A 144179-nucleotide genomic window follows, 5' to 3' on the forward strand; every position below is an offset into this window, starting at 1 on the left:
ATAACTATTATACCTACTATAACTGTTATACCTACTATAACTATTATACCTATTATAACTATTATACCTACTATAACTGTTATACCTACTATAACTACTACCACTACTATACCTACTATAACTATTATAACTATTATAACTATTATACCTACTATAACTATTATAACTATTATAACTACTATAACTATTATAACTATTATACCTACTATACCTATTATAACTATTATACCTACTATACCTACTATAAATATTATACTTACTATAACTATTATAACTATTATAACTACTATAACTATTATAACTAGTATAACTATTATACCTACTATAACTATTATAACTACTATAACTATTATACCTACTATAACTATTATAACTATTATAACTACTATAACTATTATACCTACTATAACTATTACAACTACTATAACTACTATAACTATTATACCTACTATAACTATTATACCTACTATAACTATTATAACTACTATAACTATTATAACTACTATAACTATTATACCTACTATAACTATTATAACTATTATAACTACTATAACTATTATAACTATTATACCTATTATAACTACTATAACTACTATAACTATTATAACTATTATAACTATTATAACTATTAAACCTACTATAACTATTATACCTACTATAACTAGTATACCTACTATAACTATTATAACTATTATAACTACTATAACTATTATACCTACTATAACTATTATAACTATTATAACTATTATAACTATTATAACTACTATAACTATTATACCTACTATAACTATTATAATTATTATAACTACTATAACTATTATAACTATTATACCTATTATAACTATTATAACTACTATAACTATTATACCTACTATAACTATTATAACTATTATACCTACTATACCTACTATAACTATTATACCTACTATAACTATTATAACTATTATAACTACTATAACTATTATAACTATTATACCTACTATACCTACTATAACTATTATACCTAATATAACTATTAAACCTTCTATAACTATTATACCTACTACAACTACTACCACTACTATACCTACTATAACTATTATAACTATTATAACTATTATACCTACTATAACTATTATAACTATTATAACTACTATAACTATTATAACTACAATAACTATTATAACTAGTATAACTACTATAACTATTATAACTACTATAACTATTATAACTACTATAACTATTATAACTATTATACCTATTATAACTATTATAACTACTATAACTATTATACCTACTATAACTATTATAACTATTATACCTACTATAACTATTACAACTACTATAACTATTATAACTATTATACCTACTATAACTAATATATCTACTATAACTATTATAACTATTATACCTACTATAACTATTATAACTATTATAACTATTATACCTACTATACCTATTATAACTACTATAACTATTATAACTATTATACCTACTATAACTGTTATACCTACTATAACTATTATACCTATTATAACTATTATACCTACTATAACTGTTATACCTACTATAACTACTACCACTACTATACCTACTATAACTATTATAACTATTATAACTATTATACCTACTATAACTATTATAACTATTATAACTACTATAACTATTATAACTATTATACCTACTATACCTATTATAACTATTATACCTACTATACCTACTATAAATATTATACTTACTATAACTATTATAACTATTATAACTACTATAACTATTATAACTAGTATAACTATTATACCTACTATAACTATTATAACTACTATAACTATTATACCTACTATAACTATCATAACTATTATAACTATTATACCTACTATAACTATTATACCTACTATAACTATTATAACTATTATAACTATTAAACCTACTATAACTATTATAACTACTAGAACTATTATACCTACTATAACTATTATAACTATTATACCTACTATACCTATTATACCTACTATAACTATTATAACTATTATACCTACTATAACTATTATAACTATTATAACTATTATAACTACTATAACTATTATACCTACTATAACTATTATAACTATTATAACTACTATAACTATTATAACTATTATACCTATTATAACTATTATAACTACTATAACTATTATACCTACTATAACTATTATAACTATTATACCTACTATACCTACTATAACTATTATACCTACTATAACTATTATACCTACTATAACTATTATAACTATTATAACTACTATAACTATTATACCTACTATAACTATTATAACTATTATAACTATTATAACTATTATAACTACTATAACTATTATACCTACTATAACTATTATAATTATTATAACTACTATAACTATTATAACTATTATACCTATTATAACTATTATAACTACTATAACTATTATACCTACTATAACTATTATAACTATTATACCTACTATACCTACTATAACTATTATACCTACTATAACTATTATAACTATTATAACTACTATAACTATTATAACTATTATACCTACTATACCTACTATAACTATTATACCTAATATAACTATTAAACCTACTATAACTATTATACCTACTACAACTACTACCACTACTATACCTACTATAACTATTATAACTATTATAACTATTATACCTACTATAACTATTATAACTATTATAACTACTATAACTATTATAACTACTATAACTATTATAACTAGTATAACTACTATAACTATTATAACTACTATAACTATTATAACTACTATAACTATTATAACTATTATACCTATTATAACTATTATAACTACTATAACTATTATACCTACTATAACTATTATAACTATTATACCTACTATAACTATTACAACTACTATAACTATTATAACTATTATACCTACTATAACTAATATATCTACTATAACTATTATAACTATTATACCTACTATAACTATTATAACTATTATAACTATTATACCTACTATACCTATTATAACTACTATAACTATTATAACTATTATACCTACTATAACTGTTATACCTACTATAACTATTATACCTATTATAACTATTATACCTACTATAACTGTTATACCTACTATAACTACTACCACTACTATACCTACTATAACTATTATAACTATTATAACTATTATACCTACTATAACTATTATAACTATTATAACTACTATAACTATTATAACTATTATACCTACTATACCTATTATAACTATTATACCTACTATACCTACTATAAATATTATACTTACTATAACTATTATAACTATTATAACTACTATAACTATTATAACTAGTATAACTATTATACCTACTATAACTATTATAACTACTATAACTATTATACCTACTATAACTATCATAACTATTATAACTATTATACCTACTATAACTATTATACCTACTATAACTATTATAACTATTATAACTATTAAACCTACTATAACTATTATAACTACTAGAACTATTATACCTACTATAACTATTATAACTATTATACCTACTATACCTATTATACCTACTATAACTATTATAACTATTATACCTACTATAACTATTATAACTATTATAACTATTATAACTATTATAACTACTATAACTATTATACCTACTATAACTATTATAACTATTATAACTACTATAACTATTATAACTATTATACCTATTATAACTATTATAACTACTATAACTATTATACCTACTATAACTATTATAACTATTATACCTACTATACCTACTATAACTATTATACCTACTATAACTATTATACCTACTATAACTATTATAACTATTATAACTACTATAACTATTATAACTATTATACCTACTATAACTATTATACCTACTATAACTATTATACCTACTATAACTACTATAACTATTATACCTACTATAACTATTATAACTATTATAACTACTATAACTATTATACCTACTATAACTATTATACCTACTATAACTATTATACCTACTATAACTACTATAACTATTATAACTATTATACCTACTATAACTATTATACCTACTATAACTATTATACCTACTATAACTATTATAACTATTATAACTACTATAACTATTATAACTATTATACCTACTATAACTGTTATACCTACTATAACTATTATAACTATTATAACTACTATAACTATTATAACTATTATACCTACTATAACTATTATACCTACTATACCTACTATAACTATTATACCTACTATAACTATTATACCTACTATAACTACTATAACTATTATACCTACTATAACTATTATAACTATTATACCTACTATAACTATTATACCTACTATAACTATTATAACTATTATAACTACTATAACTATTATAACTATTATACCTACTATAACTATTATAACTATTATAACTATTATACCTACTATAACTATTATAACTATTATAACTACTATAACTATTATAACTATTATACCTACTATACCTACTATAACTATTATACCTACTATAACTATTATACCTATTATAACTATTATACCTACTATAACTATTATACCTACTATAACTACTACCACTACTATACCTACTATAACTAATATAACTATTATAACTAATATACCTACTATAACTATTATAACTATTATAACTACTATAACTATTATAACTATTATACCTACTATACCTATTATAACTATTATACCTACTATACCTATTATAACTATTATACCTACTATACCTACTATAACTATTATACCTACTATAACTATTATAACTATTATAACTACTATAACTATTATAACTAGTATAACTATTATACCTACTATAACTATTATAACTACTATAACTATTATACCTACTATAACTATTATAACTACTATAACTACTATAACTATTATACCTACTATAACTATTATAACTATTATAACTATTAAACCTACTATAACTATTATACCTACTATAACTATTATACCTACTATAACTATTATAACTATTATAACTACTATAACTATTATACCTACTATAACTATTATAACTATTATAACTATTATAACTATTATAACTACTAGAACTATTATACCTACTATAACTATTATAACTATTATAACTACTATAACTATTATAACTATTATACCTATTATAACTATTATAACTACTATAAATATTATACCTACTATAACTACTATATCTACTATAACTATTATAACTATTATACCTACTATAACTATTATAACTATTATACCTATTATAACTACTATAACTATTATAACTATTATACCTATTATAACTATTATAACTACTATAACTATTATACCTACTATAACTAATATATCTACTATAACTATTATAACTATTATACCTACTATAACTATTATAACTATTATAACTATTATACCTACTATAACTAATATATCTACTATAACTATTATAACTATTATACCTACTATAACTATTATAACTATTATACCTACTATACCTATTATAACTACTATAACTATTATAACTATTATACCTACTATAACTATTATACCTACTATAACTATCATAACTATTATAACTATTATACCTACTATAACTATTATACCTACTATAACTATTATAACTATTATAACTATTAAACCTACTATAACTATTATAACTACTAGAACTATTATACCTACTATAACTATTATAACTATTATACCTACTATACCTATTATACCTACTATAACTATTATAACTATTATACCTACTATAACTATTATACCTACTATAACTATTATAACTACTATAACTATTATACCTACTATACCTACTATAACTATTATAACTACTATAACTATTATACCTACTATAACTATTATACCTACTATAACTATTATAACTACTATAACTATTATATCTACTATACCTACTATAACTTTTATAACTACTATAACTATTATAACTATTATACCTATTATAACTACTATAACTATTATACCTACTATAACTATTATAACTATTATAACTACTATAACTATTATAACTATTATAACTAATATAACTACTATTACTATTATAACTATTATAACTACTATAACTATTATACCTACTATAACTATTATAACTATTATAACTACTATAACTATTATAACTACTATACCTATTATACCTACTATACCTACTATACCTACTATAACTATTATACCTACTATAACTATTATGACTATTATAACTATTATAACTATTATAACTACTATAACTATTATACCTACTATAACTATTATAACTATTATAACTACTATAACTATTATACCTACTATAACTATTATAACTATTATAACTATTATAACTACTATAACTATTATACCTACTATAACTATTATAACTATTATAACTACTATAACTATTATAACTATTATACCTATTATAACTATTATAACTACTATAACTATTATACCTACTATAACTATTATACCTACTATAACTACTATAACTACTATAACTATTATAACTATTATACCCACTATAACTATTATAACTATTATACCTATTATAACTACTATAACTATTATAACTATTATACCTACTATAACTATTATACCTACTATAACTATTATAACTATTATAACTATTATACCTACTATAACTATTATACCTACTATAAATATTATAACTATTATAACTATTACACCTACTATAACTATTATAACTACTATAACTATTATACCTACTATAACTATTATAACTATTATACCTACTATACCTATTATACCTACTATAACTATTATAACTATTATACCTACTATAACTATTATACCTACTATAACTATTATAAATATTATAACTATTATAACTACTATAACTACTATAACTATTATACCTACTATAACTATTATAACTATTATAACTACTATAACTATTATAACTACTATAACTATTATACCTACTATAACTATTACACCTACTATAACTATTATAACTATTATACCTACTATAACTATTATAACTACTATAACTATTATACCTACTATAACTACTATAACTACTATAACTATTATAACTACTATAACTATTATAACTACTATAACTACTATAACTACTATAACTATTATACCTACTATAACTATTATAACTATTATAACTACTATAACTATTATAACTACTATAACTATTATAACTACTATAACTACTATAACTACTATAACTATTATACCTACTATAACTATTATAACTATTATACCTACTATAACTATTATAACTACTATAACTACTATAACTATTATAACTATTATAACTATTATACCTACTATAACTATTATAACTACTATAACTACTATAACTACTATAACTACTATAACTATTATACCTACTATAACTATTATAACTATTATACCTACTATAACTATTATAACTATTATACCTACTATAACTATTATACCTACTATAATTATTATAACTACTATAACTACTATAACTATTATAACTATTATACCTACTATAACTATTATAACTACTATAACTACTATAACTTTTATAACTATTATACCTACTATAACTACTATAACTATTATAACTACTATACCTACTATAACTATTATAACTATTATAACTATTATACCTACTATAACTATTATAACTACTATAACTACTATAACTACTATAACTACTATAACTATTATACCTACTATAACTATTATAACTATTATACCTACTATAACTATTATAACTATTATACCTACTATAACTATTATACCTACTATAACTATTATAACTACTATAACTACTATAACTATTATAACTATTATACCTACTATAACTATTATAACTACTATAACTACTATAACTATTATAACTATTATACCTACTATAACTATTATAACTATTATAACTATTATACCTACTACCACTACTATAACTATTTTAACTACTATAACTATTATACCTACTATAACTATTATACCTACTTTGACTACTATAACTACTTTGACTACAGATATTAATACTATGTCTACTGTGACTAACACCATTACAACAGACCTTTGTGGAATTACTAGCCTGTGTTTATCAGATTGTGTTTATAATCAGTGGTTCCCAGACATTGCTGTGCCATGACCCAACAAGGGCCATTTAAATGTTGATCCATCGGATAATGGAAGCGATGTGGTTGACCAGAACTAGAATTTAAGTGGGTGACCCTCCAAAATACTCATTGCTTGGTAAACATTACCACTGACTTGCATCAACAAAATGGCCCTGTCCCATTTGGGGGCACATTACATTATGTTTATGATATTAAAACGTACACTGAATGTCGAGCTGGAGCGTTGTTGAATTGTCCGATCCGTGTTGATTTTTAGCTATGCAGAAGTACTGTGTATTACCATTGACATTAGCTACTGTGTACATCTGTTCAACTCCTATTACACTGCGTGTTTCGCTCTCGTCGACTGAGTACCAGTTATAGCTGGACACTGGTGGGTTGGCATCACTGATGCAGGTCAGAGTCACTGAACTGTCCTTCAATACTGGACCAGAGGAATTCACTGATACTGACGTGTTTCTGGGGGGATCTGGAGAGATAGATTGGTATCTGCATTAATACAGAACAAGAAGAACAAGAAGAATAAGAAAAAAAGAAGAAGAAGAAGAAGAAGAAGAAGAAGAAAAATAACAAGAAGAAGAACAAGAAGAAGAAGAACAACAAGAAGAACAAGAAGAACAAGAAGAAGAAGAAAAATAACAAGAAGAAGAACAACAAGAAGAAGAACAACAAGAAGAAGAACAACAAGAAGAACAAGAAGAACAAGAAGAAGAAGAACAACAACAACAACAACAACAAGAACAAGAAGAAGAACAAGAAGAAAAATAACAAGAAGAAGAACAAGAAGAAGAAGAAGAAGAAGAACAACAACAACAACAACAAGAAGAACAAGAAGAAGAACAAGAAGAACAAGAAGAAAAATAACAAGAACAAGAAGAAGAAGAAGAAGAACAACAAGCAGAACAAGAAGAAGAAGAACAACAACAACAACAACAACAAGAAGAAGAAGAACAACAACAACAACAAGAAGAAGAACAACAACAATAAGAACAAGAAGAAGAACAAGAAGAAGAACAAGAAGAACAACAACAACAAGAAGAAGAACAACAACAATAAGAACAAGAAGAAGAACAAGAACAGCATTGTTGAATAACTGCCAAAAATGTTTGCCGATGGTTGAATTGGTATTGTAGCTACAGTATACATACACTGTACAACCACTTCTATCAGCGTTGAGTTCTGTCCTCCGTGGTCGTTTCTGCCCTCACAGTAAAACTGGTGGACTTCTGCAGACACACTGGTCTCTAGCCTCGTCCCAACCCCAAGCCGTGTCGCCTGGTCTCCCTTCACACTGTACCAGGTGAAGCTGCTTACTGGTGGGTTGCCATTGCTGCTGCAGGTCAGATTCACCATCGCACCATCAAACACGGGTCCAGATGGGGTGACTGACACAGACATGGTTTTAGGACCATCTGGAGGGAAATAGACAATACACATGTTATATTGTATGTGTGACTCAAGGCTTCATTAGCCTCCTGAGCTAAAGCCTTTTTAACACCAGTATTATATAGGCTTATGTATCTTTACAGACTCGAGACTATGTTAGTCTACTGAGCTAAACCCTTGTGAGTGAACAGCTAAAATACTTTTTATTTACTAGCTCTATTTTTCATCAATATACCAATCGGGCTTCATGAAGAAGCATAGCACAATTACAGCAGCCATGAAGGTTTTAAATGATATCACTGAAGCCCTTGACAAAAAACAGCACTGTGTCTCACTTTTTATCGATCTCTCTAAGGCTTTTGATACAGTTGTCGAGTGTAGGTCTTTCGGAGCATGCAGTTGCATGGTTTGCTAACCATCTGTCTGATAGAACTCAGTGCACTCTGTTGGATGGGCTCATGTCTGTTAAATTGTCTGTCTGTAATGGTGTGCCCCAAGGCTCTGTACTTGGTCCTCTCTTATTCACTATTTATATAAATTATTTAGACAAAAATGTCCAAAATGCACAACTTCATTTTTATGCTGATGATACTGTTATTTACTGTTACTGTCTCTTACAAAAGCTTTCCAGAACATGCAATCTGCTTTTTATACTGTTCAACATACCTTGTGTCAATTGAAGCTTATCCTCAATACTGACAAAACTAAACTAATGGTGTTTTCTAATGCCAGAGATAGACCTCTGAACTTTTCACCTGTTATTACCTGACAGGGCAAGGAGATTGAGGTTGTAACCTCATATAAATATCTTGGAATATTTTAATTGATGAAGGCCTCTCTTTTAAATTGCATATTCAACAGCTTTCAAAGAAATGTAAGCTGAAATTGGGATTTTATTTTAGGATTAAGGCCTGTTTTTCTTTTGAAGCCAGAAGGAGGCTAGTATCAGCTACATTTATGCCTTTACTAGACTATGGGGATATTTTATATATGAATGCTTCCGCTCAGTGTTTGAGATCAATTGACACTCTTTACCATGGCACTTTGAGATTTATTTTAAACTGCAAAACCCTTACGCACCACTGCACTTTGTATACCAGGGTTGGCTGGCCTTCTCTAGTCACTCGTAGGCTCAGTCACTGGTATACTTTCATTTACAAAGCCATTTTGGGTTTACTACCTTTTTATTTGGGCATTTTTATTGTTCATAAATGTGGTGGGTCGTCTCTTCGTTCGCTGGACTTTATCCTGCTAACTGTTCCAAATGTCAGAACTGAATTTGGTAAAAGGGCTTTTATGTCCTCTGCACCATCGTCTTGGAACCCCTTAAAAAATACTTTTAAACTGGAAGAACTTGTCCCGATTGGTGTTTTTAAATCACTGATGAAGGATTTTGAGGCTGATTCCCTGACCTGTCAATGTTTTTAATTAGCTGTTTTGTGATTTTGTTATACTCTTGTGAATTCAATGGTTTTTACTAGATTACTTGTAGTTTTTCATGTTGTTTGTCTGTAATTTGTGTAATGACTTGGTGCTGCCTATCTTGGCCAGGACGCTCTTGAAAAAAATATTTTATATCTCAATGAGCTGGTTAAATAAAGGTTACATTTTTAAAAAGACATAAAGCCTTGTTGATATTTATAATATAAGTGACATTTAAGCAGACACTTTTAGCCAAAGCAACTTAAAGTCATGCGTGCATACATTTAACATATGGGTGGTCCCCCCCGGGAACTGAACCTACAACTCTGAACGGAGGGAGTGCTATGCTCTACCAACTGAGATACAGAGGGCCACAGACAAGCTTACTGTACTCTGGTTCCTTGAACTTACACCACACAGTTACTTTAGTGATCGTTGAATTATGTGCTCCACACATATTCTTGGCTTCACAGTAGAAGAGGGTATTGTCCGCCCAGATTTTGGTCCTCAGGACCGGCCCATAGCCTGTAGATCTGGTGTCACCCGCTCTCACTGAGTACCAGCGGTAGCTGTTCCCTGGTGGGTTGGCATCACTGCTGCAGGTCAGAGTCACTGAACTGCCCTCTAACACTTCGCCAGAGGGAATCACAGATACTGACGTGTTCCTGGGAGGATCTGGAAGGAAAATAAACAAAAAAATTATCATCTTATCATGTCAACAAATTAATAGAACCAATTAATGTCAACAGAACAGCAACAAACACAAAGACAAACACAAGCTGACAGATTATATATATTTTTAATTAAGAATACAATCCAATAAAAAAGGTCAGAGGTGAGGGTGATAGTTTTTTATATTTTTTTTATTTTATTTATCCGTTATTTTACCAGGTAAGTTGACTGAGAACAACGTTCTCATTTGCAGCAACGACCTGGGGAATAGTTACAGGGGAGAGGAGACTGAGAACAACGTTCTCATTTGCAGCAACGACCTGGGGAATAGTTACAGGGGAGAGGAGACTGAGAACAACGTTCTCATTTGCAGCAAGGACCTGGGGAATAGTTACAGGGGAGAGGAGACTGAGAACAACGTTCTCATTTGCAGCAACGACCTGGGGAATAGTTACAGGGGAGAGGAGGGGGATGAATGAGCCAATTGTAAACACTGACAACTTTTCAGAAAGTTGTCCACTATTTTTGTTGTTGTTACAGCCTGAATTTAAAATGAATTAAATTGAATTACATTTTTATAAGTATTACAAATGGAAAGCTGAAATGTCTTGAGTCAATAATGATTCAAACCCTTTGTTATGGCAATTCCTACATAAGTTCAGTAGGGAAAATGTGCTTAACACTCCGTGTGCAAATTATAGTGTTCAACATGATTTTTAAATGACTTCCCCATCTCTGCACCCCCCAACACATACAATTATCTGTAAGGTCCCTCAGCCGAGCAGTGAATTTCAAACAGAGATTCAACCACAAAGACCAGGGAGGTTTTCCAATGACTCGCAAAGAAGGGCACCTATTGGTAGATGGGTCAAAATTAGAAAAAAAAAGCAGACATTGAATATCCCTTTGAGGAAACTGCTCAGGGATTTCACGATGAGATCAATGGTGACTTTAAACCAGTTGAAGAGTTTAATGGTTGTGATAGAAAACAGAGGATGGTTCAACAACATTATAGTTACTCCACAACACTAACCTAAATGACAGAGTGAAAAGAAGGAAGCCCGTACAGAATGGGTGGTTTCCTTCCTCTCCTGCGACCGAGTTTGGAAGGACGCCTGTATTTTTGTAGTGACTGGGTTTATTGATACACCATCCAAAGTGTAATTAATAATTTCACCATGCCCTAAGCGAGTGTGAGGTAGTCATAAAAAAATCATCTTAAACACTATTATTGCAAATGAAGGGAGTCCATGCAAATTGTTATGTGAAATGTTAAGCAAATATTTACTCTTGAAATTATTTAGGCTTGCCATAACAAAAGGGTTGAATACTTAATAACTAAATTTTAACTTTCAATTATTTATTAATCTATAAAAATGTATAAAACCATCATTACACTCTGACATTATTGAGCTACTAGGTGTAGGCATGTGCCAAATCATCTACAAATAATCCACATTCAGACTATAACACAACCAAAATGTGTAAAGAATAAACAATCAAGGGGTGTGAATACTTTCTGAATGCACTAGGGGGGGGCGTTACATTATGCAACACTTCCAGTAACAGCTGGCACAAATACAACATATTTTAGGCCATGCCCCCAAATATGCTAATAAGCCCCAACACTTCCAGTAACAGCTGGCACAAATACAACATATTTTAGACCAAGCCCCCAAATATGCTAATAAGCCCCAACACTTCCAGTAACAGCTGGCACAAATACAACATATTTTAGACCAAGCCCCCAAATATGCTAATAATCCCTCCGCCAGCACATTGCCCCACCCACATTTCAAGGTTCAGAAATGATTGTTCCTTACATTGAATATATTGGGTAGAAAATGTCCCATTATACTACATCTTTACCCATAAAGGCACTGACCATTAGCATGTGAGTTACCTAACAACCATAAATGCATCTAAAGTATCATATATGTACGGAGCATTCAGAACGTAGTCAGACCCCTTCCATTCTTTTTAACATTTTGCTACGTTACAGCCTTATTTTAAAATGTATTAAAACATTTCATTTTTTTCTCATCAATCTACACACATTACCCTATAAAAAAAACAGGTTTTTATACATTTTTGAAATATCACATTTACATTAGTATTCAGACCCTCTACGCATGCTGCAACCACCATGCTTCACCGTAGGGATGGTGCAAGGTTTCCTCCAGATGTGATGCTGCCACCACCATGCTTCACCGTAGGGATGGTTCAAGGTTTCCTCCAGACGTGATGCTGCCACCACCATGCTTCACCGTAGGAATGGTTCAAGGTTTCCTCCAGACGTGATGCTGCCACCACCATGCTTCACCGTAGGGATGGTACAAGGTTTCCTCCAGACGTGATGCTGCCACCACCATGCTTCACCGTAGGGATGGTGCAAGGTTTCCTCCAGACGTGATTCTGCCACCACCATGCTTCACCGTAGGGATGGTGCAAGGTTTCCTCCAGATGTGGCGTTCAGGCCAAAGAGTTCAATCTTGGTTTCATCAGACCAGAGAATCTTGTTTATTGTGGTCTGGTGCCTTTTGGCAAACTCCAAGTGCCTTGTCATGTGCCTTTTACTGAGGAGTGGCTTCCGTCTGGCCACTCTTATCATAAAGGCCTGATTGGTGTAGTGCTGCAGAGATGGTTGTCCTTCTGGAAGATTCTCCCATCTTCACAGAGGAACTCTGGAGATCTGTAAGAGTGACCATCGGGTTCTTGGTCATCTCCCTGACCAAGGCCCTTCTCCCCCTCAGTTTGGCCGGGCGGCCAGCTCTAGGAAGAGTCGGTTCCAAACTTCTTCCATTTAAGAATGATGGAAGCTACTGTGTTCTTGGGGACCTTCAATGCTGCCAGAATTGTTTGTTACCCTCTCTCAGACCTGTCCTGCGACACAATCGTGTCTCGGAGCTCCACGGACAATTCCTTCAACCTCATGGCTTGGTTTTTTGCTCTGAGATGAGCTGTCAACTGTGGGACCTTATATAGACAGGTGTGTGCCTTTCCAAATCATGTCCAATCAATTGAATGTGGTGGACTCCAATCAAGTTGTAGAAACATCTCAAGGATGATCAATGGAAACAGGATGCACCTGAGCTGAATTTCGAGTCTCACAGCAAAGGGTCTGAATACTTATGTAAATAAGGTATTTGTGTTTTTCATTTTAAACAGCCTGTTTTTGCTTAGTCATTATGGGTTATTAGATGGGGGGGGAAACATTATAATTTCATCCATTTTAGAATAAGGCTGTAACGTAACAAAATGTGGATAAAGTCAAAGGGTCTGAATACTTTCCGAATGCACTGTATAACTGTCCAACCTGTTTTTGGTTCTACATGGAACCAGAGGGTTCTTCATGAGATGATTATAAACAAAAAAAGGGTTGTACGTGGAACTCAAAAAGGTTCCCCCATAGGGACAAATGACAGAATGTCTATTGTTTTTAATCTTTTAACGATCTTTCTCAATCGTCATCATACCCGCAGAGCCGGTGGTGTAGCGGGAAATTCAGTTCACTGGCAACAAAGAGGTTGTGAGTTCAAAGTCCCAGTGAGATTGACTCCCAAGTAATCAGAATACCGTAAGTAATCAGAATACAGGAAGTAATCAGAATACAGTAAGTCATCAGAATACAGTAAGTAATCAGAATACAGTAAGTAATCAGAATACAGCAGCATACTGTCCTTAACAGTAATCATTCCTTAAAAATGCAGCAATGTTTTGTATATTTACCATATTTCCACTGCAATCAGTAACTGGGATTTTTTTTTTACAGTGTAATGAAGAACCCTCTGGTTCTATCAGTGTAATGAAGAACCCTCTGGTTCTATCAGGGTAATGAAGAACCCTCTGGATCTATCAGGGGAACCCTCAGGCTCTATCAGTGTAATGAAGAACCATCTGGATCTATCAGTGTAATGAAGAACCCTTTGGTTCTATCAGTGTAATGAATAACCCTCTGGTTCTATCAGTGTAATGAAGAACCCTCTGGATCTATCAGTGTAATGAAGAAACCTCTGGATCTATCAGTGTAATGAAGAACCCTCTGGATCTATCAGTGTAATGAAGAACCCTATGGTTCTATCAGTGGAACCCTCTGGATCTATCAGTGTAATGAAGAACCCTCTGTTTCTATCAGTGGAACCCTATGGTTCTATCAGTGTAATGAAGAACCCTCTGGTTATATCAGTGTAATGAAGAACCCTCAGGTTCTATCAGTGTAATGAAGAACCATCTGGATATATCAGTGTAATGAAGAAACCTTTGGTTATATCAGTGTAATGAAGAAACCTCAGGTTCTATCAGTGTAATGAAGAACCCTCAGGTTCTATCAGTGTAATGAAGAACCATCTGGATCTATCAGTGTAATAAAGAACCCTCTGGTTCTATCAGTGGAATGAAGAACCCTCTGGATCTATCAGTGGAATGAAGAACCCTCTGGATCTATCAGTGGAACCCTATGGTTCTATCAGTGTAATGAAGAACCCTATGGTTCTATCAGTGGAACCCTCTGGTTCTATCAGTGTAATGAAGAACCCTCTGGATCTATCAGTGTAATGAAGAACCCTCTGTTTTTATCAGTGGAACCATACGGTTATATCAGTGTAATGAAGAACCCTCTGTTTCTATCAGTGGAACCCTATGGTTCTATCAGTGTAATGAAGAACCCTATGGTTCTATCAGTGGAACCCTATGGTGCTATCAGTGTAATGAAGAACCCTCTGGTTATATCAGTGTAATGAAGAACCCTCTGGTTCTATCAGTGGAACCCTCTGGATCTATCAGTGTAATGAAGAACCCTATGGTTCTATCAGTGGAACCCTCTGGATCTATCAGTGTAATGAAGAACCCTCTGTTTCTATCAGTGGAACCCTATGGTTATATCAGTGTAATGAAGAACCCTCTGGTTCTATCAGTGTAATGAAGAACCCTCTGGTTCTATCAGTGTAATGAAGAAGCCTCTGGTTCTATCAGTCTAATGAAGAACCCTCATAAATCTAGTCTTTAGCCACACCCCACCAGTGAAGTAGATCTGACCCACTGTTTGGAATACACTGATCTGAATACTCACTAGTGCAGACCGTTCCTTCCACCCCACCTTGACACAGGGTACCTGAAACACACAGCAGTTCACTATCAGGACCGGACAGCAGGGTTTGGGGTCAATTCCATTTCTATTTGACCCCAACCCCGCTGAATAGATGGCTTGGACAACAAACTACTAAGTTAGTAAAAAGATTAACAGTTTATAATTATTAAACTGTTTCCCAATTGATTAACCATTAACCATTGACCATTAACCATTACAATTGACATAATCTGAGGCCGTATTTATAAATAAATGCTCATCTAGGATTAGGTTCCTCCTGTTAATGTTAATGTAATCTTTATTTATTTATTCTGATCTTAAAGGCTAAACTGATCCTAGATAAGCAGTCCTACTCCGAATCGCTTCATGAATATGGCCCCTGAAATGTCCTGGACCTGCCCACTGCTCTTAGTGATCTGACAGGATGTTTTCATTTCAAGCTAAATTCCAAGAAATTGGTTACGTTGTGACTGGGAGGAAACAGGCAAAACAGCAGTTTTTCTGGAACTGAGTTAGTGATCTCTGTTCCCAGGGCTGGGTTCAACAAAGCTTAGTTAGTGGTCTCTGTTCCCAGGGCTGGGTTCAACATAATTGAGTTAGTGGTCTCTGTTCCCAGGGCTGGGTTCAACAGAACTGAGTTAGAGGCCTCTGTTCCCAGGGCTGGGTTCAACAGAGCTGAGTTAGTGGTCTCTGTTCCCAGGGCTGGGTTCAACATAATTGAGTTAGTGGTCTCTGTTCCCAGGGCTGGGTTCAACAGAACTGAGTTAGAGGCCTCTGTTCCCAGGGCTGGGTTCAACAGAGCTGAGTTAGTGGTCTCTGTTCCCAGGGCTGGGTTCAACAGAACTGAGTTAGTGGTCTCTGTTCCCAGGGCTGGGTTCAACAGAACTGAGTTAGTGGTCTCTGTTCCCAGGGCTGGGTTCAACAGAACTGAGTTAGTGGTCTCTGTTCCCAGGGCTGGGTTCAACAGAGCTGAGTTAGTGGTCTCTGTTCCCAGGGCTGGGTTCAACAGAACTGAGTTAGTGGTCTCTGTTCCCAGGGCTGGGTTCAACAGAACTGAGTTAGTGGTCTCTGTTCCCAGGGCTGGGTTCAACAGAGCTGAGTTAGTGGTCTCTGTTCCCAGGGCTGGGTTCAACAGAACTGAGTTAGAGGCCTCTGTTCCCAGGGCTGGGTTCAACAGAGCTGAGTTAGTGGTCTCTGTTCCCAGGGCTGGGTTCAACAGGACTGAGTTAGTGGTCTCTGTTCCCAGGGCTGGGTTCAACAGAACTGAGTTAGTGGTCTCTGTTCCCAGGGCTGGGTTCAACAGAGCTGAGTTAGTGGTCTCTGTTCCCAGGGCTGGGTTCAACAGGACTGAGTTAGTGGTCTCTGTTCCCAGGGCTGGGTTCAACAGGACTGAGTTAGTGGTCTCTGTTCCCAGGGCTGGGTTCAACAGGACTGAGTTAGTGGTCTCTGTTCCCAGGGCTGGGTTCAACAGAACTGAGTTAGTGGTCTCTGTTCCCAGGGCTGGGTTCAACATAACTGAGTTAGAGGCCTCTGTTCCCAGGGCTGGGTTCAACAGGACTGAGTTAGTGGTCTCTGTTCCCAGGGCTGGGTTCAACAGAACTGAGTTAGAGGCCTCTGTTCCCAGGGCTGGGTTCAACATAACTGAGTTAGAGGCCTCTGTTCCCAGGGCTGGGTTCAACAGAGCTGAGTTAGTGGTCTCTGTTCCCAGGGCTGGGTTCAACAGAACTGAGTTAGAGGCCTCTGTTCCCAGGGCTGGGTTCAACAGAGCTGAGTTAGTGGTCTCTGTTCCCAGGGCTGGGTTCAACAGGACTGAGTTAGTGGTCTCTGTTCCCAGGGCTGGGTTCAACAGAACTGAGTTAGTGGTCTCTGTTCCCAGGGCTGGGTTCAACAGAGCTGAGTTAGTGGTCTCTGTTCCCAGGGCTGGGTTCAACAGGACTGAGTTAGTGGTCTCTGTTCCCAGGGCTGGGTTCAACAGGACTGAGTTAGTGGTCTCTGTTCCCAGGGCTGGGTTCAACAGGACTGAGTTAGTGGTCTCTGTTCCCAGGGCTGGGTTCAACAGAACTGAGTTAGTGGTCTCTGTTCCCAGGGCTGGGTTCAACATAACTGAGTTAGAGGCCTCTGTTCCCAGGGCTGGGTTCAACAGGACTGAGTTAGTGGTCTCTGTTCCCAGGGCTGGGTTCAACAGAACTGAGTTAGAGGCCTCTGTTCCCAGGGCTGGGTTCAACATAACTGAGTTAGTGGTCTCTGTTCCCAGGGCTGGGTTCAACAGAACTGAGTTAGTGGTCTCTGTTCCCAGGGCTGGGTTCAACAGAACTGAGTTAGTGGTCTCTGTTCCCAGGGCTGGGTTCAACAGAACTGAGTTAGAGGCCTCTGTTCCCAGGGCTGGGTTCAACAACCCAATACAATACTGACACTGAAGGAATAAATATCACATCATAACCTACGTTTATTGACAAATTGATCATTTTTGAATTCCTCTAAAAATTGAAAAATTCTTCCTTCTCAAACTTGACCTTAACATATATTAGAAAGAAATGTAGCAAATTAAATAAAAACCTGTCAGCAGCCAGCCCAGAAAGATGAGTCTCTCTGCACCTTTCATCTCTGCACGGGGTGAGAGAGAGACACACACACACACACACACACACACACACACCTATATAATCAGCAGATACTCTCACTACATGACCATCAAAAAGGCTCAGTTAGTCATCAATGTAAAACAAATAAATAATAATCGTCACATCAAATAAAGTTTCAACTAAATAATATCATAAGTTCCTATAACATCCATACATGTTCAACCATTCATTGTTGTTTTTGTCACACTGATTTATTGTAAATACACAATAAATCCACCTACCATGTAAAGTTTCCAACACCTAGAAATGTAAAAAAAAAACACACAAAAAAACAGATTTAAAAACTCAACGATTGTCCTAATGATAATTCCTCTGATGGAAATGGTGGTCCTTCTCGTTCTTCACCCAGACACAGAGTGGTCCCGTCGTCAAGCACGAATACAGACAAAACTTACGTCATTAGTATCCATCAATAGCGTTCAAATAAATGGCTTGAAAGGAATAGGCCAAGGGCTACATCTGTTGGCTGTTCAGCTACTACAAACGGGGGAATTCCAAGCCGTGTTATGTGCACGTCAATGAAACGTAAATCCACTTTTGTTTTAATGCGCTTTTCTCTCTACCCGTATTCTGACCTGGAATTTAAGCATGATAATAGCATACAAATCACCAAGGGCCCGAATCTGATTTAGGAAATTAAATTGCCTTAGTTGGGGGCATTTTAACGGGCTTTGCAGACATGGTTCCCTTTGCTCGCGCTGAATACATCTACCTACACCCCTGAAAACACTCCCACTTGCTGGCCAACAGATTGTCTCATGGAGTTTTCATTCAATTGGGTTTTCAGTACATTTATCTTAACTATCCCTTTAAAGCTGCAATATATACGTTTTTGGGCAACCAACCAAAATCACATAGAAATATGAATATCAGGGAATATCAGTCCACTAATACAGGACTAGTAAAGGCCCAGTGCAATACTGTTGAGGAAGAAAAATATATATATATATATATTTATATTTACAGTTGAAGTCGGAAGTTTTATCACAATTCCTGATATTTAACCCTATTAAAAAGTACCTGTCTTAGATCAGTTATGATCACCACTCTATTTTAAGAATGTGAAATGTCAGAATAATAGTAGAGGGAATGATTTATTTCAGCTTTTATTTCTTTCATCACATTCCCAGTTGGCCAGAAGTTTACATACACTCAATTAGTATTTGGTAGCATTGCCTTTAAATTGTTTAACTTGGGTCAAACTGTTTCGGGTAGCCTGCCACAAGCTTCCCACAATAAGTTGGGTGCATTTTGGCCCATTCCTCCTGACAGAGTTGGTGTAACTGAGTCAGGTTTGTAGGCCTCCTTGCTAGCACACGCTTTTTCAGTTTTTCCCACACAATTTCTATGAGATTGAGGTCAGGGCTTTTAAGCCATTTTGCCACAACTTTGGAAGCATGCTTGGGGTCATTGTCCATTTGGAAGACCCATTTGCGACCAAGCTTTAACTTCCTGACTGATGTCTTGAGATGCTGCTTCAATATATACACATCATTTTCCTACTTCATAATGCCATCTATATTGTGAAGTGCACCAGTCCCTCCTGCAGCAAATCACCCCCACTACTTAATGCTGCCACCCCCGTGCTTCAAGGTTGGGATGGTGTTCTTCGGCTTGCAAGCCTCCCCCTTTTTCCTCCAAACATAACGATGGTTATGATGGCCAAACAGTTCTATTTTTGTTTCATCAGACCAGAGGACATTTCTCCAAAAAGTACGATCTTTGTCCCCATGTGCAGTTGCAAACCGTAGTCTGGCTTTTTTATGGCGGTTTTGGAGCAGTGGCTTCTTCCTTGCTGAGTGGCCTTTCATGTTATGCCGATATAGGACTCGTTTTACTGTGGATATAGATACTTTTGTACCTGTTTCCTCCAGCATCTTCACAAGGTGCTTTGCTGTTGTTCTGGGATTGACTTGCACTTCTCGCACAAAAGTATGTTCATCTCTAGGAGACAGAACATGTCTCATTCCTGAGTGGTATGATGGCTGCGTGGTCCCATGGTGTTTATACTTGCGTATTATTGTTTGTACAGATGAACGTGGTAACTTCAGGTGTTTGGAAATTGCTCCCAAAGACGAACCAGACTTGTGGAGGTCTACAATTTTGTTTCTGAGGTCTTGGCTGATATCTTTTGATTTTCCCATTATGTCAAGCAAAGAGGCACTGAGTTTGAAGGTAGGCCTTAAAATACATCCACAGGTACACCTCCAATTTACTCAAATGATGTCAATTAGCCTATCAGAAACTTCTAAAGCCATGACATAATCTTCTGGATTTTCAACAACAAGTGGGACACAATCATGAAGTGGAACGACATTTATTGGATATTTCAAACTTTTTTAACAAATCAAAAACTGAAAAATTGGGCGTGCAAAATTATTCAGCCCCCTTAAGTTAATACTTTGTAGCGCCACCTTTTGCTGTGATTACAGCTGTAAGTCGCTTGGGGTATGTCTCTATCAGTTTTGCACATCGAGAGACTGAAAATTTTCCCATTCCTCCTTGCAAAACAGCTCGAGCTCAGTGAGGTTGGATGGAGAGCATTTGTGAACAGCAGTTTTCAGTTCTTTCCACAGATTCTCGATTGGATTCAGGTCTGGACTTTGACTTGGCCATTCTAACACCTGGATATGTTTATTTTTGAACCATTCCATTGTAGATTTTGCTTTATGTTTTGGATCATTGTCTTGTTGGAAGACAAATCTCCGTCCCAGTCTCAGGTCTTTTGCAGACTCCATCAGGTTTTCTTCTAGTTATCATCATTAGTCATTTAGGTCAACATTGGATCATTCAGAGATCCTCATTGAACTTCTGGAGAGAGTTTGCTGCACTGAAAGTAAAGGGGCTGTATAATTTTTCTCCTTTGCACCCCAGTATCTGGCGTTGTGTTTGGGATCATTGTCATGCTGAAAGACCCAGCCACGTTTCATCTTCAATGCCCTTGCTGATGGAAGGAGGTTTTCACTCAAAATCTCACGATACATGGCCCCATTCATTCTTTCCTTTACACGGATCAGTCGTCCTGGTCCCTTTGCAGAAAAACAGCCCCAAAGCATGATGTTTCCACCCCCATGCTTCACAGTAGGTATGGTGTTCTTTGGATGCAACTCAGCATTCTTTGTCCTCCAAACACGACGAGTTGAGTTTTTACCAAAAAGTTATATTTTGGTTTCATCTGACCATATGACATTCTCCCAATCTTCTTCTGGATCATCCAAATGCTCTCTAGCAAACTTCAGACGGGCCTGGACATATACTGGCTTAAGCAGGGGGACACGTCTGGCACTGCAGGATTTGAGTCCCTGGCAGCATAGTGTGTTACTGATGGTAGGCTTTGTTACTTTGGTCCCAGCTCTCTGCAGGTCATTCACTAGGTCCCCCCGTGTGGTTCTGGGATTTTTGCTCACCGTTCTTGTGATCAGTTTGACCCCACGGGGTGAGATCTTGCGTGGAGCCCCAGATCGAGGGAGATTATCAGTGGTCTTGTATGTCTTTCATTTCTTAGTAATTGCTCCCACAGTTGATTTCTTCAAACCAAGCTGCTTACCTATTGCAGATTCAGTCTTCCCAGCCTGGTGCAGGTCTACAATTTTGTTTCTGGTGTCCTTTGACAGCTCTTTGGTCTTGGCCATAGTGGAGTTTGGAGTGTGACTGTTTGAGGTTGTGGACAGGTGTCTTTTATACTGATAACAAGTTCAAACAGGTTGCATTAATACAGGTAACGAGTGGAGGACAGAGAAGCCTCTTAAAGAAGAAGTTACAGGTCTGTGAGAGCCAGAAAACTTGCTTGTTTGTAGGTGACCAAATACTTATTTTCCACCATAATTTGCAAATAAATAAATAAAAAATTCTACAATGTGATTTTCTGGATTTTTTTCCCTCATTTTGTCTGTCATAGTTGAAGTGTACCTATGATGAAAATTACAGGCCTCTCTCATCTTTTTAAGTGGGAGAACTTGCACAATTGGTGGCTGACTAAATACATTTTTGCCCCACTGTAGGTGTTCCTTTTGTCCAGGTGGGAAAGGGAAGTTTTACCCGATCTGTTAGGGCGGTATGTTGTTGATGTGAGCCATGACCAGCCTTTCAAAGCACTTCATGGTTACAGACGAGTGCTACAGGTTGGTAGTCATTTAGACAGGTTACCTTAGTGTTATTAGGCACAGGGACTATGGTGGTCTGCTTGAAACATGTTGATATTACAGACTCAGACAGTTTGAAAATGTCAGGGAAGACACTTGCCAGTTGGTTAGCGCATGCTTGGAGTACACGTCCTGGTAATCCGTCTGGTCCTGCGGCCTTGTGAATGTTGACCTGTTTAAAGGTCTTACTCACGTCGGCTACGGAGAGCGTGATCACACAGTTGTCCAGAACAGCTGATGCTCTCATGCATGCTTCAGTGTTACTTGTCTCGAAGCGAGCATAGAAGAAATGTAGCTCGTCTGGTAGGCTCGTGTCACTGGGCAGCTCTCGGCTGTGCTTCCCTTTGTAGTCTGTAATAGTTTGCAGGCCCTGCCACATCCGACAAACATCGGAGCTGAGGTAGTACGATTCAATCTTAGTCCTGTTGTGACGCTTTGCTTGTTTGATGGTTCGTCGGAGGGCATAGAGGGATTTCTTATGCTTCCGGGTTAGAGTCCCGCTCATTGAAATCGGCAGCTCTGCCCTTTAGCTCAGTGCGGATGTTGCATATAATCCATGGGATACCTGTGGTGCATGGGAAATAATTGGATTGAAAATTATTTAAGCTTAAATAAACAAACAATAAAATCATAGTTTATTTGTCACGTGCGCTGAATACAACAGGTGTAGTAGAACTTACAGTGAAATGCTTACTTACAGGCTCTAACCAATAGTACAAAAAAGGTATTAGGTGAAGAATAGGTAAGTAAAGAAATAAAAACAGTAAAAAGACAGGCTATATACAGTAGAGAGGCTATATACAGTAGAGAGGTTATATACAGTAGAGAGGCTATATACAGTAGAGAGGTTATATACAGTAGAGAGGCTATATACAGTAGAGAGACTATATACAGGAGAGAGGCTATATACAGGAGAGAGGCTATATACAGGAGAGAGGTTATACACAGTAGAGAGGCTATATACAGTAGAGAGGTTATATACAGTAGAGAGGCTATATACAGGAGAGAGGCTATATACAGGAGAGAGGTTATACACAGTAGAGAGGCTATATACAGTAGAGAGGCTATATACAGTAGAGAGGCTATATACAGTAGAGAGGTTATATACAGTAGAGAGGCTATATACAGTAGAGAGGCTATATACAGTAGAGAGGCTATATACAGTGGAGAGGCTATATACAGGAGAGAGGCTATATACAGTAGAGAGGTTATATACAGTAGAGAGGCTATATACAGTAGAGAGGCTATATACAGTAGAGAGGTTATATACAGTAGAGAGGCTATATACAGTAGAGAGGCTATATACAGTAGAGAGGCTATAAACAGTAGATGCTGTATACAGTAGAGAGGCTATATACAGTAGAGAGGCTATATACAGTAGAGGGGCTATATACAGTAGAGAGGCTATATACAGTAGAGAGGCTGTATACAGTAGAGGGGCTATATACGGTAGAGAGGCTATATACAGTAGAGAGGCTATATACAGGAGAGAGGCTATGTACAGTAGAGGCTATATACAGTGGAGAGGCTATATACAGGAGAGAGGCTATATACAGTAGAGAGGTTATATACAGTAGAGAGGCTATATACAGTAGAGAGGCTATATACAGTAGAGAGGTTATATACAGTAGAGAGGCTATATGCAGTAGAGGCTATATATAGTAGAGAGGCTATATACAGTAGAGAGGCTATATACAGTAGAGGGGCTATATACAGTATAGAGGCTATATACAGTAGAGAGGCTATATACAGTAGAGGCTATATACAGTAGAGAGGCTATATACAGTAGAGAGGCTATATACAGTAGAGAGGCTATATACAGTAGACAGGCTATATACAGTAGAGAGGCTATATACAGTAGACAGGCTATATACAGTAGAGGGGCTATATACAGTAGAGAGGCTATATACAGGAGAGAGGTTATACACAGTAGAGAGGCTATATACAGTAGAGAGGCTATATACAGTAGAGAGGCTATAGACAGTAGAGAGGCTATATACAGGAGAGAGGTTATACACAGTAGAGAGGCTATATACAGTAGAGGGGCTATATACAGTAGAGAGGCTATATACAGTAGACAGGCTATATACAGTAGACAGGCTATATACAGTAGAGAGGCTATGAATCAAATCAAAATCAAATCAAATTTATTTATATAGCCCTTCGTACATCAGCTGATATCTCAAAGTGCTGTACAGAAACCCAGCCTAAAACCCCAAACAGCAAGCAATGCAGGTGTAGAAGCACTATATACAGTAGACAGGCTATATACAGTAGAGGGGCTATATACAGGAGAGAGGTTATACACAGTAGAGAGGCTATATACAGTAGAGAGGCTATATACAGTAGAGAGGCTATAGACCAGGGTTGTCAAACTCAAATACCCAGTGGGCCAAAATGTAAAACCTGAACAAAGTCACGGGCCAACATTGAACAAATTAACCTTTTAATATGGACCCAAACAAGTTTTGCTTTAACATTGAATATGGAACAAGCATCGCTTATTACCATACAATATATAATTTAATAGTGGAGACATGCAAAATCGAATTTCAAATGAAAAAACACATCAATGGCATTCATTTATTAAATAAATAAAATTTAAATAAAAATTGTATGCCTCTTTTCTATTTGCAGCCTTCTGATTTAAATACCAAAATAAACTTTTTCCACTGGCTAATAATTTTACAAATAAAATGATAATAAATCAATCAACCATTCAAGCCCATGCCTTGTAGCAAGAAAAAGTGCATAAAGAAAACGTTAATTATTGCACACTGGTCTAATCTGATGTGCCCAAGCCAGATACCTGGCATCTCTTCTTGGATGCTAGTTCATCAATGTCTGGGCTCAAACTCTGAGCTGAAGAAATCCTCAGTATCGAGCGAAGATGTTCATCAGTCAGACGTCTCCTGTGAGTTGTTTTGGTCATCTTCATCGAGGAGAAAAGTTGCTCGCATAGATAAGTGCTGCCGAACATGGAGAGCATCTGAGCAGCTTGGGTGCGGAGCTGAGGCATTGTGTCAGGGATGAACCGTGGAAACTGTGCGGCGCCCACAGCATCATACTTTGACTTCAGCGTGTCGTTGCACTGGAGTTCAATCAGCTCCATTTGGATGTTGGTTGGTGCATTTTCCACATCAACTGCGAAGGGATTACTAAGCAGTTCAAACTAGCATTTCTGGGCATCGAAGTCGGCAAATCGCCGGCTAAACTCAGCGGCGAGAACACTGAGTTTTTCAGCAAACTGTGCGCATGGGAACACGGCGGTAGAGATCTGCGCTTTTATGGATTGGCAGCAGGGAAAATGGCAAGGGTTTCCTTGCAGCATCTGATTCTCCCACAGGCACAGTTTAGTTTTGAAGGCCCTCACTGCAGCGTACATGTCTGTGATGATGCGCCCCCGCCCCTGAAGCTGCAGGTTCAGCGCATCGAGATGGCTCGAGATGTCACAGAGAAAGGCCAGCTCACACAGGAACTTTTGCTCCTGGAGCTCTGCTGTATCCTTCCCTTTGGTTTCCAGGAATTGACATATTTCCTCACGCAGCTCGAAACATCTGTTCAGTACTTTTCCTCTGCTTAGCCATCTCACCTCTGTGTGATACGACACGTCTGCGTATTCCGAACCACACTCCTCCAGAAAAGATTTAAACTGGCGGTGATTTAGACCTTTGGCTCTTATAAAGTTAACTACCTGTGTTACTGTGGTCATAACATGTTCCATCTTTAGGGCTTTGGCACACAGTGCTTCCTGATGTATGATGCAGTGGTAAACAGTTAGCTCACCTGCACAGTTCTCTTCCCGCATCTTCTCCCGAACCATGCCCACCAGTCCACTCTTTTTACCGCACATCGCTGGCGCACCATCTGTCGTTAATCCAACGAGTTTATCCCACGGCAGCTTTATTTCAGTTACACATTTGGAAACCTCCTCAAAGATTTCCTTTCCTGTGGTTGTGCCATGCATTGATTTGAATCCTAATAGCTCCTCCGTAACACACAGATTTGAGTCCACTCCACGGATGAAGACTGACAGCTGAGCAGACGCACTGACAGCTGAGCAGTATCAGATGCGTCGCAGCTCTCATCCACAGCGAGGGAGAACGCAACAAAATCTTTTCCCTTTTCCATCAGCTGGTCATACAGATTGGTGGCAAGATCACATGTGCGATCAGCTACTGTGTTCCTGCTCAGGCTCACGTTTGAAAATGCTTGTTTTTTCTCTGGGCATACGAGGTCACAAACCTTCATCATGCACTTTTTCATGAACTCTCCCTCATTAAAGGGCCGGGCTGATTTTGCGATCTCTGCTGCCACTATATAACTAGCCTTTACAGCAGCCTCGCTTTGTGATGTGGCTTTTTTAAACATATTCTGTTGTGAAACCAAACTTCTTTTCATCTCCTCTACTTTCTGGCTCCTTTGAGTCATGTCCAGGTATTTGTCATGGTGTTTCGTTTCATAGTGTCGTCTAATGTTGTACTCCTTACTTACAGCCACGTTGACTCCACAAACAAGACAAACAGGTTTGTCTTTTACATATGTAAACAGATATTCTGCCTCCCACTTGTCCAGAAAGCTCCTGTTTTCTGCCTTTCTTTTCGCCATTTTTGGGAAGGGTTAGCTCGCTGACAGTTGTAGCGTCTATGTTGCTATGACTACTGTCACAGAGAAGAGAGCGTTTCTGGGTCCTGTCCTGATTGGCGCGCGAAAACAGCAGAGCATTATGGGATTCGTAGTATTAGTGGTGAATGCGCTGTATAATACCGGCGGGCCAGCTCTAGTAGTAATTTGGAATTGTCTCGCGGGCCAAATATAATTACCCCGCGGGCCAAATTTGGCCCACGGGCCAGAGTTTGACACCCACAGTTGTAGCGTCTATGTTGCTATGACTACTGTCACAGAGGAGAGAGCGTTTCTGGGTCCTGTCCTGATTGGCGCGCGAAAACAGCAGAGCATTATGGGATAGTATAGTCTATAGTATAGACAGTAGAGAGGCTATATACAGGAGAGAGGCTATACACAGTAGAGAGGCTATATACAGTAGAGAGGCTATATACAGTAGAGAGGCTATATACAGTAGAGAGGCTATATACAGTAGTGAGGCTATATACAATAGAGGGGCTATATACAGTAGAGAGGCTATATACAGTAGAGGGGCTATATACAGTAGAGGCTATATACAGTAGAGAGGCTATATACAGTAGAGGAACTCAATTTAACCTTGCGCAATACCCTAGATGCAGTTGCACCCCTAAAAACTAAAAACATTTCTCATAAGAAACTAGCTCCCTGGTACACAGAAAATACCCGAGCTCTGAAGCAAGCTTCCAGAAAATTGGAACGGAAATGGCGCCTCACCAAATTGGAACTCTTCCGACTAGCTTGGAAAGACAGTACTGTGCAGTACCGAAGAGCCCTTACTGCTGCTCGATCATCCTATTTTTCTAACTTAATTGAGGAAAATAAGAACAATCCGAAATTCCTTTTTGATACTGTCGCAAAGCTAACTTAAAAGCAGCATTCCCCAAGAGGATGACTTTCACTTTAGCAGTGATAAATTCATGAACTTCTTTGAGGAAAAGATTATGATTATTAGAAAGCAAATTACGGACTCCTCTTTAAATCTGCGTATTCCTTCAAAGCTCAGTTGTCCTGAGTCTGCACAACTCTGCCAGGACCTAGGCTCAAGAGAGACGCTCAAGTGTTTTAGTACTATATCTCTTGACACAATGATGAAAATAATCATGGCCTCTAAACCTTCAAGCTGCATACTGGAGCCTATTCCAACTAAACTACTGAAAGAGCTGCTTCCTGTGCTTGGCCCTCCTATGTTGAACATAATAAACGGCTCTCTATCCACCGGATGTGTACCAAACTCACTAAAAGTGGCAGTAATAAAGCCTCTCTTGAAAAAGCCAAACCTTGACCCAGAAAATATAAAAAACTATCGGCCTATATCGAATCTTCCATTCCTCTCAAAAATTTTAGAAAAGGCTGTTGCGCAGCAACTTACTGCCTTCCTGAAGACAAACAATGTATACGAAATGCTTCAGTCTGGTTTTAGACCCCATCATAGCACTGAGGCGGCACTTGTGAAGGTGGTAAATGACATTTTAATGGCATCGGACCGAGGCTCTGCATCTGTCCTCGTGCTCCTAGACCTTAGTGCTGCTTTTGATACCATCGATCACCACATTCTTTTGGAGAGATTGGAAACCCAAATTGGTCTACACGGACAAGTTCTGGCCTGGTTTAGATCTTATCTGTCGAAAAGATATCAGTTTGTCTCTGTGAATGGTTTGTCCTCTGACAAATCAACTGTAAATTTCGGTGTTCCTCAAGGTCCCGTTTTAGGACCACTATTGTTTTCACTATATATTTTACCTCTTGGGGATGTTATTCGAAAACATAATGTTAACTTTCACTGCTATGCGGATGACACCCAGCTGTACATTTCAATGAAACATGGTGAAGCCCCAAAATTGCCCTTGCTAGAAGCATGTGTTTCAGACATAAGGAAGTGGATGGCTGCAAACTTTCTACTTTTAAACTCAGACAAAACAGAGATGCTTGTTCTAGGTCCCAAGAAACAAAGAGATCTTCTGTTGAATCTGACAATTAATCTTAATGGTTGTACTGTCGTCTCAAATAAAACTGTAAAGGACCTCTGCGTTATTCTGGACCCTGATCTCTCTTTTGAAGAACATATCAAGACCATTTCAAGGACAGCTTTTTTCCATCTACGTAACATTGCAAAAATCTGAAACTTTCTGTCCAAAAATGATGCAGAAAAATTAATCCATGCTTTTGTCACTTCTAGGTTAGACTACTGCAATGCTTTACTTTCCGGCTACCCGGATAAAGCACTAAATAAACTTCAGTTGGTGCTAAATACGGCTGCTAGAATCCTGACTAGAACCAAAGAATTTGATCATATTACTCCAGTGCTAGCCTCTCTACACTGGCTTCCTGTCAAAGCAAGGGCTGATTTCAAGGTTTTACTGCTAACCTACAAAGCATTACATGGGCTTGCTCCTACCTATCTCTCTGATTTGGTCCTGCCGTACATACCTACACGTACGATATGGTCACAAGACGCAGGCCTCCTAATTGTCCCTAGAATTTCTAAGCAAACAGCTGGAGGCAGGGCTTTCTCCTATAGAGCTCCATTTTTATGGAACGGTCTGCCTACCCATGTCAGAGACGCAAACTCGGTCTCAACCTTTAAGTCTTTACTGAAGACTCATCTCTTCAGTGGGTCATATGATTGAGTGTAGTCTGGCCCAGGAGTGGGGTGAACGGAAAGGCTCTGGAGCAACGAACCGCCCTTGCTGTTTCTGCCTGGCCGGCTCCCCTCTTTCCACTGGGATTCTCTGCCTCTAACCCTATTACAGGGGCTGAGTCACTGGCTTACTGGGGCTCTCTCATGCCGTCCCTGGAAGGGGTGCGTCACCTGAGTGGGTTGATTCACTGATGTGGTCATCCTGTCTGGGTTGGCGCCCCCCCTTGGGTTGTGCCATGGCAGAGATCTTTGTGGGTTATACTCAGCCTTGTCTCAGGATGGTAAGTTGGTGGTTGAAGATATCCCTCTAGTGGTGTGGGGGCTGTGCTTTGGCAAAGTGGGTGGGGTTATATCCTTCCTGTTTGGCCCTGTCCGGGGGGTGTCCTCGGATGGGGCCACAGTGTCTCCTGACCCCTCCTGTCTCAGCCTCCAGTATTTATGCTGCAGTAGTTTATGTGTCGGGGGACTAGGGTCAGTTTGTTATATCTGGAGTACTTCTCCTGTCCTATTCGGTATCCTGTGTAAATCTGCGTGTGTTCTCTAATTCTCTCCTTCTCTCTTTCTTTCTCTCTCTCGGAGGACCTGAGCCCTAGGACCATGCCCCAGCACTACCTGACATGATGACTCCTTGCTGTCCGCAGTCCACCTGGCCGTGCTGCTGCTCCAGTTTCAACTGTTCTCCCTTATTATTATTCGACCATGCTGGTCATTTATGAACATTTGAACATCTTGGCCATGTTCTGTTAAAATCTCCACCCGGCACAGCCAGAAGAGGACTGGCCACCCCACATAGCCTGGTTCCTCTCTAGGTTTCTTCCTAGGTTTTGGCCTTTCTAGGGAGTTTTTCCTAGCCACCGTGCTTCTACACCTGCATTGCTTGCTGTTTGGGGTTTTAGGCTGGGTTTCTGTACAGCACTTTGAGATATCAGCTGATGTACGAAGGGCTATGTAAATACATTTGATTTGATTTGATTTGATTTAGAGAGACTATATACAGTAGTGAGGCTATATACAGTAGAGGGGCTATATACAGTAGAGAGGCTATATACAGTAGAGAGGCTATATACAGTAGAGAGGTTATATACAGTAGAGGCTACATACAGTAGAGAGGTTATATACAGTAGAGAGGTTATATACAGTAGAGAGGCTATATACTGTAGAGGCTATATACAGTATAGAGGCTATATACAGTAGAGAGGTTATATACAGTAGAGAGGCTATATACAGTAGAGAGGCTATATACAGTAGAGAGGCTACATACAGTAGAGAGGTTATATACAGTAGAGAGGCTATATACAGTAGAGAGGCTATATACATTAGAGAGGTTATATACAGTAGAGAGGCTATATACAGTAGAGAGGCTATATACAGTAGAGGGGCTATATACAGTAGAGAGGCTATATACAGTAGAGGGGCTATATACAGTAGAGAGGCTATACACAGTAGAGAGGCTATTTACAGTAGAGAGGCTATATACAGTAGAGAGGCTATATACAGTAGAGAGGCTATACACAGTAGAGAGGCTATATACAGTAGAGAGGCTATACACAGTAGACAGGCTATATACAGTAGAGAGGCTATATACAGTAGACAGGCTATATACAGTAGAGAGGCTATATACAGTAGAGAGGCTATATACAGTAGAGAGGCTATATACAGTAGAGAGGCTATATACAGTAGAGGGGCTATATACAGTAGAGAGGCTATATACAGTATAGAGGCTATATACAGTAGAGAGGCTATAAACAGACACCGGTTAGTCAGGCTGATTGAGGTAGTATGTACATATAGGTCTGGTTAAAGTGCCTATGCATATATGATGTACAGAGAGTAGCAGTAGCATAAAGAGGGGTTGGGGGGTGGTGGGACACAATGCAGATAGTCCGGGTAGCCATTTGATTACCTGTTCAGGAGTCTTATGGCTTGGGGGTAATACAAGCAAGAGCAGTGTCTGGGTTTTCCTTTTTAAATGTTAAGAAAAAATAACATATGGTGGATAAAATGTGTTTATGGATTTTTTAGTTTATAAATTATGTTCTTGTCTTTACGTGTTCTAGTGCTGATCTGGCAAACACACACACACACACACACACACACACAAACACACACACACACACACGTGTGTTATTCCAGTTCAGAAGGTTTTCCATAAGGGTGTTGTCACAGGACTCTTCCTGGGAGATCGGGCACGCTCATCGGATCCAGCTGTAAGTACTCAGTCACTCCGTCTCTCATGCTGTCCTCCGACATGCCACAGTACTGAATTTAAACATGTGTTACTATGAACTACTACTTTGAGCGGTTAACTATTTTGTTCAATGTCTTCTCTCTTGTAAATGTGATTTATTTTTATTTTTTATTGACTACATGGTAACCGTCGCATGTCACACTGCCGGCTGGCGTTGCGCTTCCTGAAACAGCGCTGCTATGACATTTGGAGATCTAGGCTACAGTTCCGCAATCAATCTGCACTTGTCTTGTTTCAAAGTTTCCTATCTGTAGTTTAACTTTTTCCTACATTTATAAAATCATTAGTAAATTATTTATTTCTGTAGCCAGTGAGCGAATGAAAATAGTCAGGCGCGCCTTGTAGTTGTTTCTACAGAACTCCCAGAAATACATTCTGTATCCGGACAGCTGGAGTTTATTAATACATCCCCTTACCCTTTCAGCACGCTACATGGCGCGCTCAGCATGGAGCAAGAAATCGCACCTATAATAGGTTCCTGGACGCAGTAAGAGAAGCAGTAGTGTCAACGAATCACTGCACGGAGTTGAGAAGGTGTGTCAGTGGGCCAGTATGGGATTTCTCTTTCTCCATGTAATATCAAATCAAATCAAATCAAATTTATTTATATATAATACACAGTAGAACAATGCTGTCTGTCTGTCCTATTGTGCCTGTTGTCATAAATGTTGGCATCGCATATCTCTGCATGTTTACATTGATGATACCACTCTTTACCCACAGGTGACCAACATGGGTGAATAATGTACACTCACCAGGTCTGACAGAGACAATCTCACAAGGGCCAATCAGCAGTTCCCTATATCCATTTTTTGGGGGACTTATAAATGAATGATATGTACCCATTTGATTGTTGAAGATTATAAACTGGGTGGTTTGAGCACAGAATGCTGATTGGCTGACAGCCGTGGTATATATCAGACCGTATATCACGGTTATGACAAAACATGTATTTTACTGCTGTAATTATGTTGGTAACCAGTTTATAACAGCAATAAGGCACGGCTGCTGTAATTATGTTGGTAACAGCAATAAGGCACGGCTGCTGTAATTATGTTGGTAACCAGTTTATAACAGCAATAAGGCACGGCTGCTGTAATTGTGTTGGTAACCAGTTTATAACAGCAATAAGGCACGGCTGCTGTAATTACGTTGGTAACCAGTTTATAACAGCAATAAGGCACGGCTGCTGTAATTACGTTGGTAACCAGTTTATAACAGCAATAAGGCACGGCTGCTGTAATTATGTTGGTAACCAGTTTATATTAACAATAAGGCACGGCTGCTGTAATTATGTTGGTAACCAGTTTATAACAGCAATAAGGCACGGCTGCTGTAATTATGTTGGTAATCAGTTTATAACAGCAATAAGGCACGGCTGCTGTAATTATGTTGGTAACCAGTTTATAACAGCAATAAGGCACGGCTGCTGTAATTATGTTGGTAACCAGTTTATAACAGCAATAAGGCACGGCTGCTGTAATTATGTTGGTAACCAGTTTATAACAGCAATAAGGCACGGCTGCTGTAATTATGTTGGTAACCAGTTTATATTAACAATAAGGCACGGCTGCTGTAATTATGTTGGTAACCAGTTTATAACAGCAATAAGGCACGGCTGCTGTAATTATGTTGGTAACCAGTTTATAACAGCAATAAGGCACGGCTGCTGTAATTATGTTGGTAACCAGTTTATAATAGCAATAAGGCACGGCTGCTGTAATTATGTTGGTAACCAGTTTATATTAACAATAAGGCACGGCTGCTGTAATTATGTTGGTAACCAGTTTATAATAGCAATAAGGCACGGCTGCTGTAATTATGTTGGTAACCAGTTTATAACAGCAATAAGGCACGGCTGCTGTAATTATGTTGGTAACCAGTTTATAATAGCAATAAGGCACGGCTGCTGTAATTATGTTGGTAACCAGTTTATATTAACAATAAGGCACGGCTGCTGTAATTATGTTGGTAACCAGTTTATAATAGCAATAAGGCACGGCTGCTGTAATTATGTTGGTAACCAGTTTATAACAGCAATAAGGCACGGCTGCTGTAATTATGTTGGTAACCAGTTTATAACAGCAATAAGGCACGGCTGCTGTAATTATGTTGGTAACCAGTTTATAACAGCAATAAGGCACGGCTGCTGTAATTATGTTGGTAACCAGTTTATAACAGCAATAAGGCACGGCTGCTGTAATTATGTTGGTAACCAGTTTATAACAGCAATAAGGCACGGCTGCTGTAATTATGTTGGTAACCAGTTTATAATAGCAATAAGGCACGGCTGCTGTAATTATGTTGGTAACCAGTTTATATTAACAATAAGGCACGGCTGCTGTAATTATGTTGGTAACCAGTTTATAACAGCAATAAGGCACGGCTGCTGTAATTATGTTGGTAACCAGTTTATAACAGCAATAAGGCACGGCTGCTGTAATTATGTTGGTAACCAGTTTATAATAGCAATAAGGCACGACTGCTGTAATTATGTTGGTAACCAGTTTATATTAACAATAAGGCACGGCTGCTGTAATTATGTTGGTAACCAGTTTATAATAGCAATAAGGCACGGCTGCTGTAATTATGTTGGTAACCAGTTTATATTAACAATAAGGCACGGCTGCTGTAATTATGTTGGTAACCAGTTTATAATAGCAATAAGGCACGGCTGCTGTAATTATGTTGGTAACCAGTTTATAACAGCAATAAGGCACGGCTGCTGTAATTATGTTGGTAACCAGTTTATAACAGCAATAAGGCACGGCTGCTGTAATTATGTTGGTAACCAGTTTATAACAGCAATAAGGCACGGCTGCTGTAATTATGTTGGTAACCAGTTTATAACAGCAATAAGGCACGGCTGCTGTAATTATGTTGGTAACCAGTTTATAACAGCAATAAGGCACGGCTGCTGTAATTATGTTGGTAACCAGTTTATAATAGCAATAAGGCACGGCTGCTGTAATTATGTTGGTAACCAGTTTATATTAACAATAAGGCACGGCTGCTGTAATTATGTTGGTAACCAGTTTATAACAGCAATAAGGCACGGCTGCTGTAATTATGTTGGTAACCAGTTTATAACAGCAATAAGGCACGGCTGCTGTAATTATGTTGGTAACCAGTTTATAATAGCAATAAGGCACGACTGCTGTAATTATGTTGGTAACCAGTTTATATTAACAATAAGGCACGGCTGCTGTAATTATGTTGGTAACCAGTTTATAATAGCAATAAGGCACGGCTGCTGTAATTATGTTGGTAACCAGTTTATAACAGCAATAAGGCACGGCTGCTGTAATTATGTTGGTAACCAGTTTATAATAGCAATAAGGCACGGCTGCTGTAATTATGTTGGTAACCAGTTTATATTAACAATAAGGCACGGCTGCTGTAATTATGTTGGTAACCAGTTTATAATAGCAATAAGGCACGGCTGCTGTAATTATGTTGGTAACCAGTTTATAACAGCAATAAGGCACGGCTGCTGTAATTATGTTGGTAACCAGTTTATAACAACAATAAGGCACGGCTGCTGTAATTATGTTGGTAACCAGTTTATAATAACAATAAGGCACGGCTGCTGTAATTATGTTGGTAACCAGTTTATAACAGCAATAAGGCACGGCTGCTGTAATTATGTTGGTAACCAGTTTATATTAACAATAAGGCACGGCTGCTGTAATTATGTTGGTAACCAGTTTATAACAGCAATAAGGCACGGCTGCTGTAATTATGTTGGTAACCAGTTTATAACAGCAATAAGGCACGGCTGCTGTAATTATGTTGGTAACCAGTTTATATTAACAATAAGGCACGGCTGCTGTAATTATGTTGGTAACCAGTTTATAACAGCAATAAGGCACGGCTGCTGTAATTATGTTGGTAACCAGTTTATAACAGCAATAAGGCACGGCTGCTGTAATTATGTTGGTAACCAGTTTATAACAGCAATAAGGCACGGCTGCTGTAATTATGTTGGTAACCAGTTTATTACAGCAATAAGTCACGGCTGCTATAATTTTGTTGGTAACCAGTTTATAACAGCAATAAGGCACGGCTGCTGTAATTATGTTGGTAACCAGTTTATAACAACAATAAGGCACGGCTGCTGTAATTATGTTGGTAACCAGTTTATAACAGCAATAAGGCACGGCTGCTGTAATTATGTTGGTAACCAGTTTATAACAGCAATAAGGCACGGCTGCTGTAATTATGTTGGTAACCAGTTTATAACAGCAATAAGGCACGGCTGCTGTAATTATGTTGGTAACCAGTTTATAACAACAATAAGGCACGGCTGCTGTAATTATGTTGGTAACCAGTTCATAACAGCAATAAGGCACGGCTGCTGTAATTATGTTGGTAACCAGTTTATATTAACAATAAGGCACGGCTGCTGTAATTATGTTGGTAACCAGTTTATATAAACAATAAGGCACGGCTGCTGTAATTATGTTGGTAACCAGTTTATATTAACAATAAGAAACGGCTGCTGTAATTATGTTGGTAACCAGTTTATATTAACAATAAGGCACGGCTGCTGTAATTATGTTGGTAACCAGTTTATAACAGCAATAAGGCACGGCTGCTGTAATTATGTTGGTAACCAGTTTATAACAGCAATAAGGCACGGCTGCTGTAATTATGTTGGTAACCAGTTTATAACAACAATAAGGCACGGCTGCTGTAATTATGTTGGTAACCAGTTTATAATAACAATAAGGCACGGCTGCTGTAATTATGTTGGTAACCAGTTTATAACAGCAATAAGGCACGGCTGCTGTAATTATGTTGGTAACCAGTTTATATTAACAATATGGCACGGCTGCTGTAATTATGTTGGTAACCAGTTTATAACAGCAATAAGGCACGGCTGCTGTAATTATGTTGGTAACCAGTTTATAACAGCAATAAGGCACGGCTGCTGTAATTATGTTGGTAACCAGTTTATATTAACAATAAGGCACGGCTGCTGTAATTATGTTGGTAACCAGTTTATAACAGCAATAAGGCACGGCTGCTGTAATTATGTTGGTAACCAGTTTATAACAGCAATAAGGCACGGCTGCTGTAATTATGTTGGTAACCAGTTTCTAACAGCAATAAGGCACGGCTGCTGTAATTTTGTTGGTAACCAGTTTATAACAGCAATAAGGCACGGCTGCTGTAATTATGTTGGTAACCAGTTTATAACAGCAATAAGGCACGGCTGCTGTAATTATGTTGGTAACCAGTTTATAACAGCAATAAGGCACGGCTGCTGTAATTATGTTGGTAACCAGTTTATAACAGCAATAAGGCACGGCTGCTGTAATTATGTTGGTAACCAGTTTATAACAGCAATAAGGCACGGCTGCTGTAATTATGTTGGTAACCAGTTTATAACAGCAATAAGGCACGGCTGCTGTAATTATGTTGGTAACCAGTTTATAACAACAATAAGGCACGGCTGCTGTAATTATATTGGTAACCAGTTTATAACAGCAATAAGGCACGGCTGCTGTAATTATGTTGGTAACCAGTTTATATTAACAATAAGGCACGGCTGCTGTAATTATGTTGGTAACCAGTTTATATTTACAATAAGGCACGGCTGCTGTAATTATGTTGGTAACCAGTTTATATTAACAATAAGGCACGGCTGCTGTAATTATGTTGGTAACCAGTTTATATTAACAATAAGGCACGGCTGCTGTAATTATGTTGGTAACCAGTTTATAACAGCAATAAGGCACGGCTGCTGTAATTTTGTTGGTAACCAGTTTATAACAGCAATAAGGCACGGCTGCTGTAATTATGTTGGTAACCAGTTTCTAACAGCAATAAGGCACGGCTGCTGTAATTATGTTGGTAACCAGTTTCTAACAGCAATAAGGCACGGCTGCTGTAATTATGTTGGTAACCAGTTTATAACAGCAATAAGGCACGGCTGCTGTAATTATGTTGGTAACCAGTTTATAACAGCAATAAGGCACGGCTGCTGTAATTATGTTGGTAACCAGTTTATAACAACAATAAGGCACGGCTGCTGTAATTATGTTGGTAACCAGTTTATAACAGCAATAAGGCACGGCTGCTGTAATTATGTTGGTAACCAGTTTATAACAGCAATAAGGCACGGCTGCTGTAATTATGTTGGTAACCAGTTTATAACAGCAATAAGGCACGGCTGCTGTAATTATGTTGGTAACCAGTTTATAACAACAATAAGGCACGGCTGCTGTAATTATATTGGTAACCAGTTTATAACAGCAATAAGGCACGGCTGCTGTAATTATGTTGGTAACCAGTTTATATTAACAATAAGGCACGGCTGCTGTAATTATGTTGGTAACCAGTTTATATTTACAATAAGGCACGGCTGCTGTAATTATGTTGGTAACCAGTTTATATTAACAATAAGGCATGGCTGCTGTAATTATGTTGGTAACCAGTTTATATTAACAATAAGGCACGGCTGCTGTAATTATGTTGGTAACCAGTTTATAACAGCAATAAGGCACGGCTGCTGTAATTATGTTGGTAACCAGTTTATAACAGCAATAAGGCACGGCTGCTGTAATTATGTTGGTAACCAGTTTCTAACAGCAATAAGGCACAGCTGCTGTAATTATGTTGGTAACCAGTTTCTAACAGCAATAAGGCACGGCTGCTGTAATTATGTTGGTAACCAGTTTATAACAGCAATAAGGCACGGCTGCTGTAATTATGTTGGTAACCAGTTTATAACAGCAATAAGGCACGGCTGCTGTAATTATGTTGGTAACCAGTTTATAACAACAATAAGGCACGGCTGCTGTAATTATGTTGGTAACCAGTTTATAACAGCAATAAGGCACGGCTGCTGTAATTATGTTGGTAACCAGTTTATAACAGCAATAAGGCACGGCTGCTGTAATTATGTTGGTAACCAGTTTATAACAGCAATAAGGCACGGCTGCTGTAATTATGTTGGTAACCAGTTTATATTAACAATAAGGCACGGCTGCTGTAATTATGTTGGTAACCAGTTTATAACAGCAATAAGGCACGGCTGCTGTAATTATGTTGGTAACCAGTTCATAACAACAATAAGGCACGGCTGCTGTAATTATGTTGGTAACCAGTTTATAACAGCAATAAGGCACGGCTGCTGTAATTATGTTGCTAACCAGTTTATAACAGCAATAAGGCACGGCTGCTGTAATTATGTTGGTAACCAGTTTATAACAGCAATAAGGCACGGCTGCTGTAATTATGTTGGTAACCAGTTTATATTAACAATAAGGCACGGCTGCTGTAATTATGTTGGTAACCAGTTTATATTTACAATAAGGCACGGCTGCTGTAATTATGTTGGTAACCAGTTTATATTAACAATAAGGCACGGCTGCTGTAATTATGTTGGTAACCAGTTTATAACAGCAATAAGGCACGGCTGCTGTAATTATGTTGGTAACCAGTTTATAACAGCAATAAGGCACGGCTGCTGTAATTATGTTGGTAACCAGTTTCTAACAGCAATAAGGCACGGCTGCTGTAATTATGTTGGTAACCAGTTTATAACAGCAATAAGGCACGGCTGCTGTAATTATGTTGGTAACCAGTTTCTAACAGCAATAAGGCACGGCTGCTGTAATTATGTTGGTAACCAGTTTATAACAGCAATAAGGCACGGCTGCTGTAATTATGTTGGTAACCAGTTTATAACAGCAATAAGGCACGGCTGCTGTAATTATGTTGGTAACCAGTTTATAACAACAATAAGGCACGGCTGCTGTAATTATGTTGGTAACCAGTTTATAACAGCAATAAGGCACGGCTGCTGTAATTATGTTGGTAACCAGTTTATAACAACAATAAGGCACGGCTGCTGTAATTATGTTGGTAACCAGTTTATATTAACAATAAGGCACGGCTGCTGTAATTATGTTGGTAACCAGTTTATAACAACAATAAGGCACGGCTGCTGTAATTATGTTGGTAACCAGTTTATAACAGCAATAAGGCACGGCTGCTGTAATTATGTTGGTAACCAGTTTATAACAGCAATAAGGCACGGCTGCTGTAATTATGTTGGTAACCAGTTTATAACAGCAATAAGGCACGGCTGCTGTAATTATGTTGGTAACCAGTTTATAACAGCAATAAGGCACGGCTGCTGTAATTATGTTGGTAACCAGTTTATAACAGCAATAAGGCACGGCTGCTGTAATTATGTTGGTAACCAGTTTATAACAGCAATAAGGCACGGCTGCTGTAATTATGTTGGTAACCAGTTTATAACAGCAATAAGGCACCTCAGGGGGTTTGTGATATATGGTCAATATACCACGGATAAGAACAGCCCTAAGCTGTGGTATATTGGCCATATACCACACCACCTCATGCATTATTGCTTAAATATAACTTAGAAATGGCTTATGAGCTTAGCTCAACCGTTGTACCCCATCAGAACCTAAAACAAAACCTTGTTTAATGACAATGCTTTGTAAACAAACATTGTATAGCCTCAAAAAAAATTGGTCAAAACTAGAAAACATTACAAACAAACCATTTAATATAATGGATGGTCCGTCCTTGTCTCCATCGCGCTCTAATTCTTTGACTTTGAGAGTGGTTCCATTTCTTCAGCCCCGTCCCACTGCTTTGTACCGAAACGTCGGTGGTGAGATCACTTTGTTATTGTTTCAACTGCTGATTACCACTTTGAATAACTTTATCATGGCTATTTCAATGAAATGAAACCGTTGTATTTGGCTAGAGTTAAGTATTCCATGTATGTTGATTGGTTTCGTTGAGGATGAAAGTGTCCGTCGAAATAGTTTATTCAAAAAGTTCTCTTCGGTTGCAAACTCCGGCCCAGGAGGTGGCGGTATAACATAATTTTTTGGTGATATACATACTCTATTCCAGGAGGTGGCAGTATGTCACGAACCGGCTCAAAGCCTGTAACAAAGGGAGACAACGTGGAGATAAGGCGTAACAAAATATATATTTATTAACTAAAGCAACTAAGGAAAATATACAATGGTGTGTGTAATCAGTAATCAGTAGTGTAAGTGAGTGTTTTGCATGCATGAATGTGATAATGTAGGGTGTTGAAAGGTGCCAAAGCAAACAAACAAAAGGCCAGCAAGAACCACAACACAATCTACAAAGGTGTCTGCATGGAGAGAGTCTCCTCCATGAATGTGGAAGAGGTCTATTTATCCTGGGAGACACCTGGCCCAGGTGTTTCCCATGAAGCTGACGACCCTCCCAACTCCGCCCACCGGCATCCTAATAAGGAAACAAGAACAAAGACAGAATACGGCAGACAGAGTGGGAGGGTCGTCACACAGTATAACATAATTGTTTGGTGATATACAAACTTTATTCCAGGAGGTGGCAGTATAACATAATTGTTTGGTGATATACAAACTCTATTCCAGGAGGTGGCGGTATATTTACCCTGCTTTCACACAGTCAACTTTCTGTTTCTCTGAAGTGATGTCTTTACATGAGTGTCTGTCTGACATGTCCAACACAACATTTGGCTTTTCATTACAAACAGCCAATGAGATCTAATAGTACTCCACACAGACTGGTCAGATATCAGTCTGTGACTATAGGTCTGTAGTTCACACACACACACACACACACACACACACACACACACACACACACACACACACACACACACACACACACACACACACACACACACACACACACACACACACACTTGCAGCAGGGGCTTTAGACAGCCACCCAGGGCGACACCACTCCTGGTGTCAGGGGAAAAGGGACGTTTCTGCACAATGGGCTGTAGTACACTCTATCTAACCGATTGTTTCCCCCCTCTCTCACAGGTACTGCACCTCTCCCACCACCATCCTGAGTCGCACACCTGAACACCCACCACACCACCGAACCATACCAACTGAGTCACACACCTGAACACCTGAACAGCCACTAGACCACCTCAACACCTGAACAGCACCACACCACCTGAACACCTGAACAGCCACTAGACCACCTGAACACCTGAACAGCACCACACTACCTGAACACCTGAACAGCCACCACACCACCTGAACACCTGAACAGCCACCACACCACCTGAACAGCACCATGGGAGAGTGCCACCAGGCCAAGTTTGACCCAAAGACCTACTTCAACTACTGCTACCAGTTTGCTGCTGTCCCGGGCCAGAAAGACAACAGCCGCTTCGTCTCCTTCGTCCTCTGTCAGCTCAGCAAGACCTTCTCAACAGGTAGACGACAGGGACAGTAGATCACTCTGTGTCATTGATTCCAATAGTATGTAATTTCATTGGTGTGTCTAGGTGTATTGATAAGGCAATTGGTGTGTCTAGGTGTATTGATAAGGCAATTGGTGTGTCTAGGTATATTGATAAGGTAATTGGTTTGTCTAGGTGTATTGATAAGGTCATTTGTGTGTTTAGGTGTATTGATAAGGTAATTGGTGTGTTTAAGTGTATTGATAAGGTAAGTGGTGTGTCTAGGTGTATTGATAAGGTAATTTGTGTGTTTAGGTGTATTGATAAGGTAATTGGTGTGTCTAGGTGTATTGATAAGGTAATTGGTGTGTCTAGGTGTATTGATAGGGTAATTGGTGTGTTTAGGTGTATTGATAAGGTAAGTTGTGTGTTTAGGTGTATTGATAAGGTAATTGGTGTGTTTAGGTGTATTGATAAGGTAAGTTGTGTGTTTAGGTGTATTGATAAGGTAATTGGTGTGTTTAGGTGTATTGATAAGGTAATTGGTGTGTCTAGGCATATTGTCACATCTTCAATGTAAGCCTACTAGAAAGCGTTTCCTCAGGCCTGGAGGGAAGCAGAAGTCATTCCGCTACCCAAGAATAGTCAAGCCCCCTTCAAATAGTCGACTGTTACCAACCCTTAGTAAACTTCTGGAAAAAATAGTGTTTGACCAGATAAAATGCTCTTTTAATAAACTGACAGACTCTCAGCACACAGCATATAGGGAAGGACACTCAACAAGCACAGCACTGACACAAATGACTGATGATTGGCTGAGAGAAATTGATGATAAAATGATTCTGTTTTGTTTCAGATTTCAGATTTTTTATTTTTGTACCCCATTTTTTTCTCCCCAATTTCATGGTTTCCAATTGGTAGTTACAGTCTTGTCTCATCGCTGCAACTCCCGTACGGACTGGGGAGAGGCGAAGGTCGAGAGCCATGCGTCCTCCGAAACACAACCCAGCCGCACTGCTTCTTAACACAATGCACATCCAACCCGGAAGCTAGCCGCAACAATGTGCCGGAGGAAACACCGTACACCTGGCGACCGTGTCAGCGTGCACTGCGCCCGGCCCGCCACAGGAGTCGCTAGTGTGCGATGAGACAAGGATATCCCTGCCGGCCAAAACCTCCCCTAACTTTTGACATTATCGATCATAGTCTGCTGCTGGAAAAACATATGTGTTATGGCTTTACAACCCCTGCTATAACGTGGATAAAGAGTTACCTGTCTAACGGAACACAGAGGGTGGAAGCTTCTTCTCTTCTTGTTTAGGCCCCTTGCTTTTTAAATTTTTTACTAACGACATGCCACTAACTTTGAGTAAAGCCAGAGTGTCTATGTATGCGGATGACTCAACACTATACATGTCAGCTACTGAAATGACTGCAACACTCAACAAAGAGCTGCAGTTAGTTTCAGAATGGGTGGCAAAGAATAAGTTAGCCCTAAATATTTCTTAAACTAAAAGCATTATATTTGGAACAAAACACTCACTAAAACCCTAAAGCTCAACTAAATCTTATAATAAATAATTGAGCAAGTTGAGGTGACTAAACTACTTGGAGTAACCTTAGAATGTAAACTGTCCCGGTCAAAACACATTATTACAACAGTAGCTAAGATGGGGAGAAGTCTGTCCATAATAATGCTCTGCTCTACCTTCTTAACAACACTATCAACAAGGCAGGTCCTACAGGCCCTAGTTTCTACCTTCTTAACAACAATATCAACAAGGCAGGCCCTACAGGCCCTAGTTTCTACCTTCTTAACAACACTATCAACAAGGCAGGTCCTACAGGCTCTAGTTTCTACCTTCTTAACAACACTATCAACAAGGCAGGTCCTACAGGCCCTAGTTTTGTCACACTTGGACTACTGTTCAGTCGTGTGGTCAGGTGCCACGAAAAAGGACTTCGGAAAATTGCAATTGTCTCAGAACAGGGCAGCACGGCCGGTCCTTGGATCTACACAGAGAGCTAACATTAATAATATGCATGTCAATCTCTCTTGGCTCAAAGTGGAGGAGAGATTGACTTCATCACTACTTATGTTGAATACACATAGTTGTCTGTCTAAACTACTGGCACACAGCTTGGACACATACATACCCCACAAGACATGCCACCAGAGGTCTCTTCACAGTCCCCAAGTCCAGAACAGACTATGGGAGGCGCACAGTACTACATAGAGACATGACTACATGGAACTCTATTCCACAGTACTACATAGAGCCATGACTACATGGAACTCTATTCCACAGTACTACATAGAGCCATGACGACATGGAACTCTATTCCACAGTACTACATAGAGCCATGACGACATGGAACTCTATTCCACAGTACTACATAGAGCCATGACGACATGGAACTCTATTCCACAGTACTACATAGAGCCATGACTACATGGAACTCTATTCCACAGGACTGCATAGAGCCATGACGACATGGAACTCTATTCCACAGTACTACATAGAGCCATGACTACATGGAACTCTATTCCACAGTACTACATAAGGCCATGAGGCCACACACACACACACACACACACACACACACACACACACACACACACACACACACACACACACACACACACACACACACACACACACACACACACACACACACACACACACACACACACTATACATACAGATGGATTTAGTACTGTAGATATGTGGTAGTGGTGGAGTAGGGGCCTGAGGGCACACAGTGTGTTCTGTGAATGTATTCTAAAGTGTAACATTTTTTATAAACTGCCTTAATTTTGAAGAGTAGCAGCTGCTTTGACTGCAGCTAATGGGGATCCATAATGAATACAAATAAGGTATTTCTATTTTAGTTTTTTTATGCATACATTTGCAAAAATGTCTAAAAACCTGTGTAGGCTTTGTCATTATGGGGTATTGTGATGTCATTATGGGGTATTGTGATGTCATTATGGGGTATTGTGATGTCATTATGGGGTATTGTGATGTCATTATGGGGTATTGTGATGTCATTATGGGGTATTGTGATGTCATTATGGGGTATTGTGATGTCATTATGGGGTATTGTGATGTCATTATGGGCTATTGTGATGTCATTATGGGGTATTGTGATGTCATTATAGGGTATTGTGATGTCATTATGGGGTATTGTGATGTCATTATGGGCTATTGTGATGTCATTATGGGGTATTGTGATGTTATTATGGGGTATTGTGATGTCATTATGGGGTATTGTGATGTCATTATGGGGTATTGTGATGTCATTATGGGGTATTGTGATGTTATTATGGGGTATTGTGATGTCATTATGGGGTATTGTGATGTCATTATGGGGTATTGTGATGTCATTATGGGGTATTGTGATGTCATTATGGGGTATTGTGATGTCATTATAGGGTATTGTGATGTCATTATGGGGTATTGTGATGTCATTATGGGGTATTGTGATGTCATTATGGGGTATTGTGATGTTATTATGGGGTATTGTGATGTCATTATGGGGTATTGTGATGTCATTATAGGGTATTGTGATGTCATTATGGGGTATTGTGATGTCATTATGGGGTATTGTGATGTCATTATGGGGTATTGTGATGTCATTATGGGGTATTGTGATGTCATTATGGGGTATTGTGATGTCATTATGGGGTATTGTGATGTCATTATGGGCTATTGTGATGTCATTATGGGGTATTGTGATGTCATTATAGGGTATTGTGATGTCATTATGGGGTATTGTGATGTCATTATGGGGTATTGTGATGTCATTATGGGGTATTGTGATGTCATTATGGGGTATTGTGATGTTATTATGGGGTATTGTGATGTCATTATGGGGTATTGTGATGTCATTATAGGGTATTGTGATGTCATTATGGGGTATTGTGATGTCATTATGGGGTATTGTGATGTCATTATGGGCTATTGTGATGTCATTATGGGGTATTGTGATGTCATTATAGGGTATTGTGATGTCATTATGGGGTATTGTGATGTCATTATGGGGTATTGTGATGTCATTATGGGGTATTGTGATGTTATTATGGGGTATTGTGATGTCATTATGGGGTATTGTGATGTCATTATAGGGTATTGTGATGTCATTATGGGGTATTGTGATGTCATTATGGGGTATTGTGATGTCATTATGGGGTATTGTGATGTTATTATGGGGTATTGTGATGTCATTATGGGGTATTGTGATGTCATTATGGGGTATTGTGATGTCATTATGGGGTATTGTGATGTTATTATGGGGTATTGTGATGTCATTATGGGGTATTGTGATGTCATTATGGGGTATTGTGATGTCATTATGGGGTATTGTGATGTCATTATAGGGTATTGTGATGTCATTATGGGGTATTGTGATGTCATTATGGGGTATTGTGATGTCATTATGGGGTATTGTGATGTCATTATGGGGTATTGTGATGTTATTATGGGGTATTGTGATGTCATTATGGGGTATTGTGATGTCATTATGGGGTATTGTGATGTCATTATGGGGTATTGTGATGTTATTATGGGGTATTGTGATGTCATTATGGGGTATTGTGATGTCATTATGGGGTATTGTGATGTCATTATGGGGTATTGTGATGTCAGTATGGGGTATTGTGATGTTATTATGGGGTATTGTGATGTCATTATGGGGTATTGTGATGTCATTATGGGGTATTGTGATGTCATTATGGGGTATTGTGATGTCATTATGGGGTATTGTGATGTCATTATGGGGTATTGTGATGTCATTATGGGGTATTGTGATGTCATTATGGGGTATTGTGATGTCATTATGGGGTATTGTGATGTCATTATGGGGCATTGTGTGTAGATTGATGTGGAAATACTTGTTGTCACGCCCTGGCCATAGAGAGGTTTTTATTCTCTATTTTGGTTAGGTCAAGATGTGATTTGGGGTGGTTCATTCTATGTCATCTGTTTCTTTGTTTTTGGCCTGGTATGGTTCCCAATCAGAGGCAGCTGTCCATCGTTGTCTCTGATTAGGAATCACACTTAGACAGGCCTTTTTCCCTCTTTCATTTGTGGGATCTTGTCTTTGTTTGTTGCATGTGTTGCACTTCATAGCTTTTCGTTCGTTGATGATTGTTTTTGGTAGAACATTTAATATATTAAAGAAAACGTGCGCTTACCACGCTGCACCTTGGTCTCATTCCGACGACGATCGTTACATTGGTTTTTATCCATTTTACAATAAGGCTGTAATGTAACTAAATGTGGCCAAAAGGGAAGGGGTCTGAATACTTTCTGAATGCACTCTATATAACGGACATTTAAATACATATCAACAGAGAATGAACGAAACTGTGTTGTTTCTCTCCTCAGGGAAGTACAGGGGCCAGAGGCTGATAGAAGTGGGTACAGGGCCAACCATCCACACGCTGATCAGTGCCTGTGAGTACTATGATGAGCTCGTGGTGTCGGACTACGTGGACAGCAACAGGAAGGAGATTGAGAAGTGGCTGAAAGCCGAGGAGGGATGTTTAGACTGGAACGCTCACCTCCAGTATGTCTGTGATCTGGAGAGGAAAAGGTACAGTAATCCTGTTGTTTTTTTTTTACATTAACTTACTGGCATCTGGTTACCTGAAAGTTACTGTAAAAAAAAAAAAGTACAGTACGTTACCATACATTCCAAAGAAACTTACTGTAAAATGTACTGTATTTTTACAGTGCAGATACAGGTTAGAAGTTGTACGGTTTCAACTATGGTTAAATAAATGTTTTGTAAATGTAGGTATCCCTCTTTTCGCTTCATTTCTTTCTTGTAATCGATGTATTCTATTTACTTCTAAAAACCTCATTCTCCTTCTGTCTCTGTCTCTCACCAGAACCCCAGCGATCATCTCAGACACTCTCCGTCAGAGGGTTAAACAGGTTCTAAAGTGCGACATCTGCCTGGAGAACCCGTTCCACCCTGTCACGGTTCCTCCGGCGGACTGTGTCCTCTCCTCGCTGTGCCTGGAAGCGGCGTGTAAGGACCGCGAGTCCTACCGCCACTCGCTGTCCTCCATGGTGGACCTACTGAGGTCTGGAGGGGTCCTGGTCCTGATCGGGGACCTGGATGAGACCTTCTACACGGTGGGAGAGCAGAGGTTCGACTGTGTCAACCTGAGCGAGGAGTTCATCACCGAGACGCTGTCGAAGCTGGGACTGTCTGTGGAGGAGTTCACTCTGCAGCAGGCTGAGGACCGGGACAGCAACCACAAGTGTGACTACGCCGCCTCCTTCCATCTCATCGCCATCAAACACTGATCACCTCTAGTACGTTTATGTAAGAAACTATGTAACACTCTGTGGTTGTGTTATGGGTTATTATACACAATAAAAAGAGGGGTTGGCGGGTGGTGGGACACAATGGTTGGTCGGCCCAATTGAGGTAGTATGTACATGAATGTATAGTTAAAGTGACTATGCATATAAGATAAACTGAGTAGCAGTAGCATAAAGAGGGGTTGGGGGGTGGTGGGACACAATGCAGATAGTCCGGGTAGCCATTTGATTAGCTGTTCAGGAGTCTTAAGGCTTGGGGGTAATACAAGCAAGAGCAGTGTCTGGGTTTTCCCTTTTAAATGTCAAGAAAAAATAACATATGGTGGATCAAATGTGTTTATGGATTTTTTAGTTTCTAAATGATGTTCTTGTCTTTACATGTTCTAGTGCTGATCTGGCAAACACACACACACACACACACACACACACACACACACACACACACACACACACACACACACACACACACGTGTGTTATTCCAGTTCAGCAGGTTTTCCATAAGGGTGTTGTCACAGGACTCTTCCTGGGAGATCGGGCACGCTCATCGGATCCAGCTGTCAGTAATCAGTCACTCCGTCTCTCATGCTGTCCTCCGACATGCCACAGTACTGAATTTAAACATGTGTTACGACTTTTTTTGTTTTGTTTTTTGGAATGGATTATTGTAATTAATATTTTTATTATTATTATCTCTCATTTCTTTCCAAACCCAATTTATCCGGGACAGGGAGAGATAGAAACGGACACATGGAACAGAGGATGTCAGACAGGAACATTCACTCTGCATCCCAAATGGGCTCTGGTCTAAAGTAGTGAACGACATATAGGGAATAGGCTGCCATTTGGGACACACAAACACTGTCTGCCACACTCAGTCCCCAATGTTCCTTTTCCTGTCAGACATAAATGTCTGGTATATGACCACAGACACCACCTAGATTAAAACAAATCAGGAGGGTCATGTGACAGTGGAGGGAACACTATGATGTATTTCCCTCCTGCTATTTGTGTTCTCCAGATTAAATATAGCTCTCTCTCTCTCTCTCTGTCTCTCTCTCTCACTCTCTCTCTCTCTCTCTCTGTCTCTCTCTCTCTCTGTCTCTCTCTCTCTCTGTCTCTCTCTCTCTCTCTGTCTCTCTCTCTCTCTCTCTCTCTCTCTCTCTGTCTCTGTCTCTGTCTCTGTCTCTGTCTCTCTCTCTCTCTCTCTCTCTCTCTCTCTCTCTCTCTCTCTCTCTCTCTCTCTCTCTCTCTCTCTCTCTCTCTCTCTCTCTCTCATTGTGTGCAGTACTGTTCTCTGTTCAAACGCGTTTAGACAACATCTTAAATTCCCTGTGTTCCTGAAGTTGCCCCCTATTGTGTTAGATCCCTGGTCTCATGGTTGATCTAGGATCAGCTTTACATTTTAGATCATAATGAATAGGATTTGACAGGCAGGGTGTTACCTGATCCTAGATCACCACTCCTACCCTGAGACAAGAGCCTTGTCCCAAAAAAAAATAAAAAAATAAATAGCAGGAGGTTTGAGAATGCAAAAACTAGGCTATTAACTGGGAAGATGCTGAATAATGAAACTCATGAGGTGCTCTTCAAATGTAGGCTAAGCAGTTTTTGTTCTCCTTTAAAATTATTATGAGAATTGCATCTCTTTTTTTGTGTGTGTGTGTGGGGGGGGGGGGGGGGGGGGATTCCTGCTTTCTTGTTGAAAAGTGTTTATTGTTCTCTTGGACTTTACCAGAGCTTTTAAACTAAATACTAAACCATCTTTTTATTTGTGAATGTGTCCTTCACTCAGGATGTGGCTGTGATGTCATTTCAATAAGGCCTTTTGATTTGTGAATGTGTCCTTCACTCAGGATGTGGCTGTGATGTCATGCCAATCAGGCCTTTTGATTTGTGAATGTGTCTTCACTCAGGATGTGGCTGTGATGTCATTTCAATCAGGCCTTTTGATTTGTGAATGTGTCTTTACTCAGGATGTGGCTGTGATGTCATTTCAATCAGGCCTTTTGATTTGAACATATGTATTAGGTTTAGGTTTGTAGCCTAGGATACCATTTTAATTATTTTAATTAATGGATCATGTCTTAGCGGTTCATTCTCAATGATCAGTGCTTTACTTTCTTTTGTTGCTATCAAGCAGCTTCTGAATTTGCAATGAACCTGACTGTCCACGTTTTTCTGTGCAATAGCCTTTTGAGTTGAACATTTGAAAAGTTGTTGTGTGTGTAGTAGGCTATTTGATTTATTGTATTATATATGTTGTTGCTTTGGCCTCACTAATAAATATGTTGAAATGGAACCACGTGATCTGTTTTGTCTTCAGTCCCTTTTAAATAGGATAGATGGGCTATATGGCCTGCAGTTATGTTTGAATGTGATAGTCTGTCTATAATCAGGAGGTCTATAACCAGCCTGAGGAGGTCTATAACCAGCCTGAGGAGGTCTATAACCAGCCTGAGGAGGTCTATAACCAGCCTGAGGAGGTCTATAACCAGCATGAGGTCAAAAAACAACCTGAGTGGGTCTATAACCAGCCTGAGGAGGTCTATAACCATCCTGAGTAGGTCTATAACCAGCCTGAATAGGTCTATAACCAACCTGAGGAGGTCTATAACCAGCCTGAGGAGGTCTATAACCAGCCTGAGGAGGTCTACAACCAGCCTGAGTGGGTCTATAACCAGCCTGAGTGGGTCTATAACCAGCCTGAGGAGGTCTATAACCAGCCTGAGGAGTTCTATAACCAGCCTGAGTGGGTCTATAACCAGCCTGAGGAGGTCTATAACCAGCCTGAGGAGGTCTATAACCAGCCTGAGTAGGTCTATAACCAGCCTGAGGAGGTCTATAACCAGCCTGAGGAGGTCTATAACCAACCTGAGGAGGTCTATAACCAGCCTGAGTGGGTCTATAACCAGCCTGAGGAGGTCTATAACCATCCTCAGTAGGTCTATAACCAGCCTGAATAGGTCTATAACCAGCATGAGTAGGTCTATAACCAGCCTGAGGAGGTCTATAACAATCCTGAGTAGGTCTATAACCAGCCTGAGTGGGTCTATAACCAGCCTGGGGAGGTCTATAACCAGCCTGAGTGGGTCTATAACCAGCCTGAGTAGGTCTATAATCAGCCTGAGGAGGTCTATAACCATCCTGAGTAGTTCTATAACCAGCCTGAGTGGGTCTATAACCAGCCTGAGGAGGTCTATAACCAGCCTGAGGAGGTCTATAACCAGCCTGAGTAGGTCTATAACCAGCGTGAGTAGGTCTATAACCAGCCTGAGTGGGTCTATAACCAGCCTGAGGAGGTCTATAACCAGCCTGAGTGGGTCTATAACCAGCCTGAGGAGGTCTATAACCAGCCTGAGGAGGTCTATAACCAGCCTGAGTAGGTCTATAACCAGCGTGAGGAGGTCTATAACCAGCCTGAGGAGGTCTATAACTCCATTAGGTTGAATGTGATAGTCTGTCTATAACCAGCCTGAGGAGGTCTATAACCAGCCTGAGTAGGTCTATAACCAGCCTGAGTAGGTCTATAACCAGCCCGAGGAGGTCTATAACCAGCCTAAGGAGGTCTATAACCAGCCTGAGGAGGTCTATAACCAGGTTGAGGAGGTCTATAACCAGCCTGAGTGGGTCTATAACTCCATTAGGTTGAATGTGATAGTCTGTCTATAACCAGCCTGAGTAGGTCTATAACCAGCCTGAGAAGGACTATAACCAGCCTGAGTAGGTCTATAACCAGCCTGAGGAGGTCTATAAACATCCTGAGTAGGTCTATAACCAGCCTGAGTGGGTCTATAACCAGCCTGAGTAGGTCTATAATCAGCCTGAGGAGGTCTATAACATCCTGAGTAGGTCTATAACCAGCCTGAGTGGGTCTATAACCAGCCTGAGGAGGTCTATAACCAGCCTGAGGAGGTCTATAACCAGCCTGAGTAGGTCTATAACCAGCGTGAGTAGGTCTATAACCAGCCTGAGTGGGTCTATAACCAGCCTGAGTAGGTCTATAACCAGCCTGAGGAGGTCTATAACCAGCCTGAGGAGGTCTATAACCAGCCTGAGTAGGTCTATAACCAGCGTGAGGAGGTCTATAACCAACCTGAGGAGGTCTATAACTCCATTAGGTTGAATGTGATAGTCTGTCTATAACCAGCCTGAGGAGGTCTATAACCAGCCTGAGTAGGTCTATAACCAGCCTGAGTAGGTCTATAACCAGCCTGAGTAGGTCTATAACCAGCCCGAGGAGGTCTATAACCAGCCTGAGGAGGTCTATAACCAGGTTGAGGAGGTCTATAACCAGCCTGAGGAGGTCTATAACTCCATTAGGTTGAATGTGATAGTCTGTCTATAACCAGCCTGAGTAGGTCTATAACCAGCCTGAGAAGGACTATAACCAGCCTGAGTAGGTCTATAACCAGCCTGAGGAGGTCTATAACCATCCTGAGTAGGTCTATAACCAGCCTGAGTGGGTCTATAACATGCCTGAGTAGGTCTATAATCAGCCTGAGGAGGTCTATAACCATCCTGAGTAGGTCTATAACCAGCCTGAGTGGGTCTATAACCAGCCTGAGGAGGTCTATAACCAGCCTGAGGAGGTCTATAACCAGCCTGAGTAGGTCTATAACCAGCGTGAGTAGGTCTATAACCAGCCTGAGTGGGTCTATAACCAGCCTGAGGAGGTCTATAACCATCCTGAGTAGGTCTATAACCAGCCTGAGTAGGTCTATAACCAGCCTGAGGAGGTCTATAACCAGCCTGAGGAGGTCTATAACCAGCCTGAGTAGGTCTATAACCAGCGTGAGGAGGTCTATAACCAACCTGAGGAGGTCTATAACTCCATTAGGTTGAATGTGATAGTCTGTCTATAACCAGCCTGAGGAGGTCTATAACCAGCCTGAGTAGGTCTATAACCAGCCTGAGTAGGTCTATAACCAGCCTGAGTAGGTCTATAACCAGCCCGAGGAGGTCTATAACCAGCCTGAGGAGGTCTATAACCAGCCTGAGGAGGTCTATAACCAGGTTGAGGAGGTCTATAACCAGCCTGAGGAGGTCTATAACTCCATTAGGTTGAATGTGATAGTCTGTCTATAACCAGCCTGAGTAGGTCTATAACCAGCCTGAGAAGGACTATAACCAGCCTGAGCAGGTCTATAACCAGCCTGAGTCGGTCTATAACCAGCCTGAGTGGGTCTATAACCAGCCTGAGAAGGACTATAACCAGCCTGAGTAGGTCTATAACCAGCCTGAGTAGGTCTATAACCAGCCTGAGTAGGTCTTTAACCAGCCTGAGTGGGTCTATAACCAGCCTGAGTAGGTCTATAACCAGCCTGAGTGGGTCTATAACTCCATTAGGTTGAATTGTGTTACTTTACAGCTCAGTTCGATTGCTTGATACTTTGTTTCATTCAGTCTGGATCCTTTAACTAAGATTACCATGAAGGCCTAATTCACCTGAAGCTCCAATTCTACATGTAATCTTCTGTGTTTATAACAGAGTGTGTGACCAATACATACAGACCTAAGCTGCCTACCAATATATTTCCTTCAACACACATCATGATATTTTCCCAAATGGTCTCTGGTCAAAAGTAATGAACTAAATATAGGGAATAGGGTGCCATTTGGAACACAGTTCCAGCCCTAATGGTCCGTTTCCTCTCAGACATAAATGTCTGGTAGATGACCTCAGACACCACTTAGATTTTTTTTAAATCAGGAGGATCATGTGACGATGAATAGATCACTTCTGCTTCTCCTCTCCCTCCTCTTGGCCTGTGTACTCTGGTTAATGGAGGGAGTAAACAGTGGTCTCTCTTCACCCACCAGTTCTGTCCTCTCTCCCTCCTCTTGGCCTGTCTACTCTGGTTAATGGAGGGTGTAAACAGTGGTCTCTCTTCACCCACCAGTTCTGTCTCCTCTCCCTCCTCTTGGCCTGTGTAATCTGGTTAATGGAGGGTGTAAACAGTGGTCTCTCTTTCCCCACCAGTTCTCTCTCTGTTCATTCATCCATCTTTATTGATCTCTCTCTCCCTCTTTCCATCTGTCTTTACAGGAAGAGGAACAGGGAGGCTAAGGATCCATGCCTGTTACTCAGTTGATATTTAGAAACAAGGCATTATCAAGATAGAAAAAACACATGGTCTGTTTCTCTGTGTAATGAATTTGGTTGTCTATTGTTTTGCTTCAAATACTTTTAAACTGCATCCTTCCAGTTTTGTATTTTAGATCATAATGAATATGATTTTGTGGACCTGATCCTAGATCACCACTCCTACACTGAGACCTGATCCAAGACCTGATCCTAGACCACCACTGCTACCCTGAGACCTGATCCTAGATTACCACTCCTACCCTGAGACTTGATCCTAGACCACCACTCCTACCCGGAGACCTGATCCTAGATCAGCACTCCTACCCTGAGACCTGATCCTATACCTGATCCTAGACCTGATCCTAGACCACCACTTCTACCCTGAGACCTGATCCTAGTTCACCACTCCTTCTCTGAGACCTGATCCTAGACCTGATCCTAGATCACCACTCCTACCCTGAGACCTGATCCTAGATCACCACTCCTACCCTGAGACCTGATCCTAGATCAGCACTCCTACCCTGAGACCTGATCCTATACCTGATCCAAGACCTGATCCTAGACCACCACTTCTACCCTGAGACCTGATCCTAGATCACCACTCCTACTCTGAGACCTGATCCTAGGTCACCACTCCTACTCTGAGACCTGATCCTAGACCTGATCCTAGATCACCACTCCTACTCTGAAACCTGATCCTAGATCACCACTCCTACTCTGAGACCTGATCCTAGACCACCACTCCTACTCTGAGACCTGATCCTAGGTCTGATCCTAGATCACCACTCCTACACTGACTCACTGTGAACATAGGCCCTGATATAAAATAGAGGCCTGTGGTGGTACAAGTCAACACGGTGGGAACTACATATAGCAAGCTGCAGAGTGGTTGATACAGGAAGTAGCCTTGTCCCAGCCAGGAAGTAGCCTTGTCCCCCCCCCCCCCCCCTATATTACAGTGAGTAGTGTATTCTGGAAAAACAGGGAATTTGGGGAAAGTTACTGGAATTTTTCCCCCATAGTTGATGTACACTAAGCCATCTGACAGTATTTACCACTGTATTTGGTTGAGAAGACATGCAGTACCGTTTAAATCCAACAGAGAACAGCAGAGATCCATGTTCAGTTCATCACAATCCAGTGTATTCAATGTATTCAATGTATTCAGGGAACAGAATAGAACAACCACTTTCCTCCCCGATACTGACAAACCGTCCATAGTTCCCTCTTACGCCCAAAACCAGACTTGAAATAATGGCATAACAAAATTATCGTGAATAGAATGACAATGGCAAGATATTACAGTTTCAGTAATATATTCCAGAAAGATCTGCATTGTAAGGTATGTATGCTTGCTTGGAACAACATTTGTGTCTAGAGAAAGCAGATAGACAAGGAAACCTCAGATGGGAACAGACAGCTTTCTTGAACAAGCATAATAATTTATAAAACAAGTGCTATAACATGCTGAATAAGAGTTTGCATGTGTAGTAAAGCCTCAAACGACTGTAGTCCTCTTTAGAAAGCCTCTACATACATAGCAGAATATGCCTACAGTTGTTGTATAACAGTAATTTATATTTGTTAGCCATTCAATGTTAGGTACAAAAAACTAAACTAAACAAGTTAACACACTCTCCGTAGCCAATGTCAATGTGAGCAAGACCTTTAAACAGGTTAAGGCCGCAAGGCCAGACGGATTACCAGGAATCGTACTCAGTTGGCAAGTGTCTTCACTGACATTTTCAACCTCTCCCTGACCCAGTCTGTAATACCTACGTTTCAAGCAGACAACCATAGTCCCAGTGGCCAAGAACGCCAAGGTAACCTGTCTAAATGACTACCGACCCGTAACACTCACATCTGTAGCCATGAAATGCTTCGAAAGGCTTGTTATGGCTCACAGCCCAGAAACCCTAGACCCACTCCACTTCGCATAGAGCCCCAACAGATCCACAAGATGATGCCATCTCTATTGCACTCCACACTGCCCTCCCCACCTGGACAAAAGCAACACCTACATACGAATGGTGTTCATTGAATGCAGCTCAGCGTTCAACACCATAGTGACCTCCGAGCTCATCACCTATCTAAGGACCCTGGGACTGAATCTCCCTCTGCAACTGGATCCTGGACTTCCTGAAGGGCCGCCCCCAGGTGGTAAGTGTAGGCAATTACACATCTGCCACGCTGATCCTCAACATAGGGGCCCCTCAGAGGTATGTGCTTAGTCGCCTCCTGTACTTCCTGTTCAACCACGACTGCGTGGCTGGGCACGACTCCAACACCATCATTAAGTGTACCGACGACACAACGGCGTTAGGCTTTATCATCGATGACTATGAGACAGCCTATAGGGAGGAGATCAGAGTCCTGACAGTGTGATGCAAGGACAGCAACGTCAGCAAGACAAAGGAGCTGAGTACAGGAAATGGAGGGCCAAGGACGCCCCCATTCACATCGACGGGGCGGGTCGAGAGCTTCAGGTTGCTCGGTGTCCACATCACTAAGGACCTATCATGGTCCACACATAAACACAAAAACACAAATGTGAAGAGGGCACAACAAAACCTCTTCCCCCTGCACCATTGAGAGCATCTTGACTGGCTGCATTACCCCTTGATATGGCAACTGATCTGCATCTGACCGCAAAGGCAGAGGGTAGTGCGTACGGCCCAGTACATTACAGGGACTGAGCTCCCGAGCTCCCATCCACACACAATACCCCATGTTGATAAAGCAAAAACAGGTTTATAGAAACCGTATTTGGGGAGTTTATCCCATTCTTCTCTACAGGATCCTCTCAAGCTCTGAAAGTTGGATGGGGAGCATCTCCCGACTATTTTCAGGTCTCTCCAGAGATGTTCGATTGGGTTCAAGTCCGGGCTCTGGCTGGGCCACTCAAGGACATTCAGAGACGTGTCCTGAAGCCACTCCTGCGTTGTCTTGGCTGTGTGCTTAGGTCATTGTCTTGTTGGAAGGTGAACCTTCACCCTAGTCTGAGGTCCTGAGTGCTCTGGAGCAGGTTTTCATCAAGGATCTCTCTGCATTTTGCTCCGTTCATCTTTCCCTGGGACCTGAATAGTCTCACGGTCGCTGCCTCTGAAAAACATCCCCACAATATGATGCTGCCACCACCATGCTTCACCATAGGGATGGTGTCAGGTTTCCTCCAGATGTGACGCTTGGCATTCAGGCCAAAGAGTTCAATCTTGATTTCATCAGACCAGAGAATCTTGTTTCTCATGGTCTGAGAGTCCTTTAGGTGCCTTTTGGAAAACTCCAAGTGGGCTGTCATGTGCCTTTTACTGAGGAGTGGCTTCCGTCTGGCCACTCTACCATAAAGGCCTGATTGGTGGAGTGCTGCAGAGATGGTTGTCCTTCTGGAAGGTTCCCCCACCTCCACAGAGGAACTCTGGAGCTCTATCAGAGTGACCATCACTCTAACAGGCGGTCAGCTCTAGAAAGAGTCTTGGTGGTTCCAAACTTCTTCCATTTAAGAATGATGGAGGCCACTGTGTTCTTGGGGACCTTCAATGCTGCAGAAATGTTTTGGTGCCCTGCCCCAGATCTGTGCCCCCGACACAATCCTGCCGCGGAGCTCTACAGACAATTCATTCGACCTCATGGCTTGACTTTTGCTCTGACATGCACTGTCAACTGTGTGACCTTATATAGACAGGTGTGTGCCTTTCCAAATCATGTCCAATCAATTTCATTTACCACAGGTGGACTCCAATCAAGTTGTAGAAACATCTCAAGGATGATCAATGGAAACAGGATGCACCTGAGCTCAATTTCGAGTCTCACAGCAAAGGGTCTGAATACTTAAGTAAATAAGCTTTTTTTTGTTGCTTTTGTCATTATGAGGTATTGTGATGTCATTATGGGGTATTGTGGTGTCATTATGGGGTATTGTGATGTCATTATGAGGTATTGTGATTGATGAGGTTAAAACAACTATTTAATCAATTTTAGAATAAGGCTGTTGTCACGTGTGCTCCCTCTCCGTCCTCTAGGTCACCAGGCTGCTCATTATGGTGCACACCTGTCACCATCGTTACACCTGCACGTCATCAGACTCCCCTGGACTCCATCACTTCCTTGATTTCCTGTCCTATATATGTCACTCCCTTTGGTTCCTTCCCCAGGAGTCATTGTTTCTGTTTCTTGTCTGTGCGTTGTTCATGTTACTTGTTTTGGTCATTGCTTTTTAAATGATGCACTCCCTGAACTTGCTTCCTGACATAACAAATTGTGGAAAAAGTCAAGGGGTCTGAATACTAATACACTGTAAAGCCTCGTTATTCTTATTTTATTGTGTTAATATATATTTTTTTGTGCTAGTTATTATTATTTTTACCTTTTAACTCTGCATTTTTTGGAAAGGGCTCGTAAGTAAGCATTTCACTGGTTGTATTCAGTGCAAATAAAACTTGATTTGATTTGAAGGAGTGGAATGTTATTATGAACAGATTTTTCCAGGCTAGCACAAGAGGTCCATCCCTGTTGAACAATAATTACTTATAAACCAAAGCCCAGTTTTACCCCCCTTCCATCAATATTGTGTGCACTTGGAAACTCAATGAGAACGTTTTTTGTCATTTTTGTTACCAACTTTTTCACAGGGCTTAATATTCTGCTTTATATGGCGAATCTCTGCTGCATTGTTTCTGCATCTCAGTTGCAACAGAAACCTTTAGTTGAACAGGATGCGCGAATTGAACGTGAGGCTGGGCTGGAACAGGATGTCTGTGGTTAAGGAGACTGTAATAAACTCCTGTGGTAGGTTAATATCTATTATACAAAGAAAACTCTACTCAGATTAAAAACTCTTGCTAAGCACTGTTTATTTATTTGATCAAGCATCCTCTGCATTATATGAATGTGACATATTTATCCTTTACGATAATGTTTTTTTTTACACGGGCTTCTTAGTAGGCCTGACTAAGTACTGTAGGCCTACCCGCACCGTTGCAGTACTCCGTGTAATGGTGCAGTTAACCATTTCAGAGGATCGTAATCAGCCGATGGGATGGTAAAATCACAGAGTTTTCTTAAACCCAGAGGCGCAAAATTAGACCAGGCCGGGGATTCGGGTTTGAGAACAATGAGAGAATTGAAATATTCTTAATATTCTTTAATTTTCTCTAAATCTGAAAGGCACACAACCTAGATTCGAACCAATCTCAAGTATTTGAACATGTTATTACTCAAACTTCGTGAAAGTGACAAACTGACACGTTTTTATTTTCGTCAAAAAATAACTTATATCGAAAGAGTGTCTTTGACGGCCTGCACATGCGCAATTCGTCGCGAAACGACGGTTTCACTTGATGACGGATGACGTGATTCTGCGCAGGAGTTTAGCTGCCCAAATCGTCAAGCGTGATCACGGATTTCTATTGGTTAAGGAGTTTTAGCCTGTCTTCATACTGTGCTGTCTTTTAGTAAATTCACGGACGTGTGTTATTTAAATTCTCAATGGCATCTTCTAAACCGACCGACGGTGAGTCATTTGACAATGCACTATGCATCTATTAGAATACTTCTCACAAACTGGCCTCTCAATTTTCTCATGTGTAATAGTATTAAATTATTATTATGGGTTATTTTTCATTAGAATAATTTTATCTTTTGCAGAAGATTCTCTGCTGACAGGAGGACAGAGAAGGTCCAGCATTGGTGGTGGACGTCCCAATTGTAAGAATTACCCATCTATTTTTGCAGGAAATCTTTGTTTTTTTCCAGAAGCCTCTATCAGTTGAAGAAAAACATCCATATTCATGTAACAATTACAATAATATTAATGAACGTGTTAATTTGTCACTATTTAATTTAATTGTATTTTAATGTAGTTTAATTTGTTAATCCTTTCTACACAACGGTATTATGAATCTATAACTGATCACTTCTAATTTTAACAAAACAAAGTACTATAAGGTTGTATAATGCGCAAGTTGTTTTGTATCCTGGATGGTGATTGGTTGATAGCAGGGAGTTCAAATCAAATGTTATTTGTCACGTGCCGAATACAGCAGGTATAGATAGACCTTACAGTGAAATGCTTACTTTACAAGCCTATAACCAACAATGCCGTTTTTAAAAAAAGAAGCAAAAAGAAATAAATAAATAAAAGTAACAAATAACTAAAGAGCAGCAGTAAAATAACAATAGTCAGACTATATACAGGGGGTACCGGTACAGAGTCAATGTGGAGGCTATATACAGGGGGTACCGGTACAGAGTCAATGTGGAGGCTATATACAGGGGGTACCGGTACAGAGTCAATGTGGAGGCTATATACAGGGGGTACCGGTACAGAGTCAATGTGGAGACTATATACAGGGGGTACCAGTACAGAGTCAATGTGGAGACTATATACAGGGGGTACCGGTACAGAGTCAATGTGGAGGCTATATACAGGGGGTACCGGTACAGAGTCAATGTGGTGGCTATATACAGGGGGTACCGGTACAGAGTCAATGTGGAGGCTATATACAGGGGGTACCGGTACAGAGTCAATGTGGAGGCTATATACAGGGGGTACCGGTACAGAGTCAATGTGGAGGCTATATACAGGGGGTACCGGTACAGAGTCAATGTGGAGACTATATACAGGGGGTACCAGTACAGAGTCAATGTGGAGACTATATACAGGGGGTACCGGTACAGAGTCAATGTGGTGGCTATATACAGGGGGTACCGGTACAGAGTCAATGTGGAGACTATATACAGGGGGTACCGGTACAGAGTCAATGTGGAGACTATATACAGGGGGTACCGGTACAGAGTCAACGTGGAGACTATATACAGGGGGTACCAGTACAGAGTCAATGTGGTGGCTATATACAGGGGGTACCAGTACAGAGTCAATGTGGAGACTATATACAGGGGGTACCAGTACAGAGTCAATGTGGAGGCTATATACAGGGGGTACCGGTACAGAGTCAATGTGGAGGCTATATACAGGGGGTACCGGTACAGAGTCAATGTGGAGGCTATATACAGGGGGTACCGGTACAGAGTCAATGTGGAGACTATATACAGGGGGTACCGGTACAGAGTCAATGTGGTGGCTATATACAGGGGGTACCGGTACAGAGTCAATGTGGAGGCTATATACAGGGGGTACCGGTACAGAGTCAATGTGGAGACTATATACAGGGGGTACCGGTACAGAGTCAATGTGGTGGCTATATACAGGGGGTACCGGTACAGAGTCAATGTGGAGACTATATACAGGGGGTACCGGTACAGAGTCAATGTGGAGACTATATACAGGGGGTACCGGTACAGAGTCAACGTGGAGACTATATACAGGGGGTACCGGTACAGAGTCAACGTGGAGACTATATACAGGGGGTACCAGTACAGAGTCAATGTGGTGGCTATATACAGGGGGTACCAGTACAGAGTCAATGTGGAGACTATATACAGGGGGTACCAGTACAGAGTCAATGTGGAGACTATATACAGGGGGTACCGGTACAGAGTCAATGTGGTGGCTATATACAGGGGGTACCAGTACAGAGTCAATGTGGAGACTATATACAGGGGGTACCAGTACAGAGTCAATGTGGAGGCTATATACAGGGGGTACCGGTACAGAGTCAATGTGGAGGCTATATACAGGGGGTACCGGTACAGAGTCAATGTGGAGGCTATATACAGGGGGTACCGGTACAGAGTCAATGTGGAGACTATATACAGGGGGTACCGGTACAGAGTCAATGTGGTGGCTATATACAGGGGGTACCGGTACAGAGTCAATGTGGAGGCTATATACAGGGGGTACCGGTACAGAGTCAATGTGGAGACTATATACAGGGGGTACCGGTACAGAGTCAATGTGGTGGCTATATACAGGGGGTACCGGTACAGAGTCAATGTGGAGACTATATACAGGGGGTACCGGTACAGAGTCAATGTGGAGACTATATACAGGGGGTACCGGTACAGAGTCAATGTGGTGGCTATATACAGGGGGTACCGGTACAGAGTCAATGTGGAGACTATATACAGGGGGTACCGGTACAGAGTCAATGTGGAGACTATATACAGGGGGTACCGGTACAGAGTCAACGTGGAGACTATATACAGGGGGTACCGGTACAGAGTCAATGTGGAGGCTATATACAGGGGGTACCAGTACAGAGTCAATGTGGAGGCTATATACAGGGGGTACCGGTACAGAGTCAATGTGGAGGCTATATACAGGGGGTACTGGTACAGAGTCAATGTGGAGGCTATATACAGGGGGTACCGGTACAGAGTTAATGTGGAGGCTATATACAGGGGGTACCGGTACAGAGTCAATGTGGAGGCTATATACAGGGGGTACTGGTACAGAGTCAATGTGGAGGCTATATACAGGGGGTACCGGTACAGAGTTAATGTGGAGGCTATATACAGGGGGTACTGGTACAGAGTCAATGTGGAGGCTATATACAGGGGGTACCAGTACAGAGTCAATGTCGAGGCTATATACAGGGGGTACAGGTACAGAGTCAATGTGGAGGCTATATACAGGGTGTTACGCTACAGAGTCAATGTGGAGACTATATACAGGGGGTACCGGTACAGAGTCAATGTGGAGACTATATACAGGGGGCACCGGTACAGAGTCAATGTGGAGGCTATATACAGGGGGTACCGGTACAGAGTCAATCAAATCAAATCAAATTTATTTATATAGCCCTTCGTACATCAGCTGATATCTCAAAGTGCTGTACAGAAACCGAGCCTAAAACCCTAAACAGCAAGCAATGCAGGTGTAGAAGCACGGTGGATAGGAAAAACTCCCTAGAAAGGCCAAAACCTAGGAAGAAACCTAGAGAGGAACCAGGCTATGTGGGGTGGCCAGTCCTCTTCTGGCTGTGCCGGGTGGAGATTATAACAGAACATGGCCAAGATGTTCAAATGTTCATAAATGACCAGCATGGTCGAATAATAATAAGGCAGAACAGTTGAAACTGGAGCAGCAGCACGGTCAGGTAGACTGGGGACAGCAAGGAGTCATCATGTCAGGTTGTCCTGGGGCATGGTCCTAGGGCTCAGGTCCTCCGAGAGAGAGAAAGAAAGAGAGAAGGAGAGAATTAGAGAACGCACACTTAGATTCACACAGGACACCGAATAGGACAGGAGAAGTACTCCAGATATAACAAACTGACCCTAGCCCCCCGACACATAAACTACTGCAGCATAAATACTGGAGGCTGAGACAGGAGGGGTCAGGAGACACTGTCAATGTGAGACAATGTGGAGGCTATATACAGGGGGTACCGGTACAGAGTCAATGTGGAGGCTATATACAGGGTATTACGGTACAGAGTCAATGTGGAGGCTATATACAGGGGGTACAGGTACAGAGTCAATGTGGAGGCTATATACAGGGGGTACCGGTACAGAGTCAATGTGGAGGCTATATACAGGGGGTACTGGTACAGAGTCAATGTGGAGACTATATACATGGTATTACGGTAGAGAGTCAATGTGCAGGGGCACGGTTAGTCAAGGTAATTGAGGTAATATATAGATGCAGGTAGCGTTTTTTAAGTGACTATGCATTGATAATAACAGAGAGTAGCAGCAGCGTATAGGGGGAGGGGGGGGGGGTGCAAATAGTCCAGGCAGGCATTTGATTAGCAGTTCTTATGGCTTCGGGTTAGAAGCAGTTAAGAATAGAGGTCGACCGATTATGATTTTTCAGCGCCGATACCGATTATTGGAGGACCAAAAAAAGCAGATACCGATTAATCGGCCGATTTTTTTTAAAATTTGTTTATTTATTTGTAATAATGACAATTACAACAATACTGAATGAACACTTATTTTAACTTAATATAATACATAAATTAAATCAATTTAGCCTCAAATAAATAATGAAACATGTTCAATTTGGTTTAAAGTTCCTTGCTCAGAACATGAGAACATATGAAAGCTGGTGGTTCCTTTTAACATGAGTCTTCAATATTCCCAGGTAAGAAGTTTTAGTTATTATAGGAATTATGTGTGAAATACGGAACCGTTCTGTATTTTATCAGACGGGCGGCATCCCTAAGTCTAGATATTGCTGTTACATTGCACAACCTTCAATGTTATGTCATAATTACAGTGCCTTTGCGAAAGTATTCGGCCCCCTTGAACTTTGCGACCTTTTGCCACATTTCCTGAATCCTGAATCGAGAATCTGTGGAAAGAACTGAAAACTGCTGTTCACAAATGCTCTCCATCCAACCTCACTGAGCTCGAGCTGTTTTGCAAGGAGGATTTGGGAAAAAGTGTCAGTCTCTCGATGTGCAAAACTGATAGAGACATACCCCAAGCGACTTCCAGCTGTAATCGCAGCAAAAGGTGGCGCTACAAAGTATTAACTTAAGGGGGCTGAATAATTTTGCACGCCCAATTTTTCAGTTTTTGATTTGTTAAAAAAGTTTGAAATATCCAATAAATGTCGTTCCACTTCATGATTGTGTCCCACTTGTTGTTGATTCTTCACAAAAAAATACAGTTTTATATCTTTATGTTTGAAGCCTGAAATGTGGCAAAAGGTCGCAAAGTTCAAGGGGGCCGAATACTTTCGCAAGGCACTGTATGTACAATTCTGGCAAATGAATTACGGTCTTTGTTAGGAATAAATGGTCTTCACACAGTTCTCAACGAGCCAGGGCAGCAACCAGACTAGACTAACTGCTTGCACTGAACACAAGAGAAGTGACACAATTTCCCTCGTTATAAGAAATTCATGTTAGCAGGCAATATTAACTAAATATTCAGGTTTAAAAATATATACTTGTGTATTGATTTTAAGAAAGGCATTGATGTTTATGGTACATTGGTGCCAACGACAGTGCTTTTTTTGTGAATGCGCTTGTTAAATCACCTTCCGTTTGGTGAAGTAGGCTGTGATTCAATGATAAATTAACAGGCACCACATCGATTATATGCAACGCAGGACAAGCTAGATAAACTAGATAAGCTAGATAAACTAGTAATATCATCAACCATGTGTAGTTAAATCACTCGTTTCATTCCCCGTTTGAATGACCTTTTTTTTGCTCCGCGCCATAGAACAGCCCTTAGTTGGAAGTTATTCACACGATAATCCCTATCCCGTTCTCATTGCTTAACTGTGCATTTATACACAGAATAAATGGATCATTAATATGTGGCTCAGTTGTTTATCAATCAATACCGCTCGTGTGTCCATTCACTTACTCAAGGAGTAATAGTTGCGTGAGGCGTATGTGACTCTGTACTCCTTTTTTGTTCTCTCCTAGTGTTCATGACCAGAATAGTGCTGGTGGGGAAGACTGGTGCTGGGAAGAGTTCTTCAGCCAACACCATCCTGGGGAGAGATGCCTTCAGATCAGCTGGTCGTATGTCATCTGTCACCAAAGAGTGTTCTAAAGAGACAGGGGAGGTGGGAGACAGACAGGTCACCGTAGTCGATACACCTGGTCTATTAGACACAAATCTGCCTGAATTGACAGTGAAGAGAGAGATAGCTAAGTGTGTCAACATGTCAGCACCTGGTCCCCATGCCATCATAGTTGTCATTAAAGTAGGTCCCATCACCAGGGAGGAGATGAGCACAGTACAGAAACTTGAGGAAATATTTGGGAAAGATGCAGAGAAGCACACCATGATCCTTTTTACCTGTGCTGAAGGAGGGATTGAGAAAATGTTGGAAGAGGCAAATGAGGAATTCAGAAAAATTCTGCAGAGGTTAGGGAATAGATACCATGTCTTCAACAATATGGAAAAAAGTGACCGTACCCAAGTGCTGAAACTCTTTGACAAGATAGATGAAATGATTAAGGCAAATCAGGGTAGCTACTACACAAATTACACATATCAACAAGTAAACGAAATGCTTGCTGATAGGGAAAGGAAGGTCAGGGATATCTTTGAGAAGAAAATGCAGGAAAAGGAGGCATCATTACTAGCTAGATACGAGGAAGCTCTGAGAGCACTGCTGATTGAAAATCTAACTCTTGAGGAGACGGTCCTGGAGAAGGAAAACAGAATCAGACAGCTGGAGATCAATAGAGACAGGGACCTGAAAGAGACAAAGCGTTACTTTTCTGCTTTACAAAAAGATGCACGACAGCTTATTGAACAGATCCCAGATTTTGAGAATTTAGAGGGTTCCATTAAGCAATATGCATAGCATAGCCTAATCTGGAAACGAATGGATTGATTGATTTGAGTATTTTATCCCCAATTAGCCGCCGCCAGAAATACATAATATACATAACTATGGCTGTAACGGTGACTAGGCAGTCATAGGTTATGGACCTCAGTCAAATTCCACATGACCGTTTAGTCACGGTAATTCGGGTTCTCCAAGCTCTGATGCTAGTCGTTAGTAGTCAACCAAACTTGTTAACTACCTGGTACTCAGCACTCTATTGTCTCTCTAATCTCTCTGACATCAATACAAATGTAATGGAAAATCTAATCAAACACTTCATGAGAGCTCATGTTGCTCAACATTTCTATAGGCTATGCAATTGCGTGAGAAAACAGAGTGATGGCGTCTATTAAAAAGAGGAGGATCCCATCAGCTCTCTATAGAGTAGGCCTACTGTATTTATTTCTCAAATTTCCTAATATTAAGCACATTGCTTATCTTTACAACAGGAGTATAGATTACCTGACTAGCATAAAAATGAACCACAGGAAAAAGCGTCCTCCATTCGCTATTTAAGTGCAGAGATGACATATATTTATTCCCCCTGTTTCGATACAGGTGCCTGATAATGGTCCATTCTAAGTCAAAATACATTTCACACATATGTCATTTAGTAAAGACAAGATTAAATCAAGAATAGTCTGATGGGTGACAATATTAGCCAATCACATGTGAATGGTGTATTATCACTTGATACCCAGCTTGTGTGCAGCAAGAAACAGCGCATGCCTTTTTCTTCTTCAAATCATAGTTGCACACCTCATGTAGCCTAGCCCACAGGCCTATTTGCTCTGATAAGATTTGTATCACAACTAAGTGTCCAAATAACTTCTTAAAACAAAGCACATTAATCTGCTTTTCAACAGGTATAAAGCCTAACTACATACATAAGCAGGGTGTAGAGCCTAACTACATACATAAGCAGGGTGTAGAGCCTAACTACATACATAAGCAGGGTGTAGAGCCTAACTACATACATAAGCAGGGTCTGTTTTGATAATAGTGTTTACTGATAATGGGACATTCATGCTTACTGAGGTGTGCACATTGCTTCCCTTATAATGTGAAGAAATAGCCTAATAGGTTATCACATTTTAAGCTAAACATTCTGATCTGTTGCATCAGCCACATTGCGTAATTTTTGTTGTTGTTGATGTAAGTGGTTGTATTAATTTGGGATCTATCTCATTCCACAACTGTCCCAGACTATGTTTGCAATATGTCTTTCTCGCACAGAAAGACAAGTTGACCAATGGAATAGGTTGACTTTTGTACTATTGGGGATAGTAGATTGATATGGGCTAGTGCTGTTGCTGTTCGTTAGACCTACTCATTTTGTTGGCTGACGAAAAGTAAATGTGCACAGTTCTTTTAACATCTAATATATGCGCCTCGGAATTGGATAAGAGGGACGTGTGCAGTTGTGTCCCCGATGTGTCTGTCTTCACTTGTAGCTTACTTCTTAGGTGAGATGCCTGTGAGAAGGACACAATCGTGTGACAGGCATTGGCTAATAAAAATGTAGATTTTTATGAGAGAGCCATCTGAGAGAGCCATGTGAGTGAGAGGTGCTTTGGAGCACAGTGATTGGCAGCCGGAAGAAGGGGATTATAATATTCAGCCCAAGGGCGCAACGGCCACTGGCCACAAAAGACGTGGATTTGTTTAGGGGGCGTTACGGCCACACGGGGGATTCTGCCAGGAAATGGTTTGCTTGTCAAATTGTGAATGAGAGACTGATGAAGTGTGTACAGGCTGTGCAAAAAACAATGAGGGTTTTTACTCATTACACACGTCAGATCAACAAATATTGTTCACATATTCGACACTGCAAAACCTATTTTATGACCACATGACACAATTTTTGTCTTTGCAAATTTGGTTTTCCTAGACATGGATATTATATTATGATCACTACATCTGATGGATCTGAATAATCTTGACAGGAATGTGGTTCTGAATATAAACACCAACACCTCCACCATTGGCATTCCTGTCTTTTCTGTAGATGTTATGACCTGGTACCTGTTGTACCTGTTCACTGACTCTGAAGGAAAACAACTCAGCGGTCTATAGGAACTTCCTACTAAAGCTGTGGCAGTCATGACATTTTGTCAGCCGGTTATGCAAAATGCCTCAGGCTGCACAGCTTTTCCCTCATCAAGTGATCATATTTTCACCCATCAGACTATTCTCAAATAAATATAATCTTTACTAATATATTCAATTAGTTTTGATTTAGTATGGCTCATGATCAAATGGGCAGGAACAGGGGCAGGGTAGAAAATACATGTCACAAATAGCGAATGGAGGCCACTGCCCATTTGATAATACTACTGTATCAAAGGAATTAGTGTGTTTCAGAGAATACAGAATGTTCAATATGGGAATGTTTGTATTGTAATAATCATTCATGCAAGTATGTGGTATGTATATATTGTTTTTAGCGTTTTTACTCTTTTCATATACTGTATTTTGTAAATATATGACTGTAATGAGGACCACATTGGTTATAACTGTTTTATAATGTTTCAGCACGAATGTATTATTGTTTTACATTTTCTCTTTATACCAAAATACAAATGAATAACACGGACAGATAAAACAGACAAGTTACTTGATTTTTATTACGTATTATTACTTTTCTATTTATCTATTGTCTTGTTCTCTGCATTGTTGCCCGTAAGTAAGCATTTCAATGTTTGTCTATGGCTGTTGTTTACGAAGCATGTGACAATTAAAATGTGATTTGATTTGAAGCCTTTCGCTTTTAACTCGGGGCTCAGATGATGCAGAATTATACTGGCCTATCGTTCATGATCAGATATTCATTATCGTTAATAATCAACATTGATCCCCGGAGGCAAATCTGATCCTGTATCTATTCAGGCCTACTGTCAAACTGGCTAATGTCAGTTCACTAGCACGGGTGCCAGTCTGTTTCAACTGTCTTGCCAATTCCTTATGGAATTGCCATGTCATGTTTTCTACCAGCATGTTAAATGTGCAACCTGGAGGGAAAAAATCCTACACCACCTTTACTCCACACACAGAGATGCATACAAAGCTGTCCCTCACCCTCCATTTGGCAAATCTGACCATAATACTATCCTCCTGATTCCAGCTTAAAAGCAAAAACTAAAGCAGGGAGCACCAGTGACTCGCTCAATACCGAAGTGGTCATATGATGTGGATGCTACACTACAGGACTGTTTTGCAGCACAGACTGGAATATGTTCCGGGATTCCTCCGATAAGGAGTACACCATATCAGTCACTGGCTTCATCAATAAGAGTATCGACGTCGTCGCTGCAGTGACCGTACGTACATATCCCAACCAGAAGCCATGGATTACAAGCAACATCCGCACTGAGCTAAAGGGTAGAGCTGCCGCTTTCAAAGAGCAGGACTCTCTAACCCGGAAGCTTCTAAGAAATCCCGCTATGCCCTCCGACGAACCATCAACCAGGCAAAGCATCAATACAGGATTAAGATTGAATCCTACTACTGACGCTTGTCAGAGGTGGCAGTGCTTGAAAACTATTACGGACTACAAAGGGAAACCCTGCCGCGAGCCGCCCAGTGATGCGAGCCTACCAGACAAGCTAAATGCCGTTTATGCTCACTTCAAGGCTGAAGTATGCACGAGAGCACCAGCTGTACTGGATGACTGTATGACAATGCTCTCGGTAGCCTATGTGAACAAAACTTTTAAACAGGTCAACATTCACAAAGCTGCTGGGCCAGACGGATTACCAGGATGTATACTCAAAGCAGGGTTTCCTGGAGGATGCAGTTGATGTGAGCCATGACCAGCACAAGCACTTCATGGCTACCGTCGTGAGTGGTATAGGGCGGTAATCATTTAGGCAGGTTACCTTCACTTCCTTGGGCACAGGGACTATGGTGATCTGCTTAAAACATTTAGATATTACACACTCGGTCAGGGAGAGGTTGAAAATGTCAGTGAAGACACTTGACAGTTGGTCCGCGCATGCTTTGAACAGGACTATGTAGTGGGAGAGGTGTGGTTGGGATAGGGAGTTGAACAGGAGTAGTATTGAATTATGTATTTAGTTTCCTTAGGGAGACAAGATTATTGGGTAGGATTTAGACCTTCCCTGTCTCTGGTCCACACTCCAGTCCAGTTGGTGGCGGTAATGCACCCTATAGTTGGTTGCCAACCGCTATATAAAATTCACAGAAGAAGACCAAAGAAAAAGGAGGAAGTTTCTTGCGCAGTTGTTATATAACATTCACAACCGAAAGTAGTTATGTGGACAATGTTTAACCGATAAATCAGACCTTATTATAGGTTGTTATAGGTAAGTGTAAAGATTTTATTCAAAGCTAATTAAAACATTAGCTGCTTGGCCTATCATTAGTGAGTGACTCCTTTTCATAATCGCATGCTGTAAAATTCGAGAGAGAGTTTATCAAGTTGTGACTGTAGCACAGTTCACAATTTGTCTCATTGGGCATTCAATGTGGATCATATTTACATTGTAGTTCACTCGGAGACGTTAGTAAGCGCTCAACGCTTTAGTGCGTGCAATGGGTGGGGTTTGTCTCTTGGGGAAGTCAGAAAGGAAGAGAAAGATAATTTTAAAAGACATTTGCAATTTGAAGCAAGTGGTAAATCGCTGAGGTTGTTGGGTTGCGCCCGAGGAAATAGCCTACAATTCTCTTTTACCTAACCTTCATGACCAAAGGTAAAGTTGGTTTTATATTCAGACGTTGAACAGGCATTGAACCGGCATTGAACAGGCATTGAACAGGCATTGTAGAAGAAACACATTCTAGGACCTCAGATGCAAAGATTTAATATCCAATGTTTCGACAGCCAAGCTGTCTTCATCAGGGTATAATCACAAACACTGCGGGATGACTCGTTTATATAGTGTCAAAAGACACACAGTTGTCTGTAATCATGGCCAAGAGTGGCCTACTCTTAGGCATTGAACAGGCATTTGCCAAAAGCCATTTACAATTGTATAAATCAATAACTAATTCACCCTTTGTCACAGAAACTTCAAACGAACTAACTATTTATTCAATCAATGTCTAGCATACTTGTACAACCTTTGTTTTGAGGAAAAAATCCAGTTTTGATTTGATATTAATACATAATCTCAAATATTGCATTTAAAGATGAAAAAGGTGAAAATATGCATTTATTTGTAATAACTATAAAGAAATAATTTGAAGTGCAATTTGTTCTATATGAAATTAGACAATGTTTACATTAAGTTGTGCAATGGTTACCATCTTAAATTGTATGCCAAATCAATGTTTGCATTGTTAGTGCAACAGTTCCACATTTTAAAGTAGTTACAAGGCACAACAGTCATTTATTTATACGTCTCTAATTTAACAGCAGAGAGGCCCCTTTCAATCATTTTTTATTTGGGCTTTGTTGAAGTCCTTCTTTGTCATCCCCAGACAAGCTGAATGGTACCATCTCTGGCACGCTGAGCATTCTATCTGCAGTATTCAAAACATAAAACAGGTTTATGTTTATTTACATGTCAATTACAGTTCTGGAATACCCAAATTCTGTTACATGCTTTTGCAATTAGGAACATTTTCAAATTGAATTGGATTTTTGTTCAATTGCTAAATTGTCTTTAAAGGACATGCATTTGATCACAACCCTGACAGAAGCACACATACCTGAGGTGTTAATCATTATTGAGTATTCAGGCAATATAAATCATATAAACTCAGCAAAAAAAGAAACATCCCTTTTTCAGGACCCTGTCTTTCAAAGAAAATTTGTTTGAAAGGGTTTAAACTAGAGGTTGACCAAATATGATTTTTCAATACTGCTTTATTGGAGGACCAAAAAAGCCAATACCGGTTAATCGTCCAAAAAATATTATTTTTTTGTTGTTGTAATAATGACAATTACAACAATACTGAATGAACAATGAACACTTATTTTAACTTAATATAATACATAAATAACATCTATTTAGTCTCAAATAAATAATGAAACATGTTCAATTTGGTTTAAATAATGCAAAAACAAAGTGTTGGAGAAGAAAGTAAAAGTGCAATATGTGCCATGTAAGAAAGCTAACGTTTCAGTTCCTTGCTCAGAACATGAGAACATATGAAAGCTGGTGGTTCCTTTTAACATGAGTCTTCAATATTCCCAGGTAGGAAGTTTTAGGTTGTAGTTATTATAGGAATTATGACACGTCGACTATTTCTCTCTCTACCATTTGTATTTCATATACCTTTGACTATTGGATGTTCTTATAGGCACTTTAGTATTGCCAGTGTAATCTCGGGAGTTGAAAGGCTTGAAGTCATAAACAGAGCTGTGAATCAAGCATTGCTACAGTGCCTTGCGAAAGTATTCGGCCCCCTTGAACTTTGCGACCTTTTGCCACATTTCAGGCTTCAAACATAAAGATATAAAACTTTATTTTTTTGTGAAGAATCAACAACAAGTGGGACACAATCATGAAGTGGAACGACATTTATTGTATATTTCAAACTTTTTTAACAAATCAAAAATGGAAAAATTGGGCGTGCAAAATTATTCAGCCCCCTTAAGTTAATACTTTGTAGCGCCACCTTTTGCTGCGATTACAGCTGTAAGTCGCTTGGGGTATGTCTCTATCAGTTTTGCACACATTTGTCTGCAATGACAACAAGCTCAGTCCGATGATGCTGTGACACATTATCTTTTTGTATCTTTCTTACTCATGTAGGTTGAAGTTGGAAGTTTACGTACACTTAGGTTGGAGTCATTAGTCATTAAAACTCGTTTTTCAACCACTCCACAAATGTCAAACTATAGTTTTGGCAAGTCAGTTAGGACATTTACTTTGCGCAAAACACAATTCATTTTTCCAGCAATTGTTTACAATGGGTCAGAATTCCACAATTCAAGTGGGTCAGAAGTTTACATACACTAAGTTGACTGGGCCTTTAAACAGCTTGGAAAATTCCAGAAAATGATGTCATGGTTTTAGAAGCTTCTGATAGGCTAACTGACATAATTTGAGTTAATTGGAGGCCTACCTTCAAACTCAGTGCCTCTTTGCTTGACATCATGAGAAAATCACAATAAATCAGCCAAGACCTCAGAAACAAAATTGTAGACCTCCAGAAGTCTAGTACATCCTGGAGGTACCACGTTCATCTGTACAAACAATCATACGCAAGTATAAACACCATGGGACCATGCAGCCGTCATACCGCTCAGGAAGGAGACGCGTTCGTTCATCAAGGACAACAAAGTCAAGGTATTGGAGTGGCATCACAAAGCCCTGTCCTCAATCCTATAGTTAATTTGTGGGCAGAACTGAAAAGGTGTGTACGAGCAAGGAGGTCCACAAACTTGACTCAGTTACACCAGATCTGTCAGAAGGAATGGGCCAAAATTGACCCAACTTGTTGTGGGAAGCTTGTGGCAGGCTACCTGAAATGTTTTACCCAAGTTAAACAATTTAAAAGCAATGCTACCAAATGCTAATTGAGTGTATGTAAACTTCTGACCCACTGGGAATGTGATGAAAGCTGAAATACATTTTTCTCTACTTTTATTCTGACATTTCACATTCTTAAAATAAAGTTGTGATCCTAACTGACCTAGACAGGGAATTTAGACTAGTATTAAATGTCAGGAATTGTGAAAAACTGAGTTTAAATGTACACGCCCTCTAGACAGACGACACGCCCTCTAGACAGACGACACGCCCTCTAGACAGACGACACGCCCTCTAGACAGACGACACGCCCTCTAGACAGACGACACGCCCTCTAGACAGACGACACGCCCTCTAGACAGACGACACGCCCTCTAGACAGACGACACGCTCTCTAGACAGACGACACGCCCTCTAGACAGACGACACGCCCTCTATCAAATCAAAACTGGATCAAAACTGGATCAACTGAAAACTGGATCAAAACTTTTATTCAAAACAAAGTTTGTAAAAGTACAAAGTTTATAGAATAAATATATATAATACATAATTTGGTGTTTCTGTGACAAACGGTGAATTAGTTATTGATATTTAAAATGTTTGGCGAATGTCTGGAAGTGTTAATATAGAACCAACATTACCGCGAACTACAGTGTTTACATTTTTTGCTTAATTTAAAAAAAAATCTGTAGGCTATAACGTGCTTTTCTTTTTCAACATCAGACCTGCTTCATTCTCACTTAAAATGTTTTCTGTTTAACGTTGACTCCAGCGTGAACTGTTCTTGCAATTTGTGGTCTGACAATTCAGATTGTCATATGATAATTTATCCAAAAAAAGGTTTTGGATTTAGTTAACTACTTTTCAAAGTAACTTTAGTTAAAGGGGCAATCAGCAGTTACCACATCCATTTTTTAAATGTTTTATATTAATGATGTGTACCCATTGATTCTTGAAAAATACTGTATAACTTTATTAGCCTCATGAGCTTAGTTTAACTGTTGCATCAGAACCCCAAATATAAGTTGTTTTTTTTACTACAATGTCTGTAAACAAACTACATGTAAGAAACCCTATATAGCCTCAAAACATGATTAAAACTGTAATTCTGATATGATGGTAAATAATTTCTTGTCTATGAATTTGAGTGGTTACATTTCTGTTTGAATCCTTAATTTTGACCGTGGGAAATAAATTGGTCATTTTTCTCCCCATTTTTCATTGATAGATCATTATGGATATTCTACTTTATTCTCTTCAGATAAACAAACAATATTTTTCACAGTTCGTTCAGCAAACCTCATCAATGACTCACCTCCACCTGCTGAAGGTGCTTAACGCTTGTTGTTTCCTATAGTGATCCTCGGGACATCTTAAGACGGAAGGTGATGGCCGAGTCAAGAATGACAGAATCACCACACCTTAGGATTGTCCTGTTAGGCAAGACAGGCGTTGGGAAGAGTGCATCAGGGAACAGCATCCTGGGAAGAAAAGCGTTTCTGTCCAAACGGAGTTTCGTCTCTGTGACAAAAGATTGTGCAGAAGAAATGTGCGTAATTAATGGTCGTAATATCTCTGTGGTGGACACTGTGGGTATTTTCAGCACTAACAGCTCTGATGGACTGATTGAGGCAGAGTGCAAGCGGGCCATGGAATCTCCTGTCCCCTGTGTTTTCCTTGTGGTAATTAAAGTGGACAGGTTCACAAAGGAAGAGCAAGAAGCCGTGGAGAGAATTGAAGACATAGTTGGTAAAGATGGAATGGAAAGAAGCTGTATCCTTTTGACACATGGAGACATGGCAGATGAGCTGACAGTAGATGAAATGATTCAAGAAGAAGGAGCTAAAGACTTCCGTGAAGCAGTGATGAAATTTCAGGGGAGGTGCTATCTGTTCAACAATAAGATTGAGAGTCGTGATCAGGTTGACAATCTTCTGACCAAACTAGAATCACTCCAAAAGACTGGTAAGTACTGTAACATGTTGTTGCTGTAGAAACAGTTGTTAAAGACAAGCGGGTTAAAGTGTGTCTTCCATTTGAAAAGGACATCTGGGGATAATTAATATAATAACATTATTAATAAATTAATATAATTAAATTATTAATTAATTAATATAATAACATTATTAATAAATTAATATAATAACATTATTAATTAATTAATATAATAACATTATTAATTAATTAATATAATAACATTATTGAGACAATTGTCAGTATCAGTCGTTCTATTAACTCAAAAAAAGAAGTGTTTTACAAATTTGCTTTTTCTTCATCTTCTTCATCTTCTTCATCAGCTTCATCAGCTTCCAACATGAATTCAGAAAACACCACGGAGAGCTCAGCTGAGAGAAGAATTGTGTTACTGGGCAGAAGTGGAGTTGGGAAGAGTGCATCAGGAAACACCATTTTGGGTCTGAGAGGATCAGAGCAGTTCAGGTCTGACTGTAGCTTTAACTCAGTAACAGAAAAAAGCGAGGCCAAATCAGCAGTAGTGGCAGGAAGGGAAGTCAAGGTGATAGACACACCTGGCCTCTCCAAGGGGAAACACACTCCTCAGCATGTGTTTAATGAGATGATGAAGAGTTGCCTGCTCGCTGAAGAGGGGCTGCACGCTTTTGTCTTAGTGATTGAGCTGGGCAGGTTTGAAAAGAATGATGATGAGATCATTTACTTACTCAAAAAGGCATTTGGTAAGAAGGCCTTAAAATATGCAGTGGTTCTTTTCACACATGGTGATAGACTCAGCAGCCAAAACATTGAACAAAATATACAGGCAAACGAGGATCTTAACAATCTTGTGGAAATGTGTGGTGGCAGATACTGTATCTTCAACAACACATCCATGAACAACAAACGGCAGGTTAGGGAGTTGTTTACGAAGGTAGATGAGATGGTACAAGTCAATGGTGGTACAGCCTATGTCGGTGAGATTGTCGGCATAGCGCGCACTATCATGCGAGAACTAAGAGAGACCGCTACAGATTACAGCGATAGGCTGAGTACTGCCTGGAGACGCTTTTGCAAATGGGTGGTCGCCATCTGGGTAGCAATGTGTGAATCTTTTACACGTTTTTTGGAAAACGCCATCATCCTTGCCAGAACATTTCCCCAAAAACCTGCCCACAATTACAGCGATCTTTCACAAATGTGCTAATTCACAGGTCATTTTAATCATCTGGAAATATTTACAGACAATTGAGGATACATTTTAAAGGTTATTTTCGAGGTACCCATGTTGCTCTAGATACTTGTTAGTGGATAGACCATAATACGGGGTGGCAGGGTAGCCTAGTGGTTAGAGAGTTGGACTAGTAACCGCAAGGTTGCAAGTTTAAATCCCAGAGCTGACAAGGTACAAATCTGTCGTTCTGCCCCTGAACAGGCAGTTAACCCACTAGGCTGTCATTGTAAATAAGAATTTGTTCTTAACTGACTTGCCTAGTTAAAGGTAAAAAAATATATATATATAAGAATTGTACAAATTTTGCTGCAGGACTAGACTACCAGGGCAATCGGAGATTGCAGGACTATCAGGACAGGTGTAATCGGGAGGGATTAGATGGGGAGAAGGATGTGACTGAACAAACATCACACATCCCTCAAATAATCTGTCTCATTTATTAACAGAGTGCCAAGGTGTTCCATCTCATTTATTAACAGAGGGCCAAGGTGTTCCATCTCATTTATTAACAGAGGGCCAAGGTGTTCCATCTCATTTTGTAGTTCACAGAATGCAGATGTGTTTTAATTTTTAAAAATTGTGTTTGGTTTCTTTTATCGTTTGAATTATACTGAACAAATTTAAATAAAACGCAACATGTAAAGTGTTGGTCACATGTTTCAATAGCTCAAATAAAAGATTCCAGGAATGGTCCGTACGCACAATAAGCTTATTGCTCTAAAATGCACAAATTAGTTTGCATCCCTGTTAGCGAGCATTTCTCCAGCCTATGGCTGGCCATCGTTCATAAATATACACACCAAATAAATAACGGCCCATTTTTAATGTCAGGTAAAAAGTGTTATTGTAACTATTGTGAAACAAATGTCCTGTACAGATGGGAAATGGTTTTTGTACTCACTGTCCAGTAGAGGCTCAAACAGCCTCTCCTTTACACTTCTGAGAATATGGGAAATGGTTTTTGTACTCACTGTCCAGTAGAGGCTCAAACAGCCTCTCTCCTTTACAGTTCTGAGAATATGGGAAATGGTTTCTGTACTCACTGTCCAGTAGAGGCTCTAACAGCCTCTCTACTTTAAAGTTCTGAGAATATGCAGGACTTGTCTTTTGTTTGTCCTGGGATAATGTTGTGATAATACTATATTTATTCAACCTTTATTTTGACAGGGAGTCATGCTGAGACCAAGGTCTATTTTACAGATGAACCCTGTATACACCTCAATACTCACCTCAAGACTCACCTCAATACTCACCTCAATATTTACTCAATACTCACCCCAATACTCACCCCAATACTCACCTCAATATTCACCTCAATATTTACTCAATACTCACCTCAATACTCACCTCAATACTCAACTCAATACTCACCTCAATATTCACCTCAATATTTACTCAATACTCACCTCAATACTCAACTCAATACTCACCTCAATATTTACTCAATACTCACCTCAATATTCACCTCAATATTTACTCAATACTCACCTCAATACTCACCGCAATACTCAACTCAATACTCACCTCAATACTCACCTCAGTATTCACCTCAATATTTACTCAATACTCACCTCAATACTCACCTCAATACTCAACTCAATACTCACCTCAATACTCACCTCAATATTCACCTCAATATTTACTCAATACTCACCTCAATATTCACCTCAATATTCACCTCAATATTTACTCAATACTCACCTCAATACTCACCTCAATATTCACCTCAATATTTACTCAATACTCACCTCAATACTCACCTCAACACTCACCTCAATATTTACTCAATACTCACCTCACTATTCACCTCAATATTTACTCAATACTCACCTCAATACTCACCTCAATATTCACCTCAATATTTACTGAATACTCACCTCAATATTTACTCAATACTCACCTCAATACTCACCTCAATATTCCCCTCAATATTTACTCAATATTCACCTCAATACTCACCTCAATATTCACCTCAATACTCACCTCAATATTCACCTCAATATTTACTCAATACTCACCTCAATACTCACCTCAATATTTACTCAATACTCACCTCAATATTCACCTCAATATTTACTCAATACTCACCTCAATACTCACCTCAATATTTTCCTCAATATTTACTCAATACTCACCTCAATATTCGCCTCAATACTCACCTCAATACTCGCCTCAATATTCACCTCAATATTTACTCAATACTCACCTCAATACTCACCTCAATACTCACCTCAATACTCACCTCAATATTTACTCAATACTCACCTCAATACTCACCTCAATATTTACTCAATACTCACCTCAATACTCACCTCAGTATTTACTCAATACTCACCTCAACACTCACCTCAATACTTACCTCAATACTCACCTCAATATTCACCTCAATATACTCAATACTCAACTCAATACTCGCCTCAATATTTACTCAATACTCACCTCAATACTCACCTCAATATTCACCTCAATATTTACTCAATACTCACCTCAATACTCACCTCAATATTCACCTCAATATTTACTCAATACTCACCTCAATATTCACCTCAATATTTACTCAATACTCACCTCAATACTCACCTCAATATTCACCTCAATATTTACTCAATACTCACCTCAATATTCACCTCAATATTTACTCAATACTCACCTCAATACTCACCTCAATATTCACCTCAATATTTACTCAATATTCACCTCAATACTCACCTCAATACTCACCTCAATATTTACTCAATACTCACCTCAATACTCACCTCAATATTTACTCAATACTCACCTCAGTACTCACCTCAATACTCACCTCAATATTCACCTGAATACTCACCTCAATATTCACCTGAATATTCACCTCAATATTCACCTCAATACTCACCTCAATACTCACCTCAATATTCACCTCAATATACTCAATACTCAACTCAATACTCGCCTCAATATTTACTCAATACTCACCTCAATACTCACCTCAATATTCACCTCAATATTTACTCAATACTCACCTCAATACTCACCTCAATATTTACTCAATACGCACCCCAATACTCACCACAATACTCACCTCAATACTCGCCTCAATACTCGCGTCAATATTTACTCAATACTCACCTCAATACTCACCACAATATTTACTCAATACCCACCTCAATACTCACCTCAATAATCACCTCAATATTTACTCAATACTCACCCCAATACTCACCACAATATTCACCTCAATACTCACCTCAATACTCACCTCAATATTCACTTCAATATTCACCTCAATATTTACTCAATACTCACCTCAATACTCACCTCAATATTCACCTCAATATTCACCTCAATATTCACCTCAATACTCACCTCAATATTCACCTCAATATTTACTCAATACTCACCTCAATACTCACCTCAATATTCACCTCAATATTTACTCAATACTCACCTCAATACTCACCTCAGTATTTACTCAATACTCACCTCAATACTCACCTCAGTATTTACTCAATACTCACCTCAATACTCACCTCAATATTTACTCAATACTCACCTCAGTACTCACCTCAATACTCACCTCAATATTCACCTCAATATTTACTCAATACTCACCTCAATACTCACCTCAATATTCACCTCAATATTTACTCAATACTCACCTCAATACTCACCTCAATATTTACTCAATACTCACCTCAATACTCACCTCAGTATTTACTCAATACTCACCTCAATACTCACCTCAATATTTACTCAATACTCACCTCAATACTCACCTCAATACTCACATCAAAACACGAAAAGCAAAACACAATCATAGAAAACAAACACATGCTTCAGTAAAAAGGTGTTCGATATATTTGAATTGTATATGATCACGATTGGCCCAGTGTCGTCCGGGTTTGGCCGGGGCTAGGCCGTCATTGTAAATAAGAATTTGTTCTTAACTGACTTGCCTAGTTAAATAAAATAAAAACATTTAAACTTTAAGGATATTATGAGATTTTTTTTTGTCTGTTTCAAAATGTTCAATTTTTTTTAATAAATGTTTGTATTATTTTTTTATCTTTCGAAAGGTAATGTATCTCACTGTTTCTTGCACTTTTTAACACATTATATTACATGTTAAACAGCAAAAGGTTTATTAAATAATAAAATAACTCTTTCTCTCATCAAGCGCTTCTGTGTTAGAACATAGCAAGAGATCTCTCAACCAGTTCCCCGATTGTTGCATTCCAAAGTCTTATCTGGCTGGTTTACACTCCCCTGCCTGATGTTCTTTCTCTCTCTAACACACACACACACACACACGCACACACACACACACGCACGCACGCACACACACACTCACACACACATGCTCACACACACGCACGCACGCACACACGCACACATACACACACACACACGCACACACACACACACGCACGCACGCACACACGCACGCTCACACACACACACACACACGCTCACACACACACACACACACACACACACGCGCACACACACACACACACACACTCACGCACGCTCACACACGCACGCTCACGCGCGCACACGCACACACACGCTCACACACGCGCACACACGCACACGCACACGCACACACACACACACAGCGAGAGAGACTATGCTTATGTAATGTGATCATGCGCCGAATACAAGAAGTCTAGACTTAACAGTGAAATGCTTACTTACGAGCCCTTAACCAAAAAATAAATTTAAAAAGTTATAAAATAAATAGTAACACAGTAAAATGACACTATAAAATAATATACAAGAGGTACCAGTACAGAGTCTGTGTACTGGGGTACGAGGTAGTTGGGGGAAAAAAAAGTTTTAAAGTATTCAGACCCCTTGACTTTTTCCACATTTTGTTACCTTACAGCCTTATTCTAAAATGGATTAAATGAAATAGAAACTCCGCAATCTACACACAATACCCCAATAATGACATCACAATACCCCAGAATGACATCACAATACCCCAGAATGACATCACAATACCCCAATAAGGACATCACAATACCCCAATAATGACAGAGCGAAAACAGGTTTTTGGAAATTTTAGCAAATGTATTAAAAATAAACAGATACCTTATTTACTTCAGTATTCAGACTCTTTGCTATGAGACTCGAAATTCGGCTCAGGTGCATCTTGTTTCCCTTGATCATCTTTGAGATGTTTCTACAACTTGATTGGAGTCCACCTGTGGTAAATTCAATTGATTGGACAATATTTGGAAAGGCACACACCTGTCTATATAAGGTCACACAGTTGACAGTGCATGTCATAGCAAAAACCAAGCCATGAGGTTGAAGGAATTGTCCGTAGAGCTCCGAGACAGGATTGTGTCGAGGCACAGATCTGGGGAAGGGTACCAAAAAAATGTCTGCAGCATTGAAGGTCCTCAAGAACACAGTGGCCTCCATCAGTCTTAACATGGAAACAGTTTGAAACCACCAACACTTCCTAGAGCTGGCCAATCTGGGGAGAAGGTCATCTCCCTGACCAAGGACCCGATGGTCACTCTGACAGAGATTTAGAGTTCCTCTGTGGAGATGGGAGAACCTTCCAGAAGGACAGCCATCTCTGCATTCGAGACCTGAAAATAGCTGTGCAGCAACTCTCCCCATCCCAACCTGATAGAGCTTGAGAGGATCTGCAGGGAAGAATGGGAGGAACTCCCCAAATACAGGTGTACCAAACTTGTAGCGTCACCCTAGAAGACTTGAGGCTGTAATTGCTGTCAGTGGTGCTTCAACAAAGTAATGAGTAAAGGGTCTGAATACTTCTATAAATGTGTAAAAACCTGTTTTTGCTTTGTCATTATGAAGTATTGTGTATAGATTGACGAGGGCAAAAAAAACACAGATTTAATCCGTTTTAGAATAAGGATGTAACCTAACAATGTGGGAAAAGTCAAGGGGTCTGAATACTTTCTGAAGGCCCTGTATATGTAGGTAGGTGGTGAACGTCTGGGTAGCCATTTAACTGTTCAGCATTGTTATGGCTTTGGTGTAGAAACCGTTCAGGATCTGTTTGGTCCTCAGACTTGGCTCTCTGGTACCGCAGAGAGAAAGGACTGTGACTTGGATGGCTGGAGTCTGTGACAGTTTTTTAGGGACTTCCTCTGACACCGCCTGTTATAGTGGTCTTGGGTGGCAGGAAGCCCAAGTGATGTAGTTGTCCTCTGTAGCACCTTGTGGTCAGATGCTGAGCAGTTGCCATGCCAAATCTTTTCATCCTCCTGAGGGAGAAAGCGGCGTTGTCGTGCTTCACGATTGTGTTGGTGTGTTTGGACCATGATAGGTCCTTTAGACATATGGAGATGGAGGACTAATGGGACAGGAGGCTAGGCCAGGACTAATGGGACAGGAAGCTAGGCCAGGACTAATGGGACAGGACGATAGGCCAGGACTAAAGGGACAGGAAGCTAGGCCAGGACTAATGGGACAGGAAGTTAGGCCAGGACTAATGGGACAGGAAGCTAGGCCAGGACTAATGGGACAGGTTGCTAGGCCAGGACTTAATGGGACAGAAAGCTAGGCCAGGACTAATGGCACAGGAACAGGAAGATAGGCCAGGACTAATGGGACAGAAGATAGGCCAGGACTAATAGCTACCTAGCTAACATTAGCATGTTCCTTAGCACTACATAACCAAAAGTCAGTGGCCACCCGCTTGTAGAACATCTCATTCCAAAATCATGGGCATTAATATGGAGTTGGTCCCCCTTTGCTGCTACAACAGCCTCCACTCTTCTGGGAAGGTTTCCACTAGATACTAGTGAGGTTGGGCATCTGGCCTGGCAATTAAGCACTGATGTTGGGCATCTGGCCTGACAATTAAGCACTGATGTTGGGCATCTGGCCTGACAATTAAGCACTGATGTTGGGCAGTTATTCCCCACCGATCTGAACAAACCATTTCTGTATGGATCTCGCTTTGAGCACAGGGGCATTGTCATGCTGAAACAGGAAAGGGCCTTCCCCAAACTTTTGCCACAAAGTTGGAAGCACAAAATCGTCTAGAATGTCATTGTGTTTTACTGTCAAGATTTCCCTTCACTGGAACTAAGGGGACTGAACCATGAAAAACAGCTCAGACCATTATTTCTCCTCCACCAAACTTTACAGTGGGCACTACATATGCACTACTACAAACCATATACGTTTGTCGGACTGTCAGATGATGAAGTGTGATTTATCATACCACTGCTCCAGAGTCCAGAGGCAGTTTGTAACTCGGTAATGAGACTTGCAACCGAGGACAGACGATTTTGACACGCTTTGCGCTTCTCGGCGGTTCAGTTCTGTGAGCCATTGTTGCTCCTAGACATTTCCACTTCACAATAACAGCACTTAGAGTTGACCGGGTGCAGCTCTAGCAGAGCAGAAATTTGACAAACTGACTTGTTGGAAAGGTGACATCCTATGATGGTGTCTCATTGAAAGTCACTGAGCTCTTCAGTAAGGCTTTTTCTTAGTTTAGTTTATTATTTTGACCATTTAAAAACAAACAAACAAACATAACACTTGAAATAGCCATACATGTACATGACTAAAATCGAGGATAACACAGAATACAGTCTGGGACTTATTTCCATTGTGGTCCTCTTGAGACAAGATGGCTAGACAAGATCCAACACGGTTGAACACAGTATGGCAGTGAAATAATAAAACAAAAACATAGAAGAAGAACATCTATCTCATCAAAAACAGAGAAGAAGAACATCTATCTCATCAAAAACAGAGAAGAAGAACATCTATCTCACCAAAAACAGAGAAGAAGAACATCTATCTCACCAAAAACAGAGAAGAAGAACATCTATCTCATCAATAACAGAGAAGAAGAACATCTATCTCATCAAAAACAGAGAAGAAGAACATCTATCTCACCAAAAACAGAGAAGAAGAACATCTATCTCATCAAAAACAGAGAAGAAGAACATCTATCTCACCAAAAACAGAGAAGAAGAACATCTGTCTCATCAAAAACAGAGAAGAAGAACATCTGTCTCATCAAAAACAGAGAAGAAGAACATCTATCTCATCAAAAACAGAGAAGAAGAACATCTATCTCACCAAAAACAGAGAAGAAGAACATCTATCTCACCAAAAACAGAGAAGAAGAACATCTATCTCACCAAAAACAGAGAAGAAGAACATCTATCTCATCAAAAACAGAGAAGAAGAACATCTATCTCACCAAAAACAGAGAAGAAGAACATCTATCTCACCAAAAACAGAGAAGAAGAACATCTATCTCATCAAAAACAGAGAAGAAGAACATCTATCTCACCAAAAACAGAGAAGAAGAACATCTGTCTCATCAAAAACAGAGAAGAAGAACATCTGTCTCACCATTGCAGTTACATCATAGGGGTTATTCATATGGGCACAGAAGACATCAAACATATTTTTTACTTCATGTTTAAAGCAGAGAGGACGTTGTTTTTATAGGCAGAGGCAACTCATTCCATTCTGAAGAAAGTACCTTTCCCAGCATTACTCCTGAACCTGTATAAGCACACATCAGCAACACCTGTTCTGATGCTGTGATTGTGTGCATACCTAACACGCCTCAACATGCAGCCAGTTTGGTTCCTGAAAGCAGTTCTTGCCTATGTGAGTACGTGGACTCACCTTCAGTACTACCCTGATCAGCTTATTCTGGGATAACTGGAGCTTCTCCTTCATTAGTTTAGATAAGCCCCCCAAACCAGGAAGTACTAGCGTAGTCAAAATGGCATTGAATGAGGGCAGTAGCTAGCACTTACATGGAATCCAGCAGCTTGGACTTTCTAGCTAAAAATGTAGTCCTGGCATTAACCTTCCCTAGCACTTTATTGGCCATGCTCACACCTCCCAAGCTTCCATCAAGGATACATCCCAAGTAGCTAACAGAGGTTTTAGTAGTCAGCACCTCACCCACTAACTCCACTCTGATTTCAGAGGACCTACTCATTTTAGATCTGGATCCAAAAATAATTGCCTCAGTTTTCCCAAAGTGCAGAGATAGCTTATTATCTCCAAGCCATTTGCTAATGTTAGTAAGCTCTGTGCTAAGTATTTCTCTCCAACGTAGTTTTACCTTTGTGAGACACCAGAAGTGTAGAGTCATCCGCATAAAGAAAAAGGCAAGAACAAGCATCTTTCATATCGTCAATATACAATATTCTACTGCCAATGTTTGTCTATGGAGATTGCATGGAGGTGTGCTCGGTTTTATAAACCTGTCAGCAATGGGTGTGGCTGAAATAGCCGAATTCACTTATTGAAAGGGGTGTCCACATACTTTTTAATATATATATATATAGTGTAGCTAGCTCAGGACACTGCAATGCTAAGGAAGCTAACACAAGCAGCTGTTTCATTGAAACTGTACCGTTTGTCATCGGAAGGAGACCAAGGTGCAGTGTGGTAGGTTCTTCTCTCATTTGAAATGTTACACCAAAAAAACTATAAAACGATATAACGAACGAAGAGCTTTGTCGTGCAAACTACACGCACTCAAACAAAGACAAGATCCCACACTGAAGGAGGGAAAAAGGGCTGCCAAAGTATGATCCCCAATCAGAGACAACGATAGACAGCTGCCTCTGATTGGGAACCATACTCGGCCAAACACAAAGAAATAGAGAACATAAAATGTCCACCCAAATCACACCCTGACCTGACCAAACATAGAGAATAACAAGGATCTCTAAGGTTTAGGGCGTGACAGAAAAGATCTAATCCATTGTGATTTAGTTATAATACTAGCTACAGTTAGCTTGGAGGAAGTACTTAGTGCTGTGTGCATTGCGTCTGTGCACTTAGCTAGCGAATACAGTGCCTTGAAAAAGTACTCGTCTTTCTTGGCGTTTTTCCTATATTGTTGCATTACAACCTGTAATTCAAATAGATTTTTATTTGGATTTAATGGACAAAATAGACCAAATTGGTGAAGTGCTTTTGTTTTATTTCTTTAAGAAAATAAAAATAAATAAAAACTAAACGGAAAAGTGATGCGTTCATATGTATTCACCCCAAAATAAGATCTGGTGTAACCAATTACCTTCACATAATTAGTTAGAGTGCACACAGGTGGACTTTATTTAAGTGTTACATAATCTCAGTATATATTGTTCTGAAAGGCCCCAGAGTCTACAACACCACTAAGCAAGGGGCACCATGAAGACCAAGGAGCTCTCCGTTCCACTGGTGTACAGCAATCTTTAAGTCATACCACAGATTCTCAATTGTCCTGCTGGAAGGTGAACCTCTTTCCCATTACGAAATCTCTGAAACAGGTTTCCCTCAAGAATTTCCCTGTATTTAGCACCATCCTTCAATCCTTCAATTCTGACCAGTTTCCCAGTCCCTGCTGATGAAAAACATGGCGTTCTCGGGGTCAAGAGAGGTGTTGGGTGGCCAAAAAGCTCATTTTCAGCCTCATCTGACCAGATTACCTTCTTCCATATGTATGGGGTGTCTCCCACATGCCTTTTTGAGAACACAAACGTGTTTGTTTATTTTTTTCATTAAGCAATGGCTTTTTCTGGCCACTCTTCCGTAAAGACCAGCTCTGTGGAGTGTACGGCTTAAAGTGGTCCTATGGACAGATACTCCAATCTCTGCTGTGGAGCTTTGCAGCTCCTTCAGGGTTATCTTTGGTCTCGTCTTTGGTCTCTTTGTTGCCTCTCTGATTAATGCCCTCCTTGCCTGGTCCGTGAGTTTTGGTGGGCGGCCCTCTCTTGGCAGGTTTGTTGTAGTGCCATATTCTTTCCATTTTTTAATAACGGATTTAATGGTGCTCCGTGAGATGTTCAAAGTTTCAAATATTTTATAACCCAACCCTGATCTGTACTTCTCCACAACTTTGGCCCTGACCTCAGCGGAACACTTCCAACTTGAAGGAGCTGCTGGGGGGTGAATAGTTATGCACGCTCTAGTTCTGTTTTTTTGGGTCTTATTTGTTGTTTGCTTCACAATAAAACATATTTAGTGTCTTCAGAGTGGTTGGAATGTTGTGTAAATCAAATCATACAAACCATCCAAAAATCTATTTTAATTCCAGGTTGTAAGGCAACAAAATAGGAAAAATGCCACGGGGGGTGAAGACTTTCACAAGCCACTGCACATCAGCCACAGCATAATAATTTTCTTGACCGTTCTTACATTGTTATTTTTACCCATCTACCAATCAATGCCCTTCTTTATAAGGCGTTTGAAAAGCTCCCTCTCACGCCCTGACCATAGTTTGCTTTGTATGTTTTTAGGTTTTCTTTGGTCAGGGTGTGATCTGAGTGGGCATTCTATGTTGTGTGTTGTCATATATACATATATTCATACACATAGCTCATATATTATACAGCGCCAAACTTATCCGCTTGACTCAAGTCATTGCACGTATCCCTGCCCCTCTCAGTTCTCTTATCTCACGATCCCCTGACACACAAATACCTTCTTGCATAAACACACACACTTAATCCCCCCTCTACTGGTCGGGTGCCCAGAGCAGAAGACTCTGTTGTGCACCAATGGGGCTCCTGCTCTGGCTAGAGCAGGTCCGCCTCCAACCCTTCGGGACCATTCAGAAGGCGACACGACAAGACTCTACCTACATTATTCAATGTAGTAAAACTACTGTAACCTCTGTATAGGTCCCTTTTTCACCTGACTCCCTACTGAGTTATGTGAATAGGTCCGTGCACGCTAAAACGGCAGGACAAGATATCTTTTGACTCAATAAACTGCCATTTTGCTACAACTGAAATCCACTCTGTCCAGCGTCCGTGATTTGGTCTCAACTCTCCTGTAATTCAATCCTCAACAGTGTCTACTTCGTCTGTTTCTGTGTTTGGCATGATATGGTTCTCAATCAGAGACAGGTGTTAGTCGTTGTCTCTGATTGGGAACCACATTTAGGTAGCCTGTTTTGTCATTGTGGGTGATTGTGTGTGTGTGTGTGTGTGTGTGTGTGTGCGTGCGTGTGTGCGTGCGTACGTGTCAGCACTATTGTTTGACGGTTGTCATTTTGTAGTGTTCAGTTTTTTAAATTAAAATGACGAACACTTACCACGCTGCGTATTGGTCCTCCGATCCTTCCTCGCTTCTCCTCGTCAGATGAGGAGGACGGAGACAGCCGTGACACTCCCTGGTCTTTGTAGATGAATCTGTGCTTGAAATTCAATACTTGACTGAGGGATCTTACAGCTGTCGTATGTATGGGGGACAGAGGAAGGAGTAGTCATTCAAAAATCACATCAACTTCTATTATTTAACACTGAGTTAGTCCATATAACTTATCTGATTTGTTAAGCCACATAGGCTTGCCTAAACTAATGGGTGAATACTTATCCAACAACTGTATTTTAGATATTACATTTTTATTAATAAAACAAAATACGAGTCAAAATGTTGGACACACTCATTGAAGTTTTTTTTTTTTAAACAGCTTTGCTCACTTGGCATTCTCTCAACCAGCTTCACCTGGAATGCTTTTCCAACGGTCTTGAACGAGTTCCCACATATGCTGAGCACTTGGTTGGTTGCTTTTCCTTCAGTCTGCGGTCCAACTCATCCCAAACCGTCTCAATTGGGTTGAGGGCCGGGTGATTGTGGAGGCATCTGATGCAGCACTCCACACTCTTTCTTGGTCAAATAGCCCTTACACAGCCTGGAGGTGTGTTGGGTCATTGTCCTATTGAAAAACAAATGATAGTCCCACTACAAGCGCAAACAAATGGGATGGCGTATCGACACACCACGACACATCAAGACACACCACAACACACTACGACACACCACGACACACCAAGACACACCACAACACACTACGACACACTACGACACACTACGACACACCACGACACACTACGACACAACACGACACACCAAGACACACCACGACACACCACGACACACCAAGACACACCACAACACACCACAACACACCACGACACACAACACCACGACACACTACAGCAAAACACGACACGACACACCACGACACACCAAGACACACCACGACACACCAAGACACACCACGACACACACCAAGACACACCACGACACACTACACCACACCACGACACACCAAGACACACCACGACACACCAAGACACACCAAGACACACCACGACACACCAAGACACACCACGACACACCAAGACACACCACGACACACCACGACACACCAAGACACACCACGACACACCAAGACACACCACGACACACCACGACACACCAAGACACACCAAGACACACCACACCACGACACACCAAACCACGACACACCAAGACACACCAAGACACACCACACCACGACACACCACACCACGACACACCAAGACACACCACGACACACCACACCACGACACACCAAGACACACCACGACACACCACACCACGACACACCAAGACACACCACGACACACCAAGACACACCACGACACACCAAGACACACCACGACACACCACGACACACCAAGACACACCAAGACACACCACACCACGACACACCACACCACGACACACCAAGACACACCAAGACACACCACACCACGACACACCAAGACACACCACGACACACCACACCACGACACACCAAGACACACCACGACACACCACACCACGACACACCAAGACACACACCACGACACACCACACCACGACACACCACGCCACCACCACGACACACCACGACACACCACGACACACCACAACACACCACGCCACACCACGACACACCACACCACACCACGACACACCAAGACACACCAAGACACACCACGACACACCACGACACACCACGACACACCACGACACACCACGACACACCACAACACACCACGACACACCACGACACACCAAGACACACCACGACACACCACGACACACCACACCACACCACGACACACCAAGACACACCACGACACGACACACCACGACACACCACACCACACCACGACACACCAAGACACACCACGACACACCAAGACACTCCACGACACACCACGACACACCACGACACACCACGACACACCACGACACGACACACCACGACACACCACACCACACCACGACACACCACGACACACCAAGACACACCACGACACACCACGACACACCACGACACACCACGACACACCACGACACACCAAGACACACCAAGACACACCACGACACACCACGACACACCAAGACACACCACGACACACCAAGACACACCAAGACACACCACGACACACCACGACACACCACGACACACCACGACACACCACGACACACCAAGACACACCACGACACACCAAGACACACCACGACACACCAAGACACACCACGACACACCAAGACACACCACGACACACCACGACACACCACGACACACCACGACACACCACGACACACCAAGACACACCACGACACACCAAGACACACCACAACACACCACAACACACCACGACACACCACGACACACCACGACACACCACGACACACCACGACACACCAAGACACACCACGACACACCAAGACACACCACAACACACCACAACACACCACGACACACCAAGACACACCAAGACACACCACGACACACCAAGACACACCACAACACACCACAACACACCACGACACACCAAGACACACCACGACACACCACGACACACCACGACACACACCACGACACACCAAGACACACCACGACACACCAAGACACACCACAACACACCACCACAACACACCACGACACACCACGACACACCACGACACACCAAGACACACCACAACACACCACAACACACCACGACACACCACGACACACCACGACACACCACAACACACCACGACACACCACGACACACCACGACACACCAAGACACACTACGACACACCAAGACACACCACGACACACCAAGACACACCAAGACACACCACGACACACCACGACACACCACGACACACCACGACACACCACGACACACCACGACACACCAAGACACACCACAACACACCACAACACACCACGACACACCAAGACACACCACGACACACCACGACACACCACGACACACCAAGACACACCACGACACACCAAGACACACCACAACACACCACGACACACCACGACACACCACGACACACCACGACACACCACGACACACCACGACACACCAAGACACACCAAGACACACCACGACACACCACGACACACCAAGACACACCACGACACACCAAGACACACCAAGACACACCACGACACACCACGACACACCACGACACACCACGACACACCACGACACACCAAGACACACCACGACACACCAAGACACACCACGACACACCAAGACACACCACGACACACCAAGACACACCACGACACACCACGACACACCACGACACACCACGACACACCACGACACACCAAGACACACCACGACACACCAAGACACACCACAACACACCACAACACACCACGACACACCACGACACACCACGACACACCACGACACACCAAGACACACCACGACACACCAAGACACACCACAACACACCACAACACACCACGACACACCAAGACACACCAAGACACACCACGACACACCAAGACACACCACAACACACCACAACACACCACGACACACCAAGACACACCACGACACACCACGACACACCACGACACACCACGACACACCAAGACACACCACGACACACCAAGACACACCACAACACACCACAACACACCACGACACACCACGACACACCACGACACACCACGACACACCAAGACACACCACAACACACCACAACACACCACGACACACCACGACACACCACGACACACCACAACACACCACGACACACCACGACACACCACGACACACCACGACACACCACGACACACCAAGACACACCACGACACACCAAGACACACCACGACACACCAAGACACACCAAGACACACCACGACACACCAAGACACAACAAGACACACCACGACACACCACGACACACCACGACACACACACACCAAGACACACACACAAGACACACCACGACACACCAAGACACACCAAGACACACCACGACACACCAAGACACACCACACACACCGACACACCACGACACACCACGACACACCACGACACACCACGACACACCACGACACACCACGACACACCAAGACACACCACAACACACCACGACACACCACGACACACCACGACACACCAAGACACACCACGACACACCACGACACACCACGACACACCACGACACACCAAGACACACCACGACACACCAAGACACACCACAACACACCACAACACACCACGACACACCAAGACACACCAAGACACACCACGACACACCAAGACACACCACAACACACCACAACACACCACGACACACCAAGACACACCACGACACACCACGACACACCACGACACACCACGACACACCAAGACACACCACGACACACCAAGACACACCACAACACACCACAACACACCACGACACACCACGACACACCACGACACACCAAGACACACCACAACACACCACAACACACCACGACACACCACGACACACCACGACACACCACAACACACCACAACACACCACGACACACCACGACACACCACGACACACCAAGACACACCACAACACACCACAACACACCACGACACACCACGACACACCACGACACACCACAACACACCACAACACACCACGACACACCACGACACACCACGACACACCACGACACACCAAGACACACTACGACACACCAAGACACACCACGACACACCAAGACACACCAAGACACACCACGACACACCACGACACACCACGACACACCACGACACACCACGACACACACACACACGACACACCAAGACACACCACGACACACACACCACAACACACCACGACACACCACACACACCAAGACACACCACAACACACCACAACACACCACACACACACACGACACACCACGACACACCAAGACACACCACAACACACCACCACCACGACAACACACCACGACACACCACGACACACCACGACACACCACAACACACCACAACACACCACGACACACCACGACACACCACGACACACCAAGACACACCACAACACACCACACCACAACACACCACGACACACCACGACACACCACGACACACCACGACACACCAAGACACACCACAACACACCACAACACACCACGACACACCACCACGACACACCAACGACACACCACGACACACCAAGACACACCACAACACACCACAACACACCACGACACACACACACACCACAACACACCACGACACACCAAGACACACCACGACACACCACGACACACCACGACACATCACGACACACCACGACACACCAAGACACACCACGACACACCACGACACACCACGACACACCAAGACACACCACGACACACCACGACACACCACGACACACCACGACACACCACGACACACCAAGACACACCACGACACACCACGACACACCACGACACACCAAGACACACCACGACACACCACGACACACCACGACACACCACGACACACCACGACACACCACGACACACCAAGACACACCACGACACACCAAGAAACACCACGACACACCAAGACACACCACGACACACCACGACACACCACGACACACCACGACACACCAAGACACACCACGACACACCACGACACACCACGACACACCACGACACACCACGACACACCACGACACACCACGACACACCACGACACACCAAGACACACCACGACACACCAAGACACACCACGACACACCAAGACACACCAAGACACACCAAGACACACCACGACACACCAAGACACACCACGACACACCAAGACACACCAAGACACACCACGACACACCACGACACACCACGACACACCACGACACACCACGACACACCAAGACACACCACGACACACCAAGACACACCACGACACACCAAGACACACCACGACACACCAAGACACACCACGACACACCACGACACACCACGACACACCACGACACACCAAGACACACCACGACACACCAAGACACACCACGACACACCAAGACACACCACGACACACCAAGACACACCACGACACACCACGACACACCACGACACACCACGACACACCACGACACACCACGACACACCACGACACACCAAGACACACCACGACACACCACGACACACCACGACACACCACGACACACCACGACACACCACGACACACCAAGACACACCACGACACACCACGACACACCAAGACACACCAAGACACACCACGACACACCACGACACACCACGACACACCACGACACACCACGACACACCACGACACACCACAACACACCACGCCACACCAAGACACACCAAGACACACCACGACACACCACGACACACCAAGACACACCACGACACACCACGACACACCAAGACACACCACGACACACCACGACACACCAAGACACACCACAACACACCAAGACACACCACGACACACCAAGACACACCACGACACACCACGACACACCAAGACACACCAAGACACACCACGACACACCACGACACACCACGACACACCACGACACACCACGACACACCAAGACACACCACGACACACCAAGACACACCACGACACACCACGACACACCACGACACACCACGACACACCACGACACACCACAACACACCACGACACACCACGACACACCAAGACACACCACGACACACCAAGACACACCACGACACACCAAGACACACCACACCACGCCACGACACACCACGACACACCAAGACACACCACGACACACCAAGACACACCACGACACACCACGACACACCAAGACACACCAAGACACACCAAGACACACCACGACACACCACGACACACCACGACACACCACGACACACCACGACACACCACGACACACCACGACACACCACGACACACCACAACACACCACGCCACACCAAGACACACCAAGACACACCACGACACACCACGACACACCAAGACACACCACAACACACCACGACACACCAAGACACACCACGACACACCACGACACACCAAGACACACCACAACACACCAAGACACACCACGACACACCAAGACACACCACGACACACCACGACACACCAAGACACACCAAGACACACCACGACACACCACGACACACCACGACACACCACGACACACCACGACACACCAAGACACACCACGACACACCAAGACACACCACGACACACCACGACACACCACGACACACCACGACACACCACGACACACCACGACACACCACGACACACCACGACACACCAAGACACACCAAGACACACCACGACACACCAAGACACACCACGACACACCAAGACACACCACACCACGCCACGACACACCACGACACACCAAGACACACCACGACACACCAAGACACACCACGACACACCACGACACACCACGACACACCACGACACACCACGACACACCAAGACACACCACGACACACCACGACACACCACGACACACCAAGACACACCACGACACACCAAGACACACCACGACACACCACGACACACCACGACACACCACAACACACCACGCCACACCAAGACACACCACGACACACCACGACACACCAAGACACACCACGACACACCAAGACACACCAAGACACACCAAGACACACCACGACACACCAAGACACACCACGACACACCAAGACACACCAAGACACACCAAGACACACCACGACACACCAAGACACACCACGACACACCACGACACACCACGACACACCACGACACACCAAGACACACCACGACACACCACGACACACCACGACACACCAAGACACACCACGACACACCAAGACACACCACGACACACCAAGACACACCACGACACACCACGACACACCACGCCTGGCTACAGCTGCAAAAGAAGAACCCTACGCCACTTGTGATATCCTTCAACATCTTGGACATCTCGGCGTACAACGCGTTGGTCATCTGGACGGCGTTGAACCCAGATCTGAACAGAGGGAAGCTCCAGAGGAGACGGCTCTTTCTTGAGGAGCTTGGGCAGGGCATTGGTAAGACCTCAAATCCAGAGGAGGCAACATATCCCAAGGACCCCAGCTTCTGCAGCCATCATTAGGAGGGTTCAGGAGGATGCTGATGCCCCATCCGCCCGACCCACAGAACCAACAACTCCAATACTGGAAGGAAATGTGAGTGATGTTGTTGCATGTGTGTGTCTCACTCTCCTACCTTGGACTGATGTAACTATCTATGTGAGCGAGTGAGATGTTAGTACCATTTCTGAACTAAGGAGGGAGGGAGGTGTTAGTAAAATTCATTCTAGATTGCAGCCGGTAGCAACAAGAAGAAAAGCTGTGATGTGTGTGGACCCAAGAAGGACAGGAAGACACAGTGCACACGCATCAAGTGCAATAAATACATTTTGCAACACACACAGTAAAACTCTGTCCCTCATGTGGTGTGTAGACCGGCCTTAATTTGTGTTCAATGGGGCTCATTTATAATTTCCATAAAATACTGGATGTAAATGTTGTCCTTCCAATTGGTTCAGTTCAAAGCAATAAACATCAAAAGTGATGTAAACCCTGTTTCAATTATATTTGTTCAAGATAAACATAATTTATTCCACCCATGTCTTGAGTGGGGTGGCAGGGTAGCCTAGTGGTTCGAGCGGCGGACTTGTAACCGGAAGGTTGCAAGTTCAAACCCCCGAGCTGACAAGGTCGTTGTTCTGCCCCTGTCGTTCTGCCCCTGCTCCTAAGCCGTCATTGAAAATAAGAATTTGTTCTTAACTGACTTGCCTAGTTAAATAAAATAATCATTTATTTTTGTTTACAAAAATCACATTTAAATTTAAAAAACGAATATACTGTCTACATGAACCATTTATACTGTCTACTGTCTATATTAACCATGTATACTGTATATATTAACCATGTATACTGTATACTGTCTATATTAACCATGTATACTGTATATATTAACCATGTATACTGTATACTGTCTATATTAACCATGTATAGTGTCTATATTAACCATGTATAGTGTCTATATTAACCATGTATACTGTCTATATTAACCATGTATACTGTCTATATTAACCATGTATAGTGTCTATATTAACCATGTATACTGTCTATATTAACCATGTATACTGTCTATATTAACGATGTATACTGTCTATATTTACCATGTATACTGTCTATATTAACCATGTATAGTGTATATATTAACCATGTATACTGTCTATATTAACCATGTATAGTGTCTATATTAACCATGTATAGTGTATATATTAACCATGTATACTGTCTATATATTAACCATGCTGTCTATATTAACCATGTATACTGTCTATATTAACCATGTATACTGTCTATATTAACCATGTATAGTGTCTATATTAACCATGTATACTGTCTATATATTAACCATGCTGTCTATATTAACCATGTATACTGTATATATTAACCATGTATACTGTATACTGTCTATATTAACCATGTATACTGTCTATATTAACCATGTATACTGTCTATATTAACCATGTATAGTGTATATATTAACCATGTATACTGTATACTGTATATATTAACCATGTATACTGTATGCTGTCTATATTAACCATGTATACTGTCTATATTAACCATGTATACTGTCTATATTAACCACGTATAGTGTCTATATTAACCATGTATACTGTCTATATTAACCATGTATACTGTCTATATTAACCACGTATAGTGTCTATATTAACCATGTATACTGTCTATATTAACCACGTATAGTGTCTATATTAACCATGTATACTGTATACTGTCTATATTAACCATGTATAGTGTATACTGTCTATATTAACCATGTATACTGTATACTGTCTATATTAACCATGTATACTGTATATATTAACCATGTATACTGTATACTGTATATATTAACCATGTATACTGTCTATATTAACCATGTATACTGTCTATATTAACCATGTATAGTGTATATATTAACCATGTATACTGTATACTGTATATATTAACCATGTATACTGTCTATATTAACCATGTATAGTGTATATATTAACCATGTATACTGTATACTGTCTATATTAACCACGTATAGTGTATATATTAAACATGTATACTGTATACTGTCTATATTAACCATGTATACTGTCTATATTAACCATGTATACTGTCTATATTAACCATGTATAGTGTCTATATTAACCATGTATAGTGTATACTGTCTATATTAACCATGTATACTGTCTATATTAACCATGTATACTGTATACTGTCTATATTAACCATGTATACTGTATATATTAACCATGTATACTGTCTATATTAACCATGTATAGTGTATATATTAACCATGTATAGTGTATATATTAACCATGTATACTGTATATATTAACCATGTATACTGTCTATATTAACCATGTATAGTGTATATATTAACCATGTATAGTGTATATATTAACCATGTATACTGTATAGTGTCTATATTAACCATGTATACTGTCTATATTAACCATGTATACTGTCTATATTAACCATCTATACTGCCTATATTAACCATGTATACTGTCTATATTAACCATGTATACTGTCTATATTAACCATGTATACTGTCTATATTAACCATCTATACTGTATACTGTCTACATTAACCATGTATACTGTATATATTAACCCTGTATACTGTCTATATTAACCATGTATACTGTCTATATTAACCATGTATACTGTCTATATCAGGGGTGTCAAAGTCAAATGGACGGAGGGCCAAATAAAAAAATCAGCTACAAGACGAGGGCCGGACTGTTCGAATGTTCATTGAAAAATTTTTAAATGACGCATATAGTCTAGTGAACCTAATTGAACCTACTGAAAACCTAACAAATATATTACAATATGATCAGATAAATAAAGCAATATTTTCTTATGGCTCTGTCAGTAATCTTTAATTTTCAACAGACACAAAAGACAAATTTCCTTTATATAAATATCCCCATAACATGAACATTAAATGAAAGAAACCGGTATTCAAGGCACCATCAGTAGACTATATTTTCTATTTTAGCAAAAGTGGGCTAAATTTACTTCAAAGAAAAAACAATAATAGCAATTTTCTATCATCCACTCAACTGAAATATTTTTAAAATATAATTGGATTGAAATACAAAAAAATAAAGTGCAAAAATCTATTAATCAAAAACAACACTTTGTTTAAGGAGAAGTAACATGCAGTGAAAACAAATATTAAATTTTAACTTTTAAACTTGAACTGAGTAAAAACTCTAAATATGTGATTGCACAGTAATGTTCACTTGTTTGAGGTTGAGGGTGATACTTGGTGGTGTCCCATCTTTTCCACAAGTTCATCAATGTTCGGGGTAAGGCTCTGAGCTGAAGAAATCCTCAGAATTGAGTGGAGGTGTTCAGCAGTAAGTCGACTTCTGTGTGATGTTTTGTTCAGGTTCATCAAAGAAAACAGTTGTTCACACAGGTATGTGCTGCCAAACATAGACAACGTTTGAGCAGCCTGGATGCGCAGCTGGGGCATTGTGCCGGGGAGGAAACGGGGGAACTCCGCAGCACCCACTGCCGCATATTTTGCCCTCAGTGCATCATTGCATTGGAGGTCAATCAACTCCATTTGGAGGTTTGGTGGTGAGCTTTCCACGTCAACAGCAAATGGGTTACCGAGCAGTTCCAACCTGCTTTTTTGTGCTTCAAAGTCAGCAAATCGGCGTCGAAAGTCAGCGGCAAGCATACCTATTTTATCAGCCAACTGTGTGCTCGGGAACGCACTGGTAGAGAGCTTCTCTTTCATGGTCTGGCAGCTGGGAAAGTGGCTCAAATTTTCTTTCCGCATCTGCGTCTCCCACAGAGTCAGTTTGGTTTTAAATGCCTTCACTGTACTGTACATATCAGAGATGACACGATCCCGACCCTGCAGCTGCAAGTTTATTGCATTCAGATGACTCGTAATGTCACACAGAAAAGCCATTTCACACAGAAACATTTCGTCTCGGAGTTGTGTTGTGTCTTTCCCTTTGCTGTCCAAGAACAGACAAATCTCCTCACGAAGCTCGAAACATCTTTGAAGCACCTTTCCCTGGCTTAGCCATCGCACCTCTGTGTGATAAGGCAAATCACCATGCTCCGTTTCTAACTCCGTCAGAAATGCCTTGAACTGGCGGTGATTCAAACCTTTGGCTCTGATAAAGTTAACTGTGCGCGTGATGATGCTCATTACATGCTCCATTTTCAAGGCTTTACCGCACAACGCTTCCTGGTGTATGATACAATGATAAGCTGTCAGCTCACCTGTCGCGTTTTCCTCTTGCATCTTTTCCCGTATCTTCGCCACCAGTCCGCTCCTGTGTCCACACATCGCAGGTGCTCCGTCGGTTGTCAAACCCACGAGTTTTTCCCAAGGCAGCTCCATCTCATTTACACATCTTGACACCTCTTCATACAAATCATGCCCCGTAGTTGTGCCATGCATAGGACGTAAAGCCAAAAACTCCTCTGTCACGCTTAGGTTGGAGTCCACTCCGCGGATGAAAATTGACAACTGGGCAATGTCAGAAATGTCGGTGCTCTCATCCACAGCCAAGGAATATGCAATAAAATCTTTTCCCTTTTTCACAAGCTGCTCTTTTAGATTGATGGACAACTGGTCTACTCTCTCGGCAGTGGTGTTTCTGCTCAGACTCACATTTAAAAAGAGTTGCCTTTTTTCTGGGCAAACTTCGTCACAAACTTTAATCATGCAGTTTTTGATGAAATCCCCCTCCGTAAATGGCCGGGCTGATTTAGCGATCTCTTCTGCCAAAATAAAACTGGCCTTGACAGCAGCCTGGCCTTGTGATTTGGCTTTTTTGAACAGAGCCTGTCGAGATTTGAGGCCTCGTTTTAATTCCTCTGCCTTTTGTAGCCTTTGTTCCATGTCCATATTCTTGTTTTTGTCCGCGTGTTTCGTTTCATAATGTCGTCTCAGATTATACTCTTTCAGTACCGCCACACTTTCTCCACACAGAAGACACACAGGTTTTCCAGCTACCTTCGTGAACATATACTCCGACTCCCACCTTGTTTGAAACCCCCGGTTCTCAGTATCCACCTTCCGTTTTGCCATTTTTGATGGGTATCTGAAAGTTAATTTTACTGTGATGCTGACGACTGCTGTGCCAATAAATATTGAAATGAAGCAGCCTACTGCTCGGTGCGTCACCTTTGCATTGTGGGAAATGTAGTATTGGTGCGTGTAAAAGATCTGCGGGCTGCCGGCTTGCTGCGGGCCGGTTCTAATAATAAATCAAGATCATCCCAGGGGCCGTAAAAAACCTTCTTGCGGGCCGGATGTGGCCCGCGGGCCTTGACTCTGACATATGTGGTCTATATTAACCATGTATGCTGTCTATATTAACCATGTATACTGTCTATATTAACCATGTATACTGTATACTGTCTATATTAACCATGTATACTGTCTATATTAACCATGTATACTGTCTATATTAACCATGTATACTGTATATATTAACCATGTATACTGTCTATATTAACCATGTATAGTGTATATATTAACCATGTATAGTGTATATATTAACCATGTATAGTGTATATATTAACCATGTATACTGTCTATATTAACCATGTATAGTGTATATATTAACCATGTATACTGTCTATATTAACCATGTATACTGTCTATATTAACCATGTATACTGTCTATATTAACCATGTATACTGTATACTGTATATATTAACCATGTATACTGTCTATATTAACCATGTATACTGTCTATATTAACCATGTATACTGTATACTGTCTATATTAACCATGTATAGTGTCTATATTAACCATGTATACTGTATATATTAACCATGTATACTGTATATATTAACAATGCTGTATATATTAACCATGTATACTGTCTATATTAACCATGCATACTGTATACTGTATATATTAACCATGTATAGTGTATATATTAACCATGTATAGTGTATATATTAACCATGTATACTGTCTAGATTAACCATGTATACTGTCTATATTAACCATGTATACTGTCTATATTAACCATGTATACTGTATATATTAACCATGTATAGTGTATATATTAACCATGTATAGTGTATATATTAACCATGTATAGTGTATATATTTACCATGTATAGTGTATATATTAACCATGTATACTGTCTAGATTAACCATGTATACTGTCTATATTAACCATGTATACTGTCTATATTAACCATGTATACTGTATACTGTCTATATTAACCATGTATACTGTATACTGTCTATATTAACCATGTATAGTGTCTATATTAACCATGTATACTGTCTATATTAACTATGTATACTGTCTATATTAACCATGTATACTGTCTATATTAACCATGTATACTGTCTATATTAACCATGTATACTGTATATATTAACCTTGTATACTGTATATATTAACCATGTATACTGTATATATTAACCTTGTATACTGTATATATTAACAATGCTGTCTATATTAACCATGTATACTGTTCATGGGCGGGACCAGGCCTTTGACATGGGCGGGACCAGGCCTTTGACATGGGCGGGACCAGGCCTATGACATGGGCGGGACCAAAACCCCAATCGCATAATTCATCAACCTCCATAACTTACTAGGAGCATTTCAGGTTGATATAGTAGAGGTTTCTATGTAGAATGGGCCCCACATAGAGGTTTCTATGTAGAATGGGCCCCACATATAGAGGTTTCTATGTAGAATGGGCCCCACATATAGAGGTTTCTATGTAGAATGGGCCCCACATATAGAGGTTTCTATGTAGAATGGGCCCCACATATAGAGGTTTCTATGTAGAATGGGCCCCACATATAGAGGTTTCTATGTAGAATGGGCCCCACATATAGATGTTTCTATGTAGAATGGGCCCCACATATAGAGGTTTCTATGTAGAATGGGCCCCACATATAGAGGTTTCTATGTAGAATGGGCCCCACATATAGAGGTTTCTATGTAGAATGGGCCCCACATATAGAGGTTTCTATGTAGAATGGACCCCACATATAGAGGTTTCTATGTAGAATGGGCCCCACATATAGAGGTTTCTATGTAGAATGGGCCCCACATATAGAGGTTTCTATGTAGAATGGGCCCCACATATAGAGGTTTCTATGTAGAATGGGCCCCACATATAGAGGTTTCTATGTAGAATGGGCCCCACATATAGAGGTTTCTATGTAGAATGGGCCCCACATATAGAGGTTTCTATGTAGAATGGGCCCCACATATAGAGGTTTCTATGTAGAATGGGCCCCACATATAGAGGTTTCTATGTAGAATGGGCCCCACATATAGAGGTTTCTATGTAGAATGGGCCCCACATATAGAGGTTTCTATGTAGAATGGGCCCCACATAGAGGTTTCCATGTAGAATGGGCCCCACAAATAGAGGTTTCTATGTAGAATGGGCCCCACATATAGAGGTTTCTATGTAGAATGGGCCCCACATATAGAGGTTTCTATGTAGAATGGGCCCCACATATAGAGGTTTCTATGTAGAATGGGCCCCACATATAGAGGTTTCTATGTAGAATGGGCCCCACATATAGAGGTTTCTATGTAGAATGGGCCCCACATATAGAGGTTTCTATGTAGAATGGGCCCCACATATAGAGGTTTCTATGTAGAATGGGCCCCACATATAGAGGTTTCTATGTAGAATGGGCCCCACATAGAGGTTTCCATGTAGAATGGGCCCCACATATAGAGGTTTCTATGTAGAATGGGCCCCACATATAGAGGTTTCTATGTAGAGGGCCCCACATATAAATATCCCATGTTGTTTTCGCCCCTTACCCCAATCGCATAATTCATCTCAATAATGGAACAGAACATAGTTTGATAGTTTTTATTGAAACACAGATTCTTGCAGTTTTATCATCACACCACCAGGGAGTGCTGCAGGATGATTTATGTTTCCTTAAGGATTTATGTTTCCTTAAGGATTTATGTTCCCTTAATAATGTATGTTCCCTTAAGGATTTATTATCCCTTAACTTCTTGCCCCTACTTGAGACGCATATGTCCCAAGTAGGCACCTGGAAATGCAAATGCGCTACGCTAAATGCTAAATGTACTCGTTAAAACTCAAACCTTGATCAAAATTCACAAGCAGGGTATTAAATTAAAGCTACACTCGTTGTGAACCTAGCCAGCAAGTCAGATTTTTAAAATGCTTTTCGGCGAAAGCATCAGAAGCTATTATCTGATAGCATGCACCCCCCAAAATGCCAGCTCGACACGTAAACAACAGATTTTGCGATAGACGGCGCTACCCAAAACGCAGAAATAAAATATAAAACATTCATTACCTTAGACGAGCTTCTTTCTTGGCACTCCTATATGCCCCATAAACATCACTATTGGGTCTTTTTTTCGTTTAAATCGGTCCATATATACCCAAAATAGCTTTGTATGGGATCTGTGTCATTCAGAAAAAATCATCGTTTTTAAACGCTGCGTAATTTTTTAAAATTAAAAAAGTCGACGATAAACTTTCACAAAACACTTCGAAATCCTTTTGTAATCCAACTTTAGGTATTAGTAAACGTTTATAATCTATCAAAACGATTACAGGGCGATGTCTCTTCAATAGGTCCTCACTTCAACAACAATGCAATCTGATCTCTCGCTAAACTGCATCCGGGTGAAGACTGGAGAACTTGGGGTCAGACAGATGGATTTTCCAACAATTAATTCGATTGAAAATTAGTACAATGGCGCCATCGTGCGGAATTTGTAGATGGTGCAGGCAAATTCCCATTAAATTCTGTTCTCCTTTAACAACTGGTGGAAGTGACTTATGGAAATTATTTTTTGCTTTCAGAGAGCAGTTTTTCTTGCGTTTTTCAATGAAACACACGCTCTGTTATAGTCACAGCCGTGATTTAACCAGTTTTATAAACTTCAGAGTGTTTTCTATCCACACATACTAATCATATGCATATACTATATTCCTGGCATGAGTAGCAGGACGCTGAAAAGTTGCGCGATTTTTAACAGAATTTTCAAAAAAGGAGGGGGTAGGATGAAGAGGTTTTAATAATGTATGTTCCCTTAAGGATTTATGTTCCCTTAAGGATTTATGTTCCCTTAAGGATTTATGTTCCCTTAATAATGTATGTTCCCTTAAGGATTTATGTTCCCTTAATAATGTATGTTCCCTTAAGGATTTATGTTCCCTTAAGGATTTATGTTTCCTTAAGGATTTATGTTCCCTTAATAATGTATGTTCCCTTAAGGATTTATGTTCCCTTAAGGATTTATGTTTCCTTAAGGATTTATGTTCCCTTAATAATGTATGTTTCCTTAAGGATTTATGTTCCCTTAATGATGTATGTTCCCTTAATGATGTATGTTCCCTTAATGATGTATGTTCCCTTAATGATGTATGTTCCCTTAATGATGTATGTTCCCTTAATGATGTATGTTCCCTTAATGATGTATGTTCCCTTAAGGATTTATGTTCCCTTAATGATGTATGTTCCCTTAAGGATTTATGTTCCCTTAATGATGTATGTTCCCTTAATGATGAATGTTCCCTTAATGATGTATGTTCCCTTAATGATGTATGTTCCCTTAATGATGTATGTTCCCTTAATGATGTATGTTCCCTTAATGATGTATGTTCCCTTAATGATGTATGTTCCCTGAATGATGTATGTTCCATTAATGATGTATGTTCCCTGAATGATGTATGTTCCCTTAATGATGTATGTTCCCTTAATGATGTATGTTCCCTTAATGATGTATGTTCCCTTAATGATGTATGTTCCCTTAATGATGTATGTTCCCTTAATGATGTATATTCCCTTAAGGATGTATGTTCCCTTAATGATGTATATTCCCTTCAGGATGTATGTTCCCTTAATGATGTATGTTCCCTTAATGATGTATGTTCCCTTAATGATGTATGTTCCCTTAATAATTTATGTTCCCTAAATGCTTTATCAAATCAAATGTATTTATATAGCCCTTCTTACATCAGCTGATGTCACAAAGTGCTGTACAGAAACCCAGCCTAAAACCCCAAACAGCAAGCAATGCAGGTGTAGAAGCACGTTGGCTAGGAAAAACTCCCTAGAAAGGCCAGAACCTAGGAAGAAATCTAGAGAGGAACCAGGCTATGAGGGGTGGCCAGTCCTCTCCTTTATGTTCCCTTAAGTCTCTATGTACCCTTAATTTCCTGAATGTTGGACCAGTGGTTTTAGAAGATACTGACTTTAATACCAAAGTTCTACCACCTTTATTTAGTCCATGATTTTAGTCCATGTTGCAGCTAGGATAATTATTTAGTCCATGATTTTAGTCCATGTTGCAGCTAGGATAATTATTTAGTCCATGATTTTAGTCCATGCAGCTAGGATAATTATTTAGTCCATGATTTTAGTCCATGCTGCAGCTAGGATAATTATTTAGTCCATGATTTTAGTCCATGTTGCTAGGATAATTATTTAGTCCATGATTTTAGTCCATGTTGCTAGGATAATTATTTAGTCCATGATTTTAGTCCATGTTGCAGCTAGGATAATTATTTAGTCCATGATTTTAGTCCATGTTGCAGCTAGGATAATTATTTAGTCCATGATTTTAGTCCATGTTGCAGCTAGGATAATTATTTAGTCCATGATTTTAGTCCATGCAGCTAGGATAATTATTTAGTCCATGATTTTAGTCCATGTTGCAGCTAATGTAATTTATTACTAATTTCAAATCAACATACATTTCAACTAGAGAATATGTTTTTTGAGTTCCAGTTGCCCCTGTCATGTCAATAAGATGATAAGATGACCAGTAATAAGATGACCAGTAATAAGATGACCAGTAATGATATGTAAATTAAGATAACCAGTACTGAAATAGGTATTAAAATAACCAGTAATGATATGGGGTAATGAAATATGTAATGAAATAGGTAATAATATAACTATTAATAATATGGGTAATAAGATGACCAGTAATGATATGGGGTAATAAGATATTAGTAATAAGATAACATGTAATGACATGGTTAATAAGATAACCAGTAATAATATGGGTAATAAGATATGGGTAATAAGATATGGGTAATAAGATATGGGTAATAAGATAACCAGTAATGATATGGGTAATAAGATATGGGTAATAAGATAACCAGTAATGATATGGGTAATAAGATGAACAGTAATGATATGGGTAATAGGATGAACAGTAATGGCATGGATAATAAGATATGGGTAATTAGATATGGGTAATAAGATAACCATGGGTAATAAGATAACCAGTAATGATATGGGTTATACAATAAACAGTAATTATATGGGTAATAAGATAACCAGTAATGATATGGGTAATAGGATAAACAGTAATGATATGGGCAATAAGATAACCAGTAATGTGATATGGGCAATAAGATACCCAGTAATGATATGGGTAATACGATAACCAGTAATAATATGGGTAATAAGATAACCAGTAATGATATGGGTAATAAGATAACCAGTAATGATATGGGTAATAAGATAACCAGTAATAATATGGGTAATAAGATACCAGTAATGAAATGGGGTAATAAGATACCAGTAATGAAATGGGTAATAAGATAACCAGTAATGATATGGGGTAATAAGATGACCAGTAATGATATGGGTAATTAGATATGGGTAATAAGATGACCAGTAATGATATGGGTAATAAGATGAACAGTAATGATATGGGTAATAAGATGAACAGTAATACGTCCATAAGAAAATAAAAATAGTATGATATGAATCCAATTCAATAAGAGAATATACAAATATAAAAAAATATTAAAATAATTTAAATGATTAATTATATAAAAAGATTGAGTATCCATCACCTTATGCAATGTAAATCTGAATATGTCTGGAACAATGTGTTGGGCTGTAGGGTTCAGCTGGTCCAGATATCAGGGTCTGGAACAATGTGTTGGGCTGTAGGATTCAGCTGGTCCCGATATCAGGGTCTGGAACAATGTGTTGGGCTGTAGGGTTCAGCTGGTCCAGATATCAGGGTCTGGAACAATGTGTTGGGCTGTAGGATTCAGCTGGGCCAGATATCAGGGTCTGGAACAATGTGTTGTGCTGTTGGGTTCAGCTGGTCCAGAGATCAGGGTCTGGAACAATGTGTTGGGCTGTAGGATTCAGCTGGTCCTGATATCAGGAACAATGTGTTGGGCTGTTGGGTTCAGCTGGTCCAGAGATCAGGAACAATGTGTTGGGCTGTAGGGTTCAGCTGGTCCAGATATCAGGGTCTGGAACAATGTGTTGGGCTGTAGGATTCAGCTGGTCCTGATATCAGGAACAATGTGTTGGGCTGTTGGGTTCAGCTGGTCCAGAGATCAGGAACAATGTGTTGGGCTGTTGGGTTCAGCTGGTCCAGAGATCACGAACAATGTGTTGGGCTGTAGGGTTCAGCTGGTCCTGATATCAGGGTCTGGAACAATGTGTTGGGCTGTAGGATTCAGCTGGTCCAGATATCAGGGTCTGGAACAATGTGTTGGGCTGTAGGATTTAGCTGGTCCTGATATCAGGAACAATGTGTTGGGCTGTTGGGTTCAGCTGGTCCAGAGATCAGGAACAATGTGTTGGGCTGTAGGATTCAGCTGGTCCAGAGATCAGGAACAATGTGTTGGGCTGTAGGGTTCAGTTGGTCCAGAGATCAGGGTCTGGAACAATGTGTTGGGCTGTAGGATTCAGCTGGTCCTGATATCAGGAACAATGTGTTGGGCTGTTGGGTTCAGCTGGTCCAGAGATCAGGAACAATGTGTTGGGCTGTAGGATTCAGCTGGTCCAGAGATCAGGAACAATGTGTTGGGCTGTTGGGTTCAGCTGGTCCTGATATCAGGAACAATGTGTTGGGCTGTTGGGTTCAGCTGGTCCAGAGATCAGGAACAATGTGTTGGGCTGTAGGATTCAGCTGGTCCAGAGATCAGGAACAATGTGTTGGGCTGTAGGGTTCAGTTGGTCCTGATATCAGGGTCAGGAACAATGTGTTGGGCTGTAGGGTTCAGAATGGGCCCCACATATAGAGGTTTCTATGTAGAATGGGCCCCACATATAGAGGTTTCTATGTAGAATGGGCCCCACATATAGAGGTTTCTATGTAGAATGGGCCCCACATAGAGGTTTCCATGTAGAATGGGCCCCACATATAGAGGTTTTTATGTAGAATGGGCCCCACATATAGAGGTTTCTATGTAGAGGGCCCCACATATAAATATCCCATGTTGTTTTCGCCCCTTACCCCAATCGCATAATTCATCTCAATAATGGAACAGAACATAGTTTGATAGTTTTTATTGAAACACAGATTCTTGCAGTTTTATCATCACACCACCAGGGAGTGCTGCAGGATGATTTATGTTTCCTTAAGGATTTATGTTTCCTTAAGGATTTATGTTCCCTTAATAATGTATGTTCCCTTAAGGATTTATGTTCCCTTAATAATGTATGTTCCCTTAAGGATTTATGTTCCCTTAAGGATTTATGTTCCCTTAAGGATTTATGTTCCCTTAATAATGTATGTTCCCTTAAGGATTTATGTTCCCTTAATAATGTATGTTCCCTTAAGGATTTATGTTCCCTTAAGGATTTATGTTTCCTTAAGGATTTATGTTCCCTTAATAATGTATGTTCCCTTAAGGATTTATGTTCCCTTAAGGATTTATGTTTCCTTAAGGATTTATGTTCCCTTAATAATGTATGTTTCCTTAAGGATTTATGTTCCCTTAATGATGTATGTTCCCTTAATGATGTATGTTCCCTTAATGATGTATGTTCCCTTAATGATGTATGTTCCCTTAATGATGTATGTTCCCTTAATGATGTATGTTCCCTTAATGATGTATGTTCCCTTAAGGATTTATGTTCCCTTAATGATGTATGTTCCCTTAAGGATTTATGTTCCCTTAATGATGTATGTTCCCTTAATGATGAATGTTCCCTTAATGATGTATGTTCCCTTAATGATGTATGTTCCCTTAATGATGTATGTTCCCTTAATGATGTATGTTCCCTTAATGATGTATGTTCCCTTAATGATGTATGTTCCCTGAATGATGTATGTTCCATTAATGATGTATGTTCCCTGAATGATGTATGTTCCCTTAATGATGTATGTTCCCTTAATGATGTATGTTCCCTTAATGATGTATGTTCCCTTAATGATGTATGTTCCCTTAATGATGTATGTTCCCTTAATGATGTATATTCCCTTAAGGATGTATGTTCCCTTAATGATGTATATTCCCTTCAGGATGTATGTTCCCTTAATGATGTATGTTCCCTTAATGATGTATGTTCCCTTAATGATGTATGTTCCCTTAATAATTTATGTTCCCTAAATGCTTTATCAAATCAAATGTATTTATATAGCCCTTCTTACATCAGCTGATGTCACAAAGTGCTGTACAGAAACCCAGCCTAAAACCCCAAACAGCAAGCAATGCAGGTGTAGAAGCACGTTGGCTAGGAACAACTCCCTAGAAAGGCCAGAACCTAGGAAGAAATCTAGAGAGGAACCAGGCTATGAGGGGTGGCCAGTCCTCTCCTTTATGTTCCCTTAAGTCTCTATGTACCCTTAATTTCCTGAATGTTGGACCAGTGGTTTTAGAAGATACTGACTTTAATACCAAAGTTCTACCACCTTTATTTAGTCCATGATTTTAGTCCATGTTGCAGCTAGGATAATTATTTAGTCCATGATTTTAGTCCATGTTGCAGCTAGGATAATTATTTAGTCCATGATTTTAGTCCATGCAGCTAGGATAATTATTTAGTCCATGATTTTAGTCCATGCTGCAGCTAGGATAATTATTTAGTCCATGATTTTAGTCCATGTTGCTAGGATAATTATTTAGTCCATGATTTTAGTCCATGTTGCTAGGATAATTATTTAGTCCATGATTTTAGTCCATGTTGCAGCTAGGATAATTATTTAGTCCATGATTTTAGTCCATGTTGCAGCTAGGATAATTATTTAGTCCATGATTTTAGTCCATGTTGCAGCTAGGATAATTATTTAGTCCATGATTTTAGTCCATGCAGCTAGGATAATTATTTAGTCCATGATTTTAGTCCATGTTGCAGCTAATGTAATTTATTACTAATTTCAAATCAACATACATTTCAACTAGAGAATATGTTTTTTGAGTTCCAGTTGCCCCTGTCATGTCAATAAGATGATAAGATGACCAGTAATAAGATGACCAGTAATAAGATGACCAGTAATGATATGTAAATTAAGATAACCAGTACTGAAATAGGTATTAAAATAACCAGTAATGATATGGGGTAATGAAATATGTAATGAAATAGGTAATAATATAACTATTAATAATATGGGTAATAAGATGACCAGTAATGATATGGGGTAATAAGATATTAGTAATAAGATAACATGTAATGACATGGTTAATAAGATAACCAGTAATAATATGGGTAATAAGATATGGGTAATAAGATATGGGTAATAAGATATGGGTAATAAGATAACCAGTAATGATATGGGTAATAAGATATGGGTAATAAGATAACCAGTAATGATATGGGTAATAAGATGAACAGTAATGATATGGGTAATAGGATGAACAGTAATGGCATGGATAATAAGATATGGGTAATTAGATATGGGTAATAAGATAACCAGTAATGATATGGGTTATACAATAAACAGTAATTATATGGGTAATAAGATAACCAGTAATGATATGGGTAATAGGATAAACAGTAATGATATGGGCAATAAGATAACCAGTAATGTGATATGGGCAATAAGATACCCAGTAATGATATGGGTAATACGATAACCAGTAATAATATGGGTAATAAGATAACCAGTAATGATATGGGTAATAAGATAACCAGTAATGATATGGGTAATAAGATAACCAGTAATAATATGGGTAATAAGATACCAGTAATGAAATGGGGTAATAAGATACCAGTAATGAAATGGGTAATAAGATAACCAGTAATGATATGGGGTAATAAGATGACCAGTAATGATATGGGTAATTAGATATGGGTAATAAGATGACCAGTAATGATATGGGTAATAAGATGAACAGTAATGATATGGGTAATAAGATGAACAGTAATACGTCCATAAGAAAATAAAAATAGTATGATATGAATCCAATTCAATAAGAGAATATACAAATATAAAAAAATATTAAAATAATTTAAATGATTAATTATATAAAAAGATTGAGTATCCATCACCTTATGCAATGTAAATCTGAATATGTCTGGAACAATGTGTTGGGCTGTAGGGTTCAGCTGGTCCAGATATCAGGGTCTGGAACAATGTGTTGGGCTGTAGGATTCAGCTGGTCCCGATATCAGGGTCTGGAACAATGTGTTGGGCTGTAGGGTTCAGCTGGTCCAGATATCAGGGTCTGGAACAATGTGTTGGGCTGTAGGATTCAGCTGGGCCAGATATCAGGGTCTGGAACAATGTGTTGTGCTGTTGGGTTCAGCTGGTCCAGAGATCAGGGTCTGGAACAATGTGTTGGGCTGTAGGATTCAGCTGGTCCTGATATCAGGAACAATGTGTTGGGCTGTTGGGTTCAGCTGGTCCAGAGATCAGGAACAATGTGTTGGGCTGTAGGGTTCAGCTGGTCCAGATATCAGGGTCTGGAACAATGTGTTGGGCTGTAGGATTCAGCTGGTCCTGATATCAGGAACAATGTGTTGGGCTGTTGGGTTCAGCTGGTCCAGAGATCAGGAACAATGTGTTGGGCTGTTGGGTTCAGCTGGTCCAGAGATCACGAACAATGTGTTGGGCTGTAGGGTTCAGCTGGTCCTGATATCAGGGTCTGGAACAATGTGTTGGGCTGTAGGATTCAGCTGGTCCAGATATCAGGGTCTGGAACAATGTGTTGGGCTGTAGGATTTAGCTGGTCCTGATATCAGGAACAATGTGTTGGGCTGTTGGGTTCAGCTGGTCCAGAGATCAGGAACAATGTGTTGGGCTGTAGGATTCAGCTGGTCCAGAGATCAGGAACAATGTGTTGGGCTGTAGGGTTCAGTTGGTCCAGAGATCAGGGTCTGGAACAATGTGTTGGGCTGTAGGATTCAGCTGGTCCTGATATCAGGAACAATGTGTTGGGCTGTTGGGTTCAGCTGGTCCAGAGATCAGGAACAATGTGTTGGGCTGTAGGATTCAGCTGGTCCAGAGATCAGGAACAATGTGTTGGGCTGTTGGGTTCAGCTGGTCCTGATATCAGGAACAATGTGTTGGGCTGTTGGGTTCAGCTGGTCCAGAGATCAGGAACAATGTGTTGGGCTGTAGGATTCAGCTGGTCCAGAGATCAGGAACAATGTGTTGGGCTGTAGGGTTCAGTTGGTCCTGATATCAGGGTCAGGAACAATGTGTTGGGCTGTAGGGTTCAGAATGGGCCCCACATATAGAGGTTTCTATGTAGAATGGGCCCCACATATAGAGGTTTCTATGTAGAATGGGCCCCACATATAGAGGTTTCTATGTAGAATGGGCCCCACATAGAGGTTTCCATGTAGAATGGGCCCCACATATAGAGGTTTTTATGTAGAATGGGCCCCACATATAGAGGTTTCTATGTAGAGGGCCCCACATATAAATATCCCATGTTGTTTTCGCCCCTTACCCCAATCGCATAATTCATCTCAATAATGGAACAGAACATAGTTTGATAGTTTTTATTGAAACACAGATTCTTGCAGTTTTATCATCACACCACCAGGGAGTGCTGCAGGATGATTTATGTTTCCTTAAGGATTTATGTTTCCTTAAGGATTTATGTTCCCTTAATAATGTATGTTCCCTTAAGGATTTATGTTCCCTTAATAATGTATGTTCCCTTAAGGATTTATGTTCCCTTAAGGATTTATGTTCCCTTAAGGATTTATGTTCCCTTAATAATGTATGTTCCCTTAAGGATTTATGTTCCCTTAATAATGTATGTTCCCTTAAGGATTTATGTTCCCTTAAGGATTTATGTTTCCTTAAGGATTTATGTTCCCTTAATAATGTATGTTCCCTTAAGGATTTATGTTCCCTTAAGGATTTATGTTTCCTTAAGGATTTATGTTCCCTTAATAATGTATGTTTCCTTAAGGATTTATGTTCCCTTAATGATGTATGTTCCCTTAATGATGTATGTTCCCTTAATGATGTATGTTCCCTTAATGATGTATGTTCCCTTAATGATGTATGTTCCCTTAATGATGTATGTTCCCTTAATGATGTATGTTCCCTTAAGGATTTATGTTCCCTTAATGATGTATGTTCCCTTAAGGATTTATGTTCCCTTAATGATGTATGTTCCCTTAATGATGAATGTTCCCTTAATGATGTATGTTCCCTTAATGATGTATGTTCCCTTAATGATGTATGTTCCCTTAATGATGTATGTTCCCTTAATGATGTATGTTCCCTTAATGATGTATGTTCCCTGAATGATGTATGTTCCATTAATGATGTATGTTCCCTGAATGATGTATGTTCCCTTAATGATGTATGTTCCCTTAATGATGTATGTTCCCTTAATGATGTATGTTCCCTTAATGATGTATGTTCCCTTAATGATGTATGTTCCCTTAATGATGTATATTCCCTTAAGGATGTATGTTCCCTTAATGATGTATATTCCCTTCAGGATGTATGTTCCCTTAATGATGTATGTTCCCTTAATGATGTATGTTCCCTTAATGATGTATGTTCCCTTAATAATTTATGTTCCCTAAATGCTTTATCAAATCAAATGTATTTATATAGCCCTTCTTACATCAGCTGATGTCACAAAGTGCTGTACAGAAACCCAGCCTAAAACCCCAAACAGCAAGCAATGCAGGTGTAGAAGCACGTTGGCTAGGAACAACTCCCTAGAAAGGCCAGAACCTAGGAAGAAATCTAGAGAGGAACCAGGCTATGAGGGGTGGCCAGTCCTCTCCTTTATGTTCCCTTAAGTCTCTATGTACCCTTAATTTCCTGAATGTTGGACCAGTGGTTTTAGAAGATACTGACTTTAATACCAAAGTTCTACCACCTTTATTTAGTCCATGATTTTAGTCCATGTTGCAGCTAGGATAATTATTTAGTCCATGATTTTAGTCCATGTTGCAGCTAGGATAATTATTTAGTCCATGATTTTAGTCCATGCAGCTAGGATAATTATTTAGTCCATGATTTTAGTCCATGCTGCAGCTAGGATAATTATTTAGTCCATGATTTTAGTCCATGTTGCTAGGATAATTATTTAGTCCATGATTTTAGTCCATGTTGCTAGGATAATTATTTAGTCCATGATTTTAGTCCATGTTGCAGCTAGGATAATTATTTAGTCCATGATTTTAGTCCATGTTGCAGCTAGGATAATTATTTAGTCCATGATTTTAGTCCATGTTGCAGCTAGGATAATTATTTAGTCCATGATTTTAGTCCATGCAGCTAGGATAATTATTTAGTCCATGATTTTAGTCCATGTTGCAGCTAATGTAATTTATTACTAATTTCAAATCAACATACATTTCAACTAGAGAATATGTTTTTTGAGTTCCAGTTGCCCCTGTCATGTCAATAAGATGATAAGATGACCAGTAATAAGATGACCAGTAATAAGATGACCAGTAATGATATGTAAATTAAGATAACCAGTACTGAAATAGGTATTAAAATAACCAGTAATGATATGGGGTAATGAAATATGTAATGAAATAGGTAATAATATAACTATTAATAATATGGGTAATAAGATGACCAGTAATGATATGGGGTAATAAGATATTAGTAATAAGATAACATGTAATGACATGGTTAATAAGATAACCAGTAATAATATGGGTAATAAGATATGGGTAATAAGATATGGGTAATAAGATATGTGTAATAAGATAACCAGTAATGATATGGGTAATAAGATATGGGTAATAAGATAACCAGTAATGATATGGGTAATAAGATGAACAGTAATGATATGGGTAATAGGATGAACAGTAATGGCATGGATAATAAGATATGGGTAATTAGATATGGGTAATAAGATAACCATGGGTAATAAGATAACCAGTAATGATATGGGTTATACAATAAACAGTAATTATATGGGTAATAAGATAACCAGTAATGATATGGGTAATAGGATAAACAGTAATGATATGGGCAATAAGATAACCAGTAATGTGATATGGGCAATAAGATACCCAGTAATGATATGGGTAATACGATAACCAGTAATAATATGGGTAATAAGATAACCAGTAATGATATGGGTAATAAGATAACCAGTAATGATATGGGTAATAAGATAACCAGTAATAATATGGGTAATAAGATACCAGTAATGAAATGGGGTAATAAGATACCAGTAATGAAATGGGTAATAAGATAACCAGTAATGATATGGGGTAATAAGATGACCAGTAATGATATGGGTAATTAGATATGGGTAATAAGATGACCAGTAATGATATGGGTAATAAGATGAACAGTAATGATATGGGTAATAAGATGAACAGTAATACGTCCATAAGAAAATAAAAATAGTATGATATGAATCCAATTCAATAAGAGAATATACAAATATAAAAAAATATTAAAATAATTTAAATGATTAATTATATAAAAAGATTGAGTATCCATCACCTTATGCAATGTAAATCTGAATATGTCTGGAACAATGTGTTGGGCTGTAGGGTTCAGCTGGTCCAGATATCAGGGTCTGGAACAATGTGTTGGGCTGTAGGATTCAGCTGGTCCCGATATCAGGGTCTGGAACAATGTGTTGGGCTGTAGGGTTCAGCTGGTCCAGATATCAGGGTCTGGAACAATGTGTTGGGCTGTAGGATTCAGCTGGGCCAGATATCAGGGTCTGGAACAATGTGTTGTGCTGTTGGGTTCAGCTGGTCCAGAGATCAGGGTCTGGAACAATGTGTTGGGCTGTAGGATTCAGCTGGTCCTGATATCAGGAACAATGTGTTGGGCTGTTGGGTTCAGCTGGTCCAGAGATCAGGAACAATGTGTTGGGCTGTAGGGTTCAGCTGGTCCAGATATCAGGGTCTGGAACAATGTGTTGGGCTGTAGGATTCAGCTGGTCCTGATATCAGGAACAATGTGTTGGGCTGTTGGGTTCAGCTGGTCCAGAGATCAGGAACAATGTGTTGGGCTGTTGGGTTCAGCTGGTCCAGAGATCACGAACAATGTGTTGGGCTGTAGGGTTCAGCTGGTCCTGATATCAGGGTCTGGAACAATGTGTTGGGCTGTAGGATTCAGCTGGTCCAGATATCAGGGTCTGGAACAATGTGTTGGGCTGTAGGATTTAGCTGGTCCTGATATCAGGAACAATGTGTTGGGCTGTTGGGTTCAGCTGGTCCAGAGATCAGGAACAATGTGTTGGGCTGTAGGATTCAGCTGGTCCAGAGATCAGGAACAATGTGTTGGGCTGTAGGGTTCAGTTGGTCCAGAGATCAGGGTCTGGAACAATGTGTTGGGCTGTAGGATTCAGCTGGTCCTGATATCAGGAACAATGTGTTGGGCTGTTGGGTTCAGCTGGTCCAGAGATCAGGAACAATGTGTTGGGCTGTAGGATTCAGCTGGTCCAGAGATCAGGAACAATGTGTTGGGCTGTTGGGTTCAGCTGGTCCTGATATCAGGAACAATGTGTTGGGCTGTTGGGTTCAGCTGGTCCAGAGATCAGGAACAATGTGTTGGGCTGTAGGATTCAGCTGGTCCAGAGATCAGGAACAATGTGTTGGGCTGTAGGGTTCAGTTGGTCCTGATATCAGGGTCAGGAACAATGTGTTGGGCTGTAGGGTTCAGTTGGTCCAGAGATCAGGAACAATGTGTTGGGCTGTAGGGTTCAGTTGGTCCAGAGATCAGGAACAATGTGTTGGGCTGTAGGGTTCAGTTGGTCCAGAGATCAGGGTCAGGAACAATGTGTTGGGCTGTAGGATTCAGCTGGTCCAGAGATCAGGAACAATGTGTTGGGCTGTATTGTTCAGTTGGTCCTGATATCAGGGTCAGGAACAATGTGTTGGGCTGTAGGGTTCAGCTGGTCCAGAGATCAGGGTCTGGAACAATGTGTTGGGCTGTAGGGTTCAGCTGGTCCAGAGATCAGGAACAATGTGTTGGGCTGTAGGGTTCAGTTGGTCCTGATATCAGGGTCAGGAACAATGTGTTGGGCTGTAGGGTTCAGTTGGTCCAGAGATCAGGAACAATGTGTTGGGCTGTAGGGTTCAGCTGGTCCAGAGATCAGGGTCTGGAACAATGTGTTGGGCTGTAGGGTTCAGCTGGTCCAGAGATCAGGAACAATGTGTTGGGCTGTAGGGTTCAGTTGGTCCTGATATCAGGGTCAGGAACAATGTGTTGGGCTGTAGGGTTCAGCTGGTCCAGAGATCAGGAACAATGTGTTGGGCTGTAGGGTTCAGTTGGTCCTGATATCAGGGTCAGGAACAATGTGTTGGGCTGTAGGGTTCAGCTGGTCCAGAGATCAGGAACAATGTGTTGGGCTGTAGGGTTCAGTTGGTCCTGATATCAGGGTCAGGAACAATGTGTTGGGCTGTAGGGTTCAGCTGGTCCAGAGATCAGGAACAATGTGTTGGGCTGTAGGGTTCAGTTGGTCCTGATATCAGGGTCAGGAACAATGTGTTGGGCTGTAGGGTTCAGTTGGTCCTGATATCAGGGTCAGGAACAATGTGTTGGGCTGTAGGGTTCAGTTGGTCCTGATATCAGGGTCAGGAACAATGTGTTGGGCTGTAGGGTTCAGCTGGTCCAGAGATCAGGGTCAGGAACAATGTGTTGGGCTGTAGGGTTCAGTTGGTCCTGATATCAGGGTCAGGAACAATGTGTTGGGCTGTAGGGTTCAGTTGGTCCTGATATCAGGGTCAGGAACAATGTGTTGGGCTGTAGGGTTCAGTTGGTCCTGATATCAGGGTCAGGAACAATGTGTTGGGCTGTAGGGTTCAGCTGGTCCAGAGATCAGGGTCAGGAACAATGTGTTGGGCTGTAGGGTTCAGCTGGTCCTGATATCAGGGTCAGGAACAATGTGTTGGGCTGTAGGGTTCAGCTGGTCCTGATATCAGGGTCAGGAACAATGTGTTGGGCTGTAGGGTTCAGTTGGTCCTGATATCAGGGTCAGGAACAATGTGTTGGGCTGTAGGGTTCAGCTGGTCCAGAGATCAGGGTCAGGAACAATGTGTTGGGCTGTAGGGTTCAGTTGGTCCTGATATCAGGGTCAGGAACAATGTGTTGGGCTGTAGGGTTCAGTTGGTCCTGATATCAGGGTCAGGAACAATGTGTTGGGCTGTAGGGTTCAGCTGGTCCAGAGATCAGGGTCAGGAACAATGTGTTGGGCTGTAGGGTTCAGTTGGTCCTGATATCAGGGTCAGGAACAATGTGTTGGGCTGTAGGGTTCAGCTGGTCCAGAGATCAGGGTCAGGAACAATGTGTTGGGCTGTAGGGTTCAGCTGGTCCTGATATCAGGGTCAGGAACAATGTGTTGGGCTGTAGGGTTCAGCTGGTCCTGATATCAGGGTCAGGAACAATGTGTTGGGCTGTAGGGTTCAGTTGGTCCTGATATCAGGGTCAGGAACAATGTGTTGGGCTGTAGGGTTCAGCTGGTCCAGAGATCAGGGTCAGGAACAATGTGTTGGGCTGTAGGGTTCAGTTGGTCCTGATATCAGGGTCAGGAACAATGTGTTGGGCTGTAGGGTTCAGTTGGTCCTGATATCAGGGTCAGGAACAATGTGTTGGGCTGTAGGGTTCAGCTGGTCCAGAGATCAGGGTCAGGAACAATGTGTTGGGCTGTAGGGTTCAGTTGGTCCTGATATCAGGGTCAGGAACAATGTGTTGAGCTGTAGGGTTCAGCTGGTCCAGAGATCAGGGTCAGGAACAATGTGTTGGGCTGTAGGGTTCAGCTGGTCCAGAGATCAGGGTATGGTTTTAGTAATCTGTATTACAGAAACAAAAAGAAAAAAAAAATATTAATGAAATAGAGAGAGAGAGTTCACAAACCTGTTCTAGTAACACACTGAAGCCTCAGTCCCCTCATCCAGCTGGTCCTGGGGCTGAGTTCACAAACCTGTTCTAGTAACACACTGAAGCCTCAGTCCCCTCATCCAGCTGGTCCTGGGGCTGAGTTCACAAACCTGTTCTAGTAACACACTGAAGCCTCAGTCCCCTCATCCAGCTGGTCCTGGGGCTGAGTTCACAAACCTGTTCTAGTAACACACAGAAGCCTCAGTCCCCTCATCCAGCTGGTCCTGGGGCTGAGTTCACAAACCTGTTCTAGTAACACACTGAAGCCTCAGTCCCCTCATCCAGCTGGTCCTGGGGCTGAGTTCACAAACCTGTTCTAGTAACACACTGAAGCCTCAGTCCCCTCATCCAGCTGGTCCTGGGGCTGAGTTCACAAACCTGTTCTAGTAACACACTGAAGCCTCAGTCCCCTCATCCAGCTGGTCCTGGGGCTGAGTTCACAAACCTGTTCTAGTAACACACTGAAGCCTCAGTCCCCTCATCCAGCTGGTCCTGGGGCTGAGTTCACAAACCTGTTCTAGTAACACACTGAAGCCTCAGTCCCCTCATCCAGCTGGTCCTGGGGCTGAGTTCACAAACCTGTTCTAGTAACACACTGAAGCCTCAGTCCCCTCATCCAGCTGGTCCTGGGGCTGAGTTCACAAACCTGTTCTAGTAACACACTGAAGCCTCAGTCCCCTCATCCAGCTGGTCCTGGGGCTGAGTTCACAAACCTGTTCTAGTAACACACTGAAGCCTCAGTCCCCTCATCCAGCTGGTCCTGGGGCTGAGTTCACAAACCTGTTCTAGTAACACACTGAAGCCTCAGTCCCCTCATCCAGCTGGTCCTGGGGCTGAGTTCACAAACCTGTTCTAGTAACACACTGAAGCCTCAGTCCCCTCATCCAGCTGGTCCTGGGGCTGAGTTCACAAACCTGTTCTAGTAACACACTGAAGCCTCAGTCCCCTCATCTAGCTGGTCCAGGGGCTGAGTTCACAAACCTGTTCTACTAACACACTGAAGCCTCAGTCCTCTCATCCAGCTGGTCCTGGGGCTGAGTTCACAAACCTGTTCTAGTAACACACTGAAGCCTCAGTCCCCTCATCCAGCTGGTCCTGGGGCTGAGTTCACAAACCTGTTCTACTAACACACTGAAGCCTCAGTCCCCTCATCCAGCTGGTCCTGAGTTCACTAACCTGTTCTACTAACACACTGAAGCCTCAGTCCCCTCATCCAGCTGGTGCTGGGGCTGAGTTCACAAACCTGTTCTACTAACACACTGAAGCCTCAGTCCTCTCATCTAGCTGGTCCTGGGGCTGAGTTCACAAACCTGTTCTACTAACACACTGAAGCCTCAGTCCCCTCATCCAGCTGGTCCTGAGTTCACTAACCTGTTCTACTAACACACTGAAGCCTCAGGACCAGAACATCCAATCAATCAGAATTAACCAAATTACATGACAGTTTTAAAAAACTACACTACTTATTAGGAAACACAAACACAAAGCTAAATGCAGTGCTATCTGGCACTAAATCAACAGCACACCGTGGTTAACTATTTGACCATGGTTACTGATCAAAACCTTAGAAAAACCTTGACAAAGTACAGGCTCAGTGAGCACAGCCTTGCCATTGAGAAGGGTAGACACAGGAAAACCTAGCTCCCTGTAGAGGAAAGGCTGTGAAACCACTGCACAACAGCAGAACCTGGCTCCCTGTAGAGGAAAGGCTGTGTAACCACTGCACCACAGCAGAACCTGGCTCCCTGTAGAGGAAAGGCTGTGTAACCACTGCACCACAGCAGAACCTGGCTCCCTGTAGAGGAAAGGCTGTGAAACCACTGCACAACAGCAGAACCTGGCTCCCTGTAGAGGAAAGGCTGTGTAACCACTGCACCACAGCAGAACCTGGCTCCCTGTAGAGGAAAGGCTGTGTAACCACTGCACCACAGCAGAACCTGGCTCCCTGTAGAGGAAAGGCTGTGCAACCACTGCACCACAGCAGAACCTGGCTCCCTGTAGAGGAAAGGCTGTGTAACCACTGCACCACAGCATAACCTGGCTCCCTGTAGAGGAAAGGCTGTGTAACCACTGCACCACAGCAGAACCTGGCTCCCTGTAGAGGAAAGGCTGTGCAACCACTGCACCACAGCAGAACCTGGCTCCCTGTATAGGAAAGGCTGTGCAACCACTGCACAACAGCAGAACCTGGCTCCCTGTAGAGGAAAGGCTGTGCAACCACTGCACAACAGCAGAACCTGAGACGGAGCTGCATTTCCTGACAAAATGTCAAAAATATAAAACAATTAGAGGTGTCATTTCCCCAAATTTGAAGCCCTTATTCAATATTTCAAAGACCTCTCTGATGAGGGTAAGCTACCCGTCCTGTTGGGGGAGGACGCAGAGAGCTGTGGGTTGGTAGGGCACTACATTGAAGACCTCTCTGATGAGAGTAGGCTACCCGTCCTGTTGGGGGAGGACGCAGAGAGCTGTGGGTTGGTAGGGCACTACATTGCTGCCTGCCATAAATTGATGGACAGTGTCTGACAGACCAATCAACCTGCACATGTCCTCTACTGTATGCTTATTGTTATTGTTCAATGTGTTGGTTATTGTGACCCTTGATTATTGTTGTCCCGTTGACATTTGTGATTCTTCTTATTTTAACATTGTAAATATCCAAAGTAAGCTTTGGCAATATGTACATTGTTAAGTCATGCCAATAAAGCACATTGAATTGGATTGAGAGAGAGATTAAAAAAACAGATTAAATCTGACCATCACTCTTGCTGCAGGTGAAGTTGAATTTGTCAGTCTCAGGCAGGCCGACCCACTTCCCCCCGTCTCTCTCTATGGCCCCCGTGTTCCCAGACTGCTCCTTGCTGGTGTTGTAGCCCTCCCCGTGGGCCCAGTTGTGGTAGCAGGACTCTTCTCCATTGACCCAGAACCAGAAGTCCAGAGTGCAGGTGTACCCTAAGGCCCAGCCAGACGAAGGGACTGGAGGCCATCTTGGCTTTCTGTCGGACCCAGTCCTGGATGCTGTGGTTGTGGACAGACACCAGCTCCATGCCCCGGTCTCTGCAGTACCTCAGGGCTTCTGACCACGTCTTGTTCTCTGAGACCAGAACCAGCTTATCTGGAGGAAGAGAGGGATGTGGAGATTCATGCTAAACCAAATGACTGTCATTCTAAAGTAAATTTACATCTGTTTTATGAATATGTATCTAACCTTCTCCCCTCACCATCATAGCAGATAAAAGGACGTTTGGTGACACAGAGGTGATCATTCCACTCTCCAGATGGGAACTTAACTTCCACACAGTGCTTTCCTCCCTCATTTGCCCCGTTTGGCTCGCGTGCCATCCAGTTTCTGAAGGTTGAGCCACTCTGGTCAGACCACCTCCACTCTCTATACAGGCCGATCCACACCACCTTTTCCTGTCAATGTTTTGAAAATGCTGATTAGGTTTTTAACACTGTGCTCAAAGTGCAAAACAAATTAGTTGAAGTGAAGTGAACTTGCCTCCATTGCCTGATGTATGGCCTGGTACTCATGGTTATTCTGTATGGCGTTCTGTATGGCCTGGTTCATATGGTTCTTCTGTTTGACGTTCTGTATGGTGTTATTCTCTGCTTCACCCCACACACTGGCCAGGTCCTTATGGTTCTTCTGACAGTAGCGCTGAGCCTCACTCCAAGTCTTCTCTTCAGTGATGAGGATGTACTGACTAGTGAGATTTGTGTCTATTTGAAAGAACAGAAGGAATATAAGAAGAGAAGAGATATAAATAAACATGATACAATAAAGACAAGTTCATACAGACAAACACATGTCTGGAAATAAACCGGTTAGAGTAAATAATAATAAATATAATATCAATCTGTTGACTGAATCCAAACTCTTTGGTGTTTGACTGGTTGACAACCAGAAAGATGGAAGGAAAGACAGTGAAAAGGTTGACTGACAGGGGAGCTGACTGACAGGGGAGATGACTGACAGGGGAGATGACTGACAGGGGAGCTGACTGACAGGGGAGCTGACTGACAGGGGAGCTGACTGACAGGGAAGATGACTGACAGGGGAGATGACTGACAGGGAGATGACTGACAGGGAGATGACTGACAGGGAGATGACTGACAGGGGAGCTGACTGACAGGGGAGCTGACTGACAGGGAAGATGACTGACAGGGAGATGACTGACAGGGAGATGACTGACAGGGAGATGACTGACAGGGGAGCTGACTGACAGGGGAGCTGACTGACAGGGAAGATGACTGACAGGGAGATGACTGACAGGGAGATGATTGACAGGGAGATGACTGACAGGGGAGATGACTGACAGGGAGATGACTGACAGGGGAGCTGACTGACAGGGAGCTGACTGACAGGGGAGATGACTGACAGGGGAGATGACTGACAGGGAGATGACTGACAGGGGAGATGACTGACAGGGGAGCTGACTGACAGGGAAGATGACTGACAGGGGAGATGACTGACAGGGGAGATGACTGACAGGGGAGCTGACTGACAGGGGAGCTGACTGACAGGGAAGATGACTGACAGGGGAGATGACTGACAGGGAGATGACTGACAGGGAGATGACTGACAGGGGAGCTGACTGACAGGGGAGCTGACTGACAGGGAAGATGACTGACAGGAAGATGACTGACAGGGAGATAACTGACAGGGAGATGACTGACAGGGGAGATGACTGACAGGGAGATGACTGACAGGGGAGATGACTGACATAGGAGATGACTGACAAGGGAGCTGACTGACAGGGAAGATGACTGACAGGGGAGATGACTGACAGGGAGCTGACTGACAGGGGAGATGACTGACAGGGGAGCTGACTGACAGGGAAGATGACTGACAGGGGAGATGACTGACAGGGAGATGACTGACAGGGGAGCTGACTGACAGGGAGATGACTGACAGGTAGATGACTGACAGGGGAGCTGACTGACAGGGAGCTGACTGACAGGGGAGCTGACTGACAGGGGAGCTGACTGACAGGAAAGATGACTGACAGGGAGATGACTGACAGGAAGATGACTGACAGGGAGATGACTGACAGGGGAGATGACTGACAGGGAGATGACTGACAGGGGAGCTGACTGACAGGGGAGATGACTGAAAGGGAGATGACTGACAGGGGAGCTGACTGACAGGGGAGCTGACTGACAGGGGAGATGATTGACAGGGGAGATGACTGACAGGGGAGATGACTGACAGGGGAGATGGCTGACAGGGGAGCTGACTGACAGGGGATCTGACTGACAGGGGAGATGACTGACAGGGGAGATGACTGACAGGGAGATGACTGACAGGGGAGCTGACTGACAGGGAGCTGACTGACAGGGGAGCTGACTGACAGGGAGATGACTGACAGGGGAGCTGACTGACAGGGGAGATGACTGACAGGGGAGATGACTGACAGGGGAGATGACTGACAGGGGAGATGACTGACAGGGGAACTTACCATTGCAGACAAAATGATGTTGTTCACCACAGTTCTCATCATGCCAAACCCCATTTCGCATCCACACACAGGACTCATTGTTGTTTCTATTATCTGGTTGGCCTGCGTCCCAAAACTCCACCTTCCCTAATTCTGTGTCTCCCGGAGACCACCTCCAGCTGGTGTTATACAACCCTATCCAGGCTGGTTCAGTTAATAACCTAGCCTTTACTGTGTTTTTGAGCCTGTTCATATCTCCCATGTCGTCTATGGAGGCCAGGTCAGTGTTGTTCTGTCTGCAGTAACTCTGAGCTTCAGTCCAGGTTTTATTGATGTTCACAAAGTGGAACTGATGAGAGAGACATGAGGGGAGGACGGACAGCCCTGTGGAGAACAAACCAACACTATGAGAGGAGGATGGACAGCCCTGTGGAGAACAAACCAACACTATGAGGGGAGGATGGACAGCCCTGTGGAGAACAAACCAACAGTATGAGAGGAGGATGGACAGCCCTGTGGAGAACAAACCAACACTATGAGGGGAGGATGGACAGCCCTGTGGAGAACAAACCAACATTATGAGAGGAGGATGGACAGCCCTGTGGAGAACAAACCAACAGTATGAGGGGAGGACAGACAGCCCTGTGGAGAACAAACCAACACTATGAGGGCAGGATGGACAGCCCTGTGGAGAACAAACCAACATTATGAGGGGAGGATGGACAGCCCTGTGGAGAACAAACCAACACTATGAGAGGAGGCCCTGTGGAGAACAAACCAACACTATGAGGGGAGGATGGACAGCCCTGTGGAGAACAAACCAACACTACGAGGGGAGGACAGACAGCCCTGTGGAGAACAAACCAACACTATGAGAGGAGGATAGACAGCCCTGTGGAGAATCAACCAATATTATGACTGTACTAACAAAACACACACACACACACACACACACACACACACACACACACACACACACACACACACACACACACACACACACACACACACACACACACACACACACACACACACACACACACACACACACACACACACACACACAAACTAACCTGAAAACAAACAAACTAGCCGTTGATTGTAATTGATTACAGACAGACAGACAGACAGACAGACAGACACTGGTCGAGCTCGTTTTACACAGCCAGGGGACGGAAGAGTTTACCATTGTAAAGGAGTGCTGTATAACTGGGGCACGGTGAATATCGTCACTAACTAAAAAACAACAAACGAGGAAACCTTTTCAGACAAATCAAAAGATCTGCTTTCCCAGACTGCACCATGTCACCGTTCCATCTGTCTGTTGAAATGCTTCATCACGGAGCAGAACTTAGTTTGTCGACACCACATTCGTTTTATTGTTGTTTAGTTTCTTTCCCTCATAAACCCACCAAGCCATCGGTTTTGATCGGGGCATTCTGCGTTCGCCTGTCAGGCTCCAGAAATACAACTCGAGTGCTAACAGCCATGTAAAACGAGCTCACACACACACACACACACACACACACACACACACACACACACACACACACACACACACACACACACACACACACACACACACACACACACACACACACACAGGAAAACACATGAACACCAACCTGAGAAGAACAGGAGAAACAGAGAGTGGCCCATCCCTGGAGAATGGAGAGATAACAGTCTGGTGAACACATCCCAACAACTAAACTTTTTAACTTCTACCAGCAGCATGGGTCGCACGCTTCAGGTTTAGACTTTATGGGTCGCATGCTTCAGGTTTAGACTTTATGGGTCGCATGCTTCAGATTTAGACTTCATGGGTCGCATGCTTCAGGTTTAGACTTCATGGGTCGCATGCTTCAGATTTAGACTTTATGGGTCGCATGCTTCAGATTTAGACTTTATGGGTCGCATGCTTCAGGTTTAGACTTCATGGGTCGCATGCTTCAGATTTAGACTTCATGGGTCGCATGCTTCAGATTTAGACTTTATGGGTCGCATGCTTCAGGTTTAGACTTCATGGGTCGCATGCTTCAGATTTAGACTTCATGGGTCGCATGCTTCAGATTTAGACTTTATGGGTCGCATGCTTCAGATTTAGACTTCATGGGTAGCATGCTTCAGGTTTAGACTTCATGGGTCGCATGCTTCAGGTTTAGACTTTATGGGTCGCATGCTTCAGGTTTAGACTTCATGGGTCGCATGCTTCAGGTTTAGACTTCATGGGTCGCATGCTTCAGGTTTAGACTTTATGGGTCGCATGCTTCAGATTTAGACTTTATGGGTCGCATGCTTCAGGTTTAGACTTTATGGGTCGCATGCTTCAGATTTAGACTTTATGGGTCGCATGCTTCAGGTTTAGACTTTATGGGTCGCATGCTTCAGGTTTAGACTTTATGGGTCGCATGCTTCAGATTTAGACTTTATGGGTCGCATGCTTCAGATTTAGACTTTATGGGTCGCATGCTTCAGGTTTAGACTTTATGGGTCGCATGCTTCAGATTTAGACTTTATGGGTCGCATGCTTCAGATTTAGACTTTATGGGTCGCATGCTTCAGATTTAGACTTTATGGGTCGCATGCTTCAGGTTTGGACTTTATGGGTCGCACGCTTCAGATTTAGACTTTATGGGTCGCATGCTTCAGATTTAGACTTTATGGGTCGCATGCTTCAGATTTAGACTTTATGGGTCGCATGCTTCAGATTTAGACTTTATGGGTCGCATGCTTCAGATTTAGACTTTATGGGTCGCATGCTTCAGATTTAGACTTCATGGGTCGCATGCTTCAGATTTAGACTTCATGGGTCGCATGCTTCAGATTTAGACTTTATGGGTCGCATGCTTCAGATTTAGACTTTATGGGTCGCATGCTTCAGATTTAGACTTCATGGGTCGCATGCTTCAGATTTAGACTTTAAAGTCATGAAATGTAATGACTGAAAAAAACACATCAATATTTATATTGAATTATTTGAGGGAAGATTGACTTTATGGATGGTTTGCACTTCCAGACTTTTCTGCTATTCTACTACTCAAACATAAATTTATAACCATTACAACATTTACTAAATAACAACACACATTAATGTTTACTAAATAACAATACACAATAATGTTACTAACTGTCTTGTACTTTACTCTTTACAAAAGTAGACATATAGAGTTATTAAGAAAGAAATCCTCATACCTGATGTTTGTTGTTGTCGATGTTGTTGTTGATAATGTTGTCAGCTCTCACTCTCCCTCCGAGTGGCTCTGTCCCCCTCAGAGACAGGAGGACGTTATACAGCACTTCCTGCTCTTTGACCTCATAACGTGGTGATGTCACAGTGGAAGGATGAAAGGCATCCCTGTCAGTTATTTTGAATTAGTTCTTCCTCGTAGAGACATGCAAAACACTGGTCAAATAAAAAAAAAACTTACAGGAAGAAGGAAATCCAGGAATACTCCAACTGGGGTTTCTGGAAAACAAATATAAATGTCAACCCTCCCTGTGGCTAAACTATACTTACATGTTGGATTACAATATAATATCTCTTTTAAAAAAGTAAATAGGAAGAACAAAAGAGAGAAATCATCAACAGTCAAATCCAGCCAAAGTAAAAAGGCCTCGATAAAGAACCTCCTGTGTCATTCACTCAGCTCTCTGTCAGTAACCCATCTCTCAGGTATTACCTCTCTGTCAGTAACCCATCTCTCAGGTATTTACCTCTCTGTCAGTAACCCATCTCTCAGGTATTTACCTCTCTGTCAGTAACCCATCTCTCAGGTATTTACCTCTCTGTCAGTAACCCATCTCTCAGGTATTACCTCTCTGTCAGTAACCCATCTCTCAGGTATTACCTCTCTGTCAGTAACCCATCTCTCAGGTATTTACCTCTCTGTCAGTAACCCATCTCTCAGGTATTTACCTCTCTGTCAGTAACCCATCTCTCAGGTATTACCTCTCTGTCAGTAACCCATCTCTCAGGTATTACCTCTCTGTCAGTAACCCATCTCTCAGGTATTTACCTCTCTGTCAGTAACCCATCTCTCAGGTATTTACCTCTCTGTCAGTAACCCATCTCTCAGGTATTTACCTCTCTGTCAGTAACCCATCTCTCAGGTATTTACCTCTCTGTCAGTAACCCATCTCTCAGGTATTACCTCTCTGTCAGTAACCCATCTCTCAGGTATTACCTCTCTGTCAGTAACCCATCTCTCAGGTATTTACCTCTCTGTCAGTCACCCATCTCTCAGGTATTATATCTCTGCCAGTAACCCATCTCTCAGGTATTTACCTCTCTGTCAGTAACCCATCTCTCAGGTATTTACCTCTCTGTCAGTCACCCTGGTCTCAGGTATTTACCTCTCTGTCAGTCACCCTGGTCTCAGGTATTTACCTCTCTGTCAGTAACCCATCTCTCAGATATTATCTCTCTGTCAGTAACCCATCTCTCAGGTATTATATCTCTGCCAGTAACCCATCTCTCAGGTATTTACCTCTCTGTCAGTAACCCATCTCTCAGGTATTTACCTCTCTGTCAGTAACCCTGGTCTCAGGTATTACCTCTCTGTCAGTAACCCATCTCTCAGGTATTACCCCTCTGTCAGTAACCCATCTCTCAGGTATTACCTCTCCGTCAGTAACCCTGGTCTCAGGTATTACCTCTCTGTCAGTAACCCATCTCTCAGGTATTACCTCTCTGTCAGTAACCCATCTCTCAGGCATTACCTCTCTGTCAGTAACCCATCTCTCAGGTATTACCCCTCTGTCAGTAACCCATCTCTCAGGTATTACCTCTCTGTCAGTCACCCATCTCTCTGTCAGTAACCCACCTCTCTGTCAGTAACCCATCTCTCAGGTATTTACCTCTCTGTCAGTAACCCATCTCTCAGGTATTACCTCTCTGTCAGTAACCCATCTCTCAGGTATTACCTCTCTGTCAGTAACCCATCTCTCAGGTATTTACCTCTCTGTCAGTAACCCATCTCTCAGGTATTACCTCTCTGTCAGTAACCCATCTCTCAGGTATTACCTCTCTGTCAGTAACCCATCTCTCAGGTATTTACCTCTCTGTCAGTAACCCATCTCTCAGGTATTTACCTCTCTGTCAGTAACCCATCTCTCAGGTATTTACCTCTCTGTCAGTAACCCATCTCTCAGGTATTTACCTCTCTGTCAGTAACCCATCTCTCAGGTATTACCTCTCTGTCAGTAACCCATCTCTCAGGTATTACCTCTCTGTCAGTAACCCATCTCTCAGGTATTTACCTCTCTGTCAGTCACCCATCTCTCAGGTATTATATCTCTGCCAGTAACCCATCTCTCAGGTATTTACCTCTCTGTCAGTAACCCATCTCTCAGGTATTTACCTCTCTGTCAGTCACCCTGGTCTCAGGTATTTACCTCTCTGTCAGTCACCCTGGTCTCAGGTATTTACCTCTCTGTCAGTAACCCATCTCTCAGATATTATCTCTCTGTCAGTAACCCATCTCTCAGGTATTATATCTCTGCCAGTAACCCATCTCTGACTTCCGGCGCCGACAGAGATGGCCGCCTCGCTTCGTGTTCCTAGGAAACTATGCATTTTTTTGTTTTTTTACGTGTTATTTCTTACATTAGTACCCCAGGTCATCTTAGGTTTCATTACATACAGTCGAGAAGAACTACTGAATATAAGATCAGCATCAACTCACCATCAGTACGACCAAGAATATGTTTTTCGCGACGCGGATCCTGTGTTCTGCCTTACAAACAGGACAACGGAGTGGATCCTATGCAGCGACCCAAAAAAACGACTCCGAAAGAGAGGGAAACGAGGCGGTCTTCTGGTCAGACTCCGGAGACGGGCACAGCGCGCACCACTCCCTAGCATTCTTCTTGCCAATGTCCAGTCTCTTGACAACAAGGTTGATGAAATCCGAGCAAGGGTAGCATTCCAGAGGGACATCAGAGACTGTAACGTTCTTTGCTTCACGGAAACGTGGCTTACTGGAGAGACGCAATCCGAAGCGGTGCAGCCAACAGGTTTCTCCACGCATCGCGCAGACAGGAAAAAACATCTTTCTGGTAAAAAGAGGGGCGGGGGCGTATGCCTTATGACTAACGTGACATGGTGCGATGAAAGAAACATACAGGAACTCAAATCCTTCTGTTCACCTGATTTAGAATTCCTCACAATCAAATGTAGACCGCATTATCTACCAAGAGAATTCTCTTCGATTATAATCACAGCCGTATATATCCCCCCCCAAGCAGACACATCGATGGCTCTGAACGAACTTTATTTAACTCTCTGCAAACTGGAAACAATTTATCCGGAGGCTGCATTCATTGTAGCTGGGGATTTTAACAAGGCTAATCTGAAAACAAGACTCCCCAAATTTTATCAGCATATCGATTGCGCAACCAGGGGAGGAAAGACCTTGGACCATTGTTACTCCAACTTCCGCGACGCATATAAGGCCCTGCCCCGCCCCCCTTTCGGAAAAGCTGACCACGACTCCATTTTGTTGATCCCTGCCTACAGACAGAAACTAAAACAAGAGGCTCCCACGCTGAGGTCTGTCCAACGCTGGTCCGACCAAGCTGACTCCACACTCCAAGACTGCTTCCATCACGTGGACTGGGAGATGTTTCGTATTGCGTCAGATAACAACATTGACGAATACGCTGATTCGGTGTGCGAGTTCATTAGAACGTGCGTTGAAGATGTCGTTCCCATAGCAACGATTAAATCATTCCCAAACCAGAAACCGTGGATTGATGGCAGCATTCGTGTGAAACTGAAAGCGCGAACCACTGCTTTTAATCAGGGCAAGGTGTCTGGTAACATGACCGAATACAAACAGTGCAGCTATTCCCTCCGCAAGGCTATCAAACAAGCTAAGCGCCAGTACAGAGACAAAGTAGAATCTCAATTCAACGGCTCAGACACAAGAGGCATGTGGCAGGGTCTACAGTCAATCACGGACTACAGGAAGAAACCCAGCCCAGTCACGGACCAGGATGTCTTGCTCCCAGGCAGACTAAATAACTTTTTTGCCCGCTTTGAGGACAATACAGTGCCACTGACACGGCCTGCAACGAAAACATGCGGTCTCTCCTTCACTGCAGCCGAGGTGAGTAAGACATTTAAACGTGTTAACCCTCGCAAGGCTGCAGGCCCAGATGGCATCCCCAGCCGCGCCCTCAGAGCATGCGCAGACCAGCTGGCCGGTGTGTTTACGGACATATTCAATCAATCCCTATACCAGTCTGCTGTTCCCACATGCTTCAAGAGGGCCACCATTGTTCCTGTTCCCAAGAAAGCTAAGGTAACTGAGCTAAATGACTACCGCCCCGTAGCACTCACATCCGTCATCATGAAGTGCTTTGAGAGACTAGTCAAGGACCATATCACCTCCACCCTACCTGACACCCTAGACCCACTCCAATTTGCTTACCGCCCAAATAGGTCCACAGACGATGCAATCTCAACCACACTGCACACTGCCCTAACCCATCTGGACAAGAGGAATACCTATGTGAGAATGCTGTTCATCGACTACAGCTCGGCATTCAACACCATAGTACCCTCCAAGCTCGTCATCAAGCTCGAGACCCTGGGTCTCGACCCCGCCCTGTGCAACTGGGTACTGGACTTCCTGACGGGCCGCCCCCAGGTGGTGAGGGTAGGCAACAACATCTCCTCCCCGCTGATCCTCAACACTGGGGCCCCACAAGGTTGCGTTCTGAGCCCTCTCCTGTACTCCCTGTTCACCCACGACTGCGTGGCCACGCACGCCTCCAACTCAATCATCAAGTTTGCGGACGACACAACAGTGGTAGGCTTGATTACCAACAACGATGAGACGGCCTACAGGGAGGAGGTGAGGGCCCTCGGAGTGTGGTGTCAGGAAAACAACCTCACACTCAACGTCAACAAAACTAAGGAGATGATTGTGGACTTCAGGAAACAGCAGAGGGAACACCCCCCTATCCACATCGATGGAACAGTAGTGGAGAGGGTAGCAAGTTTTAAGTTCCTCGGCATACACATCACAGACAAACTGAATTGGTCCACTCACACAGACAGCATCGTGAAGAAGGCGCAGCAGCGCCTCTTCAACCTCAGGAGGCTGAAGAAATTCGGCTTGTCACCAAAAGCACTCACAAACTTCTACAGATGCACAATCGAGAGCATCCTGGCGGGCTGTATCACCGCCTGGTATGGCAACTGCACCGCCCTCAACCGTAAGGCTCTCCAGAGGGTAGTGAGGTCTGCACAACGCATCACCGGGGGCAAACTACCTGCCCTCCAGGACACCTACACCACCCGATGTCATAGGAAGGCCATAAAGATCATCAAGGACATCAACCACCCGAGCCACTGCCTGTTCACCCCGCTATCATCCAGAAGGCGAGGTCAGTACAGGTGCATCAAAGCTGGGACCGAGAGACTGAAAAACAGCTTCTATCTCAAGGCCATCAGACTGTTAAACAGCCACCACTAACACTGAGTGGCTGCTGCCAACACACTGACACTGACTCAACTCCAGCCACTTTAATAATGGGAATTGATGGGAAATGATGTAAATATATCACTAGCCACTTTAAACAATGCTACCTTATATAAATGTTACTTACCCTACATTATTCATCTCATACGCATACGTATATACTGTACTCTATATCATCGACGGTATCCTTATGCAATACATGTATCACTAGCCACTTTATACTATACTATGCCACTTTGTTTACATACTCATCTCATTTGTACATACTGTACCCGATACCATCTACTGTATCTTGCCTATGCTGCTCTGTACCATCACTCATTCATATATCCTTATGTACATATTCTTTATCCCCTTACACTGTGTACAAGACAGTAGTTTTGGAATTGTTAGTTAGATTACTTGTTATTACTGCATTGTCGGAACTAGAAGCACAAGCATTTCGCTACACTCGCATTAACATCTGCTAACCATGTGTATGTGACAAATAAAATTTGATTTGATTTGATTTGATTTGATCTCTCAGGTATTTACCTCTCTGTCAGTAACCCATCTCTCAGGTATTTACCTCTCTGTCAGTCACCCTGGTCTCAGGTATTTACCTCTCTGTCAGTAACCCATCTCTCAGGTATTACCTCTCTGTCAGTAACCCATCTCTCAGGTATTACCTCTCTGTCAGTAACCCATCTCTCAGGTATTACCTCTCTGTCAGTAACCCATCTCTCTGTCAGTAACCCTGGTCTCAGGTATTACCTCTCTGTCAGTAACTCATCTCTCTGTCAGTAACCCATCTCTCAGGTATTTACCTCTCTGTTTGTAACCCATCTCTCAGGTATTACCTCTCTGTCAGTAACCCATCTCTCAGATATTTACCTCTCTGTCAGTAACCCATCTCTCAGGTATTACCTCTCTGTCAGTAACCCATCTCTCTGTCAGTAACCCTGGCCTCAGGTATTACCTCTCTGTCAGTAACTCATCTCTCTGTCAGTAACCCATCTCTCAGGTATTACCTCTCTGTCAGTAACCCTGGTCTCAGGTATTACCTCTCTGTCAGTAACCCATCTCTCAGGTATTACCTCTCTCTCAGTAACTCATCTCTCAGGTATTACCTCTCTGTCAGTAACCCATCTCTCTGTCAGTAACCCTGGTCTCAGGTATTACCTCTCTGTCAGTAACTCATCTCTCTGTCAGTAACCCATCTCTCAGGTATTTACCTCTCTGTCAGTAACCCATCTCTCAGGTATTACCTCTCTGTCAGTAATCCATCTCTCAGGTATTACCTCTCTGTCAGACACCCATCTCTCTGTCAGTAACCCTGGTCTCAGGTATTTACCTCTCTGTCAGTAACCGATCTCTAAGGTATTACCTCTCTGTCAGTAACTCATCTCTCTGTCAGTAACCCATCTCTCAGGTATTACCTCTCTGTCAGTAACCCATCTCTCAGGTATTTACCTCTGTCAGTAACCCATCTCTCAGGTATTTACCTCTCTGTCAGTAACCCATCTCTCAGGTATTACCTCTCTGTCAGTAACCCATCTCTCAGGTATTACCTCTCTGTCAGTAACCCATCTCTCAGGTATTACCCCTCTGTCAGTAACCCATCTCTCAGGTATTACCTCTCTGTCAGTAACCCTGGTCTCAGGTATTACCTCTCTGTCAGTAACCCATCTCTCAGGTATTACCTCTCTGTCAGTAACCCATCTCTCAGGCATTACCTCTCTGTCAGTAACCCATCTCTCAGGTATTACCCCTCTGTCAGTAACCCATCTCTCAGGTATTACCTCTCTGTCAGTCACCCATCTCTCTGTCAGTAACCCATCTCTCTGTCAGTAACCCTGGTCTCAGGTATTTACCTCTCTGTCAGTAACCCATCTCTCAGGTATTACCTCTCTGTCAGTCACCCATCTCTCTGTCAGTAACCCATCTCTCTGTCAGTAACCCTGGTCTCAGGTATTTACCTCTCTGTCAGTAACCCTGGTCTCAGGTATTACCTCTCTGTCAGTAACTCATCTCTCTGTCAGTAACCCATCTCTCTGTCAGTAACCCTGGTCTCAGGTATTTACCTCTCTGTCAGTAACCCATCTCTCTGTCAGTAACCCATCTCTCTGTCAGTAACCCTGGTCTCAGGTATTTACCTCTCTGTCAGTAACCCTGGTCTCAGGTATTACCTCTCTGTCAGTAACTCACCTCTCTTTCAGTAACCCATCTCTCAGGTATTTACCTCTCTGTCAGTAACCCATCTCTCAGGTATTACCTCTCTGTCAGTAACCCATCTCTCAGGTATTACCTCTCTGTCAGTAACCCATCTCTCAGGTATTACCTCTCTGTCAGTAACCCACCTCTCTGTCAGTAACCCATCTCTCAGGTATTTACCTCTCTGCCAGTAACCCATCTCTCAGGTATTACCTCTCTGTCAGTGATTCATCTCTCAGGTATTTACCTCTCTGTCAGTAAACCATCTCTCTGTCAGTAACACATCTCTCTGTCAGTAACCCATCTCTCTGTCAGTAACCCATCTCTCAGGTATTACCTCTCTGTCAGTAACCCATCTCTCATGTATTTACCTCTCTGTCAGTAACCCATCTCTCAGGTATTACCTCTCTGTCAGTAACCAATCTCTCAGGTATTTACCTCGCTGTCAGTAACCCATATCTCAGGTATTACCTCTCTGTCAGTAACCCTGGTCTCAGGTATTACCTCTCTGTCAGTAACTCATCTCTCTGTCAGTAACCCATCTCTCTGTCAGTAACCCTGGTCTCAGGTATTTACCTCTCTGTCAGTAACCCATCTCTCTGTCAGTAACCCATCTCTCTGTCAGTAACCCTGGTCTCAGGTATTTACCTCTCTGTCAGTAACCCTGGTCTCAGGTATTACCTCTCTGTCAGTAACTCACCTCTCTTTCAGTAACCCATCTCTCAGGTATTTACCTCTCTGTCAGTAACCCATCTCTCAGGTATTACCTCTCTGTCAGTAACCCATCTCTCAGGTATTACCTCTCTGTCAGTAACCCATCTCTCAGGTATTACCTCTCTGTCAGTAACCCACCTCTCTGTCAGTAACCCATCTCTCAGGTATTTACCTCTCTTGCCAGTAACCCATCTCTCAGGTATTACCTCTCTGTCAGTGATTCATCTCTCAGGTATTTACCTCTCTGTCAGTAAACCATCTCTCTGTCAGTAACACATCTCTCTGTCAGTAACCCATCTCTCTGTCAGTAACCCATCTCTCAGGTATTACCTCTCTGTCAGTAACCCATCTCTCATGTATTTACCTCTCTGTCAGTAACCCATCTCTCAGGTATTACCTCTCTGTCAGTAACCAATCTCTCAGGTATTTACCTCGCTGTCAGTAACCCATATCTCAGGTATTACCTCTCTGTCAGTAACCCTGGTCTCAGGTATTACCTCTCTGTCAGTAATCCTGGTCTCAGGTATTTACCTCTCTGTCAGTAACCCATCTCTCAGGTTTTACCTCTCTGTCAGTAACCCATCTCTCAGGTATTTACCTCTCTGTCAGTAACCCATCTCTCTGTCAGTAACCCTGGTCTCAGGTATTTACCTCTCTGTCAGTAACCCATCTCTCAGGTATTTACCTCTCTGTCAGTAACCCATCTCTCAGGTATTTACTAGCGTGTTGGAGTGTACCAGAGTGTACTAGCGTGTTGTAGTGTATCAGAGTATACTAACGTGTTGGAGTGTACCAGAGTGTTCTAGCGTGTTGGAGTGTACCAGAGTGTACTAGCCTGTTGGAGTGTACTAGAGTGTACTAGCGTGTTGGAGGGCACTAGCGTGTTGGAGTGTACCAGAGTGTACTAGCATGTTGGAGTGTACTAGAGTGTACTAGCATGTTGGAGTGTACTAACATGTTGGAGTGTACCAGAGTGTACAAGCATGTTGGAGTGTACCAAAGTGTACTGGTGTGTTGGAGTGTACTAACATGTTGGAGTGTACCAGAGTTTACAAGCATGTTGGAGTGTACCAGAGTGCACTAGCATGTTGGAGTGTACCTTAGTGTACTAGTGTGTTGGAGTATACTAGTGTGTTGGAGTGTACCAGAGTGTACTAGCATGTTGGAGTGTACCAAAGTGTACTGGTGTTGGAGTGTACTAACGTGTTGGAGTGTACCAGAGTGTACTGGTGTTGGAGTGTACTAACGTGTTGGAGTGTACCAGCGTGTACATGTTGGAGTGTACCAGATTGCACTAATGTGTTGGAATGTACCAGAGTGTACTAGCGTGTTGGAGTGTACCTGAGTGTACTAGTGTGTTGGAGTATACCAGAGTGTACCAGCATGTTGGAGTGTACTAACATGTTGGAGTGTACCAGAGTGTACTAGCGTGTTGGAGCATACCAGAGTGTACTAGCATGTTGGAGTGTACTAACATGTTAGAGTGTACCAGAGTGTACTAGCGTGTTGGAGAGCACTAGCGTGTACTAGCGTGTTGAGTGTACCATAGTGTACTAACGTGTTGGAGTGTACCAGAGTGAACTAGCGTGTTGTGGTGTGTACCAGAGTGTACTAGCGTGTTGAGTGTACCATAGTGTACTAGCCTGTTGAGTGTACCATAGTGTACTAACGTGTTGGAGTGTACCAGAGTGAACTAGCGTGTTGGAGTGTACCAGAGTGAACTAGCGTGTTGGAGTGTACCAGAGTGTACTAAGTGTTTGGTGGCTGTGTTAGAATGGCATAGAGCAGAGGGAACTGATGCCACTGTGATTACAGACAAAAACAGCAATAACCCAAACAGCCTCGGTCAAGACTCCACTTGGAGTTGATTATATCACCCAAACAGCCTCGGTCAAAACTCCACTTGGAGTTGATTATATCACCCAAACAGCCTCGGTCAAGACTCCACTTGGAGTTGATTACTCCAATATACATCTCTTTCTCCCAAGATGGCATAGCAGTTCAGACGTATTTTTGTCCTCGTCCTGTCGTGTCCCGTATATATATATATTTACAACTTTTTTTTCACATACATTTTTAATTTTCCAAAAACTCATCTTCAGAACACTCTCCTGCAATCCGTTTCACCAATTTATATTTATATAAAAAAGTATTATTTACCTCAGATCTGTGATTCTCCGAGAGGCTAGCCAGAAATTAGCCAGAAGCTAGCCGGGAGCTAGCCAGAAGCTGGTCCAGAAGCTACTCTGAAGCTGGTTCAGGGGCTAGTTCAGAAGCTAGTTAGCTTATTTACTGGCTAATCGTTGGTACTCAGCTGACCACGGGTTGTGGTCATCGGCTGTCCTTTGGCTCGAGAATCTATCGCCAGTTTTGTACGGCGCGGTGCAGCGCAGCGCGGCTCGGAGCGGAACATATCGGACCAATTTTTCTCTCCATGTCCCTGGATTTCGGCCGCTGGCTCTGGACGTCCATGCCTGGATCTCGCAGCTAGCTAGCTGCTATCCGTGTGACTATCGGCTTTCGTCGATTCCGGAGCTAACATCAATTGTTCCGGAGCTAGCCAGCTGAAGAGTTCCATCAATCACTCCTGGGCTGCAGTCACCTATCCGGACCCGTTTTGCTGCCTACGCGGAGCCCCACCGGGCCTTCACGGCTAGACTGCCGACGTTGTCTACCCGAGGGAACTGTCCGGCTGGCTCCTCCGGCGCAACGTTGCCTGGGCGCTCATCTGCGGCCTGCTAGCCGTTGGCTATCTTATCGGCTGCTATCTGAACAGACAATCGGACAATTTTTACTTTTATTGATTTATTTATTTTTCTTCTTGGGCCTCTATAACTATATCTATTGTTCTTATTTTTGTTGTTGTTGTGTGATTTGGATTCATCCCCTCTACCACACGGAAACCCACTAATCTACTGACGGAACGCAAGAGTTGGCTAATAACAGACCTCCATCTTATGCTAGCTTGCTCCTATGCTAGCTTGCTACCGATTTAGCTGTCTAAATCGCCGTGACCCCCAACCAACCTCTCCACTCACTGGACCCTTTTGATCACTCGACTGAGCATGCCTCTCCTTCATGTCAATATGCCTTGTCCATTGCTGTTCTGGTTAGTGTTTATTGGCTTATTTCACTGTAGAGCCTCTAGTCCTGCTCATTATACCTTATCCAACCTATTAGTTCCACCACCCACACATGCAATGACATCTCCTGGTTTCAATGATGTTTCTAGAGACAATATCTCTCTCTTCATCACTCAATACCTAGGTTTACCTCCACTGTATTCACATCCTACCTTACCTTTGTCTGTACATTATACCTTGATGCTATTTTATCGTCCCCAGAAACCTCCTTTTACTCTCTGTTCCAGACGTTCTAAACGACCAATTCTTATTGCTTTTAGCCGCACCCTTATTCTACTACTACTCTGTTCATCTGGCGATGTAGAGGTGAATCCAGGCCCTGCAGTGCCTAGCTCCACTCCTATTCCCCAGGCGCTCTCTTTTGTAACCGTAATAGCCTTGGTTTCATGCATGTTAACATTAGAAGCCTCCTCCCTAAGTTTGTTCTATTCACTGCTTTAGCACACTCTGCCAACCCGGATGTTCTAGCTGTGTCTGAATCCTGGCTTAGGAAGACCACCAAAAATTCAGACATTTTAATTCCAAACTACAACATTTTCAGACAAGATAGAACTGCCAAAGGGGGCGGTGTTGCAATCTACTGCAAAGATAGCCTGCAGAGTTCTGTCCTACTATCCAGGTCTGTACCCAAACAATTTGAACTTCTACTTTTAAAAATCCACCTCTCTAAAAACAAGTCTCTCACCGTTGCCGCCTGCTATAGACCACCCTCTGCCCCCAGCTGTGCTCTGGACACCATATGTGAACTGATTGCCCCCCATCTATCTTCAGAGCTTGTGCTGCTAGGCAACCTAAATTGGAACATGCTTAACACCCCAGCCATCCTACAATCTAAACTTGATGCCCTCAACCTCACACAAATTATCAATGAACATACCAGGTACCTCCCCAAAGCCTTAAACACGGGCACCCTCATAGATATCATCCTAACCAACTTGCCCTCTAAATGCACCTCTGCTGTTTTCAACCAAGATCTCAGCGATCACTGCCTCATTGCCTGCATCCGTAATGGGTCAGCGGTCAAACGACCTCCACTCATCACTGTAAAACGCTCCCTGAAACACTTCAGCGAGCAGGCCTTTCTAATCGACCTGGCCGGGGTATCCTGGAAGGATATTGATCTCATCTCGTCAGTAGAGGATGCCTGGATATTTTTTTTAAATGCCTTCCTAACCATCTTAAATAAACATGCCCCATTCAAGAAATTTAGAACCAGGAATAGATATAGCCCTTGGTTCTCCCCAGACCTGACTGCCCTTAACCAACACAAAAACATCCTATGGCGTTCTGCATTAGCATCGAACAGCCCCCGTGATATGCAGCTGTTCAGGGAAGCTAGAAACCATTATACACAGGCAGTTAGAAAAGCCAAGGCTAGCTTTTTCAAGCAGAAATTTGCTTCCTGCAACACTAACTCAAAAAAGTTATGGGACACTGTAAAGTCCATGGAGAATAAGAACCCCTCCTCCCAGCTGCCCACTGCACTGAAGATAGGAAACACTGTCACCACTGATAAATCCACCATAATTGAGAATTTCAATAAGCATTTTTCTACGGCTGGACATGCTTTCCACCTGGCTACTCCTACCCCGGTCAACAGCACTGCACCCCCCACAACAACTCGCCCAA

The 144179-nt window shown here is 41.5% G+C and overlaps 4 protein-coding genes across 8 annotated transcripts; 3 read left to right on the top strand and 1 right to left on the bottom strand.

The window, feature by feature from the left end:
- Positions 1-7883: 7883 nt before the first annotated feature.
- On the bottom strand, positions 7884-19622 carry LOC139419373 (B-cell receptor CD22-like). The gene is made up of 6 exons (XM_071169316.1): positions 19486-19622; positions 19179-19226; positions 16605-16646; positions 11276-11539; positions 9205-9468; positions 7884-8525 (listed from the first exon to the last, which is right to left on the bottom strand). The coding sequence occupies exons 2-6, from the start codon at positions 19222-19224 to the stop codon at positions 8248-8250; spliced, it is 894 nt and encodes a 297-aa protein (XP_071025417.1). The 5' UTR covers positions 19225-19226; positions 19486-19622; the 3' UTR covers positions 7884-8247.
- A 13208-nt stretch (positions 19623-32830) lies between these two features.
- Positions 32831-49770, top strand: LOC139419374 (nicotinamide N-methyltransferase-like). Of its 3 annotated transcripts, none has more exons than XM_071169317.1 (4): positions 32831-32898; positions 42782-43185; positions 48543-48750; positions 49049-49770. In XM_071169317.1, exons 2-4 carry the CDS (start codon positions 43044-43046, stop codon positions 49470-49472), a joined length of 774 nt encoding a protein of 257 aa, XP_071025418.1. In that variant the 5' UTR covers positions 32831-32898; positions 42782-43043; the 3' UTR covers positions 49473-49770. The 3 variants fall into 3 exon arrangements, 2 of the variants coding, with proteins under 2 accessions (XP_071025418.1, XP_071025419.1); XM_071169318.1 differs by lacking the exon at positions 32831-32898 and adding an exon at positions 33382-33473; XR_011635397.1 differs by lacking the exons at positions 48543-48750; positions 49049-49770 and adding an exon at positions 44009-44541.
- An 11162-nt stretch (positions 49771-60932) lies between these two features.
- Positions 60933-70396, top strand: LOC139419376 (GTPase IMAP family member 7-like). Of its 3 annotated transcripts, XR_011635399.1 has the most exons (5): positions 60933-61085; positions 61220-61279; positions 66859-68671; positions 68731-69418; positions 69478-70396. XR_011635399.1 is itself a non-coding variant. In XM_071169319.1 (3 exons), the coding sequence occupies exons 1-3, from the start codon at positions 61061-61063 to the stop codon at positions 67749-67751; spliced, it is 978 nt and encodes a 325-aa protein (XP_071025420.1). In that variant the 5' UTR covers positions 60988-61060; the 3' UTR covers positions 67752-70396. The 3 variants fall into 3 exon arrangements, 1 of the variants encoding a protein (XP_071025420.1); XR_011635398.1 differs by having other exon boundaries at positions 60981-61085; positions 66859-67912; positions 68642-70396; XM_071169319.1 differs by having other exon boundaries at positions 60988-61085; positions 66859-70396.
- Positions 70397-71975: 1579 nt separating this feature from the next.
- Positions 71976-78741, top strand: LOC139419377 (GTPase IMAP family member 8-like). Its single transcript, XM_071169320.1, has 3 exons — positions 71976-72100; positions 76575-77182; positions 77524-78741. The coding sequence occupies exons 2-3, from the start codon at positions 76606-76608 to the stop codon at positions 78372-78374; spliced, it is 1428 nt and encodes a 475-aa protein (XP_071025421.1). The 5' UTR covers positions 71976-72100; positions 76575-76605; the 3' UTR covers positions 78375-78741.
- The last annotated feature ends 65438 nt before the right edge of the window (positions 78742-144179 follow it).

Source organism: Oncorhynchus clarkii, chromosome 10 (genome assembly GCF_045791955.1).
Source record: "Oncorhynchus clarkii lewisi isolate Uvic-CL-2024 chromosome 10, UVic_Ocla_1.0, whole genome shotgun sequence".
NCBI classification, from domain to species: Eukaryota; Metazoa; Chordata; class Actinopteri; order Salmoniformes; family Salmonidae; genus Oncorhynchus; species Oncorhynchus clarkii.

Bases quoted from the DNA above. Each gene is read 5' to 3' on its own strand.
- LOC139419373 (XM_071169316.1), bottom strand. From the start codon at position 19,224: ATGAAAGGTGCAGAGAGACTCATCTTTCTGGGCTGGCTGCTGACAG. The intron at 11,540-16,604 runs GTGAGTATTCAG...TTTTCCTTCCAG, and splicing joins GGAAGGAACGGTCTGCACTA to ATCCTCCCAGGAACACGTCA. The intron at 8,526-9,204 runs GTATGTATACTG...CTATCTCTCCAG, and splicing joins GATAGAAGTGGTTGTACAGT to ATCCCCCCAGAAACACGTCA.
- LOC139419374 (XM_071169317.1), top strand. From the start codon at position 43,044: ATGGGAGAGTGCCACCAGGCCAAGTTTGACCCAAAGACCTACTTCAAC. The intron at 43,186-48,542 runs GTAGACGACAGG...TTCTCTCCTCAG, and splicing joins CAGCAAGACCTTCTCAACAG to GGAAGTACAGGGGCCAGAGG. The intron at 48,751-49,048 runs GTACAGTAATCC...GTCTCTCACCAG, and splicing joins TGTGATCTGGAGAGGAAAAG to AACCCCAGCGATCATCTCAG.
- LOC139419376 (XM_071169319.1), top strand. From the start codon at position 61,061: ATGGCATCTTCTAAACCGACCGACG. The intron at 61,086-61,219 runs GTGAGTCATTTG...TATCTTTTGCAG, and splicing joins ATCTTCTAAACCGACCGACG to AAGATTCTCTGCTGACAGGA. The intron at 61,280-66,858 runs GTAAGAATTACC...GTTCTCTCCTAG, and splicing joins TGGTGGTGGACGTCCCAATT to TGTTCATGACCAGAATAGTG.
- LOC139419377 (XM_071169320.1), top strand. From the start codon at position 76,606: ATGGCCGAGTCAAGAATGACAGAATCACCACACCTTAGGATTGTCCTG. The intron at 77,183-77,523 runs GTAAGTACTGTA...CAGCTTCATCAG, and splicing joins AGAATCACTCCAAAAGACTG to CTTCCAACATGAATTCAGAA.